The sequence below is a fragment of the Strigops habroptila genome, chromosome 6 (assembly GCF_004027225.2).
Source record: "Strigops habroptila isolate Jane chromosome 6, bStrHab1.2.pri, whole genome shotgun sequence".
Taxonomy (NCBI): Eukaryota; Metazoa; Chordata; class Aves; order Psittaciformes; family Psittacidae; genus Strigops; species Strigops habroptila.
In genome coordinates, this window is record NC_044282.2 from 37,399,736 (window position 1) to 37,543,914 (window position 144,179).

General features: G+C 37.8%; 1 protein-coding gene across 1 annotated transcript; it reads left to right on the forward strand.

Moving 5' to 3' along the window:
• The first annotated feature begins 970 nt into the window (after positions 1 to 970).
• COL21A1 (collagen type XXI alpha 1 chain) lies at positions 971 to 108,161 on the forward strand. Its single transcript, XM_030490800.1, has 31 exons — positions 971 to 1,008; positions 1,639 to 1,714; positions 24,803 to 24,920; positions 26,200 to 26,751; positions 30,464 to 30,632; positions 30,769 to 30,985; positions 33,351 to 33,524; positions 36,181 to 36,258; positions 38,584 to 38,592; positions 40,108 to 40,191; positions 42,485 to 42,547; positions 51,275 to 51,328; positions 52,286 to 52,339; positions 54,865 to 54,918; positions 55,592 to 55,645; positions 56,779 to 56,832; positions 56,911 to 56,964; positions 59,982 to 60,035; positions 78,477 to 78,521; positions 78,889 to 78,942; positions 83,442 to 83,495; positions 84,815 to 84,868; positions 85,379 to 85,450; positions 88,359 to 88,394; positions 88,816 to 88,860; positions 90,924 to 90,956; positions 103,181 to 103,327; positions 103,425 to 103,479; positions 104,261 to 104,461; positions 105,934 to 106,011; positions 106,749 to 108,161. The coding sequence occupies exons 3-31, from the start codon at positions 24,833 to 24,835 to the stop codon at positions 106,934 to 106,936; spliced, it is 2,874 nt and encodes a 957-aa protein (XP_030346660.1). The 5' UTR covers positions 971 to 1,008; positions 1,639 to 1,714; positions 24,803 to 24,832; the 3' UTR covers positions 106,937 to 108,161.
• The last annotated feature ends 36,018 nt before the right edge of the window (positions 108,162 to 144,179 follow it).

Below are 144,179 nucleotides of genomic sequence, written 5' to 3' on the forward strand. Positions count from 1 at the left end.
AAAGTGTCTGTCTGGGCATTGCCTTTGCAGTTGCAGGGTTAGACCTATTCCTCCATCCCACCACCTTTCAGTGTGTTGTCCAAAGGGTCGAGGGTGAGGGAGGCATTTGGGTAACAAGCGCCAAGAGTTTTGCACGGACAGAAAAGGGCTTCTGCACCTGATCTCTGGTATAAGTGCTAGTACTGTGGATGTGGTTGAAAGGGTTGTGTGGAGATTACTGGAGGTTTGTGGGACAGCACAGAATCATAGATTCATAGAATCACAGAATGGTTTGGGTTGGAAAGGACCTTAAAGATTACCTATTTCCAACCCTGCCATGAGCAGGGACACCTTCCACTAGACCAGGTTGCTCCAAGCCCCATCCAACCTGGCCTTGAACACTTCCAGTGATGGGGCAGCCACAGCTTCTCTGGGCAATCTGTGCCAGTGTCTCACCACCTTCGCAGTGAAGAACTTCTTCCTTATAGCTAATCTAAATCTACCCTCATCACTTTAGAAAGTGTGAAACCACATGTGTAACATCAGCACTGAGATGCATGGCCAAATAATCTTGCAGTAAACTCCCCAAACCAAGTACTTCTGAAATGGACAGTCCATTGTCACCAAATGACTTTAGACTACCGGTCTGCCCCTCTTGTACCAAACAATTTGCTAATTCCAGATGGAGCCCAGAGTAAGGATGCTCTTCTAGACCGGGGAAAGCCTATCTGACCCTCTTCCGGGGTCCGGGTGGGATGGGGAGGCCGCGCATTTCGCGGGTACATAGCGGGTGCATGGGAGGTGCCGGAGGGGCGCAGCAAAGCGGCGGGCTCGGACCGGGGCCATCCCGGGGCACGATGCCGGGGCGCGGGGGCGTGCAAGGGCGGTGCTGCCGCCGGGGCGGGGCGGGCTCCCGCGGGCCGGGGCCGCCGCCGAGCAGGCGTGGGGCAGAGCCGCGCCGCAGCGAGCAGAACTCTGCGGCAGGTGTGGCCCGCGGCCGGCGGAGGAAGGGTGTGCGGCCGCCTGCAGGTCAGCGGGTTTCCGCGGGGGGCGGGGAGGGGGAAGGTGGGATCCCCGGCGCGCTTCACCCCCTCGGGGCTCCCCTCCCTCTGCGCGGGGCGGCTGCAGGGGCAGCCGGGGCCGGCGGGGGGGGGGGGACCGGGACAGGCCCCCGCCCCGCAGCTGCTCTGCCCCCGCGGAGCACAGGCGCGCTCAGAGAGCCGCGGGTCTGTGACAGGGAGATCCGTGTCGCACTTTTAACGAGGTGCTTGAAGTGTACGGTATCAATGATGTGGGTTGGTGTGCGTGCGGGCGGGTTGTACTAGCGTGAAGTCCTCACTTGTTTTTTGGCACGAGGTGAAACCCGTTATATCATGCTACATCCTTCTGTGCCATACAGAAATCTGCTTTATTCTCGTATCACGCATGAAACGAGTTAACTGACTTTGTGTATTAACTTCTTTGATAGTTTGTGGCACGGAGCTCAGACTTTACAGTAGTAAGTAGAAGGGCTCCTAATAACTGCAATTATACTTGTTTCAATACCTAGAAGGAAAAAAATTGCTCTGTGGGATGCTTCTGGTTACCGCTCTTCAGTTGTGTAATGCTTAGATGTGGATGGTACTTACAGTGCTGAAAGGATCTGGTCTCTGTTTCAAGGATTTCACGGGCTAGAAGAGCAGTCCACTGATTAATTCTGAAAGTCTTCCACCTTTCGGGCACCTGAGGAAGCCTTGTGAGTATAATAAACTTAGTAAATTTACATGGAAGCTTTACCCAAACTGTATTGATTGTGGGGATGCTTATTATATATCTCTCAAATATTTATTCAAATGCATAATACTGAACTAAAGAATCATTACAAAATATTTATTTGAAGAACTATGCTAAGTATTTTTCTTAGGAAATTTAGTTTTCAGCATGAAGACTTGATAGGATACAGCATATTAAAGATGTGCAAAAGCAAGACATACATCATTCTGGGATGCATAATAGGAGTGTTGCAGGTGTGTGGTGGCATCTCTTGGCAGTTGTGACTGGTCAGTACTGTCTGGGATTTTGGACACCACAGTTCCAGCAGAGTCTTGCCAGTTAGGCAGGAGATGAGTAGCAAAGGTGATCAAAGATTTGGAAAACATAACATATGAGAAAATGGTGAAAGAACTGGAATGTTACAGTCTAGGGAGGAAAAGACTGATGAGAGATGTGATAACAATCTTCAACTGTGTAATTGGCTGCTGTAGAGTGGTGGGAAACAAACCATTCTGCGCATTCAGTGGAGATGTAACAAGAACCAGCATGCTCAGATGCAGCAGGAGAGATGAGATTAAATGGTAGGGAAAGTCCTGTCTCATTGTACAGGTGATTGAGCACTGGACTGTCCAGGTAGGGTGCAGAATCTCCTTCACTGGAGCTTTTTAAGATCAGATCTGACAAATGTTTACCAGAACTGTTTAAGGCAAGGGTAACCGTGCCTTCCTACTGTGGGAGACACTACATGATCGCTCCAGGGGTGTCAGAAGCTACCAGGAAGCCAGCCTGTGAGCCCACACTCTTGGTGATGATCATGCATGTCAAAGAAGTGGCTTTTTAAGATAAACACGGCTCAGTAATCCATTTATATTTCACTCACCTGCCTAACTTTTATACTAGATTTTATGATTCTTCTTCCTTCTGCTCAAACTGCATTTGCAACTGAAGTATAGGAGCAGTGGTAGATGATCTGATAAAGAACATCACATCTTGGTTTGGCACCATCACAACCAGTAAATTGGCTTATGGGTAAATATTAGGAGATTTGAGCTGAGTTTCAAAGTACAGTTCAATGTATCACATTGCTCCCTTCAGGTCCTCGGTAATACAGGTGCCTCTCGGGCAGTCCATGAGGCAAAACTGCTTCAGTTTAATTTATCTCTATTTTGACTGTGATTGATTGTAATCTTTGAAATTACTTGGATTATAATTCAATTCTTAAAGATACTTTGAAAAATGTAGTTTCTCCTACTGCATTAAACAAGTTTCGTGCCTAGTCCAGTCACGAGCCCAACTGAAATAGATGGCTGGAATGAGACTTGATATTTTTCTTTCCTTACCTCCATTACATACAGGTTTTTGCTGCTTTGCTTAAGTTTTATTATTTTAGTGAGTTATTCATTGTATTGTTATTATCAATTTACATATTTAATTATTTTTAAAAATGCTACCACAATTTTTGCTTTCAGCAACTGCTTGTGAAAGTAGCCTCACAGTCTGAAAAAAGATCACTTAAGTTTTTTGAACAATGCTGTTTTATAAGAGTGGGAACAGACAAGGCCTAACCTCTCTTTCTAGGTTACTTACTATTTTGTGTCCCTCTGTTCTGTCCTTACTGTTTTAGGGAGGCATTGAATAAAGCTGATTTAATCTTTCCAGTGTCTCTCTACAAGACAAGGCCTTTTTAATGCTCTTAAGTCATCTGCATTATTGAGATGTCTTTGTTTCTGCCTTTTTTCTCTTCTTCGAATTGGCATGACTAGAGCTGAGCCCAGTAAAGCCCAGTAACCCCACTGAAGATGTGCTATTCACGTGACATCTGCTTCCCATCACACCCATGGCAATGTGGGTAGTCTAGAGTGCTCAAAGAAACCAAACTGCACCTTACAAAATGCATTGTCTTGCATTTATTGTGCCTGATGTCAGTTTGTTGCCCTATATGTCATCAGAGTTTCTCTGAATCATCTGAAGGGACACATTTTGTCAAGGTACAGCAGCGGGAGCTCCCCATGGAGGAGGGAGGACCTCTGTCAGGGCAGGTACTGGCAGCCAGGGCCCTTCCCACAGCCCCAGCCAGGAGCAGGGCAGCCAGGGGCACCGGGCAGCCTCAGCCCCAGGCATTGGCACCTTCCTGGGGCAAGGCTGGGATGTGATTCTGTGGATGAGCCCTGCTCGGCAGGGTCGGTATCTGGGTAAGGCAGTGAGGAGCTGTAGACCAGCCCTGCTGTGACGTCACTAGGTAGGGGCTGATGGTCCCAGGGGGCTGACAAGGGGTTCTGGGCTGTGGGAAGTGGCCAGTAAAGGCCTGTTAGTGCTGTGAGGGCCCTGATGTGTTTCAAAGATTCACTGAATATGTGAAATCTACCCATGATCACAGTAGTGGTGATCTGAAGTATGCAAGGATGTAGGCTTTACAGTGAGCCAACAGGGACTGGAAGGCAAGCTTTGGCATTTGTCCCAGGGCGATGGTCGCAATGAGATTGCTGGAGAGTTTATCTCCCCCAGTTAAACAAAACAACAAGGTCTCTGGAAGAGTTGTTTTGCAATAGAGATGTGTGTGGTTTAGCACCCTGTCCTTCTGCAGCACGTCCTTGGCTTGATTGTGCTGGAGCATGTAGGGGTGCAGGGTTTGATGCCCCATGTGCATTCTCTGCCTGAAGAATCCAGTGCACCTCCTTGAGCCCCAGTGGCACCCACACACAGATCCTTGCATTGCAGAAGGCTCCATCAGCTGGGGTCTGCTTGTAAGTAGTAAACTCTACTAGTCCGGAATATAAAATTTAGGGGTAAAGCAGAAAATTATTAAGGAGGTTGCTAAACCATGGCAATACATATTGCTTTGTTAAATAAATAGATAGTAATCGAGGCTTGGTGTTTCTTCCCTGCTTTTGCCCATGAAGATAGGCTGGGTCCTGCCAGGCTTCTGTATTGCTTCAATTAGAACTGGACTGTCAGTGGGAAAAAGCGATATATGGTAGAAGAAAACTCAGACCTGTGGGGTGGCATAGACAGAATGGCTTGAAAGACTTTTTTCCTCTCTCTAGTTTCTGTGGTACTGTGAGATTTACAAAATAAACTTTTCTAAGTTACCATTAATCTGCACAGACATTGTTCCAAAGCAGCACTGGTTGATTTAGCCTTCCAGGGTAGATGTCAGGCACACTATTCGTGATTAACAGCAGATAGAAACCAGGGAGATGAGCAGTGTTGATCATACTGAATAATATTATGAATGGAAATAAGAGTACAAAGTAAATACATGTCAACCTTTTGGAATTTTGCGTGATTTATATTGTTTCAATGTTGGATTGAGTAATTGATCTCTTTATCAGTGTGTTTTATGCTGTAATAAAACAGGATTTGAATAGTGAGAAGTTAATAGCTGCTCTAAGTAAAACACATAGACACTGGAATGAGACACATTCTCTTATAACTAAGAGCATGCAAAAATTGCAGGGAAGTTTGTTTAAACTTGATGTGCTGAAAAAGAAAACTATCATTCATGCCAGTGGGAGATTTACATTTTTCTTCAATTCTCTGTGAGTTCAAAGCCTGTTAAGAGTACTGTGTTAGCACATAGAATATCTAAATTTCTGCCTTTTATATTAGTACTTTAAGTCCTCCTCACAATTCAGACTTTTTATTCCAAGATTTTTCTTTCTCCCATGATTAGTTCCAGCAGTAGCTTGCTCTGAAGCTCTGGTTTGAGGCATGAGATGCTGAAACAATAACAAAGAGGGGTTGGAGGCATCTTCGCAGTATAGACAGAAATAAATACTGATGTGGCAAAATGAGTGGCTTCTGGAAATTGCAGGGGGGAAGATAAGGAGGGGCTGGGATCAATTGCAGCTCTCCTAGGGCAGAAGGGGTTGAGAAGTGTCTGTAAGGGCCATCTGCTTTTGGCTGTGGGATTAGAGGTGGAGGTCCTCTGGGAATTGATGCGGGGACAGAGGTATGAGGAGGGCTCAGGGAATTTTTAGAACTGGGAGGGTTTGCCGAAGCTTTGTGGTAGCAGGATCTCTCTTATTCCCTCACACACTTCATCCAGACCAGCTCTCCTCATTGTTTTCTCTACTGTCCCATACTGTGGATGCCTCTTACACCTCTGCAGCCATTCATTTTTCCTCAAGCTAATAGTTTTCCTTTCCCTTTTCGTTAGCCCCTGCCAACTCTCCTCCCCTTCCCAGGCTTTGGGAAGAGGGCTGGGGTCTCAGTTGTCATTTGTTCTGGATGTTGGGAAGGTAGTAAAGGGAGGTATGCAGAGAGCTAAGGGGACTGTGCAGGGGCGAAGACAGCACTTCAGTGAGCTCGAAGAGCAAGGTTTGCTTCTCTTGCAGTCCTGCATGAAGTGAGAGAGATGTACGGCACAGGGGTATGGCAGGTCCTGCTGCTGCCTCACGTGTACTCATCTCTGCCTTTGAGGTGGTGGCAGAAGTGCTGTGTAAACAGGAGATGCTAATAAACGGTTTGGGATGTAGCTCTGCCACCCCTGTCTTCTTTTGGCATAGGTAAAATCTGCTGGTAGAAGTGGACTACTGGCTTACAAGTGTGCAGGTGTAGAAGACCTTGAACAAAAAAGTCATCATTGGGATTTTGTATGTTTTAGTTGGGAAGTTGGAATCATCTGGGAGGGCTCTAAACATGTGTGTGCGGACATGGTGTATCTATGGCTGAAGCAGCTGTAGCATGCTGTATATTTACTGATGGGACAAAACTGGTAGGATTTTTTTTTTTAAAGATTTCATCTGTGGAACATTCTAGAAAACCATCTTTATCCAGGTTGTCTCTGAAAAGGGGAGACTGAGTTGTTGGAATGACACTTCTGTGGATAATTCTGTGATTGGAGTGTACATTAACAGTGATACTTGGTTAGCTCAGAACATTTTTGTGTATTTTAAAGACCATTTACTCTACCCAAAGTTATTTTTTTTTTTTTTTTTATTCAGTACCAATTTATCAAATGTATTGATTTGGATTATCCAAACTGCCAATTATTTTTCCCTTTCTTTTGTGTAAATCTGCAGAGCCATGGTGATGTTAAACATGTTCTAACTTGCCTGGACTCATTTATATCCTACATCAACAGAAAGTGGAAAAAAAACCCCTGAGCTCTAGTTTGAGATTAAGCCAACAATTTTTAAAGCATACTAGCTTGTATTTTCCAAAATATTTTATAACAATCTGTACTTTCTTCATTAAGTAGAGTTAATGGTTTCCAAAAGTTTGGTTTTTTTTTTCAGTGAAAACTGTTGCAGCATATAAAAATGAGCCCAGTTAAAGTGATTTGAAGACACATAAGAGTGCTGCAGTTGGTATAACAGCGGAGTATGTCTAGGCTCAGCCTTTTACAGACACTTGGGAAGTCTGTTTTCAAGAGTACCTTGTGCTTCTTTTGGTTTCAGTAGGTAATTCCAGTTCTCACCCCGTTATGAGTTCCCTAATTCCAAAGACCTTGCAGTATTTAATGTGGAGAGGTCAAGATAACATTACATAACTGTATCAACAGTACAATTTATTAAAATACCAGATTATTGAGCTCAATTTAAAATCTTGTGGTATAACCTGTGTTTCACTGAATTGTGCCAAATTCTGTGAACTTTTGCCAACCTAGCAGGGGAGCTGCCAGGAAAGGACCACACAGTTTCATGATGAGCTTTCTAGATTATCAGTGGAATGTGTACATTTCAGCAAAGACGTATGAAGTGGTACTTTAATTCTGTTCCTGATATCAGACACTTAAAAGGTTCAAATTACAGGTGCAATTAGAAAAGTACCTACTGCCTTCATTGTTCCCAAATGTAGTAATTTATTTGTCTTAGTCTTTTAACCACCTGGGATCTCCTGGATGGCTCTCTTGGAGCTCTGGTCCAGACAGACTATTGGACAGAGATCTAAGCAAGGCTGTTTCAATAAATGTCTTTTCCTTTAATTGCAGCTCTCTTTAACCAGATCAGCATGTTCCTGCTTACTTGCACTTCGGATCTAACCCTGGTTTCCTACTATTTCCCCTTTCCTCACTGGAAGTAGAGAAGATGATAGCATATTCCCAGTTAAATAAAAAGGCAGAGGAGAAAATAAACACTGTAGGCGTTGCTGCAGTATCCTGTGTGAAGAGGACACAGGGCATCTGTGCAATAACTTAAATAGCGGGTGAATTATGTAGAATATGACTTGAAAATGGGAATGGACCATTGCTGGACTGTTAGGGTTGTGAATTCATTCCCTCTTTGGCTGTGGGAAATGTTTCAAAACAGAAAAGCATTTTGTGGGAAGTGTCTCTCTGAGATTAGACTTTATGCCCAAGTCAAAACCCCAGGGGAAAGTTATAGAATACTGAAGTTCCATTTATTTGGAGGACTGATTACTTATGGGAGGAGGACATGGGAATCTCCAGCTCTTAAAATCTTGGCTTTGATACCACAAGACTTAAAGTAGATCATTCCTGGAGGAATATAAGTTGAACTGAATGTTAGTGTTTTGGTAAGGAACTGTGTGCTCCCTTTTCCCAAGTGGAATGGTATCTGTCTAGTTATCACATTTTGTTTAAAATGTTTCCATTAGGAGGGAGGGGAACTGGGCAGGCGGAAGCGAGAGAACTTTTGAGATACACCATGACATTCACCATGAACTCCTGAGATAGAACTGTGTGGAAAAGTACAGCCAAGAACATTGGAGCTATGTGAAGAGTGGGGCTTTTCATAGAAACTTAAACCAAAGGAAACTTTAGGTGGAAATGCAAAAATAAAGGTGTTAATATGTTGAGGGGAATTTTCAGAGTCAAGTCCCCTAGTTATCTTACCAAAAGGAAATGGAAACTCTCACCTATTGAAAAGAAGTCCTTTTCTTTCAGAAACTCTGTCACTTGCAGAGAAAGCAAGTGTTTTGAATAGCTCTGGCTGGAAGTGGAAAGAAAAAGAACAGGGAAATAATGGCAGTTAAGAGACCTGGAGAAGATTCTTCCTATCCCTGAAAAGCAAAATTGTGAATCCTTCAGGTCCCATTTAGAATTGCACAAATCAGAGAAATCACTAATGATAAATTTTATCTAAATGCTGTCAATGTATTAAACTGTGAAAAATATACTCTTGCACTATCATAGAAAATAAAGTGATAAAGGAATTTCTTGGTTTTTACTGACATGGAAAAGAATGAGGTGTGGGGAAAGGAAGGAAGATTTGTTGAATAGGGATAACAGTGTGGTTTTTTGTGTTTTTTTTTTTTTTTTTTTTAAGGCGCTAGACAATGGAGTTTTGTATTTGTTATTCCCTGATGAATTTGCAATGAGGAGAAAGGAATGTAATTGTATGCCCCTGTGATTAAGTCCATTTGCTGTGCAAAGAGGCTCACATGGTCATGGCGTGCTCATGACTCAGCTGAAAAGAACATTGACAAATTTTGCCAAAGGAGGGGGGAGAAGTCAGGATGCAGAGGATTTTGTTAAGGAGCTCAAAAGAGAGAAAAGCTGCACCTAATTTTCAGAAGCACATACTTGTCTTTGAAGAAGCCAAGCAGTACCAAGAAAAAAGCTTGATTTTTATTTCCTGAAGAGTAAAGGCATTCTATTTGTTTTATCTCTTTTCTTTTCTGATCTGATTTAAACAAGGTATCTGCCCTCAGAAGAGATGTTTCTTGCAAAGGAGAATTTCTTCTTTGTGTATGCGTAAGTATACCTGCTTATGCTAAGTACTCACTATAGGTAATCAGCAGTTCCTGGTTTGGTGCTACCTGAAGTAGCAAGAAAAAGGCATTCAGCAAAACTGTCCTGGAGCAGTCCAGTACAGAGCATTTTGTTTGCAAAAGTTTTGGTGCTCTGCAGGAGACCTGATTCTGTCTGCTCCTTGCTACTTGACCACATGCAGTTTTGGATTAGTTTCCTGGTTCACTCTGTCTGATTTTTAAATAGAGCTGGGGTTATATATATCTTCTGCTCCTGCAGAATCACTTATAGGATGTGTTTGGAAAGTCGGGCAGCTGTAGGCAATGAAATCCTGCTCAGAAATCAGTGATATGAAAGTTCTGTTCTATGGTGATTTCATCCTGGAAATTACACTCAGCCAGCACCATAATAGAACTCAAGTATGGATGATTGACACCTTAAGTAAATATATAATCACTTTAAATCATTAGCCTGTTTTCTTGTTTGACTAAACAGGAGTCGGCCTTTCTTTCCTGAAAATGGGTAGGCCAAGAAGTAGAGAATATTTTGATGCTGTGGAAAATACTCAAAATTCATAATGCATAGTGCATACTGCTTTGAGCAATAGCACACTCAATAGCTTCTTTAGGGCTTTGCTATTCAAGATGTCTCTGAGCAGAGCTGAAGAAGTGTCTCTCTGACACTCACTCAGTGATGCTCCATAGCACTGATGGACAAGACTTGCCCAGCAAAGGCTGTGCCTGACTCCAGGCTACCCTTCACCACTAGGAGGTCACCTTATGGTACAGAGGGTTCGGTACTTATTAGTTGTACCCTGTTCTTATCTCTTAGCTTACTAGAGGACTGAAATACAGGAATAAAGCTTTAATGCAATTTTGAACCTGTCTTTTTTTAATTCATGTTAGTTAAGTTGACGAAAACTTTGTCTATGAAGGAAACTCCATAGACAGGGAACATCATATATATAAGGGAATATGTTTAGAAACTCTTCAGCTGGATCCATTTTGATCTCTTTTTTTGTGTATGTTGTCTAACAAATTATTTATTGCTATATGTTGGATAAGTTGGTTCTGGAACTTCTTTTTTTTTTTGATTTATCTTGTTCTGTGTTTGTTTAATGTTCATGCTGCTGGCTTACAATATTTTTGACAGTTTATGAATCCCACAATTTAGAAATGAGCATGAATCTCATGCATCATAGAGAGCAAATATGAATGAAATGATTTTATGTTGGCACTTAATAGCATAAATGCAGGCACTGAACTCTGATGAATCTGGAGGTTTTGGCTTGTACCATGACAAGCACTAACAGCACCTCATTTTGTAACTAACTACTTTGCACTGACTATTTAAAAATAAACTAGAGAAAAAATTTTAAAACTTGCTATTATTATCTCCAGCACCTTTAGTGTTCTGGTGAGAAATGGTCAAACTCTTAGGAATGCTTACGGAAGGCTAAGGATTCGATACAATTAAAAAGGGAGGCTGCAGAATACCATGATCTAAAGAATCTGTGCTAGTAATGCTTTTAAACCATGGCTTTTCATTTACTGTAAGAAATACAAATTTGAACTGACACTTAACAGATTAATTTATCTCTGCAAGCCTTCTTTGTATGAAGTCACGAAGACCGTATGCATGGTGCTTTTGTCCAGCTTTGATCCTTAGCTTCAAGTGCCAGAATAAACCCTGGAAACACTGTGTTTGCTCTGAAACAGTGCAAGTGATGCTCAAGATTTTGTGTTTTTGGGAACACAGAGTATATTAGAATTCCCTCCTGTATATAAACAAAGAAACAAACCCCAGATCTGCCCATTTTTCTAAGAGCACCAGTTTATCACTTAAAAAAAAGAAAAGCCCATCTCAACTTGAATAACTCTGGATTATGTCTGAAAGTGCATCTGGCATCTTCAGAAATGTCAAATTTCTGGCACAAATAATAGCATTGTGCTCCTTCCACTGTTTTGAAAACCATATATTAAAATTTATGATAATGTAAAATCTGTTTTTTTAATTTGTGGTTCTTCTCTGAAAGGTAAGTTATACACCCGTTATGCAAGAAAGCTAACTTAAGTACAGGTGGCTGATCCAGAAGTGTGATGTTCCTGAATTACTAACAAATTCTAGGCCCCCTAATGTAAAAAAGAAACAAAGGGCAGAGCTGCTTGCTCTGTTCATTTGAACAGAAAAGTTTTAAGTGGAATGGCATGAAGAAGGCAGAATGGGAAAGTCTTCAGCTCTTTACTGTATGTGCTGTAATACTGTAAAGTATATAATCTGTCAGAGTATTCTGAGGGAGAATGCTCTTTATGCTAAATAATATTTAATTATTGCTCAAAAGAGGGGGAGAAGTGCATTTTTTCTACTGGTTCCCTGATGGAAACTTAGGAGGTGTGTGGGTGATGAATGCTTATGACTGGGATCACTGCTGAGTATAGTAGCAAATCTCATCTCTGGGGCCCAGATGACTTTCTGACCCATATGTTGAAGATTTCTTCATAGACATAGAGTGGGAGGAAAGAATTTGCCTTCTTCCCATGTGCTGTACCTGGCAAGATGGAACAGGATGCTGCCTTCCATCCCCACTCCATCCTTGCAGTGCCAGCTTGCAGGGAATTGTCTGCAACGGCTGAGGAATAATTTTTTGCAGTTTGGAACATTGAGATTTCTGAGAATTTCCAAGTGCATAACAAACTTGCATGACCGTGACTGTTGTAATTGTAAAAACAAACGCCTCCCAGACTTTAGTGTAGTTCTCATGGCGTCCTGGAGATTTGGAGTTGTACTCCTATTGTACTATTAAATCCTGAATGTCTGAAGATTAAACAAGTGGCCCATAGCACAGATTGTCTGTGGCAAGAGAAAAGAAAAAGCAAAGATCTTGGAGGTAAATGGTTATAGCAGTATTACAGGGCTCAGGGGCTTTTTCATAGGGAAAGATGAGATGGTACTTATGGTTCTGATAGCTTAGTAGTGGGAGAATCACACCACAGTATCACCAACTGTACGGCTCAACATAAAACAAGAATGTGATTGCTCGGTAATTATGATACAGATACAGAGCTATGTATCCAACTACGAAGTATCATATATGAAAATTCAAACATACAAAGACACGTAAAGAACATTTTTAACATGTTAACAAAAACATTGACCCCAAACAACATGGAGTTACTCACGAAAGGGGGAAATCTACTAGTACGTGTTGAAGAATCACAGGCAATAAAAAGCCACTTTGAAAGTTGAAAGCTGAAAAGCTGGTGCATGTCATTGCTGACTTCAAACTGGAAGATATTTGATAGACATCTCACATGCAGGAATACAGCTGTATATTCTATGCATGTGATAGGGGAGATCTGGAGTAGCTACTGGGTGTACTCTGAATACGCAGACTTTGTCTCCTGGTTACTTGCCTGTCTGCTGGTCTTGTTGCCAAGAGGAGAGGTCAAGATAGGGGTGACAGTGGCCTCCCCTGAAGCCCTGTTCTGTCCTCTGTGGCAGCAGGGTGACGTGCTCAGGGGACAGGGAATGTGCACCTTGAGGGCAAGTGCCCTGGAAACTGTATTCTGAAAAGTGAGGAGGAGGGTACTGGAAATGAACTGCAGAGATATGGAAACATGGAGGTTGGAAGGGACATCCTGGGATCATCCAGTCCAGCCTCTGCTCAAAGCAGACCCAGTTAGTGTAGGCTGGCTAGGGTCTTGTTAAGTCCAGATTTTAATAACTTCTGCAGCTGAGATCTCCCAGCATCTTGCTCTGCGTTTAGTTAGGGATGTCGGGCATAGGGGCAAGAGGAAGAAACCCGATTTTATTCCTGTCTCCTGCTTAGGCTCCCACAGCCCCAGAACAATATTGACCAGGACTGCATGAAGCTTCCTTATCCTCTCCCCCCATGTTCCAGGGGTCCTGTGGAGTCCTGTAGACATCTGACCTTCCTGTCAGATTTCTCGTAGTGACTTGTATCAGTGCTGCTCTCCCCAGTTCAACATGTGCTTTTGCTCTGGGACTGGGACAGAACACACCAGTATGTTTAGATGTGTGAAGTTGTATTGGTTTTGTATGGCAAAGTTTCGGTAGCAGGGGAGGTACAGTGTGAAACAAAGCTGAAAGCAGAGAAATACACAGGAATTTTCTGGGGAGGGAATACCTAGAGACATGGGTTGTGTAGTGCTGGGAAGTCCTGGCCTTGGTGCTATTTGTCCATTCATTAGTTACTCTATGCTGCAGCTGTTGTGTCTCTAGTTGTTTGGTGCACTGCAGGAAAAACATATGGTAGGGACCATGAAAGTGTTTAATACTTTCTGAAAGTAATAAAAATATTTATCTTCATATAGGCTGTAAGAGCCATCATATTGTAAGGAAACTGAGCTTGAATACTTGCTGGAATATCTTTAGTCTTCTTGCAGGTGAAAAGCAGCTAAGCCTGTAAATTTTACATGGTTTTAATTTTTGGTTGGGATCATACTGTGTCTGGAACTGTGAGTGTTTCTCCAAGTACCAAATTTTGAATATACTTGAAACACCAAATGTTTATGTTTTCCCCTTCGAGCATGAATGTGCTAAATTTCTGTTTTTTTCCCTCAAAAAACTGTTTAAAATATTAAGGGTCTGATTTAGCTTCACTGGAGACAACTGGAGTTCTTTCAAAGTTTTCATTAGTTCAGGTCCCCAATTCCTCTAGAATTTCTACTATTTCCATTGCAGCAATCTCAGCCTCCTTTGAATGACTTGTCAATTTTTTCAGTAAAAAGAAGACTATGTAAAAAAAACCCCCATAACAAAACCCTATTGTTTAAAAAACATAGGATTGGTAAAACTAAAATTCTTTTTTGTCTGTATACCTCATACGAATTTTCTTGGTTTGATGTTAGTGAGTTTTTATATCATTGTCAAAATACTAACATATAATCGAGCGTTTTAAAGGCCAGTCTACTTCGTGATACCTTTATATGTAGTCTAAAGGCTGTACTACTAAGTTAAATGGAATAAACATTCATTCATTCAGTATCATAAAACAATAAAATCAAGTTTTGAAGTTGGGACAGAGGCTTTAACCAGCTTTCCCCATGGCTACAGATTGCTTTAAAGAAAAAAAGCATCTGTTTAGCCTTTTATTGAATGTTTCTGATGTTTCTGGAAATGGGAGAAAAAGAGGGAGGACAGTCCAAGTAAAGGACCAAGCTTTCAAATAAAGTTTTGAAACATTCAGCTAAAACAGGGGTCTGTGTCATCATCCTTATTTCCTCCAGCATTTGACAGTATTTAATTAACAATGAGAATAGCGTTAAGTATAATTTGTGGAAAAAGACAATGAATATGTGTCTGCCCCTTCCCTGAAAGTGTTCAAGGCCATGTTGGACTTTGAGCAACCTGGTCTAGCAGAAGGTATCCCTGCCCATGGCAGGGGGTTTGGAACTAGATGAGCTTTAAAGTCCCTTCCAGCCCAGACCATTCTGTGATTCTATAATAGCGCTAATGGTCTTGATCCATTGTGCTTGATGCTGGAATCCAAACCTGTCTGAGGGATAAACAAGACAAATAGAACAAGAAGATAAAACAGAATATATGACTTCTCTTTTTGAAGTGATATTTTGCTGGGCCTTACTTTCATGAGGGAAACAGAGCCCATAGGCTTTCTTTCTTTCCTTCACTTAGCAAACATTTTAAATCACCTGTTGTGTATTTCTTACTGCTGCTCCCTTATTTTCGCAGTAGATGTTGCAGTCATCACATTGCAAAGTAACATCTTAGCTAAGCCAGCCCTACCCTCACTTTTTTAAAAAAAAATTTTTAAAAAATGAAAAGATGGAAAGAAAATAAATGTTAGGGGAATAAGCAAGTGAGGAGTTATTGGTGGAAACGTGTACCTTGCGCGTCAGGACCTAGCTGAATTTGGTAGCGCCGAAAGTGTTTCTGAATCCTGGGCTGGCTTGCTTTTCTCAGAACTCTGAGCTCACAACAGTAAAGGATGAGCAATTCTGTTTATCTCTGGTGAACTAGTCTTCAAATTGCGTTAGAAATTCTTAATTGGATTGGTTCCATTTTTATGTTGCCTTTATGCCTCTTTCTATGAACATTTGTTGGAGATTGTTGTGGCTTTCTCTCAGACTTGAGCCAATTTCTATAGTGCTTTCATTGCTAAATTATGTATAATTACATGTAATTATAATTATGATATATAATTTCCAGTTATTGTATTACATGCCACAATGTCTGTTTTCCTTCTGTTTACCAACAGTTGTCACTGGCCCGATTGAAGTCTGCATTCCTTTGCTCAGGCAGAATAGTCTCCCAAACTATTGCTCCCGGTAGTCATTTGTATTAAATCATTTTTTGTTTCCCTCTTTGGTAGCATAGGTACATATACATGTGCACACTCAAAATTTGAACTTTTTGATTTCCTGTAGGAGTAAGTTCAAACATCTCTTATGCAGGATGCTATTATTGTATGCTAGGTTAACTTCAACTGTACAATTTGAGTGTCAGATGTTATCCTGTTGATTAGCTGTTTTATTTTCCTTGGGTCTGTCCAAAGAGGGAAAATTCTATGGAATTCTATGGAGGAATAGCAGCATGGGCTTTTCACAGATGGAATGAAATCACGCTTTCCAGGGAGACCTCAAATTCATTTGTTGCAGGCAGAACGCTGAGCTGCCAGCTGTGGTTGCTTACATAAGTTGCCCATCCTATGTTGTTTTCCAATCAGTTGTGTATCAGTCCAGTGCTGTGGTAAGCCGCCTTTTTCTTTAACCTGTAATAACTAATTGCCAGCACCTGGCACAGCATCCTCGTGGAATGGGAATAAATCCAACAAAGTGCAAAGTGCCAGAATAAATTTCATTTAAAAATACAAGCCTGCTGTGACTTCAGATCTTGGAGCATGAAGAGCAAATTTCTCTGCTGTAGACTGGAGGAGTCTGTGGGTTTGCTGTGCTTTACCGAATCATGTGAAAAATAAACAGTCAGGCCATGCCACTTAAGAAGGTTCTTTGCTTTCAGAAATATCTATCTTCTTGCTTGGGTTATAACATATATCAACTGCTTACTTGGTCTTTGATGTACAGCATCAAAGTTGGTATAAAACCTTTATACAGTTGATACAAAGCCTTCTTTCTGAAATCTGCTGAAAATACAATAATTTCTTTAATCCTCTCTGCTCCTTTGTATAATCTGCATAATACTTTATGCAGTGTATATATATATATAAAAACTATAAATACGTGATCTTACCATGTAATACTAATTCCTGGCGGTTTATTTTGTTTATATTGAATATCTTTAGTAGTGGAAATTGTAATAATATTGCAGGATAGTTTCATTTAAACTACCAGTTGTTTGTTGGTTTCATTTTTTTTTTTTTTTTACCTATCCCTAAAATGTCTTTTGGAGTGAAGATGGAAGTGGTTTGCTTTGTCAGTAGTTTGGGCAATACTCTTCTGACTGTTAAGTCAGCCAATTTTTAATGAGAGATTTAAATTGGGGCAGTGGCACAAAGGAGTGAAATACCAAATATAAACTTGAAGTGGTTGTTAGTGCCTTTACTGAGCTTTGAGAGAGAAATCCAAAAATCCATGTTTGAGCAGCAGCAGCGTGCTTGAGGGACCACAGATATATATGCAGAGACAGGTGAGACTGATTTCTCAAAATGCGGTCAATATATGATGCTTCTGTTTCTCTGAGGTCTCCAGTATTCATTCACTTTCTGTTGGTGCTTAGACATTCCCCTTCAGCTAACCCAGGTCTCTTTGCCATTGACCTTGCATAGCTCCAGTTCCTGCAGCTATGGACTTGATAGCCTCACTTACTCAGCTGCAATAGGTCTTTGCCTGCATCTCTTCTTACTGTTTTTCATGTGTTTCTCCAGCTGTCTGGAGATCTCTGTTCTTTAGTCTGTCTGTCAGGTAGGCTTTTAGACTTTTAGAGATAGGGGAAACATGGCTGTGCTTCTCACCCTTGCCACTGTTGTAAAAAGAAAGACAGCAAAGGTGGTGGAAAAGGGAAGGGGGCCCCAAGCAAAAGCCCCATTAGCCTTTTCTTCTTAAGGGAGTCCAGGCAATGCTTTCAGCTTGATTTCAGGGTTAAGAAACAAAATTCATCAAACTGTGTACTCTCTGTACTTTGTATAGCCATGTGTTCTTATATAGACCAGAATGGAATAATTTTACAACTGCTTTTCATTCTTGCTGTACTAGTTAAGTATTAAAAAACCCCCCAAAACTCACAATATGTGTAATTTAAACACATAATTTTCTTTCTTGACCCCTCTTAATAAAAACTCATTTGAACTACTCTGCAATCATATATTTAATGTTGTAGAACATTCCTGGTATGAATGTGATTATGCTGGTGATTGTGCCGAAATAGTTAATTCCAAGATAGAAACAGAAAGAAATGGTATGGGGAATACTAATGTACTTGTCACTGTTGGAGATTTTATCTATTTATATACAGTCTTATATTTATGTATGTGTGTGTATATATATCTGTGTAAACTGAGCCTAAATTAATGGTGTCTTTGTAACCTTACCCTTCCCAGGAAATGCTGTTATTCTTTTAAATGTTTGTAAGTATAATCTCATCAGTTGTGCCTACCAAGAAAAATAAATGAAGAGGAACAATATGTGGAAAACAAGAATGCAGAATGGGACCGAAATCCAAGTGAAATAAATACAGATTCACATGTATTACTTGATAAAAGTAATTGACTTGGAGTAACGTCATAGACTTTTTGAATGGTTAGGACTGATAGTATAAGTTAGGAATAAATAGTTAAATTGCCCTAACATTTTATTTGTAAAACCCGTTAATTTTGAAAATGGAGAGAACAAATATAAGAAGGTGGTGCAATGTTGCATTGCTTTTCCATGTTATTTAATGTATATAAATCAGGATTTTCAGGGTTGCTTTTCTCTTGCTGTACAGTTTCTATAGTATTGCGTAAGTTATGGGAATACAAAGTATCTCCTGTATGTCTTTTCAGTCATTATTGTTGTAATGTTTTAATATTTATTCTTTTGTAGGCCAAACCTAACGATCTCTAGTTTAATTAAGAGATGTTTATACAGTGATGTAATAGGAGAGAAGTGTTAATTTATACTTGGAAGGTGAGATTTTAACCTTTGGTCTAGTTATTTTCTCAGAATACTGGAAAAGGTTAAAATCATACCCTTCCTGGCTTCCTTTTTAGGCATTAACTAGTGATGGGAAGAAGTGAAGGAACTCATCCTTGCATTATTTATCCTCAGTGTGGTTCTTCGGGAAGAAATCTTTATGCAGCAGAGAAGTCAGGGTTTCCAGAGAAAGGAAATCTCTCGCCCCCTCCCCCGCACCACCCCCCCCCCACCCCCCCCCAGCTCATTCTGCAGTTTGAATAGTGAAAAAACTGCACTGAAGAAGAGCAAATATTTTTTTATTCTGGAACATAAATTGGTCTGAATAGAAAGTTTCCTCAGAGTGTATTCGTGGGAAGAGTAAAATGATATACTTATCTGGGTGCTGGAAAGCTGGGTATGGAAAGACTGCATTGGTAAACTGCCTTTTGAGATACAGAAGATGCTGCTTTTAGGCATTTTGAAAGCAAAGTGAAAATCCTGCTTAGGCACCTAAATTTCTTACTGAAAACTTAATCTAGATTTGAAATTCTTCTACTGTGCATGGATACATGAGATGTTGTCATTTGAACCTGTGGGCACTTCTGCATATCAAAGCTGTTCTGGGAGTTACATGCCTTTGCCACCTCTAACACACTAGCAGCCTTGAATTCATTCAAAAATTGACTAGAAGCTGTTGGTTTCAGTAATGGCTGTACAACATGTCCACTGTGTAAGAAACCTGGGTTCAGTTTCCTTCTCATTTGGAGGTGATCAGTGGCTCTGTTTGTACAAATACTGCTGCACAGCAAAATTGCATCACCCAGAAGAAAGCAAGAAATACATTACAGGAACTGTCCAATTGGTTAAAGCTGCCTAAAATGACACAGCATGTATGTGAGTCAATATGTCACCAACCGCCCAACTTCATCGAGCTTTCTTCCTTTACATGACAGAAACTGAATGTGCATTGAGGAGGCCATGTGCTCACAGGGCATGTGCTGGTGCAGCCAGATTTTATGGTAACCCCTTTCTCCTCCTGCCTTTGGTGAAGATAGAAATAATACTCTGCTAATTGCTTTGGTGGAGAACAGGGTCTTACACTATACTGCCCTGTGAGTCATAGTTCAAGGGCCTGATGCATAGTAGCACTGCTATGGTTTTACCTTTCATTTACTCTGAGATGCACAGAAACTCGCCTGAAATGCAAGTCTCAAAGATACTCAAAAATACCTGTTGTATCCCACAACCTTTCATTTCAGAGAGGTTGCTTTCTGCTCTGGCTCAGAGCAGAGGCCAGATAAGTAAAATAAGCTGTTTGGGATCTCTCTAAGATAGACAATTTTACTCCAGAGGACTGTTTCCGCTCACTCTAAACGTCCCTTTTGCTATCAAAGTGGCATGTAAAAAAACAAAGATAAAAAGCATACAATGAAGAATGGAAGAATGGCCATAATGAGTCACACTAAAGGTCCACCCAGTTTGGTATCCTGTCTCAATTAATGCCTGATAGGCCCTTGCAGCTTTAATTTAAATGGTTTTGTGGAGTTGAGAGAGAGCCAAAGGCTTGCTTCTGACACCCTGTGGCAATCAACCTACTGCTTTTAATTTTTTCCAGAATTATGAAGCCTCTGGGTGCAGTACACTGTCCCATTTAAAGTGGAAAAATGAAATAACCATGAGGGATGCCTTGAAAAATACAGCAACACATATTCTATGTCTTCACTAATACTCTTTCAGTCTGTAACCCTTTGCTTTTGCTGGATGCAACATCTGTGTAACTTATTCAGTAACGCTGTATGGATTTCTCTTCCATGAGCTTCCATGTAGTAAAAGGGGTTTGGTATAACTGAGAGGTGGGAAAGCAGTTTGATAAATTCTTTTCCTGGTTACGTTTGGTAAAACCACAAACAAATCGCAACAGATAATTTGGAAGAAGTCAGGGACTAAAAAATTGTAATTTAAAAATTTGTTGGTTTTGATTTTTTCTTTTTTTCCCATAGCTTAGCATAGTGTCATAAAATCATAGAATTATCTTGATATCTCGAATTACAGGGGACCCATAGAGATCATTGAGTCGTGGCTACTGTTTGTAAATGCAGAGTAAATCAGGAGCAAGTGTGAATCACACGTCCCATTGTCTGTGCAGTGCTGGGACAGATTTACCGTCCCTTAGCACTTCTCTGTGCAATCTGACCCAGGTGCTATAGCTGCAGCAGCTACAGTTTGGCATGAGGACCATTGACTTCTCATAGTAGCCAGGAGAACTCCCAAGGGCAGAGAAGAAAGCAGTGAGCACTTCCATGGACCACCATGGAGACAATATCTCTGTTCTCAAAAAAAAACCTGGAGATAGAAAGGACATAATCAGCAGTGATGAATTTTGGCTTTTGGCAACATCAATGGCAAAGTCCTGGGCTGGTATTAATGGCGGTCTCTCCATGGTAGCAGTAAGGCACTTGGGCAAGCATTTTTTGTTAGTAATTTCAAGTACACTTCTGTTGCCTGTGCTGTAATTACTATGTCAATGAGACACAGAAGTTTGATCTGTGGAGTTGTTGGTTTGGCATCTCTTTTGACTGCTAAAAGTGCAGTGCTACATTATTATTTTCTTTCAACTAAATTGAACACTGGACAATTCCTGTAATCCTTATTGGCTGGTTGCTTAAGTGTTGGGTTTATCCTTTTAATTTTGGTTTCTATTAATAAGTCAATTTTGGACTACTGAATAGTTATTTGGCTTTATACTTAGAGTGAAGTTCTCAAGTTCAGTATCATAATTTTCAGGCAATGTTGTAAATGAAATCCAGAAGGACTCTCACAGATGGAAAAATCAATCCATTGAGGGAATACAATTTGATTCTGCAAATCAGACGAACTTTTGCCAATTATTTTACTGATTCTTTTAAGAAATATATCTTGGAGCATGATTTTCACCAAAAGAAACCTTGCTCTGATATGATAGTTTCATTACTTTAATGTCTTTCAAGTTTAAAGATACACACTGAAGGCTGCTGTAGCATTCACTGGTGAAGAATGGAAATTCTTCACTGTGAGAAGTGAGACATAGGTGATTCCTGCCCTGTAATTCCCTCCTGTGCTCCCCAGCACTGATGCATGATAGCTTGTGAAGGTGTTCCCAGTATTATTTCTCCTACCAGCGGAGCAAGAGTGAGTTTGGATATGCCCCTCATGTGACGCAAGGGCTGTACAAACAGCAGTTCCCTCCTTTTGGGTAGGTGGGGCTGGGACCAGGAGGAAATTGCAAATGTTTCTTCTTTCTTGTTTTACCTTTTTACTTTCAGGATTCCTGTTTTGCAGAGTTTTAAGACAACTTGATGAGAGCTGACCAACAGCATCATGAGGGGTGTGCCATTAATTTTTACCTGTTGTTTAAAATATAAATATGAATTAGAAGAATGCAGATGAGTGATAGAAGGAGAACACAGAACTGAAAAAATCAGAGGACAGCACGTTTCTGCTGGGTGTAGAAGTGGAGCACACGACTGCATATCCTCATGAATTTTCCTTTGCTTACTTCTAGTTCCCCTGTAACACCCCTCATCTCCTATCTCCAGTGCTTTTGATATGACTTTTCCCCTCTGTTCCTAAACTAGGTTCCCTGACATTCTCTGTATGCCAGGACAGCCAGTATACGCTGGTTTCACATGTACTTCTCCCATGGTGAAGTGTTAGTGTTTCTGTGGAGCACCTCCTTCTTCACAGGCAAAAGTCTTCCTTCCAGCCCGCTACTCTCCCCACCCAGCCACCTCCCAGCATCATCCTCTTCCATGTAGCTTCTCTCATTCCTGCTGATCTGGAGGGTTCACCCCTGAAGGTACCAGTGGGTAAGTGTTTGTGGAAGGGTGAACAGAGGTGAAAGGGGGCAATGCCCTTTAAGGAAGTCAGCAATGGCTTCTGCAGGGGTTGGTGAAAGCAGAGCTGTGCCAGCGAGCAAAATCCCGGTATCCCTGCCTGACCTGAAGTGCCCTTGCTTGTGGCACGAAGCACGTACAAGTTTCATGCTGTTCTTAAAATAATTTTATAGATTCAATGTGCTGCTTTATTTGCAAAAAAAGCTGCAATATTAATGGTAGTAGTCCCTGTATTCTTTTTAGTGAAGACTGATGCAGTGAAGTCACTAAGTTGCTGTGGTTTTTTTTATTTTCCATTTACATAAATTCTATGAATGTTAGAGAAATAACCATTTAGACAGTCGCAGAGATGTCAAACACCAAAACCTAGTTAATGTATTGTTGCGATATTTTTCTCAGTCATCTTTTTCACAACTATTCTTTATCAATTTTTTCTACCTTTTTTGGGGGGTTGTTGGTGGGAAGTACCTGAAGGATTTTATAGTTTGTTGGGGCCAGCATTGTGGTTTTTTTTGATATATATCAGCTGTCTCTACAGTAGTCTGTCTTTTTTTTGAGTTATAGGCTGTCATTTTTCTGAATTTCTCAAAGAATGCAGTTGTCCTTCATTAGTTGTCCTCTATTCAAATTCCCACATAGATTTAATTTCATATGTTCTTTGGTGTTGCTCAATTTGGCATTGTGAGAGATGTGTTTTACTCTTCAGTAAACACTTGCCATGGAAAAGGCTGAAAGTGATTTTAAAATGATGAATCTTACAAACCATCAAATTTGAAATAATCAATGTAAATTGCCCGCTTCTACGATGGTAAGATTTTATCATGTATTACATGCCTATTACTCAATTTCATAGTTTAAACAGATCCTTTTTCAAGTAGCTGGGACAAGGAACTGTCACTTAATCTCTTTAAATGAAGTTGTCATCCCAGTATTTGTATTGCATCATTGAAACAGTGCATTTATACCCTATCCCATAGACCCCAGTGCTTCATCTGATTTCTCACCCATTCTAATGCAAGGTATATGAGTAACAAAGTATGGTATTGCCTTGGTTACCTTGCAATTATCTGTAATCTGATGGTGCTATTTAATAATATAATAATTATGTTTTTGCATGATTTATTTGGGGGGATTACATTAGGTAGGAGTAGCATTTCCTGGAAATCGACTTTTGAGCATTTCTTGAGGTTGTTTATGGAGATTTTTTTCTTTGGTCTTAATGGAATGAGTGCTTTATAAACAGTGGAAAAAGCAAAACAGCTGACTGAAAAGCTAGAGTAAATGAACTTAATGATTTTGTGACACATGTTCTATTTGGCAAATACAGACCGTGAATCTACCAGAAATGAACATTACGTGGAAATTACTACCTCTCTATTCATTATTGTCTTGCCCCCACAACTCTGTAATCCCTTTTCCCTTAAAAGCATTTTCCTAAAAACATCGTGTCAGATATATACATCTTTAAAGAGAAAGGTTTATGTTTAATTGCTGTAGAATTTTGTTGCAGATAACAGCTTACTGGCTGCTTGATGACTGCTCAGTATGTTATAGTGATTAAATGGCATTCTCTTCAGTTTACTCACTTGACTAGTCTTGGAAAATAAAATGGTTACTTATTTCCATTTCCTATTTCTTCTCTTAAGAGGCTGTTGCAATAGGCATGCTGAATTGTGTTTTGGTGTGTTTTTAGAGACTAGTGTTTTCCAACACCACGAAAGTTTCAGAACATCTGCCAGTACCTTATCACTGGTAGTGTGGTGGACACCTTTTCTACTCCGAAGAGTTCAAAATTAAAGATTAGCAATGTAAAAAGGACAAACATACAAAGCTTTCAAAGTCACGGTTTAATTAGGTTGTGTAGTAAATATTTGCATTTATATTTGACCTTTTTTAGGTGAGCATGTAGATCATTATGGTGTGGGCATAAGTAAAGTTTTATGACTAGAAGAAAAAGATATGAAAAGGGAAGGAGTCTTGGCCTTATTCAAGGAAGGTATTTCAATTTTCAAAAACCTTAGTCATAAACTAATGTGTAGTAGATGAAGACTAACATGACTGACAAACCAAAGCCTGTAGAGAGAAGAGGAATGTTTAGTCTTCTGGCTAGATGTAGAATACTTAAATTAATGACACTGAAAGGTAGTTCACTGGCCCTGGGTATATAACCTACTCATGTATGTACCTAGCAGGAGAACTATGTAAATGTGCCCTGGTGAAAACAGCTTCCACAGAAAGACTAGGGAGTGTTGTTGAATTTAGAATCTTAATTTTGGGCTTACATGCCTGACTCATGCTTTTTTGGGTCTTGGATCCATTGCAGGCTGGCCTTGCATCTGGGCTTGCAGATTTGATTCAGAGTTGTTCCTCATGCACAGGTTTTATAACACTGAAGTTTGGATTTGTTTTGTAATATAACAACACTAAATTTTCTTTTCTTTTCCATCTAGTTTAATCTCAAGACTGAAAATACATTACACATGGCACAGATAGTGACATTTTTTCAGATGCTATTCATTCTGTTACTTCATGATTACATCTCAGCTGAAGATGGGGAAAAAAGGGCTAGTAAGTCTTGATTTTTATATTTCACATTAGAGCAACTTCAAAGCATTCCTTAAATTTATAGTATCAGTTTTCAGGTCCACATGTACACTTCTGCTAATTGTGATTTTTTCCAGTATAATTTTCCTGGTGAAAATCTTGTAATATATGATAAGTGACTTAAATATTTTATTTCTCCTTTAGGAAGGGAATATCTTTGTTTCTCTGTGTATCTTGTAAATGCTCAGGGGGGCAGATGGAACTGTAAAGCTCCAGTCTTGATTTAACCAGAAGTGTCCATACGCAGATATCAGGACAAGGCAAAGCTCTCCTTCCTGTGGTGGAGCTCCAGCCTTTCACAAAACTGAAAGCACAAATACACAGCAACCCCGATGGCCCCATGTGCCATGGGATCAAAATCATCTCTCCTGGTTTTGGCCATCTCCTTGGCACCTTGTGTATTAGTTACCTAAGCTCCTTTCATAGTCAATGGAAGGTGTTTCTTTCCGTTAAGAGTTATTGTCTCCATCTGATGATGTGTATGTGAGATGGATAGGACTGTGCTATAGAAATGCTTGTGTTGGTCCATGACCTGTAGTTGGCAATTTACTCTAAAAGCTCCATTTATAAGTGACTACAGCTATGAGAGCTGAATCCATGTCTGAATCATCATGCATTTACATTATATTTGTTAAATGCTTATGTGATTTTATATTCTGGAGGTTGAGTTTGTTCACTGATCATTTTTCTTCTACTAAAATCAGAATATGCTACCAGCAACATTCAGTCAAGACTCAGGATTTTATAATAACTACTTCTGTAAGTGCCATGTGGCAGTGTCAAAAGTCAATGAAGATGTGTTTGTAAAAGGATTGGGTATTACTGCTGAATTCTGGAGCATTCAGACTATAGCCTTCCTCTGCAGTGTACTTGGTTTGCTAACAAAAATGAGTTTTTATGCAGACAAAGAGATACAGAAAAAACCCAAAATGTTTTCCCCTCTGCTGATTGCATGAAATGCAACTGCCAGCTAAGGAATTGAATTCCAGAATTTTTCTTCATCATTTCTGGTGATAATGTAAAACCAGAAAATGGTTTGGTTTGCAGATGACAAGCTGGATTTGTGTGGCTTACAGAAATAATCTTTTTTTCTCTGATAAACCCTGCTGATTTTTTAAAAAAATAATTGAATGTATTTGTCAGTTTGGATTCTAATATGAATAATAGTTGGTTTGAAAAGTATTTCCTGTGGAAGAGTTCATTAACATGTTTGTTTGATTTTTTAATTTTTTTTTCTTTTAAGGTTGCAGAACTGCTCCAGCAGATTTAGTTTTTATCTTAGATGGTTCTTACAGTGTTGGCCCAGAAAACTTTGAAATAATCAAAAGCTGGCTTGTCAATATTACGAGAAATTTTGACATAGGGCCAAAGTTTATACAAGTTGGAGTTGTCCAGTACAGCGATTACCCTGTACTTGAAATTCCCCTTGGAACTCATGAATCCAATGAGAACCTCATCAGCGAAATGGAGTCAATACACTACTTGGGAGGAAATACAAGAACAGGAAGAGCTATTCAGTTTGCCTTTGACCATCTATTTGCAAAATCTTCAAGATTTTTAACAAAAATAGCAGTTGTTCTCACTGATGGAAAGTCCCAAGATGAAGTCAAAGATGTAGCAGCAGAAGCAAGGAAAAATAAAATCACTTTGTTCGCTATTGGTGTTGGCTCAGAAATTGAGGAGGATGAACTTAAAGCTATTGCCAACAAACCTTCATCCACTTACGTATTTTATGTTGAAGATTATATTGCAATATCAAGAATTAAAGAAGTTATAAAGCAGAAACTCTGTGAAGGTAAGTTATTGATTATAAAATATTTTAGGTGTTCAGAATGTAGTTCTGTACCCATATTTCTTTATTTCACAAGCAGAATGCATTATTAATGTAATCTAATAATCTTTACTACCTTCTTTCGTTTTGATCTTGTTTGATCTTCCAAAATACTATTTTCTCCATGAAACACAGAGGTGTATTTGGGAAAGATATGATGCTTTAACAGAGTGTGAATTCAATGTCAGCATGTAGGATTTTGCCCTAAACCCCGAATCTTTTTGCGTTGATAAAGTTTAGAAACCCTAAAATAGTTGAGCAATTCTCATAATGCTGAGAATATAGGGCTTATGTTATCCTTTTCCTAGGTGCGGAAGATACTGATCCACAATCTAGCATTTCTTCTTAACAGTAGAGAGGATAGCCTATCATTACAAACAGGAGTTCTTCTGCCAGTATGTGTCAAAAAACCCAGAAGAAAAACTCTTGGCAAAAGTGCCTGGCACTGTAACAATCTGTTATGATCTTTTTTAGAAGGATTTTATAGAAGAATTAGCCAAGACCAACATTGTAAAATTACTTTTTAGCTTTAGAATGCTATCAGCATTACAGCATGGAGTTTTCTGATAACTTTGTAAAACAATGGCTTTCCCATATATATGAAAAAGAGAGCAAATTGCTTCTAAAATATATCACTCAGAAGGACTCTATGATACAGCGCTATCAGTGCTATTTTGTACATGTTTTATCACCAAGAATTGGTGCAAGTCATATTTCAGTTGTACCATATTTCTGCACTTAGTAAGAATAAAAAATAGTTTTCATTTGCTCTCTCTGAGTATGGAGTTCATTGAAAAAATATGGTGATACTTATGTTGAGGATAATAGTGTTTATTTCTTGATACACTTAAGAAAATCATAATAATTCCTTGTGGCTGATGTAGCAAGGTGGTCAGTCCAAAAATTAAATCAGCTTACTGCAACTAAATTCCTTAACCACATGCAGGAGAAACTCCCCAAATACAGTATTTTCTTGAATAAAGTTTAGAAGAAGACATTACATTTCATCAAGATGGATTTTCTGCTTTCAGAGTTAACTAGTATCCTTTGAAATTCAGCTGTGGTATTTGACACAACTCTCACAGAAGTAATTTGTGAATTTTGACTACATGTACAAAAGTGTACTTACTGTTTAAGTGACCCTTTGCTTCCACTCTTCTGTTGCGCTCTTCACTGGTGTTAGCATTGAGATGCCTCTCTCAAAGAGTGATCAGAACTAGCTGGCAGCTTCATTTCTAACCACAATGTCTTTAGCAGGTGAACTGAAAGGCTAGTAAACTGGAAATTTTATATCCGAGTGGTGGATTATTTTATTCATGTTGTTAAGGTTCACACTGACTCTGGAAGAGGAAGTACCACGAGGGCAGAGCAGCAGTGAGTTGGCTGTGGTAAACAACATGAAACTGCCTGAATATTTTGCAATTCTCTCTTGGTTGTCTTTATTTTAATGTCTAAAAAACCCACTAGCCTTTATGCTGTTTTTAACTTTGTTATTATGTGACTATGGATATAAGAGCATAGGAGTGGTATTTCCTTTATGGAAAAAAGATGCTGAGGTTTGGTGGTTCATGTAGTGAGTAGTGCTATTGCAAACAGCCTTGTAGATGGAGGGCTCTGGTGTGCCTTTTGGGAACTCTGGTGTTGGTTTTAGAGTATGGCAGGGCGAAAAACCTGCCTAGCCTGTCATCCAGAAAGGACAATGTGACTGAAAGAGTCCTTAAACATTTAAGGAATATTTAATATTTATTCTGGAAGTCAAATGTTCGTGTGGTATTAATATTCTCTAGAAAAAAGTACAGAAAAGATTGTGTGTCAGGCATTTAAAAACATTACTTAATGCAGTCCTCAGAAGTATGTCTGGAGGATTCTAAGAAAAGTTCCTTTGTGCTAGATAGTGGGAATGAATATGAAAAGGTTATTTCATGCTTTAGGAAGGAAAAACAAAGCATCTGAAAACTAGATAAAAAACCAAAAGGGGATAAAAAGTTTCAGTGTAGGCTAGAGAGCTGCTGTGACTGATATTTTGTATGGGAAACATAACCCCATTTCTTACGAAAGACAGTTCTTAATTTTGCCACTGAATTCTGCATCCTGTATAATGGATATATATCAAAATAATCCAGCCTGAAGATGATCCAGAAGATCCCCAAAATATCTGTCTTACTGGGAATGTTTTAATTCTTCAGTGTGCCATTGGAAATAAAGAATGGTTTCTTAATATATAATTTTACACATGCTTGATTTATATTGTATTGGTTTAGAATAGTTACTTTGGTGCTGATCCAGAGTAATGGCCCTCTCCTATAAAGTAATCCTAGTTCTGCAGTTATTTTTTGATTTTTACATCAAATTTCTAATACTGCAACTGGTAAGAGAGTCTTGCATTCATTTTCTTATCAGTATATATGATTATCTGTAATCTGTGTTAATTCTGGCAGTATGACCGTTATTCAGCTTTGAAATAAACGAGTTTAGAAAATGTTTCCATGACAACAATCTGGGAGTCAGGTGATGTTTTGCTGTGAGGAAGAAAAGAAAACTAAGGGGAATGTATGTGGCTTCTCACTGCTGCCCCAAGTACTTGTGGCATGTTCCCTTAGGATGAATTGTCCTTTCCTACCATAGGTACTCTGTGCAGACACTTAGCTGGATTTTCTTAGAGTTTATATATCCTGCCTCCCCCACCAGAACAGGGTAGCTTCTGAGTGCCCTTGGATTGGTTAGGAAGGGAAGTTGTGCAGTGTTACTCGTATTGTAAAGAGAAGCCACTGCAGACCTTTTGAGATTATAATTCCCTGGCACTGAAAAATGAGTTTTCCAGCCCATGGCTGGTCCAGATGGAGATGAGAGAACTCTCTACCCATTTTTTGGAATGTATTCCTAATATCTTCCCTTTCTATGAACTGATACTTTTCTGAAGAAACAATAGGAAATGAATTATGAAATTGTATTTATAGTAAACAGTTTAACATGATTTTAATAAAAAGTTGTTGTCTTTCTTTTCATAGATTCATTACTCTAATACAGTGTTGGCTTTAGCATTAAATTTCACTCTACTATCACTTTTTTGTTTTTGTTCACTGCCTAGTATTGTTTGTGGAAAGACAATTAAACAGAGATAACATTCAGCTCACTTTAGTTTTCACAGAAAATACTTCACACAATATTTGTCCAGTGAGGACAGCTTCGAGCAGATTTCAGTGTAACAGACAACATAGATCAGAGTCCATTTTGAGCAAAATAAAATTGAAAAAGTAGTTGTAGATATTTCTACCTTTGTCTGTTTTCAACCCTATTTTTTAGTTGGGGGCATTCTGGATGAATTCAAATTGTTAGTGCATTGTGGAAATTAAGTTCTGTAATTTTGTAGCATTTTGAAACCATACAATTTTAGAAATTAAATTCAATTATTTTATTAGGCATATATAGTAATACCTTTTAACTAATATGAGTAACAATTCAAAATAGTATGTGAATGTAATTGCAGTAGAATATCACAGCTCAGTGTTATTGTTTCATGTCTCAGAGGATTCTGCATGTCACTTCTCTCATGTTATACTTGAGAGAACTAGCAGTTCTCAATTCTCATTTCTTGAAAGGCAAAAAAATAGGTAAGTGGGAGGTTACTTCTCTAAAGTAATATTTTTGTACTGTATTTGCATTTGTTACTTTGCAGAATCTGTTTGTCCAACAAGAATTCCAGTGGCAGCTCGAGATGAAAAAGGATTTGACATTCTTGTAGGATTAGGTGTGAAGAAAAAGGTTAAAAAGAGAATTCAAATACCAACCACTAATGCAAAAGCTTTTGAAGTAACCTCACGTGTTGATCTGTCAGAATTGACAAGGTATTTAAATTTATAAATACACTTCTAAAGTTAGTACGATTTTTTTTTTTGTTTGTTTGCTTAAAGCGAGACTTATTTTAAGATTTATACTTACGTTCAAGTACTGTCTTTTTTTTTCCCCTTCCTCCTTATTTAGGAATGTGTTTCCAGAAGGTCTGCCTCCATCCTATGTGTTTGTTTCCACTCAAAGATTTAAAGTAAAAAAGACATGGGATTTGTGGAGAATTCTCAGTCTGGATAAGAGACCACAAATAGCAGTCACTGTTAATGGAGAAGATAAAACATTATCGTTTACTACAACAAGTTTAATAAATGGCACGCAAGTTATTACTTTTGCTGCACCCCGTGTAAAGGTAAGGAATAAGTCACCATGCTGGGATACTCATTTAAGTACACATTAGTCCTTTGCCCTTTATGTTTTTCTGAAAATGTGTGGTCTTATTTTTGGCTGCTTAGGCATTTAAAAATAAATGGGAGGTAATTTATCCATATTTCCAGAGTGTCCATGGTGATCATGACTGTAAATGCTTTGCAGGTGCTTTCTACTCAGTAGTTTCCAACAGGTAATTATCAGAAGATCACACAGAGACGTTTCTTGACACAGCTCTTTGATTACCATAGAAAACACTGGAAATTGTTTTCTGCCTTTGATATGGACAGTAGGAAATGCCAATGAAAATAGTTCATTTTTAGAGAGAGTTTTTTTTAAGTGTCTAGGTTTCTTGAAAATGCACAATGACCAAAGTTACTTTCTTCTCCAGAAGAGTAAATACCAGCTTACAAAAAGACAGTTCAATCTGGATTTGTCTAGTTCTCCTGGTTAAAAATTCCTTTCAGCTCCTATTTTTCTCATTCAAGGGATTCTCCTCTTTGTGTAAACCAATTTTATTGTCTTCTAGTGTAATCAAAAGGTTCTCGTTCAATCTTTCTTCAGTAATTTCCAGTGAAGTATTCAACTCTTGTAAGGAAGTTTGTCTCAGTTGCAGATGAGACAGAGGGAAGGAGATTGAATATCTCTGCTCCTGCATTTGTAGCAGTATAGGAATGTGCAGCCCAGAGGTTCCCATTCCTACTGCAGACAGTATTGTTTAAGTGAACAAAGAGGGATGCTTCAGCTGACAAAGAGTGGGAAAGACTTACCACTGGAGCGCTTCATAGCCAAGTGAGTTCAGTTTTTCTGGGAAGTGATGGCCTGCATTTGAATCCTTACTCCGAATCAGGCTGAGGGAATTTGAAATATCAATCTTCAAAGAAGGAAGGACTCCTATCCAAGAGAAGGTCTTAACTACTAAGCTTTTGCTAGGGAGAGGTATTTTATTCTGTTATTGGATAGAAAATGTTACTTTTTCTTTCCAAATTTCCTCTGCCTTTTTACAATGATTTTACAATGAATTTTTTACATTTTTCTTTCTTTCTTTCTTTTTTTTTTTTAAGAAAGCACTGTGGAAATTGTTAGAAAATTCAGGAAATTTCAGGTCAATTCAAAAATTTGTATATAACTGTTTCTCGCAGCTCCAGTGACGAATTAATCTTATTCTTGCATATTCTTGCAGTCCCAAGTATCCATGAACTTCACCATGAAAAGAAGACTTTTTTTTAATTTTTGTGTTTCTCTATGCTAGCATTGCTGTTATGGAGAACAATAATTTTATGCCCTTGTTAGAGCTGTATGTCTGTAAACACCTTATAAATGTTACTATGCTTTTAATGAACCTTTTTATTTAATAAAGCTCTATGATCGTTTATCTCTTTTACTCAGGAAAATTTGAAACATTATCTATTCTGATCTGTTGTTTACTTTATCTTGTAATGAGGGCCACTGTAAATAAATAAAACCCCAATCTACAAATGAAAATAAAATAGAAGCAGAGGTACTATCTAAAGGTGTATGCTATGAAGTGAAGTAAGCCTAATTTCTGTTTATATCTGCAAAAGGTAACAAAGATATATAACACACTGAAAGATGTATGTTTTAGTTTACTCTTATGTATACCAATTTGGTGTGGAATTAATCTCTATTAAATTTAGCTCTATAAAAGATGCAGTCTAGGCTAGGCTAAAGAGTTAGATTGTATTTGGCATTAATGGATTGGCTCAAGAAGGCGGCCTTTCTTTCCATGTTGAATTTAATTTCTAAAATAGGTTGAGAGATCTCTCATTTTCTATCACTTTTAGAACTATGCTATTTGTTTAAACTAAATCTTGAGCTCTAGAAACTTGATGTTTGTGAGATGATGAATGTAATATTTGGTTTATTCATTGCAATATTGTGATTCTTTCTGCCAGTATCATGTCTGTCATCTTTCAGATTTTTTTTCCGTAAGAGATTAAGTAGACTTTTAAGTACCAATTTGTTTTCACCATGATTTAAGATCTGAAGTGTTCAAGACATTATACCACTGCTCAGGAAACGGCATCTGACTTCATGTTTTTAGCCATGTTTGAGCATGTTCAAGATCATAGACTGAAAAAATTTATGTGAGTTAAAAAATAATTCTGAAACAGGAATGAACAATTACCAAATGTTGTCTTCTCAATTATGGTATTACTTGGCAAATACTTTCTGCCTATACAGTTTACAAATTTTTGTATGGTAAAACCTGGACCATTGATCATCTCAACCATTAACAGTAGTTTAAGTGCTGAAATGCAGTTTTATCTTTATTTAAATTGAAAACATTTTGTTTTAAACAGTTCTATTTTCTTCACTTTTCTTAGACGTTGTTTGATGAAGGCTGGCATCAAATTCGTCTCTTAGTAACAGAAGAGTTTGTAACTTTGTATATAGATGACCAAGAAATTGAAACAAAGCCATTGCATCCTGTTTTAGGTATTTACATCAGTGGCCTAACCCAAATAGGAAAGTATTCTGGGAAGGAGGAAACTGTGCAGGTAAGCATATGCTAAACCTAAATAATAAAGAAATTCTGCTGTAGGTTAACACTGCATTAGCGCCTGCTATTTTCTTGAACTTACTTACACTTCTAATTTATACTGGGCTGAAATTTAATATACAAAATTTTAATAGTTAAAAGGGTACATAAACGGCCACAAGGACTCAGCAAAACTGATATATCCTGTGTGGTGGGTGCTTAATTGGTCTCACTGACTTCAAGCGGCATTCAGTTTTGACTGAAACACAAATTTGATGCGGCGTAGTCCCCTGAATTTGGGAAATAGTGTCTCAAAGCAGGGATTTCCTCTGTGCTTGGCAGTACATATTATTTCCTTCCATCAGTATATGGATTATGCTGGTGAAAGACAGAACAAAATTTTGATGAAGTTTCTCATCACTAGCTGTCAGAAAAGTACTATTAATCAACTCTGTTTCTGTCATACTGCAAATATTTGATACTCAAACTGTCACTGATTCGGCTGTGCTGGAAACTTCCCCTGAAAACTCTTCACCAAGTATCTCCTCTATTCTGAGAAACATTAAAGTTCTTTTGCCTTCAGCTCTTTCCAGACACCAAAAAGCTGTTTAAAACTTGAGGCTGTATTGGTAAAGGCTGTGTAGACCAGTAGTGAAGACTATTATGTTGACTGTATTCTAGATGTGGGTGAAATAGATCGTTTCCTTGTATTTATAGCAATGTGGTAATGACTAATTAGACTGATAGTAATGACTAATTAGACTGATAGTAATGGAAACAATACTGAGAAATACTGAATAACATAAGTAGGCATTACTTTTAGTTGTTTTAAAAGCTATGCTTTTTTTATATTCTCATTTCATTATCATTACTGCTCCTATTAAAATATATTAATGTTCTTTGCATCATCTTCATGAACTCTTTTCAGATGTCTTTACTTAGTTACCCCTGAATTTTGTGTTTTTGTAGCCAGGCTTCAGTTCTATTATTATCATATTCTTAAAGTGTGCATGGGAACTTGGATGATGCACTGTGCGTTTGACTCAGCACTTCTGGTGGTAACATTGTATACTGAAGTACTCCTTTGTGAAAACTACTGAATGTTTGTCACAGATTTCTAATGGGACTTCAAGCACTTACTGCAAGCAAAGTAGAGATTTCAGAATTGTACTCAATCGTCTCATGCATTTTCTCTGTGCAGGATTATCCCATTTTTATAGTTTTGTACATTCTAGGATTAGAGGGTTAGTTGTTTGTTATGCCTCGTATTTTCTCTTAAGTCACTGCAGAAATGGGACTTTTATGGATTCCCAGTAATATTGTTACTGAGTTAAAGAATGTTAGTAGCAAGATATGTTGTCTAAAATAAAAGTGTTTTAGGAATGTAGAATTGTATAAGATCCTCATCTGATAGTAGACTAGAAGAAGAGTAGAAAATCTGTCTCAGGTTGCAATTTTATATTTCCAGATGATTTTTATAATCTAAAAAACGTATTTCCTTTCTCCACTTTCTCAGTCTGTGGTGCATTCTGCAAAGCATTAACATTTAAACTTTGCCAGGATATTTCTATTCAAACTATGATTATAGAGAAATATTTTGATGAATCTGCATACTGCCTTTCAATGCAAAGGTATTTGGAAACCCTTTAAGAAAGAAATACCTTGAAATTGGATGCAAAGTATGATACAAGAATATTATTTCAGAGATTCTTTGATGAACATTCATTCTCTTTCTGTGCTCTAATTCAGATGTTTTCTGGCGACATTTTGCAAGTGTTCTTGGTTTAATTAGGATCTTACTGGCTGCAGTGCTTGCAGTATAGCAATGATAAACATGTGTACATACTGAAGTATTGTGAATTGTAGACATTTTAAATTTGAAAACACATATTAGTAGGCATGGTATTAACAGACTTCATTTTCTGTGCTTCCCCTACTCCATCTTGTAGCTATGATTTCATGTGAGTGTAATGGCTTTTTTCTCTTTGGATTAATGATAATTTATCCTAGAAAAGCTGTCTTCAGTGGTATCATTTTTTTTGAATATAACTCTAGAGCAGAATGGCATAAACTTTTGCTTACCTGGTGCCAGTGTTTTTACTGGTTGCCCTTTAAAGCTGTACGATATACAGCTGAACTCCAAATGCAGTTCTTTCAAGCATCAGGGATGCCTTCTGATGCTTCACCAAAACTTAGTAATCTTACATCTAGTAGAGACGGGTCAGTGCAGAAACATCTTCCAAGGACTTTTAAGGTAAAAAGGGAAAGGTTGGTTTTGCCTGTGCTGTTGTTAACTTGCTTCTCTATTATATTGGCAGCCAGTGTAATTCGTGCTGTGCGTGTTTGGATTTATTGCCAAGGATTAGGGGGGTGATTTCTATTATTTTAGAAACAAAAATCTTGGATTCATTATTTTTCTTTAAATAATTCTGTTACAGAATGTTTAATTGGTTGCATGTAGTAATCATTGTGAGTAGTCTGACAAAAAATGTTTCTGCATCTTTGATTTTTAACAGTAGGGGACACACAGAGCTTCCAATTTCTCTTGCTTTTTAATATTTTGCTCCTTTGTTCTATACTTGTGGAAGATACAGCTTAAGAAGTGTATAGTTTGAACTTAATGTCAGATTATGAATACTTTCTCTAAAAAAAGGCTTTTATGTTTTGAATTACAGTTTGATATACAAAAACTGAGAATCTACTGTGACCCAGAGCAAAATGATCGAGAAACAATCTGTGAGATCTCGGGATTTGTGAGTATGATAGATGAACTTTTGAGGACTACTTGTCATCTTTTACAAATCACTGTTTAATGCTGAGTCAGTGAATTCTTAAAATAAGTAATAGTACATTGATTCAGCTGGTGCAAACAAATGCTTGTTACATGTGCAATATCAAGTGATGCAGAACTCGTGTGCTTTCAGCATTATTTTTGCACAAATGTATTTTAGATGTTTTTTTAATTTAGATATTTGATGGTAGGAATTTGACTGGAGTATAGAAGAATCTTGGAATCTTCTGTTACAGTTGAAGATTTTAAACACTATAAGTTAATAAAACTACTAGGTTACAGAAGTGTGAAATACTTTAAATATTACTTTTTAACTTACCTGATATACTTCTCGCTACTTGTCAGGTAATCTAATACCTGAAATTTTTTAACATAACCAACAAACCTATATTTTTAAATCACTTTTTCCTATCAGAAGTATCTATAAATATCCCATTACCTGAAAAGTTGCCAAAATTTCATGAAGTATATTATAGATAGAACAAAAGTAAAATCAGGATTTTATGATTCATGTACCCAATTAGGAAGTTTATGGCGATCCATCGATCCTTTGGTTGCCCTCTTACTTGCAGTTAATTGTACAATGAAATATGAAACACATGCAAACAGGTTTGGAAACCATTCATGACAGAGAGTTTGAGCCAGATTTTCAAAAGTATTCAGCTCCCATCTCAAAATATAACCAAGAGATTATTTTCTATGAACAGTTTCATTCAAAATGTCCTCCTTTTTTCAGTGTCTAAAACAACCTAGGCTAAAGATAATCAGACACCAGTGTCTTACTTCGTAAATCCATATTCTTCATGTTGTGGTTTGATTTAGCATTAGGACCATTTAGCCAGTTTGACAATAGAACCTGTGACTCTTCAACATGCAGATGCATTATTCTTTTGTCAGACTTGCCCAGACACCCAGCTAGTCTGTTTTTCTTCAATTTTTTGTGTCTGTTGCAGTCAGCACCCTTATTAGGGCTTTTCAAAACTTGCTGCTTTCATTTAAGTAACAAGTAGGTGGCTGGATTATTAGCTGTTCTGAAATCTGACTGTGTGTGTCAAGAACTAATGGGTTCAGGAATGCTTTTGTAAAGTTAGCTTTAAATCCTGAAGTAAATTTAGTATTTGGCTATTTAACTGCACCACTGTATCTTTTTATTCTTTACAAAATAGAAGTAGGCTATAAAAGTAAACAAATGAAAGAAATCTATGCATAAAGAAAGCAAACACTAAGAAGTCCATCCTGCCTTGCATTCTCTGTGATTTGGCAAGAAGTCCAAGCAAAAAGATTGCTTTTTGCCAGTTTAGTTTCACTTGCTGTTGTTGTGAATTAAATTTGGACTTTAGTCATGAAATTCTGGACTCCAGAAAAGAAAAATGTTGGATGATCTCCAAGGAGGAATATGTGGTTTGTGGTTGTATTCTGTCAGACTGTGGTTGTGCCAAAGCTCCTGAACTAAGCAGGGGCTGTATATACTAATTACAGCCTGAATTCATCCCCTTTCCTGGAGATACATGGCTGCATGGTAATTTTAAACTCCCTATACGATCTGTGGAGGAAGATAACCTTCTCTAGAGGTTGCCTAAGATGAAAATTGAATACAGAGGAAGCTGTCTCTCTCTGTAGGACTGTGTATGAAGTCTGTGGTGACTGTGTGCATTAGAAAGCTCCTGTACATGGTGCAGCTAATGGTGCCTACAAAACCATTAAGACAGACAATTTCATGGTGGTATGCTGAAATATTTGGGGATGGATTGTTCTGTGGTGTTGCAGGTATTGGAAAACTCAATTCAGCTAATAGCAGAGTCTAACACAGTCACACAGGAACAGGAGAAAAAGCCAGCCTTGCCTCTGTGCTGCTGCATGTTTTCTCAGATGCAGGATTTAGGCAGAGATCAGAGATTTTAGAAATATTTTGGTACATTCTCTGACATGAAAGAGTAAGCAGAGGGTTTTTTTTTTTTTTTATGAGAAGTTACTCCTGGCGGGAGGTTTGACCCAAATCTAAACATTTAGCATGTGAATATTTACATGGTTCAGTATTAATTCTAGTTTTGTCATTGCCTTTTAAAAATTGCTACTGGTAGCTTCTGTTGAAAGACCCTTAAATGAAATTAAATTCATATATATTGATAGCAGCTGCGCTTAAGTCTGAGTTTAAAATTATGAATTATAATTCCTTGACAGTTACAGTCCTAAATTTATGATTGGTTTTGGTAGTGTTTACAAATGAATGGATTTTGCTTATTACAAATATTGCTGTACTCTTAAACTGTGTTTCCTCTTGTTTCAGAATGGAGAGGTAGGCTCAATCATAAACTGCTCAAACTCAATTTAAGGTAGTATTTGACTTTATATAAACTTCTCGTTTTAGGAAATTTACACTTTGTTTTGATAAGAGGACAGAAGTTTGCTAAGCTTCAAAGTGCTGGATTTTCATTAATTGAACTCTAGTCAATAGACAAATTAAAAATCAGTTTTCTGAAGAAACCCATGTTTATTAGAATAAATGACCCGATATCTTTTCCCAGTTCAATTGAATTTCTCTTATTTGCAAGGGTTGATGCTGCTGCAAAATGAACGGGGATATGCACAGTCAGATAGCTGCTACCTGCATCATGCTAATGAGAGCTCTCTGAAGGGGAGCTTGTTTGGAGGCTTAATGTGATAGCTTCCCTAAACATCCTCTTGGTCCCCTAGCCTCCACTTGGTTCCGTTGCAAAGGAAACTTGGATTTGTGTTTTGGTCAATCGTTTGACCCTGAGAAAGAATTACATTCAGAGAGCATTATAGAAAGTCTGCATTTTAGGAAATATGATGAAGATGTTCTAGAAAGAGTTTTAGATAATAAAAAAAAAAAACCTGCTTTTTTGTATCTTGTGTTCTCAAATTTTGCCTTTCCATAGCTCTAAGGATTTGCTGGTGAAAAAAAAAATTGCTGAATCTAGCTTCATTATATAGATTTAGTACAGATGCGTGTAAATTTGGGGCAGATGGGATTTAGTACAGATGCATGTAAATTTTGACCTGAGGCAGATGGGATTTGATCTCATAGCGCTTCCCTTGCCTGCCTTGGCAAAACACAAAGGTTTCATGTGGTCTCAGTGGTGAGAAGTAAATACCTAAAAAAATAAGAAAAAATACCTCTAGAAGGTCATTTGGTCTGCCAAGGTTTAGTTTACTGTTGTTTGTGTAGGGAGCATTGTTTGGAGGACACCTCGTGGTCTTTGGAAGATGGGTACTCTGGGGGCCAGGAGTAGTGACTTGCAGGAGTTAGTCATAGCAGCCATGCCCCACCTTTCCTCAGGTAACTTCCTAGCTGGGACACATGCTCAGGAGGTAGGAGACTTCAGCTTTAAGATTTTTTCAAGCTTGCTGCACATGATAGCATGCCCATCGGTTGTGGTCATTATGCTTTACATAATATTTGTTAGATTCTTTTTACAAACTTCAGTTAAATAGTTATATTTGATAACTGATCATGCTTCGAGTGATTAATATCAGTTAGTTTAGGAAAAGAGTCTTGCATGTTGGCAGATTTAAAATTATTAAATTCTGTGACATAATATTTGTGGAAAAGCAAATAGAGTTTCAGATATCAGCCCAGTATCAGTACTTAATTTTTTATTTGTTTTGCTTCTGGATAAAATGATGAATTCATACATGCAAATTCAGAGCAGTATTCAGGTAAGCAGACGTTCCAGCTGAACAAAGGAGATGGAGTCAGGACCTACAAAACTGAAAAAAAATCAGCTTCATATGATGTTTGTTGAATGCTTTTGACATGTGTATTGATGGCTGGTTTCACTCTTGGTAGTGCATGAATGGTCCTAGTGACGTAGGCTCAACGCCTGCCCCCTGCATATGCCCTCCAGGAAAACAAGGACCTCCAGGCCCCAAAGTAAGTCTCCATTCTGTCTTATTGAGCACACATGACTTTCTTTTTTCCTTTTTTTTTTTTTTTTTTCCCCTTATTCTTGTCCAATCTGTCTTGGCCAGTCATAGTCAGACAGATTAAAAAAGTAGGGGACGAATTCTCCCGGTTCTGGTTTCCAGTGCATGAATGGAGTGATTAGAATCCTCAAGGCCGTGTTTTAGTACCATAAATCCTAGTAACACAAATGTATCTTATTTTTTAAGGAAAATGTTCATGGATTTAAAATTGTGTTTCCTTGCTGTTCTGCAGAAAATGATCTTTCACTGTTAAGTGTTTGAGAATGAAATGGTTTGCTAATGGAAGTCTTAATGGAGCAGGGTTTTTTCCTTTTTTGTTAAAGAATTGACTTAGATGCTTCTTGGGAGAGTTCCACCTTAGCTGTTCTAATGATCACCTTCAGTGTTGGTGAAGGATTTAGAAACAGACTTGAGTGTCACATGTCTGTCGTGGCAAACTGAAATCCCTAGAATTTTGCCATAGTATCTTTCTCAATAACTGTACCAAGCAGTGCTTCCAGAAGGTGCTTGCCTTATAAGAGTGGACAAGAAATTGCCAAACCGCTTTCATTAGACAAATTATTAAAAAGCCCTCTACTCATCATCTAAGGGGTTAACAATCTGCCGCAGCAACATCATGTCAGAGGGCTTTTTGCTACAATGGTAAAGGTTTCTATAATCAGGGAATTGGAGTCCACAAAGATGGAGATTATTTCATAGGATTGAATTTTTGTGGTCTTTTACCTTCTTTATTCTCTTTAGCATATTAGAAAAAAAAAAGAGAAGAAAGTATTTATCATTTAAAAAAACTTAAAGCCACAGTTAAAGCTACATCCTGTAAAGTATGAAGGGGTATAAAATTTCAGAATTAGGGTAACCTATAGAATTTTATTTAAATACCTGCTGTGTGTGCAATCTCTCAGTTTTATTGCAGTATAATATTTTTGGGGGGATAACTGAATAATACAGGTAACAAGATGGTACCTAACATCTAAAAGTCTGCAGCAAGAGCGAAAAGGAAGCAAATTTAAAATTGTATAGGTTATCTTAACAGTTTTTCTTAACTTCTGAATACCTGACTTTGTAACTGTATAAGTTTAAACTTAATTTGTGTGTTTGTGACACTAATGGATTACAATAAAATTAATTAAATTAAAACAATTTAAAAATACAAGTAACTGATATTTTAATATTTTCAAGTTAAAGGCATAAAACTTCATAGTTTAGATAGTATATTTGAAAGCAAATTTATTTCTGCTCTACTCTCGAACCTGGACTTCTTAATTTGAACAGTAATAATTCCAGATAACCTATTATGCTTTTTTAAAGAGACAATATTCTATATCCTTTTTCCATTTAGTTCAGCATTACATTGCTGTGGTTTATATGTGAAAAGATTTTTTTTCACAGTCACATTGAAAGCTAGTTTCGTATCCTGTTTATAACAATTCTGCAGCTGTAACTGGCCCGCAGGTCTATTGATGGTTAAGGTTTAAGAACATGGTACCTGCTTAATGCTCTTGTAGAAGTAAAGTGTTTCCATAGATCAACTGTTACTGGATTTTGCTGGGCTTAAATCAAGTCTGTTAGTAAAATAAACAGAGAACTTTTATACACTCAGAGTATATATTGAAGTGGAAGTTAAGTTCCTGTTTTGTTACCATAAACACGAAGCCTGGAGAACTGGTTTTCTTTTCTTTTAACATGGTCATAACAGAGGTTATTGACATAATTGCAAACGGTTTATAAGAAGAAATCTAATAGATTATATTTTTTTAGAGAGAAATAAGTATGTGGAGAGGAGTTTAGTATTTAGCAGGTTTTAATCCTGGTTCCTGCCTTTCCAGTGCTTTTGCTTTAAGAATTAGACTCAGCCAAAGCAGACGAGAGTTTTCTTCAGAGTAGAACTACAAGATTAACAAGGGTTTAATAAATATTTTTTCATCTGTTTGGTCAAAAGTGTTTTTATTTCTGCTCAGATGTTAAAAAGCTTGAAAGCATTTGAGGTGGTGGGCCAGACCTGTGCTGTAACTGAGTGTGAGCTCACTTCTTTAAGTCCTGTGCAAGAAGTTAGGGAGAATTTTCGCAGAGAGGGGGTTACAAGATCAGTTCTTTTTTGCTGTAGGAATTACTCCTCAATAGCAGGTATCAGGGCTTGCAGCCACTGTTTTGTGGAATTTATTAGGGTTAAGGTTGCTCTGTGCTAATTTTAAAATGTTCTTTCATATCTTTTGTGTGTTAACATATTTGCTTCTCCATAGGGTGACCCTGGGCAGCCTGGTGATCATGGTTATCCTGGTCGGCCTGGTCCAGATGGTAAGCCTGTGAGTACTAAATACTTAGTCATATATTGTAAATGCAAAACTAACAGGAGAAAATACATGACACCTGATTTTCAAATTTAGATGATTTTGTCTCCATTCTTTGAAACTGTGAATATCACTTGAGTGCTATCTGAATGTAACAATTCTATGAAGACGTTATTCATAGTATTTTTGTTTCAAGCTAAAATATTGTTAATATGACAGCATGAGTTAGGCGTCGTTGTATAACAGAGAACAGGCTATGAGTGCTCCTCTTAGTCCTTGCATCAGTTCACAGCAGTTATCACCTGACCTTCAGTCTTTACTACTTAAGAATTTTTGGATTAGAAGGCACTTTAGGGCAGATAAAATCCTGTCTATTTTAGGGATTGCTTCTCATGTATAAGATTTGTTCATTTAATTTCTTTTTAGGCTGCCACAAGTAGTCCATCAAAATATGTAGATATGCATATACAAAGTTAAAAATTAAGGTATTTTTCAGTTCTAAACATTATGTGTTAAAACATACATCATAAAAATACCTGTGTTTTTCTTTTATACTAGTTTTTACTTTTTAAGGTGGCATTTAATTATTAGGAATGGTAAAGACTGGAAGAAAGTAGATGAATAACATATGTCCCTAAAATAAAAACTACAGATTTGGCAATGGCTCATCTGGTCTTTGTGGTTACCATTTTTTACTGTAATAAAATTGTAATAAAAGCAAAGTGGTATATAAAAATAGCCTAAGGTTTCATTAAAAAAAGATATTAGATCTCTGAATCTAATTGGAAGCCTCTAAGATATTGACAGCCAAGCTTCCCTGTTCAGTAAGGTTTTGTTAACAGACTGCAATCTGTAACACCAAAGTGGTGGTGTGCATCTGTGTAAGAGAAGGCAGGCCAAAAGCTGTGAGACTTGACCACCCATGTTTCTAAGAATGTGGCCTCTGATGTTGCTTAGTGTTCTTTAGAAGCTATTTTATTTATATTATATTAATTTATATACATTTATTAAAAAAAAAAAAGAAAAATGTAAAAGACAATTGGGAGCATTAAAGTAGTTTGCTTCCGAAAAGAGGATAATTTCTCTGCTTGGATGCCAAAAGCAGGAAAAGAAAAGTGCATGCATGTACTAGGAATTGTTAATTCTTTGTAGCTTTTCATTCGTATTGTGAGGATTAAATTTTATGCTTGAGTCTTTAGGTTGTAGTGTTATTTTGGGATCTCCATGGTGAAGTAGAAGGGAAGGTATGCATCATGTCTTGAAAGCCGCAGAAAATACAATTAAGAATGAGTCCCAAATACTGTTGAGAATGAAAATATAAGATGTCCCAAAACATTAGAAAATACAAGCGGATGAGTGCAGAGAAGACAAAACCATTTATGAAAGAAACATTGTGTTATGGACTGAGGAACTAAAGGTCTAAGGGTTTGGTTGAGACCTAGAAGGGATATTAAGTTGTTTTGGGGCATTTTAGTCCACACTTGACAAACTAGAGAGACTTCAGAGAATGGCAAAAAAGGCCTGGACTGGACCTTTCAACTTCGCTTTTAGTAATTTTTCTGTCCTGTGGAAAGATTCATGAGGATACTGTAATTAATCACGAGTCTTTGCCAAATCTGCCCTTGCTTATCAGTTTTAGTACCTCTAGCATGTTATTCCTACTAAATTCCTAATTAAGTTATTCTACTGTGGTATTTGGAAAAATAAAGTGATACTGTAAAGCTGGGATGGACTGGACATTGGTAAGGAACTGTCAGTTTCCATTGTCTCTTTAAAAAAATGGATTAAGACTTTATTTCTGAACAATGTTATGGTTTTTTGCCTGTGAGTGAGTCATAATGTGCATAGATGGGCATTCAGTGAACATAAAGATTAACAAAAGTGTCTCAGACAGTTAGCAAAGAATCAAAAAGCCCTGCTAATGGAGAAATGTTATCATTTTACTGAATTGAAGTTCATATGTTATTTGAAGTGCTTACAGTTAAATTGTATAGCTTTATTAACTGACTAATTTCTTTGAAATATCAGCTGTAGCTTTTTGCACTTGTTCTTTGTAAGGCCATAATTGCAAACCTATTAGATCATCTGCAGCTCTGGCCAGTACATTATTGTTCCTTATAGTAGATTTTTGAGTGCTTTCCCAGCTACCTTTTAGCCATGAACAACAGGACACCCTTCAGATTCACTGTGCAGGAAAACAGATTACTCTGTCTTTTTCTTTCTGATTTACTGATTTATTTGCTAATACAAATTTTTCACATTTTATGTGCTGTCAGTGATTTTCCTTCTTTGAGATAACTTTGCTTATATGAATCTTTTTAGCTGTATCCCCTGGGAACTCTGAAAAGCAAGATCTTCATTCAGACAGCACAATAGGCTTACAGGTAGTTGCGTAGTCAGTGTTGTTTAATCGAATGGCTTTTGCATGAAAAGCTTTTCTTGGAAAGTCAGTCTTTTCTGTTCCCAAACACATTTTTATGCTCTCTAAAGTTATTCCAGCTTGCCTATCTGGTATTCATTTTCTTGGAACACTATAACCGGTCAACAAAATGTTTTCCTCTGAGAAAGGTTGTAGGCATGCATTTATATTACTATATGTAACTGACTTTTAAAGTAAAATGTCAAAGAAAATTTAGTTTATTGTTTGTGGGCTGGCTAGGTTGTTGTAAACCTTTGTTTCAGTCCAGAAAAATTCAAAACAATTCCCATGATTATCTTCAATATTACCAGAAAATAATTGTTCACCTGCTGTTAGTAAAATTGTTTGCTGTAATATTTGGGGAGGTGAACATAAACATGATTCATTTTCAATCATTCTTTAATTATTTTTTTTTAATAGTTCTGTTTATAGAGTCTTTGTTTTTTCCCATTAATTGCCACCTCTGTTTATTTTCCATACTCTGATATATACAGAAAAGATCAATTAAAGTAACTGGAGAAAAGCATAAAAGTGAGAAGCATCACTGGTAATTAAAATACTTTTTTTTTTTTAATTAAAAATGTCATTTGGGACCTGAACTGATTACTTTGTCATGTCAGGAGAAATCCCACTGGTAAATATCACAGGGCTAAAAATAGTATTGTAATCTCAACTGGAACTCATTTTAATGGGCATTATTCATCAGAAAGAAGCAGTTGGAGTGGTTGCTGGCCCTGGGAATGCTTAGCAGCCTGACTGTGCAGTCACAAAGCCATTTTTTTATTCCGAAGGATACTTTATATGTACTGGGGAAAAACTCAAGTTAAGGGGAAAAATAGATGAACAGAGTCTATGCAGTGATCACTTGTGGTTAATAAAAGCGATAAGTTATCAGTCGGCTGAAAGTGATGAAAAAATATACTTATTTGCCAACTTTGAACTTTGAACCATGTGTCTGGCAGATTTGGACAATTTTCCAGTATTCCATCTAGCTTAATTCATGAAAGTTTGGAACCATTTGTCATCTTTACAGTGTCCACAAACAATAAGGAGTTTAAAAATAATTTGGTGAGACTGACTTTACTGATATGCACACATACATAGTTCATAAGGTTTCAAAACCCTCACATAATAAGTAATTTCCAATCATTCCAATATTTCTTTTTTAAAAAAGCCCTATAGAACACTATTACAGCTGTACTACCTAGAGTTTAGTAATAATTGGTGACCAACTGAAGACCAAATCTTTTATGGTGGACTTAGGGTAATGGCAATGGCCAAGCATTTCAAAAGTACTTTTGGAATAAAAATGGGTAAGTTTCATGTATATATAGGATTACCTGTCCTATTGGATGGTTTGCCTAGGGATTTAAGTTGATACAAACTCTGCAGCTAATTTTCTCAGGAAACTTTCACATAGTTGCTAATTCAGCTGTAAAATGCTGCTCTCAATTTCAGAAAAATAAATATTCCTCAGTAACGCACTGTGACTTTGTTCTTCTGAAAGGAAATATGTTTGCTCCATTCTATTTCAATCATGTAATGGCTTCACCAAGACCTCCTACTTTGAAATGAGGGCGATGCCTGATGCTGACTTGAGTTGCATACAGCTATACATTTCAGACAAAAGACTGTATGATTATCTTCAGCAGCCAAGGATAGATGATGAGGATAAGAACCTAAGCAGTGAGCAGGAAGTTATACTCTCTTGGTACATCATCCCATCTTCCAGAAGTTTGAAGCTTGGGAACTTTTAAAGCTTGATTTATGACCTTTTATTTAATAATCTTGGTGGATTTTTTTTTTTTATCCTCTGTTGGTATTTAAGCTCACAACATCATGCTCAGGTAAAGAATACCGCTAGCAGCTCTGAGCTATGAAAGCCTTGGCAGGTGACAGAGTAGCCAATGTAAGGAAATGCAATTAAATGAATTAAACAGGCCCAAACAAAACAAAGGGGGGGGAAAAAAAAAAAAAAAGGCAACAGCCAAGGCAACAAAAACTGTTTTCTCCCATAATAATGTTTATCTGATTACAAATCTTTGATCAGGAGTCACCCCCAAATTTATATTGGAGGGTAAAAGCTGCATTTAGTTACCTTTGTGATCCAGTACTGGATCTGCCCTTCATTTTCATGTTTTGGTATGTGTAGACAGAGAGGCTTCACTGCAGAGACAGTTCTCATAGCCTGCAGAAGCAGGTGCCACGAGAAGTCCTCCTATGGGGCCATGCTATTTAATGGAGGGAGGAGAGAGGAGATGACACTTGTACTGAACTCCTGAGTTACCACTGCTTAAGAGAAAGGAGTAAGGCACAGGGTCTAAACAGACCTGCTGGAGAGGACTGCTCGATCGATCCACGTGTTCAAAGGGGTGGGAAAAGAGAAGTGGTAGGCGCATGAGTACAGGCATAATGAGGTGTTAGAAAAGATTGTTTGGGGGTGGGAGTGGAAAAAAGCTCCTTGAGAAAAGGAAGAGGAAGGACCTGAGGCAAAAACATTAGATGATAACTTCTCAAAGGCTGAAACAAATCAAATACAGAAAGTCCTTTCTAACATTTCTGTGGCATTGCAGGATTTTAGTTACTGATATTGCCAGTGAGGGAGAAGGTCATATCGTGACTGCAAATTTGAGTGTTGGTGGGGATACATGTCTGAATAGCAATAAGAATTTCTGTCCTTTAAGATGTAATGTATTTTTGAAAAGGCTTTGAAACTTATCTTCTAATGCTTTAGATAATTATGCTTCAAACTGACTTTAAAGAGGCTTCCACAGAGGTCCACAGACCTCTCTGTCAGAATGTTTTCCTAACATCAAGTAAAATCTTTTGCAGTTGAATTCCATTATGCTTAGTTACATCACTCTAAATAGTTCTGTTTACTTAGTGTTTACAGTCCTTAAATATCTTTAGACAATTACAGTTGATCCTTGGTTATTTCCTAGCCAAACTGAGCTTGTTTACTTCTTCCTTGTCTTTCCTGTTGTCATGCTTTTGCCATTTACGTTGTTCAGTAACTCCAAAAGCTTTTCAGTAAGGAAGCGTGAGGTGCAGTTGGCATTGCCTTATCAGTATGACCTCTATTTTTATTTGTATTTTCTATTTGTCTGATGTGATTCACCTATGAATACTGCCTGAACTTTTGTCCTTTAGGCGAGTGCATTGAAGATACACCTGTAAGGTGCTATTGCACCTAACAGTTCTTTGGAATTAAGAATTGTCCTATGTCCTTCTTGCTCAGTTTTTTCCCTTACAGGTAAACTAACTTTTGTTTTCCAGCAAGGCTCTTATTCACTGATGATAACAGTATTGCTAATTTGAGTGTGTCCTTTATGTAAGTTGTTTACCCTAAGAAGTCTGTTCAACTTTTTACCTTATCAATATTTGTAAATTATTCCCATTTTATTTAACATTCCAAAGTTACATTTTATCTGTAATTTTTTTTTCTTTTTTTTTTAAATATGCAGCCATTTGGTACAAAGCTAAAGTGTCTCAGTATCTTGCTGTTTATCACTTCACCTTTACAGATTTTTCAGGCACTAGAAATTTATCAGTACTGTTCCACCCACAACAAATTGAGAGGGAGATTTTGGATAATCCTGATTTCAGTTGCACTGATGTGAAATAACGAATAGGAATACAAACAGAGCGCTATGGAGTAGTGCTGATTGACAACATTGATGAAACATTATAGTTGGGGTTGAGTTTGACACCTACATTTAGTGTTTACATGTGTACAGAGTTACTGGGTGTCTAAATTCCTGTATTAGTTAATAGATATTTAACTAATTTAACCCAGGAGGTGTGGAATTCTAGTGCAGTAAAGTGTTTTGTCTTGCCCACACTGCTGCTTCGAAAAGATGAATGCCTCCCAAATATTTTGTGCCACTGTCTTCTAACACTGGGTGGCTGTCTAAAGAACCTCAAAAGGCATGAGATGCCTGTGTTTAGGCAGCTAGATTCAAAACTGAGTATCAAATTCAGGGTTAGCTAGAATACTTTTCACACCATTTGTGTGTCTTCTGAAAAACTCACGAGAGAAGACAAGGTCCAAATAAAAAGAATTCTTTCTTTTTGGTGGCAAATTTGGTGGTTTCACCTTATTTGAATGTTTACATTCAGTCCTGAACTCACATCTGTAACAATTCAAAAGGCAATTTTCAGTTATGTCCCTTTTATGTAAAATGTCAGCTAAGGCACAACTGTTCTTGAAGCATATGTGTGTATGTCACATATGTACTCCTATTGAGAGATTCGAGGTTAGGGGAAGAGGACTTGAGCTGACTGAAGTGCAAAAAAGTTGTGGGTGTTAGCATGTAGACTGATGATTCCTACTGCAGAAGGAGTAGTGAAACGAAGGCGTGCTCAGTTTTTATGAAAGCTGATTTTCATAATTTATAGAAGGTGTTTTTAACTTGTCCAAACAATTGCCATGTTATTTGTACTGGACAGTGATTCTTGTTTTTGTGACTTTCTGTGGATTTCCTTTTGAATCTTGTCTGTTCCAGCTTTCCAATAAACAAACACACAGACAGCGAGTTTGGTTTGCTTTGAAATTACATTACAAGATCTAGCTCTGAGCTAAACATGTAATTTTATAAGCTGAAAGTTCTGCCATCCTCCATTCATCTTGTGAATTTTGAAATTCAGTTCAGCCAGGAAATTGTCCTTCCCTACTTCTTCCCTTACTCAGGTAAAAGGAAGGGAAATTGCATTTCAGAAATCTAGAATGTGAAATAAAGTTTTATTTATGTAGAATTATATCCTACAGAAAGTCATGCAAACTTTTTCTTTTTTTTTTTTTTTTTTTTTTAATAAAAGCATAAACTTTTAAAAGTCATTTTTTGGCTTGGTGAGTTGTTTCAGCTACCAAGGTGGCCTGTAAGCAATCTGGAAATGCTGCACCATTTACAGTTAAAGCTGATTTTACTAGAACTGTCTTGAGCACTAAAAATGAAATGCTTGATAAAGTATCTATGTATGACAGAGACCTAGAATTCTGTTTACTTCTATACTAAACATTAGCAGCTGGTTCATCGGGCATCTGCTCAAATGTGTTTTGGGAAGAGGGCACAGCAAGTACTCTCTTGTAACTAAGCGAGCAAATAATTTTAGCTCTGTTTATTATCCCAGGAAGCTTCGACTGATTTAAAGAAGAAATCAGACATACACATTGCCTTCTTTGTACTAAAAAGGTTCTATTAGCTCCTTTTTACCAGTTTGGAAATCCCCCCATTAAATTTTGTGCTACGTTTTAAGACTGAAACTCATTTAGAAATAGGATTGTTAGTTCTTCTAGTTCAAATGAAGACCAAATTCTGGGTATTTGAAACTGGATAATCCATTTTATGGGATTTATCAAATTTAGTTTGGGCTCTCTGTTGAAAGGTCTGAGCCAGTCAGTCTCAGAGTTTTATAGGACAAGTTCTCTTCTTGTTCTCAAAAAAATCCCTGTTTGTAGCTCATTTTGTCCATTGGAATGACATGTTTTCAATAAAGCTCAGTAAAATTGCTATTCTTCAGTTACTTGCCTCTGTTAAAGGATTCCTCTGCAGCACTTGTTAATTTTGCATAAAAACTGGCTATCTTTGCTATGCTCATTGAATCCAATCTGCCAGAACACCTTAGACATGTATTTTGGGTTCTGTAAAGGTTCTGTTGTTCTGACAATGTTGGTTTCTAGTAAAGCATTCCTGAAATTCTCTTTTAAAGTCATGAATTATTTAGTATTTCTTTTTGTAGTCCCAGTCATCACATTGTTTGGTTTTTTTTTACTTGCATAGCCTGTTATATATCTTGAAGTTCATAGCTAAGTGCTTAGTATTGAGAATGGATATTTTTTTTTTTTATTTAGAGATACTTTAAAACTAGCTGTATAATGTATTAGAACGTGCCTTGTTTGTTAACACTTATTCCTGTAACCGGAAATGAGCCTTGAAAAGTCCTGTCAAGAAACATCAGCTATGTTTCTTGAGAGAGAGAGAGAGAGAGAGATTGAAAAAGTGTCTATGTATGTGGGTTAATTTGTTCTGGTTTTTTTTCCCAATTGGACATAAACCGATGTGTTTGTTACATTCTCACTTAACAATTCTAAAATAATGGATTTTAGCATAAAGTTTGGAGCTTGCGAACTTCAGATGAAGAGACAAAAGCTGAAATCTGAATCTCATAATCAGGATAGCAGTTGCTAAAATTTGTGACCCAGAATGGCAGGGTTGTGCCAACAGTTCTTTAGTAATCAGGAAGCTTTTTTTCCTTAAGTAGGTGTTTGGAAATTTGTAAATATAACTTATGTAAAGTCACAAGTCTTGGTTTCTTTTCCTTAGGGATATCAGGGATCAGCAGGAACTCCAGGTATCCCAGGGACTCCAGGGATTCAAGTAAGTTTTGGTTAGAATTTGGAAATCTGAGAAAAATCCTGCCAGCTCTCTCCCAGTATCCATTGTTTGTCATTGAGAGTTAAGGTGTGGGGAATGAAAAGCGCTCAAGGGATGACATGAAGTCAGGGGTCATCCTTGGGGGAATTGTTTTGGAACTTGCATGGCAACCAGCAGGTTGAGGGAGGTGATTCTCCACCTCTATGCCACTCTTATGAGACCCCAACTGGAGTACTGCATCCAGCTTTGGGGCCCCCAACATAAGAAGGTCATGGACCTGTTGGAGTGAGTCCAGAGGAGGCCCATGAAGAAGATCAGAGGGCTGGAACACCTCTCCTATGAAGAAAGGCTGAGAGAGTTAGGGTTGTTCAACCTGGAGAAGAGAAGGCTCAGGGGAGACCTTAGAGCAGCCTTCCAGTACCTAAAGGGGGCCTACAAGAAAGCTGGAGAAGGACTTTTTGTCAGGTCGTACAGTGACAAGGGGGAATGAATTTAAACTGCAAGAGGGTAGATTTGGATTGGGTATTAGGAAGAAATTCTTTACTATGAGGGTGGTGAGGCACTGGAACAGGTTGCCACAAGAAGTTGTGGCTGCTCCATCCGTACTAGTGTTCAAGGCCAGGTTGGGTGAAGCTTTGAGAAACCTGACCTAGTGGAAGGTGTCCCTGCCCGTGCTAGGGGCTTGGAACTAGATGAACTTTACAGTCCCTTCCAACTCTAACCATTCTATGATTCTATAACATCTGTGAACTAGTACAGGCTGTGTTCCCCAGTCATGGGTTATGATAGTGTGATAGGTATATTTGGTGCTTGGTTCTGCTTTCGTATCTGGTTACTGAAATGATGTGATCGGCTTGTTGACACATCCTTCTGCAGGTTATGTTGTGTTACATTTCTGTGTCTCATCCTCTACCAGATTGAGTTAGTATTTGAGCTGGTTTTTAATTTTTTCTCTCTTAGGGACCACGTGGCTTACCAGGTATCAAAGGAGAGCCAGGGAAAGATGGGGCTAAGGTAAAAAAAAAAGAAGAGTAATAAATAAAAAAATCAATTTTACTCTTACCGTTTATCATTTTTGGTTGTACAATGAAACAGTATCAATATTTTCATGAGGCTTCTGTGAGAATTGTTTGTTTAAAAAGAAATAAAGAGGTATAAGAATTCTAAATTTAGAATGTTGCTTCAATTCTGAATCTGATCTGCTTTATTTATCAAAGTTTCTATAGGCTTTACCACTGCCAGTAACACCTTTATTGCACTGAATAATTTATATTTAGAAAGCATATCTAAATATGGATACCTGTAAGCATGATGCAGACATCTGTCAGAACAGTTTCTTTCTATGTCTTCGCACCTTTTTTCTCTTTAAGTGAGCATCCAGATGAGCTAGGTAGGAATTTTTGGATTGCACTTTTTATCAGAAAACACTGACTAATTGAAACCAAAGCTTTTTATGGAAAAATTCTAGCTGAGGTGTGGCCAGTAGCTTGTAGCTGCAGACAGATGTGGAAGCTTATATGTAACTCCATTCTGGTAATCAGGATGAAGTTGAATCTGGATCTCCTGTGTACACAGTGAATAAACTAGCCATTGGCTGTAGGGAATTCTCATTGCTATGTAAATATCTGTGTCCACCCTTCTCTCACACTTTTGCCCTATGTTTAGAAATGTTCTAATTTCACTATGATAAAAACACATTTTGGTTTTGGTGTATTAAAGATTAAAAGCCTTTTTTGTAAAATATACACTTGTTTTCCAAACAAATTTTACTGTAAAATTTTCTTCTTCTAAAGTTCCTAATATTAAAAGCAGGTCCTTAAATTCTTCACTGTGCAGCAGAGTTCTTAAATGCATAATTAGAGCTGAAAAATGTGCTTCTGTGTTCTGTGATTTAGGCACCTTAATCTAATTGATCTTATATGTTAATCTAATTAATCATTCAGTATTGGGTCATGTGCAGAAAGTAAGATACTGATGTTGAAGAACTCTAGTCTCCTGGCAGTGCAGGGTTGTGACAGATAGAATATTTCCTAATGCTCAGTCCAGCCTTGTTTAAAATGTGCCAAGAAATAGGGCTTCCACCACTGTTTTAGAAAACTTCTTCCACTGTAAAAGAAGTCTTGCCATTAGAATTTTTTTCCTGATAATTCATCCCAAATTTTCATCTCTTCATTTCGTCCCATTACTTGTAAAGTTTCTGTAGCAACTGATTTAAAACTGTTTCCAGTTTTGGTTTCTCCAATAATTGAATCACCACTTCTGAGCAGAAATTGAGGCTCCATTCTTTTTCATTAAGAAGCAATGGATGCATGAAGTGTCTATTTTATAAACTTTGCTGTTTTTTTTTTTAACTCAATTCCATTGCCTATTTTCAGTACTTCGTTATGGAGAGGTATTTTGATAGCATTGACCCACAAGCTGTCATTCCTGTGGTCATGTTCCTGTCTTCTGTGAATATGTGACTTACACATGAATGGTTTTGATAAAACACTGAGACATGATTTTTTTTATCCCTGGTATTAGAAGTTGAAATATTACACAAAATAACTTTCTGAGCATAATTTACTATTACTCCTTTATGATTGAAATACATTAAACAAATTGAAATCTGTTACTCCATATAAAGTTAGATATTAACTGAGAGAAAACATTGTGATTATCCAAAAATGATTTGCTGATTGGCTCTTTGTTGTGAGTGAAGTAAATCCTGTCTACTGAAACAAGCAACTAAGCTTGTTTTCATTATTTCAAGTCAGGTAGTGCCAAGTTATAATTTAGTCTTTTGTTGTAATTTCTCAAGGGAGATTGCAGACAAATTGTCAGATAAGTATCTTCAGTGCCAATAGCAAAAGTTTTGGAATTCCTGATATGTAACACCTGTGAGGACAATAAGACTAACTGATGTTTTGGCTTGTGTTTTCAATTAGCGACTGCTTTTACCAAAGTGGATTCTTTCTTCCACTGAAAAGAGAGCTCATTTGTCAAAGTGCTAAAGTTGTTTTAGAAGTGTATTTTGGTTTAATTTTGTTTATTTTTTAGAAAGAGTATTTAATACCTTATTTTTTAATACTTCAAGCATCTCGAGTAACTGCTGAGAAATTTGATAAGGTCAGTAGGCCTTTGATATTTTCAGTAAGGTGTAGGAGCAAAGCCATCCCAGATTTAGGGAATTTCCTTATTATTTGGAAATTAGGATTGGATGGTACAATTATCACTGCTCTACAGAGATTTTAAAGCTCTTTTCAAGCTTTTTTCCCCTCTTGTCAAAGTTAAATTGCTACTTTTGAACCTCCATAAGCCTCATTGAAAGATTACAATAAAATTTATACTAAAAGATTCAGTGATTTTTTTTTTTGTACGTATTGAATCTTGTTTAAAGATTAACAAACTCTCATCAGTGATCATACCAGTGTTATGTAGTTGATATGGTGATATATAACATCTTTTCTCTATTTGTTGATCATTGAGAATATGAGTGTTGTTATAGTATATTACTACTTTTTTTGATATAAAGATTTAAATTATGTTTGCTCCTTTAGGGTGACCGTGGACTACCTGGTTTTCCTGGATTACATGGGATGCCAGCACCAAAGGTTGAAATTAAATATTTCTTGTTACAATATTCATGTATTTTAGCTTACTCTGTAGTTTAACTTGAAGGAAAAATAAGTTTATATGCAATATTGTGTCAGTGCCTTTGGTGAACTACATGAAATGAATTGACGTGATACTGAAACTGAAGGAAGATACATGCCATGAGACTATATTATGTACATATCAAGCAATGGAAACTGCCTTTTTTTTTTAATTGCTATTCTGTTCCATGGGATTCTTTAGTAATCACTTTGGAGTTTGATTTTGCTACTGCTTAGAACCATCTTCATCACAAATGCTGTGTCAAAACCCCCAAAAAATTCTTGAAGTCATTCAATTTGAGTGATAGCGTTTCGAAGGATAGTTCTGGTCTAACACAGTGAATTTATGTATTATTTTCCCAAAACCAGTTGAATTTGCTTCTTATTTTTTCCAAATTTGTGTTTTACACTTTTCATATAAGGTTTTTAGAAGATTGCAGCACTTTTAAAGAGCTTCTCCCTTAGGAGAACTTGGAAAATTCAAAATTTGCATTTACTCTCTTGAGCATATTTTTTTATATCAGATGGAGCTCTTTGCCTGCTTCATTTTACATAAATGTATACTTTGTGTATATTTATCTGTATATAACTACTTCTATTTTAAAATTCAACTTACACGCATTTTGTCTAGGGAGAAAGGGGTCCTAAAGGAGATCAAGGAGTACCGGGAATATATGGGAAAAAGGCAAGTAAGCAAAATGGTATTGGTGTCTGTGCTGGTGACCTTGGCTGGCTGCCTGGTGCTCCCCCAACCACTCTCTCATTTCCCCTCCTCAACAATATAGGGGGAGAAAATCAGATGTAAGAGCTTGTGGGCAGACATAAGAACAGGGAAATTACCTACCAATTACTGTCATGGGCAAAACAGACTTGTCTTGGAGAAACTTAATTTAATTTATCGACAAGTAAGATAGGTTTAGATAGTGAGAAACAAAGATAAAAATTTAAACACCTCACTTATATCAAGTAATGTTAAACTCATACTCTGCTTATTTGCATATTTTGAGATCTCTCTTTATCCTTCTGTTAGTGAATTGATATAATTAATTTTAACATAACTCAAGATAGAACAGGTTGTGGCTGCCCCATCCCTGGAAGTGTTCAAGGCCACGTTGCACGGTGCTTTGAGCAACTTGGTCTAGTGGAAGGTGTCCCTGCCTGTGGCAGGGGGGTTGGAACTAGATGATCTTTAAGGTCCCTTCCAACCCAAACCATTCTATGATTCTATGATTTTATAATGAAAGTGCTTATAAATATGTTTTTAAAAAATATATCTGTCTTTAATATGGGGTATATGTAATAATTATATTGCAAAGTCTGTGCTTTTTAATACATAGAAATGCACATGAACCATATAACTGAACAGGAGAGGGAGAGGAGTAAGGAGAGAGAGGAGAGGAACACATGGATGGAGTTAGGCTGATAGCAGCCTGAAAGAGAGGTGTTATTATAATCCATAATTCATATAAACCAGGGTGTGCTTGTATGTAAAAATTTATATTTCAGAGAGCATATTTTTTGTTATCCAGTGTTAACAGTTACATTTTCATCTGTCCTTATATTTTCCTCATGTATTTATTAGGTTAGAGTTTTAAGCAATTTAAAAGAGAGTCCTTGTTCACATTTCTATATTTTAGATCATACTTATGTTTCTGTAATGAGGGTTAGTTATTAATTGACCACTGGCTGAGTTAAGAAAGAAACAGATCTTCCATACGTTTTCAAAATTAGAAATAACATACATGAATTATAGGTTAAATATACTGAATTTACAGCATAAACATTGAGTACTCACTTTTTGTTTGCTGTATTTCTCAGGGTTCAAAAGGAGAGAAAGGTGACATGGGATTTCCAGGAATGCCTGGGCGATCTGTAAGTTTTGTGAAGACAATTTACCTTTAACTTTTGCTTGTTAATTCACCTGCTGGTGACTGTTAACCATTTCCACAGGGAGATCCTGGCAGAAGTGGAAAAGATGGATTACCCGGAAGTCCTGGTTTCAAGGTATGTACAAATGTATATTTGTATCTTGCCAAAGTCTTCAATTGCATTGCTGTTGGTCTAAATATACCCAGGTTATTCTGGAAATTAAAATAATGTGTGTTACTGGGAAATGCCAAAATTTACTGCAGTCAATGGGCAGACTTCATTGATTTCAGTTGGTTTGTGAGCAGGAGCAAAGTTTTATTAGAAGTTTATTCATGATCATCAGAGATTGTTTATACTTTGTCTCCCTTACCCTGTTTGTGTTTCTCTAACTCTGTGAATCTGTTAGTGAGATTTATATATAAGCATTCCCTGCAGAACATAACTGTTGTGTACAGTTAATAAGGAAGTAATCTAAATATTATTATTGCTTTTAAGGCAGCTGGGTGAAAGTTAGGGTAAAACACCTTCAGGATTGGATTCATGTTAATGTTTGTATTTTCTTCAAAGTGCAGTGCCTTTTGTATTTAAGTTAGACTGTTACCTGTTACAACTTTTGTAAGATCAACCCATAAGTTTGCAGTTCTATTTGCTGGTTTTGGGTACCCCAGGTGACCTGTAAGTGCTATTTCAGGAAGACACAGGTCTCCTGTAGGTGGCACTTACCAACGAGATGTAGAAGCCTTGGCTGCCTTAAAGCAGCTCACATAGGACCAGGTTTTTGTGATTAGGTAACTGGATCAAGCCCCTGTTCGCTGTAATAGGTTCTTAGATCTCTAATGTATCTCTAGACAACTTCAGAGAGAAAAGCACATGTAGGCATCTTAATTTGAAGTTAAAGGGGGGAGTTATTACTTACATACAATGCTATAGCACTGTTATCCTAAAAATTGCTCAACTTCAATGTATAACTAAGCATCCTGCAATTAAAAAAATTATTATTTAGGAGAATACATCTAAAATAATAACCTTTAAAAAGACCATATAAAACTTAACTTTTATGATAGGTAAACTCAATATTTCCTATTTGTTCTCTTTAGAAGGCCTAATGACACTGTACTAATAGGTAATGGAATAAATTTATTTTATGTCAAATTAGTGTACTGTTTTGTTTTTTAACTGCCCTGAAGTTTACACCCTTAAGATATGTTAGTAAAAGAAGTTGTAAATCTTAATTACAGAAAAAAATATTTTCTTATTGCTCATTTCTCTGGTTGGCGTCAGCAATCAACAGCAGATTATTTCTATGATACTCAAGGACTTTTTCTTTATTTGTTACTTGGTTTAGTTTTAAATACTCCTGTACTAATTTCATTTTTATCTTCAAATCCCATTAATAGCTGCCTACAAATTGTCATTATTAATAAATATCTGCAAAAGCATTTGTCTCTGATACTTGCAAATACATCAGACAGACAATTTAACAGACATTTTTAAAACACTCTGCTATGTTTATATCTATGGATGTAGTAGCTGCCGATGTTGCCTCTAACGTTAACGGTGGTCTAACCAGTAATGCCAGTGGAGTCTGGAAAGCAATTCAGCTCAAAGAAGGCAGACTTGTAGGTACTGGTTTAGTTGCCTACAGAAAAGCATTTGGTGCATTTGAGATGCATTAGTGCCCAAAGCATTGTAAGGGAGCTGACAGTGTGAGTCCTATGGAGGGCCAGCGCCTTTCTGGAGTAGGAGCAAAGACTCACACAAGACACCCTTACATATCTCAAATGTGACCAAATGTCTATGTCCAGGCAATGAAACTGAGTTCCTGGTGGCTGGTCAGCTGAAACAAGCTTCCATCAATTGTCTTAACTAGACTTGGTTGTGATAGGACCTTAGTTATCCATCTGAATTTATTTTCAATGAATCCTACCCTATTTAAAAAAAAAAAAAAAGTATATATAAATATATATAAAAATACACACAGATATCTCTGTGAAGTTCATGGAGAAATTCTTTCTCTGGTGTTATAGAAAGTAGAAAATAGTAGACATTAGATTTTTTTCTCTCTCTGGTATTTGATAACATGGACAGGCAATAGTTGCAGTTGTTTAACATAAAATTTTAACTGTCACTGGTGGCCCTTTACAGTGAAGTATTATGTTGATGAAGCATGAATTTGGAAAATATTTTGATATGGTTTTTATGCTTGTAAAGAATTTACAGATAATTCAGTATATTAGTTGTGTGAACCTATGCACATTTAAACTGAAAGATATTTTCTTGACTATTTTCTTAATTACTGCAGTACAAAAATATGACATACTCATTAGTTTTTATTCATTTTATAATACAATAGTTAACAAAAGCCATATTCTTTATTCAAACATTTTGTCAGCTTGACTTCAACATCTGCTTGCTATAAAACATTGCTTCATACGGGGTCTGTAATCAAATTCAAAGCAGTAACGAACAGGCTGTCTTTGAAGGAAATTTCTGCTGGAGCTTTCCTGTTTTCTTACAATATTCATTCTGGGAAAGAATGTGGAAAAAAAAGCATGGCTCGAAACCCAGATGTTACCCATTGTTACGTCAAGTCAATTTTTTGTAATTTTAAGTTAATTATTAACAGATTATCTTTTATTTGCATTTGTTTTATGTTATTTTATTACAAGAAGTATTCTTCAAATTTTCAAGATATTTTTGGTATCATACATCTTTGGTATCATGCATATTTTGAGTAATGACATAAAGATTTGATCATGTCTGGTACTGCTGAGTTCTGAAGTGCTTTGGAATAGTTTTCAGACGATTAGTTCTACTAACAATTAGAAATAGCAATTTATTACTATTTTATGTGCTTCTTCAACCAGTAGTTGCCTCTCTGATTCAAAAGACAATTGTCTCTCATTTCTTTTTGCAAATTGTTCGAGATCTGTCTGGACACAGCATGAGAGAATATGAGATTGACAACACTTCTTACTGTGTTTGAAACTGTTTTTAAGAGATGTTTGTTGATTAAGCCTTGATCATGTGTATTGGTTTTGCATTTTACTTATATTAAAAATAATAAGTTGCTATTTGAAATAATTATTTTTGTTATGCAAATGAAAGGGGTTTTTTTAATATTGTATTTAACAGTCCCTTTTATTTCAAAGGGAGAAGTCGGAGACCCTGGATCTCCAGGCCTAGAAGGACATCGGGGAGAGCCCGTAAGTGATTAAATTGCTGTCATGTCCTTGTGTACTGATTGGTTTTGTTGGGTTTTTTTTTATTTAGTTAATGGATGTTATACTTCATGTTTCATCCGTGTTGATTTGAATTGTTTGATATGTCCATTTTTGTAAAAGTGCTTTTTATTTTATGGAGCTTGTCTTTAAATTTGGATTTAATAAAAGAAATAAGCTTTAAAGTCAAAAATGCCTTAAAAGAAAAGATACTTAACTATATTGTTATTATATACCTGTCTTGGTTTAAGCCCAGCCAGTAACTCAGAACAATGCAGCTGCTCACTCACTCCCCCTCTTCTTCCCCCCTGCTCCCGTAGGGATGGGAAGGAGAATCGAAAGAAATTGTGTATATGTTATAAGATTGCCTCATTATTGACTTCTTTCCTATTGACAGGATGGTATAGTTAGATATTGATAGTTTATTTTTTAACCTGTCAACCCCCCCCCCCACCCCGTTGTCCAGTTTTATTGGCCTTTTACTTCCTGGCATCTTGTTACAACTGTCCATGTTATCTGTATCTCTGTTCTTCTTGCTTAGCTGGGGAACATGCTGATGCATTTTTGTTTTGCTTGTTTCCAAAGACGTTGTTCCTCTATTGGTGTTTGGGCAACTCATCAGGGCAGCTCATTTTTCCTCCTCTTTATATGTGATAACTAGACTTTGTCCTCCTCGTTTCCTTGTTTGGCTCTGTAAGGCCACCAGACTTTGCTTGAAGCAGGAGAGCCAAGATACCCGTAGAAATAGCTGGGGATCCAAGATATCTGTAGAAATAGCTGAAAGCTTTGAGTGTTGAGGGAGAGCCAGCCGTCTTCAAACCATCAGTAATTCTTCTGTAGGCAAAGAGCAGTAAATGGAGCTCAGTTGGTGGAACACTGCCTTGTAGATGAATTATATTCTGAATTACATTTTAAATTGGAAGATAAGGAGATACAGCTTTATACATTCAGATTTTTTTCTGGTATTGGATGTAAAGGGAGGCAGTATGTGTTATATGGTACTGAAATCCAGTAGAGAGTTGTGATAACTGGGAGATTGAAACAACACTCCCAGCTGAAAAATTCCCAAGCTCTTTAATTTTTTTTAATGTATTCACCAAGATCTCATAAAACACTGTGCGTAGACTGCAAAACACTGGGCAATCATTCCCAAGAGACTTTCTTCCCAGTTGGCTGGCTTAAGTGAAGAACACACATAATTCCTCACTTGGCTTTATTTTTTCTTCTTTTTCTGCCTCAAATAACTTTGAGATGTATTAACCTTTTACAGTCTATGGTATCTTCAGATGTAAGAAAAACTGAAAGTGAATTTTCATTAAAACCCATGAAACACAGGTCAGTAGGATTTTGTATATAGTTAATTAGTACACCATAAGAAACATGTTGAGATAATAACAAGACTTCTGTTATTGTCCCTAGCCTTGTTTTGTCTCTTTTCATTTTTAGAAAAAATGTTATCTAGTCACTGTGTGGTTTTTTGTTTTTCTTTTTTTTTTTTTTTTTTCATAGTCTGAAAAACAGGAAGGAGAAGGCATTCCTGACCTACGGGATGCTAAGTATTTGATACTTTAAAAGCTCTCTTTCTGATCTAGAAGCTTTGGTTAAATCTGACCTATAACTACTAAAGAATCATAGAATAGAATAGTATGGGTTGGAAAGGACCTCAAGATTATCTAGTTCCAACCCCCCTGCCATGGGCAGGGACACCTCGCAGTAAACCATATCACCCAAGGCTCTGAAATATATTTTTATTTAAAGTTAATATAAATACTTCACAATATGACATTACTAACAGCAATGTAAACTCATCACTTAAGTCCCTTTAGTCTCTTTTGCTTTAGAGACAAATGAAGTGGCAGATTTAAGACATTAAAATCACTAAGCAGTCTTTTAAAATGACCGTAAAATAATATAGAGGAAGACTTCCAATATATAAACAACTACAAAAGATTTACACAAACTTAACATGGCAAGCCAGATGGCGCTGTATGATTTATTTATAATCAGTGGAAGTTCCTTTGAAGAGGAGGAAGTCTACATGCTGATCAGGAAATTACCTCAAGGTATCCAGTGGGAAATGTAAGACACCTAGTTATACTTGTTCGTCTGCCTGTTTTGCTGGTGTAGCACCAGACTGCATGTGCAAACCTGGTGCCTCCCATCTATTTAGAGCTTGGAGAAGGAGCAAAGGGCATTTATGTGCAGCAACTGTGTTAAAAGTGTGTGCTTGGGCTATGTATAATGAAAGCTGTCCTCAGCCATGGAATACGTGGGCTCCCCTGTTCAAGTAGAGGGTAGTTCACTTTCATCTGATGGAAAGTAAGCTGGATGTGGGGGCTGTGAGGGATCTCTTGTGTAATTTATTGCTTTTGTTGTTTCTGTTGTTCCTCCAATGTGTATTTGATGTATAACAAGTAAGCGCCTCCTCTCTGCTCCTCTTCTGTGCAGTTCAGTGTGATCTTCTGTGGTGACATACCCTAATAGTTAGGGTACTGATTTGGGAAAGAAGGGCTAAAGTCTGCTGAGCCCTCCCTGTGATGCCCAAATAGGTCGCCTAAGCCCAAGACAGGCCTTGAACTGTATGACTCTGTATAGTTAACTAGCCAGATGCAGCTGTGTCCCTAGGACAGCTCAGCAGGTTACATGGATACCCCACCTATACAAACACACATGCAAACAGTCTTTATTTCTTCCGTTCAGCCACATTAGTGTTAATAAATTAGGCTATATCTAAGTTGGTCTTTATAAAAATAGCCATCTTATGATCCCTCTTGCCTTAGCAAATAAAAAGAGCATGCTTGCAAAATGAATGCATCTTGAGACATCTAAGAGGCAACTGTTTAGGATGGAGAGCACAGCTGAACTGAACTCCCATTGCCTTCAGCCTCTGAGAGGTGCGGTTATTTTCTGGACGACATACTTGCTGCTATATTATTACTCTTATTAATCCCCAAATTTATGAAGAGGAAAAAGTAGGTTGTAAAGCTTAAGTAAATAATTCCAAGTGATGTGATTATTTTCCCTCAATAGTGCTATTTGGAACTTAAGTTAGCCAGGCCATCCCAATCCTACCCACTCTGTGTAAGAATAATGTTTGACAGCATGGACAGAATAATTTAGATAGTATTTAGTAAAACTAGTAATCAAGCTCATTTTAATGATGGCAAAAATAGGCCATGCTGTTACTTGAGTAGTTTAATGGCTAGTCATCTATCTTACTGATGACAGGCTGCTTTGATAAATACATTTTTTTGAGAGGCCAACTATCTAAATGATAGAATTAGTCAAGATTTATTTACCTTAATTTCAGCCTGACTGTCCTTTTTAACGTAGGTAGAATTTTGTCAGAGGTTGGTTTCTGTGGAAGCTGTGTTTGACTTCTTGTGTTTACAATCATGCAGATGGGAACTCTTCAGTCAGTGCTTGTGGGTGAAGCTGGCAGGGCATTTATAGCAGTCTTCCAGGCCTAGCATATGCTGTCCTGCCACAAGTAAGATATCTGAACGTTTGCAACTGCTCATGTTCACTCTCCAGGAACTATATTTTTCAGAAATAGAGCTGCGAACACTTGAAGTGGTAGAGTTTGCCCTTAATATTTAGGTCACATCACAAGATCTCAGATGTGGCCTTGCTTCTGCCAGTGATAGCAGCATAAAATGGCTTCTGGCTTCTGACCTGACTCCTGCTGTTATACCTGTCCTCTTGGTTTGTCTGTTGATATTGTATAAATGCATCAGGAATGCCCAGTCTAGATCAATGCATTCTCTGAAATATGTGTGTTTTATGCTAGGGTAGTATGGCAGAATTATTTTTGAAATGTGTTCAAGGTACAGTAAGGATATAGAAATCTCAGCAGAAGTGGCTGTATCTTTCTTCATAAAGCAGAATTCTTTAAAATAGAACATAGAAACTGTATAGCCAGGAACCCTGTATATTTGGAGAGCAAACCTAAAGCTAATGTAATTCTACTGTATCTGTGGCCATGCTGAGATTAATAGAAACAGAAACCAAGGAAAGAAAATTCTTGACTAAGTTATATGGTAATATACATTACAAATTTATTTATTTATTTATTTATTTATTTTCCTGTAAGCCATGTAATATTTTCCCCTCTCTGTTATTATACAGTTTCCCAGAACTCTTCTCTATGAAAAAAATTGGCTTTAGTGGAACCCTTAGAGTGCAACATGTTGAGGCAAGATGGTTTGTTAAATAGTCTGGTGTTCAGCGTTGCCTCTCTTGTCTTTCTTTGCATAGACAGACAATGAAAAAACCAGACACAAAACACAGAGCTACTAGCAACTGTAGCAACTGTGTTATCTGTATACTGACAATGTTCCTTAGAGATCTTGTTCTCAGAACAAATGCCTGGCAGCCTGTCATAATAATAATGTAGGAAATAATTATTAAAATGTAAATGTAGCTAATTCTAATGAACTTTCTTCTTCAGTACAGCTTTACACGTATTATATCACTGACTGTCATTTCATAAATTGATACATAAATAAGAAAATATTTTGAGAATGGAAGAAAGTCTGAAAAATTCTACTTTGCCTCTATTTACCTGCTGCAAAAACATTTCTTTCACATTAGTTATATCCTTTCATGCCTCTAGCCCTGTGTATATTCTCATGAGAATCACTCATGAGGAGAGAAATAACACCACAACCACCATGTTTGAGTGAAAAATGTGAAATGAATGAATGGTGTGGAAGAGTAACATCTTTTATAAGATTACCTAATATAGTTAGGTGAGATGTGCAAATTTTAAGGTGTTCAAGTAACCCTAAACACATGATGCAGTAAGACTTTGGTAGGCATATGCTATACATCATTATTTCTTCACAAATAGGTTAGCTTAGTTGAATTAGTTTTTTAGTGATTGTTTCTCTATTTCTTATTCTAATTATTGAGTTGTTGAAACAGACAGGGCAGAGTATTGTTGACGACTTTCTGATTGCCAGAGCTACTATAACAGATGTTGTTAGTCTTGTTCCCACTTGAGAAAGAGGGAGATGACAGTTTTGACAGCACAATGCTTTCAATAATTGTTACACAGTATTTTCTTTAAGCTCAACCACCTTTTTTTAGACTGAATTCAGGTTTTCCTGTGAATTATAACTTTTAGGTCCACTTTAGGTGTATGTATTTGTAACAGACTCTGTTTGCAACCTAGGTTATCTTCTTTGTTCTGACTGACAAGTTATTTTAGCTAAATTCCTTCCATACTACATTTTCAGCAGCGTTAATTGCTGTTAAGAAATAAAATAAGACAATGGTGTTATAAAAAAACCAGGTAATTAAAACTTCTGAAACTTCAGGCAGACTAGTCTGTACTACTTGGTTATTCCCAGTTGGAAAAAATGATTTAAGACATGACAGCATAGTTGCTGATCCAAAACATATTGAAGTCAATGGAAAGATTCCCATAGAGTTCAGTCTGGACTGGAGCCACAATAAATGCTGTAATAAACTTGGACCCACTGACCTAATGCAACTTGGAAAATGATGCTTGCTTTTCTAAGTTGTAAAACTAACAGTTCTCTCCCATCTGATTCGTATTCTCTCTCTGTTCCTCATGATTTCTGATTTTTGAATTTCTGTCTTCACACACTATGCAATTACATTAATTATATTAATTTTCTGTAATTATATATCTTTTTATCTTGTATCTTTATCTTCTATCTATAATTATGTATCTTTTTATTTTGTCTACAGAGACTTAGGAAACTTATTTTTGGATTTTTTTGTTAGTACAAATTCAACTCTGTTAACTTTGGAAAATCAAGTGGAGAAAAGGTGTCATACCTTACTGCCATTTCTTTAAGACTATTTTATAGATGCAGTGTTAACAGAGGCAATTTCTTAAAAAATTTAAGAAAGAACTAAAGGAGCTCTAGTTGTAAGCCTATTAGGGACACGAAGGGCAGGTGCTATAAATAGTTATAAACAGTACTCAGTCTCTTTTATGCTTGTATGCTGTAGTGACCTTTTTATGTGGCTATGCTGGCACTTATCTTACGAATTCATGTGCTGATAAAGGTTACATACCAGCATCCCTCCTCCACTGTAGCTTGTTTGAAAAGGCAGTGATAGAAATAGCTCTGACCAATACACTGTACCAAGTTAGAACCTCCCTACTGACTTGCTGAGCTGTATTACAATAAACAGATGATTGTTGTTGTTGTTAAAATATCTCTCAATAGTTTTTCAATCTTGTATAAATTAAAACATACATTAAAACAGCATGATTCTGAAAGAATTCTCCTGCAGCAAACATTTGACGGTGCAGCTTTGTTAAAAGAATGCAGTAACTAAGCACAAAATTAATGGTAGTGCTTATTTATTCAGATTCCATGAGTGATTCCAATGAGCTAGTCCTGTTTCTACACAAAACCACAAAGTCTTCTGAAGAGTGTAATTTCTTCTATGTATTCAAATAATTGGGACTTTTATTGGAAATTTTAATGAAGAGACTTTAAACTTGATATTATACTTATTAATTATATGTACTAGAAAGTGAGCTTTAATTCCCAGAATAAGTGCTGTGGCATAAGTTTATACTGTCTGTAGAATAAGAACTGTAACACACATTGTTCCACCTGTGGTTTTTTCCACTGAGGAAGTTATTATATTCACTTCATACTCCAGCTTCAGCCTTCAGCTGTCATGTCCTCAGCTTGGCTAAGATGAAGTCTAGACATCCGGCATGAAACTAGTGAATTAAGTTGGCAGTATGGATGTGTACAGTGCACATCAGATAGCCCCTCTTGTGCTATTGTTGCTCAAAAATGCAGAAAAAAGTTTGCCCATTTAAATGCTGTTGCATTTGGGAGGCTGGAGACCTTCACATCAGTTGCAGAGAGCACAATATGCATACGCTTACAAACATCACTACCTTTTTTCTACCAAAACCCTAGATTTTCTTGCTATTAATATGGCAGTGGGCCTTTCTATAGAGATGTTTTATTAGTTTTTTAACATTATAGCTGTACAATTCGACTTTTACTGTGTTTTTAAGTGGGAAAAAATCAGTTTACTATAACTCATTATCATCCAAATGCATTTCCAATGAGTTGTTTTATATTATTTTGAGCAAATGGTATACAGATACATTTCAAGTGTATTAGCTAACATACTACTGCTTGGACTGAAAAAAAAAAATTCTAAAAAATTACTGGACTTGCTGAGGTGGAGATTTTTGAGGAGCCGAATGGACAAATCCACACAACTGTGTTCTTTATCAGGATTTTCTTTACTCCCAAATCACTTGATCTTGAAAGTTATGTAGTAAAACTGAGATAAAGTAGGTATGCTTTAAGTGATTAACATTCACTTCCTCTAACGTGATATTTAAAAAAGGACTCATTTGCATTCTTTTGGATCCACCTGATGTCAGTTATAATACTTAAGGCATTCCTGAACTCATGTGCTAATTTCATACATCCAGAAAAGGCTTTTCTGAAGTAGGAGATGCTTGAAGAGAATGTTCTGACTGATACATGTTGTGTTGGGCTGACATCTGCCAGTTTAGAGCCAGGGAAGTTGGTGTTCATACTTTCAGTAAACAATGTTTCACATGTGCTGATAAATCTTGAAACAGCAACATCTCACCATTATTCTTGCCTTACAGTTTTCTTCTTAACTCCCACAGTTTTCAAGGAACACTTCAAGACACTGTCAAATCCTTCAGTAATATAAATAACACATTGGAAATAAGATTTAATAAAATGGATTTTGTATATTCCTCAACAGAAACTTTATGTCTATGATCACTATGCATGGTGAAATACTTATGAATTTAAGTTAACTTCTGGAAGCCAAAGTACCCAACAGTCCGTATTGGGTGGCAGTATCATCATATGATTTTAGCCTGATTTAGTCATATATGCATCACTTTTTAACTGAAGTATGATATGACAGAGTATTTGAAATCATTGAAGTAGCATCTTTGCAGTTTATTGGGAAGAGAGACCAAAAAATTGAAAAACAGTTCTTTTTTAAAGAAGAAAATATCTGACAACCAGTGGAATAAACTTCAAATCTGTGGCTTGTAGCAGAGGAGTTACAAGTAAGTAATATGCAAGATATTTTTATCTCTTTGTGTTTAAATATTTTTTCAGCAATGCCAACTTTATTATTTGTGCATTTGTCTATGCTAGTTTTCTCCTTTCACACATATTAGACGTAGGATATAAAATACCTCAGTTTCTATCTCTGCTGATAGAATTAAAATTATTTTTATTAATAATAAATTACCAGACAGTAGATTTTATGCAAAAATACAAGGCACAGAATATATTAATTCAGTTTACCAGATTACAAGAATGTAATTTTTGCATTGCTTTCGTCTGTAATTCACAGCAATTGTGTTCAAGATTATTGCTTAGCAACTGTGTTCAATAACACAAAAACTGTCATTTATATTAGTGTGTTACACTAAAAAAAGAATGAATATGTAATTAATATGTGCCTGTCCTAAGGGGCAAGTCCCTAAACACTGTGCTTACTGTGGTCTTTCATTTTATTGGGTCTGGGAAGTAAGGTATGGAAAATCAAGATAGATTTTTTTGGTGGTGTTTTAGCATATGTTGCAAAATGGAAATGTTTTCACTCTGTAAATATTTGTCAGACAATAAAGTTTCAGATCTAAAATTATCATTTGTGGTGAATAAAAGCAGAGTGTGTGTAGGGTTTCTCTGTCCTCATTTATGGTGTATAAGTGCAAAATTCAGACTAAGCTTTTTTAAACTGTATATTGGTAATTGCGCATGGTCATGGGCAATGCTATAGGAGCTAATGCTTCGTAATGTTATTTCTGTTTAGGCACACACATTATCGATTGTCATGGATTTGTATCTTTGCATTTTGACATAACAGTAATATGAAGTGTTTGGTTTGTATCTCAGTAGTATGGCTCAAAGCCAAATTTCTATGTATATTTAATTGTTGCTCCATAGAGCATAAGTACATGGTGTTTCAGGTTCTTAGGGAAAGTGCCCTCTTCTTGGTATGAATTGTGTCTCTGTTAATGTTCATGCTGGAGAATAATAAAAAGAAGAGACATCTGAATGCCTTTAACACATCCTCTAAATATTTTTATCTTCCTTTCCTAATACACTATGAAGAGTAGGATTTTGATTTACAGCTTAGGTAAATATCCGCTGGAGTTCCCAGTGGCAATGGAGACCAAACAGAAACTTCACTCAGCTGATTGATATACTTAGAAACCAAACATAGGTAGTAGGCTATGACACTCGGTTAGAATGTAGCAACCATAAATATTGATTGGTTTAGTTGATTTCATTACATTGCTGTTCTATTCTGTGCGTCTCAACACGGTTGTGGTGAGTTACTTAACCACAAGTAGAAAGAGGATTACCATAAGGATGTTTGACTTTCCTTCTTCTGATACAACTTCAAGAGGGTAGTAATAGGGTAGCCAGTTTTCTTGCTTGTCATGATTCTTCTTCAGCATGTGTAACAAGCCAGATTAAAAATTTGCTGTACCTGTGTCCTCAGAAGGTGTGAGAACTGTGGCGGCGAGATGAAACAATTCAGCTGTAACTACTTCAGGGCTCTGAGTGCTGCATCTGGGTATCTAATCTACAATCTATACTCTGGTGATTATCCAGAACATTCTTCATTTCACCTCGCATAGTCAAGTAGACATATTTAGTCCATCTCTGTGTTATGGTTATTCTCTGATATGAAACTAATACCTGCATAGGATTATTCATCCTGTCATGAAGTACTTGTCTCAAATAGAAGAGGTCATTTCCTTCTGAAGTTGCCTGTTTCTTTTAACTAACTTAGACAGTTTACATTTTCAGATTAAAGTTAGTTGAATTGCACCCTTCCAGAAAATAAGGAAGAGAAAACAAGTGAACAACTTAAAACAGGGCTTCTTTGTTATTTTTGTGTTCAAGTGCTAGCTGGGCTGTCAAAGTAACTAGTTTCTTGTCATGCTTCTTCCATGTATCCTTCACAATCAATAGCATTGCATTATTCTTGTGCAGTATGCTCAGTTAGGGTCATGCCAGTTGCTCAAAATAGATTGTCCTATAATTTGTAGTGTAAAAATGGGAAAAGTGAAGATAAGTAAGGGAGATCAGCAGTATTTGTGAGCCTTAAGAATCCTTTCATCAGAGAAAACACCTTAGTATTGCTTATACTCAATATTCTTGCTATAAAGAAGATGATAAAGATAGTTTTGTAACTGAGATCAGCTGGTTCACCTCTGTTCAGGAAGCCGAAGACAGTTCCTGTCCATAAAGAACTTTAAGCTTGAAATTGAGAAGTTGATACTCAAGTATCAGGCACTCAAGTAGATACAGTGCTAGCAAATTTGGGGAAATTTGATGCGGTTACTGTTTTCATTTTTATTATCTTTATGTATTAAAAATACAGTGAATTGAATTCTTGTCTGAATACAGGCTAGCTTCCCATCCAAAAAGAAGCAAAAACCAGTCTTTAAGCAGAGTAAATTTAAATCTATTTGCAAGGTTTAATTGATGTTTCTGCTAAAATTAAAATGTCATGATGATTTAAGACCTCTCCTTCCCAAACTGAACCCCCCCTATGAGAAAAATATATGTTTTTTCATTTATACCACATGTTGTTGTGTTGGAAGTCTTCATGATTATGTATGTTGTGACCAGCATTTTTTTGTTTTGTTTTGTTTTTAAGGTAGATAATTAAAAAAAATGGTGTATTTCTGTTTAGCCATTGTTCTAAAAAGTTTACGTATCACAAATAAAATAGCACTCTGGGCTAATGAAGCACAAGGAATACAGTGTTTATGGGATCTTGTTCTTAGGTCAAGCTGACAAAGAATTGACTTTAGGATTTTGACACACTTTAGTCATGTTGGACCATTATGGAATTACTACGGACCCAGCAATTTAATGTTATTAGATCCACTACGACCAAGAATAAAGAAATAGACTACGAAAATATGAAACCATTTAAGAAACAACCGTTGACTCTTACTGTGCAAATTAAGTTTTGCTTCAGTAATTAGTAGTTAAATTTTAGTCTTAGTGATTGTTACGTGAGTCAAGGTATGATTTTCCTCTTTGTCCTCTGGAATGGTTTGATCCCAGTCTCTGCGCCAACTTTTCTTACCTATTTCTTAAATAGGTAAGAACCACTAAGCAGACTTGGACTAAGGGAATGATCACAGAACTTCTTCTCTGACAAGGATAGGAGTATGTAGAAAATATTTGGGGTTTTTTGTTTTGCCTATTATTTACTGCCAAATTCTGTCAGAGCTTTTGGAATTTCCTTAGCCAAAAATGCATGCTGGCCTGTCCTACTTAATAGCCAGCAGTGGAACAATTTTCTAGCAATTTTGCAGTCCTTTCTGGAACACGGTTTTCCTGTTTTCTTTTGCTACAATCTGTGACAAATTGCACAGTATGAACCATACGGAAAAAAATGCATGGTTTATTGTTAAACCTCCTCACTCCTAATTTAACTGGGTGGCTTCTTACTACAGGAAATGGGGATGGCTGAAAACCATGTTCTTCCACATCCATGTGGCCTGTGTGAACAGAACCATGACTCTTGCAGTGTCAGACAACTGGGCATGTTGTGTGAAAGCTGCAGAGCAGCAGTCAGTGCCTTTCGAGGAGTCCCTGCCGTCCTTAGCCTGCCCTCTCTTATGTGTCCAAGGTGCTTAAATTGTGTGACCGATCATGGGCTTTTCTTCATAATTTAAGTAGTGGAGAACTTGTAAAACATTTTGAAGGCATGTAACTGCTTGAATATCAGTGTGTTTATGTGTGTGTTGAACATGGGTCAGTTTATCAGCTGTTAGAAATCAGCATAAACTTATAATAATGGATCTCGGTTTCCAGTGTCTGTAAGGGTAGTGCCTGGTATGGCAGGCAGAGGCTGGGCACTGCGGTGTCACCTCCAGGACTAGAGGCTTCAGTTTTGTCTGGCCATCTTTGGATCCACAAAGATTTGACAAGTCTAATACTCATATTATTTTGCAGGGTATTTACAAGAAACAGTGACACCAGTTTCAGCCTGTGACAGGATATGCACAATTTTTGCTTTTTATTAGTATTTCCAGCTTTCAAATTGCAGTTTTCCCAAGGTCTGTGTTATTGGCAATGCAACAGGGGTCACTGTGTTCCACATTTAACATATGTGAGTTTTATTTTTAATAACTGATTTGACAAAAAACATGTTTCCAAACTCTGGTCTTATAACTGTAAAGATCTTGGTAATGCTTTTTCCTTTTCTGAATTTAATTTAAAGCTGCTATGCTAGTCCAGTGGATGCTTGTTATGTTTATGGGAATGCTTCTTTGGGTTTAGCCCATTGTTCTTTGTCATCAATTCCAGCTACTCAGTAGTAGCATATGCAGCTTCATTGAATTTCTTTTACATATATTTTGCGACTTTCTCCAGTAGGACGTTTTATGCTTTATCCAAATCGGGGTTGTTTCTTTCATTCTGTTAGGGTTACCAAGTATTTCCTGTAATCTTTTAAGTATCTTGACTGTTGTACTTTTATCCAAATTATTGCTTGACTTGTAATTTCTTACATACCTCCAGTAAATCTGTCATGTATCATCAAGTATGCTTTTTCAAGTAAGGATCAGTAATACATGAACAGTCATATTTTTCAGGCACTTAAAGAGATCATGGGAACATCTGGGTAGATATCTTCTGTGTCCTATTCTGTTGCTGTAATTCATGTAACGTCCTTTAGTGTCGTCCCAGAATCAAAATTGCAGATTTTTCGGAGTGGAAGGAGCCATTTGATTGAAACATAATTCAAAGAAATCATATACTCTAGAAAAAAACATCTTTTTATTAGTAGTCTTGACTTTTGTCTATTTTAAACCTGATCCTTCAGCTGACCCTGATTAATATTTAGTCTGTTGAAGGAAAGAGTAGGGTCAAAATTAGCACCTATGGACTTTTTAAGACTGAAACTCTGCTTACAGTTTCTCAGTGCTTTGCTTAGAAGTCTTTTGTAAGGGTTGTGTCACTGCCTGAATTATGAATGATCATTATGGAAACAGTTTGAAGTTTTGTTATGTAAATGGGAACAGCCTAGAATGTGACCATCTTTTAACAAAAGCTTCTAAATGTTACTCCGTGGATCAATTTTTTAAAAATAATATAATTTAAATGAGATAGTACTCAAGGTAACCTCACTGACCATGCTCAAAAAAACCCCAAAAAACCAAAAACGGAAAGCAGATATTATTTTAAGCATAAAATAAATAATAATATTTAACAATATTCAACAATAATCATAGAGAAGATTGTAGGGTTTTCCCCCCCCAGATAATGACCTCTGAAATAAAGGGTCTGTGCTTACCTTACATTTTATTATTGTTGCATTTGTTTAAACAGGAAGTATTGTTTTATTATAACTTTTAAAATCATGATAATTTTTAATAGAGAAAACCTATATTATTTATGGTATTTTTGTCTTAATGTTGAAATAATTGATAGTTTGAAAAACTGATCCATAGTTATTTGTTCTAGACAGTATTTATCAAATGTTTGAGATGTTACAAAGTAAGTCCAGATGTACTGTTTTCAGTGAGGAGTTTAAAGCAGTATGTTGAAAGAGTACAGTTTTGTATGCCTACTCCAAGAAAATAAAGTATTAATAAGATAATTATACTTATGTTCTCTCCATGTTTTTGGGGAATTGGTTGCAAACCAGTTTGTTCATAACAAAGAAGCTTTTGGAGATACTCTATAGTTTTGCATCTTCCAGAGAGAGAATTTTTATGATAATGAACATGTTATCTTTAGACTAGAAACTCCTATTTTCCATATAGGTTATCAGCCAGTACTGAAGAATGAAGTCCTACCAAGCACCATTCCAGAGAAGGGGAATATTATAGACAGGAGCAGAAATAAGAGAATAGGCTAATAAATATTCTTTTTAGGAGTAAAATAATGTTTGGTTTGTTTCTGGAAAAAGTTTTTATGCATGGTTTCTTCTGCTGTTCACAGGCATAAAGTTAAGTATGAGGGAGATACAAATAATCCATAATACTAGCTAGAAAAAGTGGAAAAAGTATTTTGAGAAAAGTAGCTTATGTCTTAAGTAAAAATGCTGATACCTAGTTGATCTGTATATAAGGCAATTTACTTCATGGATTTTTTGTGAGGCTGCATGGAAAAAAGTCCAGCTGTTTAATATTGTCCAAAACAAAAATAGACATTTAATGATTAATGAAAGCTACAAGAAAGATTTTCCAGGGATTGTGAAACCATGTTCCTTTTGCAGTTAAATCCATTGTATCTGCCAGGTATTATCAAAGAATGGAAGATTTATTTAAATTGCAGACACTGGGATAAAATAGAATATTTATACAGGATTGTATAAATATATAAATGTTTAAGTGTCATTATTGAAGCTCATGATCACAATAGAAACAAATTCGTGATTTTGGGTGTTCTGAAGTCCCAGCTGTGGGGTCTGCAGCTGAGGAAGACTGTGTCGGGGGACTTAGTTGTCTACCCAGATGAGCTTCATTCTGCAATGAAGCTGTGAGACCCATGGCTAAGAATTGCAATTTCTTGCAGGTAAAGCATACCCATATCTCCTTCTACCTTTGGATATCCTTGTTCACATTTATGTGCCTTATGATTCCTAGCCAACGTAAAGACTTTGTCAGAAGCTTTTGCTATCTGAGCCTATAGACACCTATCACACCAGGCATGTACAAACAAGCAAAGAAAAGGAAAGGTGAGGGGCGAAAGAGGTAATTTTTGCTTCAGAGAATGAGTCACAAGGTGTGTGGTATTTGGTCACCTAGGCATTGCCACCGAGAGCCATTTGAGATGTATGAGGGCAACTGCGGCATCTGTTTCAGAGGGTAAAAGTTAGATCAGGTATCCCACAGCACCTTCAGTGACACCAGAGGTGGTTTCAGTTACCTACATAGCATTCAAGTGTCACTTTTAGGTTCTGGGGCTCCCCTGCAAAGCTTCCCCAGCTCTTTAACAAGAGTTTAGGAAGCTGATGGGCTTCTAGGTGCACACAGGATGGAAGATAGAAGATTAAACAGGCAAAAGAGACTGAATAAAGTGTAAAGACGGCAGTGTCTCAATACATGAATAATCTTGGTTAACTGCCAGACTGATACATGATCACATTAGTTTTTAGGCACAAACTCAGCTGCATGTGGTAAAACTGCAATTGAGAATCTTTAGAATAGACACGTTTTTAAACCAAGGAATTAGGCTCACTAGGCTCTCTTGCTGGCTCTAAATTTCATCTGGTTATAGTACTTGCTGATTAAAGCTGAAGTAATGAATAATGTTACAGGCTTCTATGGGGTAAGGGAAGACTTCCCATTTAAGGGAAAAATTGAGAGAAAGGAGGAAGGTATTTGAATTAAGTGAAGATAATTGAGAAAGATGCAGAAAGAACTAAGGCAATATTAAGGCTTGCAATAAACTTCATTTTTAAATACAAAGAAACACTCAATAAACCTTGCATGAAATTTGATGTAAAAGAAGAAAGGGAACAAATCAACTGATTCAGGATTATAAGATGGCACAACTCATATAAGGACAGAAATCACTACAGTGCAGTAGATGCTTTGACTTTTAGCTGTTCTGGCTAGAAATGTAATTCAGTGTTTTATTGATATTATAACCAATATGCATATATGATAAATACAAACAATTTAAAAGAAGTTTTTTGGAAAGACAAAGGAAAGAAGATTTAGAATTACAAGCCCTTTTTCTTATTTCATATCGACAAAATGTTGCTTGATAGCTTTGCAAAGGACATCCCCAAAGGCAATTTTTTTTCCATAGGCCAGTGAATCATGAATTATTCCACAGCATTGATTCTGTTACTCCCAGTGGGTGGCAGTTTTCCCATCTGTAGTAGTTCCAAACATTGTGCTTCCCTTAGTGGCAGAAAACTTGCATGATGAATCTGTTTCATATTAAGTTTTGATTAAACACAGGCGTTTGTGATAATTTTAGTTGCAATATACTCTTCACAAAAATTGCATTTTTATCTTACAAATGGAGTAAAACTAGTTGCTTTGTCTCATGCTTTAAAGTAAGAATACATTTTTTGATAGAGTAAGGTTTCTGTGACAGTATAGGTAGTGTTATGTCACCCTGTTAAACATAACTTTGTAATAAAAGTGCCTTGTTACTTATGATAGACAAAAAAATACTTAGATTCTAAGGATTTGTACTACACGTGAAGTCTCTGTTTAGGAACAAGACACATTTCCAAAGCTTGGTTTGGCTTTTGACCTACAAGCTAGGAAAGAAACTCAGGATATCGAAACTACTTTTTAACCTTGTCTTCTGGGAAAGTACAAATAATTCTAATTGTCGTAACCAGAGATTATCCATGTAGAAGGAAGTAATAGATTGGGAATAGATAAGGAGAATGAAACCAAATTTAATTTTTTAGGCATGCTGGAGCTAATCCTACAGACACTAGTCTTTGTAATTACTGAACCATAGAGGCTATACAGAAAAATAACTCTCATGGGAAAAGCTCATTCTTTATGACCAAATTAGCCACTTCATTCTCCTCCTTTTGTGCCAATTGACATGTGGAGAATAACTGAAAATTTCCACCCCATGTACTCTGGGAATCACTCACATTAACGTAAGTGATAGATTCATTCTTAGCTGAGTGAATGTCACTGAGCCGTAAGAGAATTTTAAGGGTCTGGACCAGCTCCCACCGAAATAAGAGCATAAGTTCCATGTACTTCCAGTCAGAAGGGCACAAAGGAAAAAAAAACCCAACCCACAGGAAATACGATATGGGTTTACAGTTGTTGTTGTTTGAGCATTATCATTCTTTGCTACTGATAAAAAGATGAAGTTAAATGTCTTTTCTCAGCAATTTCTTTTAGCCAAGGAAGTTCAACACAGCTTGGCAGAACATTGTGTTTCTTCTTTTAGGTATGCTTATATAGTGGTAAATCATTTGTTGTGTTGGGTAAGTATGTGGTCCCATCTTCTCTGAGCCTGCCAATAGCATAGAAATGTAACCATTGAAAGCTTTGGTAGATCATTTCAGTATAAGGTTGCTGCCTAGTGCGAGTTTTTCTAAACATATATGAAATTGTGTTTTGTGTTACAGGTACAGATATTTACAGTTTAGTTTTATGTTTCACAGCTACAGAAATTCACTGTTAAATAATTATACTGAGAACTCACGGACAGGTCTGGAAGTTCCTAAATGTGGTGATAAATATGCCCTATTTCCCATCTCTTTATTTGTGCGAAAGGTCTAAGATGTTTTTGGACAAATGTTTAGCAAGAAGTTATGTTATACAATGTGAGTAGAAGTCTCAGAATGAGGCATTGTTTTCCAAATATTTTTATTATATTCTTTGATCTCTTAATGATAGGTACATTGGAATTTTGATGACCTGTAAATGCTCAGGATGTCATTGTTAACTCATGTGCCATTAACCAATGAACTGTTTCTGCTTGATGGGGTCATTATTAATAGAAGCTGGGTGTAAACTGCAAAACAGTGGAACTATCTTTTCCAAGTCAGCACTATGCAGATGTAATCCATATGGAAACTATCAGATTATTCCTGGTTGTTACAATCGTATTATTTTTTCTTTTTCCCCACAGAGCGCATGTGTTTTGGTGGTGTCTTTTTCACCACCGGAGTATTCATTTCAATAATAGATTAAAATGTAAAGTCTGTAAGCCAAATTCTTATGGTACAAATAAGAGCAGTGTCTGTCCAATAAATTTGAATAGTGTTACTTGAGAGAAAAAAATAGATTAATTGAATGTAGACTACATATGGAGTTTTGTTTTAAATCTGAGTTATATTCAATTGAATGATCACTGTGAGAAACCTGGGAGATATACTGTAGAGCTAAATGAGCAGTGGTGTGAGGAAACGGCAGAATATTTATGATCAAGTATTTATGGGGGTGGAAGCTAGCATACATCTCTTGTTGTTCTGTTAAAATCATGTATGTTAGATAGGAAAATCGGATTTGTCTTACTTGTGGTTCTGTTGACCAGGACTTTTGCTCTGTCTTATGTGGGAAATCTTGTGGATAAGGAAAAGTGTTTTCTTTCCCTGCGCCAGTCAGGGTTTTCATTAAAGCATTACAGTCTTCTTGGGGCAACCAGGAGCATGTGAGCTTGCCCAGCGGCAGATATGGACTCCTGGCGTGACAGCTCTGGAAAGTGACTGAACTATTAGTGTTTCAGGATATCCCCAGATGAAATAGTTTGCATGTTTCCAGCCGAAGCTCTTTTCTCTTATGTGTTTTCTGAATTTTCTATTTCATGCTCATATTTTGAACCTCAATTATATGACAGTGTTACATTTATGAAGACATGAAGGGGCAGGGGTGTTATATATTATTTTCTGGATAACTATTCTATATATTGAAAAGGTTTTCTTTTCTCCCCTCAGGGAATTCCTGGAATCCCTGGAAATCAAGGAGCAAAAGGACAAAAGGTATTATTAATAGTTCAAAACACAGTTAAAACCTGTGCATACATATATCATTATCAAAGTAAGGGTTCAGTGTGTGCTCAGAGGAGGGTTTTCCTAGTGGAGATTCAGGACATCAAATCAAGCTGCAAATGAATGGAGACATGCTCCACATTCTTTGTGGCATGTTTGAAAATCTCTCATTAGGTTTTATTTCAACTGTTGCAGAAGGAATGAATAATTCAAAAGTAAGGAATGAATAATTTAAAAGTAAGTTTATAATACTTTGAGAAATAATCCTGACTAAATAAATCTGCATAATTATTGAAGAAATTTGTTAACTATACATACATTAATCACAGAATTCTCCTCCTTATGTAAAAACATTTAGGGTGAAATTGGGCCACCAGGTCAACCAGGATCAAAAGGGTCACCAGGAGATACTGTAAGTTTACAAAATGGTGTTATGAACAAATGATTTGGATGCTGTCATTCTCTATTTTTCATAAGCAAACAAGCAATGGCAAGTACAGTAGCAACCCATCATTTTCAGATTGGCAAATATGATCAGACTAAATCTAATCTCTTGAATTCTCCCCCAGATCTTAAATACCTACTTTTCTTTTAAAATTGATGATTTCCTGACTCCACATTTGATAAACAAGTCCAGCAAACACATTAGGCTGAATTTAGTCTCTTAATTAGCTAACTAAATTAACTTTGAAAGTACTCAAGTAAATTTATTTTGAAAGATAAGACTGATTTAAATGTTGTCACAGCATGCAATGGATTTCTGAAGATGAATTTCAGGATGCTTTTGTGATAGTGCTCTTTTGACAAAGACTGTGAGAATATCAGAGCTTACTGAATTTCCAAACTGCTTAAAGAGAGAGTTTTATTTTAGAATGTAGGAAATGAAAAATAATCATTCTTTTTAGCCATTCCAGCTTACTGCATCTTTGTTGCTGTCCGAGTAGGGTGATTTCTGTGTCCTTTAGAAAGCATAGCAGTAAAATAATTGTTCTGGAAGTTGGTGCAAGTACATAGAGACTTTGCAAAATGGAAATTTTAAAGGCAAAAGGGACAGCTGCATAAAACTAGTTAGAGATCTTGCATTAATTAGTAGGAACTTCATCATTGTTTGAACATATGCTGCCTTAAAAATAATTATCTTTTTCAATAGAGAAGTTCAACAATGTTTACATGGTTCCATTATTAAGCATCCTCATTGTCAACATGACTTTTTTTCTTCTTTTCTAGGAAGATATTGCAATTGTTTTGTCAGATACCTGAGCCACATATGTGTCTTGAACATGCTGTCATTTTCATTCACTTTAGAATATTGAATCAGTAGTGGGAAACTTGTTCTTGATGTACTCTTAAGGAATGGGGTTTTCAAAAAATTTTTCTTGTTTTCTTTCAAGTGGAAATACAGTCTGGTTTCCTTTAGAGTTCTACACTTCTGGAGTTGAAGTCACAGTAAGAAAGTGGTCTTTTGGTTTCAGTTGTGCATTTGTCAGAATGATGCTGAGATTGATTCCACAAAGGGCTCTTAAATCTTTATTTTAGCATGCTCTGATTGTGGTGAGTACTGCTTAGTCATGTGGAATCTGAATGGATATGTGGATTATCACTTGAAGAAGCTGAGGAAGTTGTTAAACTGTAAATAGACTTTTCAAAGTTGTGTTCACATCTCATAATTTTTTCCCGTTTCTTTTCTTAATTTTTAACTTTGTTTTATTGTTTTTCATTTAAAAAAATCAGAAGAATTAAGATGTGGTTTGTGCTTTCTTCTCTATCTCTGGAGATAACCACAGACAAAGGAGAGACCCCTAAACTTGCTCTCTGAATAATGCTAGGTTATACGAAGATCATATATGGGCATATGAATGTCTATAAATGTATTGAAGAGCTCACTTCTTTTCCAGTGCCCACAGTTCCTTAATAAAATTAAAACCAGTGCAGCCCTGGTTGGAGAGAAAGGTTGAAACCAGTTTGGGTTTTACAAATTCTGGGCTACTCTCACTCTGGGTTACCCTGCATCCACCCAGCAGCCATTGCTTTCCTGACTACATCAGGCATGATCACTACATTACGGCTGTCAGAAGCCCTTTTGTATAAAGTTGAGTACAGTGGTTAATTTTCCTTTCATGGACTCAAAGAACCTTTTCAGCCACCTAAGGATCTTCTCTGGAAAGAATAAATTTCCTTGACAACCAGTAATTACAGTTGTTTAAACCAAATTTGGACAAAATATCCCCTGAACTGGAAGTTCAAATTTCCGTGCTCCTAGGTAACACATGCACATTTGGTCTCTCACCTGTGCCTCTAGCCATTCTTATTGCCTATTGCTGGAAAATTTTTCTCCGTTTCTTTCTGAGTAAAGAAGTTAAACAAAATGCCAGAGGCATCAGCTGTAATAAGGCCTTATGGGATTCCAAAGTGTATGTATTTATTCAAGTAACTCCCCTAACATGTTTTCTTCAAATTCTATTTAGATAAATAACATCTGGTTCTTGATACACTTGAAAATAATTTATTCATGTTTCCTGTCAACTCGTTTAATGTATCTTTTGTCACCTGATAAAATAAATAGGAAATTGATGCATGGAATATTTGAACATATTTTATGACATTAGGGAGTTTCAACTAGAAAAGATAGTAGGATTTTCCTTGTATTAGTCAGACTGCATATGTTTGTTCCAGAAAAAACAGATGGAAAGCTTGTGGATGGTCTATTAATACCTTGGGAAAATTCTTCAGTAACAAGTTCTTCTTCAGTAATAACTATCCCTATTACATTGCCAACATCGATAATTTATTAATTTATCTGCCACATAAATAGTGTCAGCTCTGGAAAATGGGGGTGTAATGCTACATTTTATGTCCTTGAATTGTTATTTAGTTTTATTCAGGACATGCTCTTCTCTTTTAATTTTACATGCCATAATGTTCAGATTATGTTCTCAAGCTTTTCCTGTATTGCATCTCAGACTTTTCTTCTTGCAATGTATTGATTTCATGTAGTTGTCTTCCTGTAGTCTTTAAAATGAAATACGTTAAATATGGCCTAGTAATGAAAGTGCAAGAAAGGAATCCAGGACAACTGGGGTTTATTTCTCCCTTTTCTGCAGATGTATGCCTGATCCTTAGTTATACTAAATATATTTTCTGATTTGCCATCTCCAGTATATGTCTGCAGGTTAATGTGGATATAGACAGGTCTGATTAAAAAAAAAAAAACAAAAGCTATTCTGTCCACAGAGTATTTCTACTTCATATAAGATAAATGAATGATGGACATTTGTGATGAATATTTATCACTTTTGTAATCCAAGGGCTGGTGTGTGCATAAACTGGAAGTGATCTAGTGTGGAGTTGTTAGAGGGTAGGCGCTCAGCGTGTTTCGTGGCTTGAAACACAAAGCTATAGTGAGGTGGCAATGAGAAAGGAGCCAGAAATCCCCTAGTCACATTTCTCATCCCTTCCCACTATCCATCCTCAAACTTGTGCTTGTTTTTCTGTATTGATTCATGTGTTAGTTAGGAGTGCAGAACAGGACCTGAAGAGAAGAAAATTATAATTTCACAATGGTTTTTGGAAAAGGAAGGTAGCATTCAAGGAATGCAGAAAAGATCACACAGTGAAGACGACAGCTGTATTTCAAAAGTGAGGAGGTCAATAGATAACCTGACAATTGATTTAAAACAGCCAAGTTGAATTAAGCCTTACAGAGAAATGAAAATTAATAAAACCTTATTTTGCTGTGTAAACAAAAAGAGAAAAAATGAAGAAGCAGGCCTGATGTGCAAGTGCATTCAGGCAGTCTTAATAAGTCAAGGTTAGGTTCCAAACCAAATAAATATTTTCTTATGCTTGCTGTAACAAATCTGGTGCTGAACAGAGGCCATATGCAAATAATTCATGGGAATATGCTGTCTCTTAGGTTATGAGTGGAAGCAGACCTCAGAAAGTTCATGGAACTGAATAGTTCCTAACATTTAGTACTATATAGAAGGTGATTGGTTTTACCTATATGAAAGCAAAGATTAAATAACAATAAGAACAGTAGTTTTTGAAAATACTATCAGTTAGAATGATTGCCAAAACTCTCTGACAAGTTAGATTTCCAGGGCTTATTTAATTGTTTCACTTTCTGTATTATTACACTTTTATTTTATGCAGTGTCTTAAACGCATTTTTACGGGTGATAATGTTTTGGAGCGTACCTCTTATTTTATGTGTGGAACAAAGACAACTAAAAATGCCTTTATCACCATGCTTCCATGAGAGGAGTCCAAGGGACTGTTGTGGCAATGCTCTAGCTTTTTGCATATGTTGAAGTGTCAAACTATTGGGTTCTCGAATGAACAATTCAATCCTGAAGACTCTGAAGAAGTTGCAAAGGTGTGGCCCCCAAATTAATTGCTCCAGTAAATCTCTATGAAGTTTGCTAAAGCAGAGAAAGCATGGCAACCTTTGAGGGACACACAGTTGGAAAAAAGGAAGAGAATTATGAAATGCCACATATACTTTTGCTGGTTTTGGGAACCCTAAATGGAAACTAAGAAACTCTTGTGTCACTTTCAATTATAGCTAAGGACATATTAAAGATATGTTAAAGATTAGATCACACAGACAGGGTTTTGAGTTGCAGAATTCTTTCTCTCAGGAGTATTTCATGGCAGCGCTGTACTTTTTTCCTGCATGTTTTTTTCCATGCACAGTAGCCCTTCCTTAGGCCATAGAAGGTCTAAATAATCCACTGTGCTGTATCAGAGCTACAGCCTGCTTTGTAATATGATGAAAGACATTATATTTCCAGTCTACTTATTTCACTATAGAAATATAATACTAATACTAATCATACTAATACACTGTACTGAAGCCATTATTCGTCTAGATTAGTACAGAAATGTCTTTGTCTTTTTCACAAATAAATAGGGTTTGATGGGACCAGAAGGCTCATTTGGTCTACCTGGAGCTCCTGGGCCTAAGGTAAATGTTTGTATTAATTTGCTTGTGACTTTGATGAATGACTGCTTTAGAGATGACAAAACACCAGGATTTTGCAGCTAATTTTTTTGTATATAAAATATTGGTGACTTGCTGTATGATTTTCCCTATATTACTTTGTATGATAGTTCAGTCTCAAGACAGCTTAATATAGTTCAATAAATGGTGCCTGTCATCCCATGAGGTTTGGAACAATTGCAGAAGTGGTCATGAGACATTGTTTTAGTTTTGCAGTCCTGGAAAATGTTCTGCAGTGTTGGGAGCCAGATAATTCTCAGTATACATCAGAACTTTCTGCCTATGTTACGTTTATTTGTGTTTTAATTGTGTTAAAAAGTGTTATGTGCTGCTTTTTCCACCAGCGGAGCCAAATTTATTTCAGATGTAACTTTTTTGATTGCACTGCAGCTACAGCAAGAATTAATTTGACCCATGCTCTCAGAAACTGAAATAGATACTATGAATCCAGATCTGTTAGTGTAACCTTTTAATTTGCTCCAAGATGAGTTTTGGTCAGTAAGCACCACATTTTATGTCCTAGAGAAAATTTAGGAATCTAGAATCCATTTCCTGAACTTTGTATTTACATTTAGCTCCATTTCCACACATGCATTATTTTATATCCAAAAGTGCATATGTATTTATTTAAAATTGTATACTGAAGTTAACATTTCTCAAAGTGGTCAATGTTTGCTATGGTCAAGAAGATTGAATATCTGTGAAATGACTAGAAATTAATTAGCTTTATTTTCATTTGTGAAGAATGCTTTTGCTTTGTATCTCTCATTCAGAATACAGGCTGATTCTTTCTGAATCATTCTTAATAAGCTCATTCTTATGGAAAAGCATTATGAAATAATCAATAATTCTTAGATTTTAATGAAAATCCTTGCACTGAGTATATTCCTAATTCCACAGGCTATAATAAAAACCAAAACATAAGTAGGTATTTTGGCTCAGATGGGTCTGAGGATTCTCAGAGTTTTATTAAATAAGATGATGGAAATATGAAGTCAGTACACATAAACATGGTATGACTGGGCAAGGGAAATTGGGCAGGTAGAGAAGGGATAGGTGAGCAGAGGCTGGCAGATCACTTTTTGTCATCTGTATCTCATATTTCCTGCGAGAAAGCTGAAACTTCAGGTTTACTCTAAGGAAGCAGAACTTTAGCCTTTCAGTCACTACCTGTGCCTGGTTTTAAGAGCAGATTTCCCAGCAGTGTCTGGTTTTGTTGCTGTTTATACCACATGTGACAAAACACACAGATGTATCAGCAACACTCTTATATTGTTATACAGGGTGATAAAGGAGAACCTGGAATGCAGGGGAAAGCAGGATCATCAGGAGCTAAGGTAAATATGAATTTTTAAGTACTCTAGTTAAAGAAGGGATTAATTTACTTCTTCATGATTGTCCATGATTTTTCCATGATTAGTTACAAGGCATTTTATTTCAAAATAAAACAGTATTTAAAATAAAATTGCATCAGAATCCATTTGACTCTGACTAATTTTATACTACATTTTAGGCAATGTAAGTCAGCTGTTTGTGAAGTTTAAACCTGCAGACATTACCATTACTTCAGATAGTTTTATTTGCATAATTTTGAAAAATCAATATCAACGGTGTTAAAAGGCAATTTAAAAAGTTAGATACTGGAAAACTGAAGTTAAGAATTAGGAGTCCTTTTTGTGGCTTCTCTGTATTCAACATCCCTTCATAAATTCTTCAGACATTTCAATCAGCCTCAGTTATAAAATTTCAAAATATCATAGCCAAAGTATATTATGTGACCTTGAGAATACATGCAATGTATGTTTTTACAGAGCACATCACTGACACAGAGTTATTGTATTATTCAGGGAGAACTAGGAATACCAGGGGCACCAGGTGAACCAGGCTATCCGGGTATTCCTGGTACTCAGGGTATAAAGGTAAGGTTTCTTTCCAGTTTTACGTTAATTGCATCTTTTATTGGAAGTGCTTTCTCACAAGGGATCATTATTAAAGGAAATCCTTTTTCTAAACACCTCGTTATTATTAGAGAATAGTTGGTATATTTTGGAAGGCCCATTCTGTGGGAAAACAATTATTTTTCATAGAGAGGAGAGAGTGGCCTAAATGGAGAATCTGTTAACATAAAATGCTATGACATGGGTATTAATGAAATTTCCATTATGAATTATAGTACATGATAGTATGATCCATGGTTCTATATTTAATTACTTTTATATCTTATAGCAAGTGCTACATCTCTAAAGACTATTGTACAGTCTTTTGTGGAGGCTTCTGTAAGAACTGGAGCAATTAAACCTAGGCAGCTGGGACAGATTCGGCTCAGTTAGGCTTAGCCATTAAAAGTCATCTAATCTAACTAAGCTGTCTAGATTTTCTCTAGATTTAGCTGAGAGAGTCTGAGCTACTTGGGGAGTTATTAATTAACATCTCTACATCTTTCTTTGACTGTAGCTGAAACCTAGAAAGTAAGCTAAATTAACTGTTGAAATTTTAGATGGCAAAAGTTAGGTTAGATGGATCCTACTTCTACTGTACAGGTTGAAAATTCTTTCATCCTTTCAAATGAACCTATGTTTATTCCTCTTGCATACTGAGTTGTCATACAGATCATTCCTTGAAGGATCTCACCATCCTTTGGTGCAGCCTTACATCTATCAAACACTACTATAGATATGGTTGTGCTGAAACCTGAGTACCATTTTCCAAGACAAGATGTAGAAAATTTAGTCTTCTGACCAGTTTCAAAACAGATTTCCAGAGCACATGAGGACAAAGATTTCCTGTCTTAAGTTTTTCAAAATATACTGAAGACCAATGGAAGAGTGACTTGAATTGAGTCAGTGTTGTAACAGTAGTTTAATTAGTTTCATTATCACCATATATTCAGTTTCAATATCTAAGGGTCATGTAAGGTATATGTACCAGGACAGTAATACTGATTTTAAGAAGGGAGATTTTGTTAAAATTTAGGGAACCTCTCTTAAGTGTTCCCAGGTGGCCAAGAAGGCCAGTAGCATCCTGACCTGTATCAGAAATAGTGTAGCCAGCAGGACTAGGGAAGCGATCCTCCCCCTGTACTCAGCACTGGTGAGGCTGCATCTTAAATCCTGTATTCAGTTTTGGTCCCCTCAGTAGAAGAAAGACATTGAGGTGCTGGAGCGTGTCCAAAGAAGATCAGTGAAGCTGGTGAAGGTCCTAGAGCACAAGTCTTATGAGGAGTGGCTGAGGGAACTGGGGTTGTCTGGAGAAAAGGAGGCTCAGGGGAGACCTTACCACTCTCTGACTACCTGAAAGGAGGTTGTAGTGAAGTGGGTGTCAGTCTCTCCTCCCAAGTAACAAGTGATAGAAAGAGAGGAAATGGCCTTAAGTTGCATCAGGGGAGGTTTGGATTGGATATTAGGAAAAATTTCTTTACCAGAAGGGTAATCAGGCATTGGAACAGGCTGCCCAGGAAAGTGGTGGAGTCACCATCCCTGAAGGTATTTAAAAGACATGTAGATGTGGTGCTTGGGGAGATGGTTTAGTGGTGGACTTTACAGTGCTAGGTTTATGATTGGGCTCAGATGATCTTAAAGAATGTTTCCAGCCTAAAAGATTCTATGATTCTAAATTTTAAACTGAAGAAGCTTTTGCAAAAGTCATGCTTCATTTTGTGTGAAGATGCAAGTCAGAATATATATTGCTGGTTAACTGGAGTTACAAGTCATAAGTATGACAAACTTCTGAATTATTCAGGGAAAAAAGTGCAGTTTCAGCATCTGACAGTAAAAGTGAGGTCTTTCAGCTACAGTTTCTTTTAAAAATTGAAACAAACCCAAATATTTTACATTCAAGTACCGTACAACCAAATACAGCTGGTATAAATGTCCTCTTCTGTTCTGGGATTTTTGATCAGGAAAATACTTGCCATGGCCAAAAATCTCATCTTTACTACTGTTTAGCATTTAACTAAACATTCTCTTTTACAAAAACAACCACGCACACACATTTGGCTCTTAGAAGAAAACTAGCAAAACAGATCCAAAAATCTCCATCTGAATTCTCTTTTTTATTATTAAATGCAGTTTTGCACACCCCCCGCAGATCTGTCTTTTGTTTCGTGAATTGCAATGTTCTCGGCCCAACATTTTGATTCATGTCTATTTAAGCAGAGTCACACTGGTTTAAGAGGTCAGAGTTAGGACAGGAGCAGTCTCCCATAAATACCATTTGCACCATCTGATTGCCAATCACTCCATATGTTAATTTACTGTAACCATTTAAATTAAAGTCAAAAGAATTGGTGGAAGGGGAATTTAGTCCTTTCACAGTTTGGATTAAATATAAATATTTTTTTTTCTGATTAAAAAAATATTTTTTCTTTGGCATGTCATGTAACTTCTGCATTCAGTGGGTTTATAATAAGTGTTACAGAAATTATTTATACTCAGTTCTCTGTGGGTGAAGGCAAGCATACTTAGTGTTATATTTCAGATGAAATTTAACCCATCAGAAATACTGCTCCTACTCCCTGCCTACGTCCTTCCCACTCCCATACACTGAGTGGATAAAATCCTGCTGGATTTCTCACCTTATTGTGTTGTATTTTTTTAATTTTAACTTAGTATATGAGTATCCACTTTTCTTTTTGATAGTTCTATGACAGATTCCCTTCTTAGTATAACTTTCTGTACTTTTCTCTGTGTACACGGGGATAAAGTGATTTGTTTTCACTCATATAGATAAAAGCTATTAGATGCTTCTCTTGTATTTACTATGTTAAAACACAGACTACATGTCTTTGAGGTGGATCAAGTTACAATGGAGACTTCTAATATTTTACAGGGGGACAAAGGAAACCAAGGTGAAAATGGTATCCAGGTACTCAACTTTGTTTCTAATGAAATCATCTGGCAATACTTGTATTACAAGTCTGAGGTGTTCATTCAGGAGCTTTTTTTTTTTTAAGATTAAGCTCCACAGAAGATTTGCTTGAACAGTAGCAGCTGCCTACCCGCTATATTCTAACAAGTTATCTTGTTATCTAAAAGTCATGGAAATACCTAAAAGAAAAAATATCATGTTACAGCCCAGATCCTAACTTGACTCCTCTGTGTTCAGAGTAGAAATTTTATCCTGCTGCAGTTTCTGGTCTGAACTCTTGAAGAGTAACTTTTCAGATTGATTTTGTCTGGTTTAGAATGAGATTTTAGAGATGTTACCTCTTTGTATTGTTTTTGATAGTTTAATTATGTCTCCCAGATAAATGTGTATTTTAAGAACATGTGCTTCTTTCATGAAGGGACTGAAAGGAGAAAAGGGAAGACAAGGAAATCCAGGCTTACAGGTACTGTTCTAATAGCAATCCTCATTCAAGAGAGCCATTATTCATATTTGTTTCTTAAGGTTATTTCCATCAACAAAGATGCATCTTTTCATCAAGTGATATGTAGTTATGTATAGCATGATCACATAGTTATATAAATTTCCTCTTAAATAACCTTAGTATGTTTAAAATAACAAACACAACACAGAGAAAATAGAGCCATACTTTTCTCAGCTGTGCACAGGGGAAGAATAAGAGGAAATGGACATGAGTTGGAATGCAGGAAATCCCAGCTTGATATACAGGAAAAGCATTTTGCTTTTGGAGGAGGCTGCTCACAGAGGCTGTGACAAAACCTGTCTGGACAGGGTGTTGAGCAGCCTGCTGTAGCTGGATCTGTTCTGAAAAGGAAGTTGAACCCATGGAGGTCTCCCTTCCAGCCTACATGTTTCTGTGGTTCTGGGATATATCTTGAGAAACAGACCAGAAGTACATTTTTCTGGATTATTTTATGAAGTCCTTAAACACTGAAGATTTTCATGAAACAATTATAAAATGCAGATAACAGCAGAAAGTGGCTTCTGTGTAAAGGTTATAAGAGTGTTGTTTGAGTTGTTAAGATTTCGCATGTATCATGCTACACTTTCATGTAGTTGATTATCTCCTAGACTATACTGGGAGCATTATTGACATCTTCTGCACTCATAAATTACAGATGTTTCCTGTTTCAGCTGAAAATCAGTGAGATCCGGTTGTTTCTCGTTAACTCTGGGCCAATGTATTCTGATTGTGTCATAGTTGGCTATCTTGTTACACCACAGAAAATAACTGTTAGTATTTATAAATACTTGTTACCTACATCATCTATGTCATGTCTAAACAGAGAAGTATTTGTCAGAGATACATATCTAAAACTAGTCTTGGAAGGAAGTCATGGTTGCTTTTTTCAGAATTACAACATGGATACAGCTTCCTGTCTAGCCAGAAGGAGCTGATTCCAGGGGGCATAGGCAGGAGATATACACTGTATGTTAGCCTAGTTTTATCACTCTCAGGGGTATATAGGTTGACGGGAATCCAGTAGTAAAGCTGAGCAGATATTTTTTTAAAACAAATAGTTTAAACTAAAAGACCAGTCACTGGTTTTAAACAAATATAATGTCCCACTCTAACATCTTACAATTTTTTTTAATGGATAATTTTTTCATATATTTATTATTTTAATCATAGCATAAAACAAAATGATAGCAAAAGAAAACGTTAAATGTATTTTTTTTTTCAAATAGAATGATGAAACTGAATCGCTGTTCCTTTTTTTTTTTTTTTTTTTTTCTGGAGAAAGCTGGAAAAATAATACATGCTTGGTCTAAAATTGTTTCCCATGCTTATCTGGTTTGGTCGGCAACCAAAAAATCAATCATTCAAATACTTCTGATAGACAGCTCTAGGTCCTTCCAAGGTTTCTCAAGCCTTCAGGACTTCTTAAAGATGCGATACAGATTCCCTTGTCCATAACAGTATATTCAGAAAAGTGAAAAAGCCTGCAGTGAACTACCATCTTACCATGGAACTTAATGATCAATAACCCCATTGAACCATGTGACAGAAATGACACTGAAACCATTTGCCAACATCCAAAATCTGGCTTTCAAACTGAGTTTGCATTTCAAAGGCTCTGAACTTGATTTCTGCCAAGTGAGATGATATTAAACAGGTAAAATCAAGTGTTCCCTTTTGCTAGAATACAAAATTTTATGTATTTTGTAGAGTGACTAAGATTTTGTCTGTATGTCTATATTATGTCTATTTGTTTTTAATATGTATGATGTATTCCCAAATTATCCTTTTGGTATATGATATTAATCGTATTACTAAAGTGTTAATTCACCATGATTGATATACATTTTCCATCCTTACATACAGTTTGGTTTTTTTGTATAAATAGCAATTACAGAATCTTTAAAAATTGACATTTGTGATTAATTCTTGAAAACAAAGGACAAAAATACTATATTTTTATTCCAAATAATTTGGCTCAACTTGCTTTTTTATTCCTTTTTTTTTTTTTACATTAATTCCTAAAGGGACTAGAAGGACTGAGTGGAGAACAAGGAGAGGTAAGTATTTTGTAATGACAAATATAGTATTACATAATTATTCAATATCTTTGCAGATTATGTGATCTGTAAAATGTGTGTTTACAGTCCTATTTCCATACTCACAGCTCCATAAGCAACAGAAGATAAATCAGAAATATTGGAAAACAGAATAAATTAGTAGTTTAAAAAGAGATGTTGTGAAATATAGATTTCATTAAATGAAATGTTAAAAAAATAATAAAAGCCAAGTATATACTTTAAAAGAGTTAGACAAACAAACAAAAATGAGAGGGAGCTATTTGAAGAAAGCAAATAATTAAAGCAAAAAAAATCTAGAGATCCTAAATTAATTGAAAAATAAAATTAGATTCATAAAAAAGCACAGAATACTTGATCAAAATTGTCCATATTATTGAGCAGCAGCTAACAATACCAGGGCAGGATACAAAAATAAGGAAGAGCGTACACAAAGAAAATCCTTCTTCTTGTATACCTTCACTCTTTTTGACTTTTAACAAATTAAGGGCATTTAAACTAGAGATCAAGACCATTGTATTTAATGTTAATCTTGAATTTGCCTAATTCCTTTTGAACTGTGCTGATATACCATACTTTCAGCTTCCATAAAAGTCTGTGGTAGGGACTTTCACAGCTGAACTATTTGTCTTGTGTGTTTTACTTTTTACTAGCAAGATTTCTTTGTGTGCCTTTACTTCAAAGCTAATGAGAAGGAATATAAGAAAGCCTTTACAAAGATGTTTTGGGTTTTGTTTTAGAGAATTCTGTCTTTGAGACTGCCTCAGAAATACACGACAGAATTCTTTCTCTCTACTTTATACGGGAATATATCAGTTTATACAGGAATAATTTAACTCAGCCTGAAACTTGAGAGGTGTAAGGGGAAGCCTGCTTGAACTGCTCTTGGTCTGTCAGAAACTTTATTTGTTGCTCTCCAGGATATTTTAAGAAGTCTCATCTTTGGTTTTTTTTTATCCCTTGTGTTTGGCTGAGGTAGATACACTTATGGCCAGACATTTTAATCTTTGTATTGCAAGTTGTTTAAAAGATGCTATTTAAAAGTCAACTTCGTTATTTTTTATTTATTCCGATATTTAGTTAAATCAGTGTACACACTGTCTCATTAGTATAATTCTCCTTCCACATCATGAAATGATTTCTTTGTTTAACCCTTTTTAATTAAAGCATTGTTGCATATCAATAACTCGGCATACTCATTGGAAGCTTGGTTCTGACAATTAGGTAAATTTATGCATGTAAACATATAAGTTGCCCTAGATGCTGCTATGTTTCCATGAAATGCTTAAAATTATAGTTTGGCTTATAGGTGCTTTGCTAAATCATTGCCAAAATTGGTAAAAGATTCCTCGTTGTCGTGGTTTGAGCCCAGCCGGTAACTCGGAACCACGCAGCCGCTCTCTCACTCCCCCTCTTCTTCCTCCCCCCGCTCCCGGAGGGATGGGGAGGAGAATCGGAAGAATGTAACTCCCACGCGTTGAGATAAGAACAGTCCAGTAACTAAGGTATAATACAAAACCACTACTGCTACCACCAATAATAATAATGATTAGTGAAATAACAAGGGGAGAGGATACAATTGCTCACCACTCGCCGACCGATACCCAGCCCGACCCAAGCAGTGATCTGGGCCTTCCGGGTAACCCCCTGTTGCGTGAAAAGGTAAAACAATTTGGCAGAAAATAAACCCCCTTGCTTTCTGGCTGATCCTCAGATATTAGAGGGGCTGGGTGCGGCTAGGCTTAGATTCTGAGTGATGCCCAATATGCCACTATCAGTCCGGTCGCATTCAATATATTGAATAATCACGATTCCGGATGCACTAATAGTGCACTGCACCTTGAGTCTAATCGTGCTCACGAACTAGCACGGCCACACTGAGGGAGCTGGTGGCGTTCAATGAGAGATTTACGATTAGCTACTTAAGCAGTGCAGTTTATTAAAGCAACAGATACAGGTTCTTGTGGATTGCCGGTGATAAATACACTGTCTGCAAAAGCACATGCAAATAATAAAGTATACAACCGCGCGACAAAGTTATGAATAATACAGCCTGGCTTTAAAGTATAAAGGTAAAAAGTAACTCTATATAGAGATTCCTAATTTTCCCGGGGAAGCACTGGGTACAGTGCAAGTCTTACCCAAAGGCGTCCCTATGGGGGGGAAGAAAGGTCCAGCCCGTCGACCGGTCCCAGGAGTCGAGAGTAGTCAGCTGATGGGGTCTTCCTCGGCTCGTCCACGATGATGTCTTCCCTAAAGCCCCCCACTTTTTGGGTCATTTTTATAGTACTTTTCACTTTCAAGGTGGAGCTTGAGTGACTCTAGTCATACGTACCTTTATTGTTATTGGTGTAAATTTTCCTCGCTTCGCTTTTAAAGGTATATGCCACAAAAAATTCAAAGAGCATGCTCAAAGAGGGGTGGTCTCACTTTGGAGGCGGGTAGCATTGGAGGTGGAGGTGTGTTTTCATATTAAAATGCATTATAATGAAGCAAAGTTTGCACAAAGGACAGCATTTTGTCAAAAGATGACAGGCCGTTGGCTCAGGGCAGCAAGTATGCAGCTTATCAGTTTTAAGTACCACCTAGTTCCCATCTCTGCTGGTGTTGGGACAGAGTTTGGCCGCAGAATCTCCACTCTGCTCCATCCTCCGTCAAGCAATGTTGCCACGGGAACCGCTGTGGAATGAATTCCTGGCATACCACGTGCAGCTGCATCTTACCCTGAAAGTCCGTTTTTCCTTTATGTGTGAGCAATGCTACATTTTTAGATATAAGTTTAATTTTCAAATCATATTCAGTAATAATCCCACACCCCCCCTCGGTTTATATACTGGGCATGACGTGCTGTGGTATGGAATACCCGTTTGGCTAGTTTGGGTCAGGTGTCCTGCCTCTGCTTCCCCTCTTCCCTGGCAGAGCATGAGACTGAGAAAGTCCTTGGTCGGAGTAAACATTACTTAGCAAGAACTAAAAACATCGGTGTTATCAGCATTGTTCCCAGGCTGAAAGTTCAAAAACACAGCACTGCACCAGCTACTAAGAAGGAGAAAAATGACTGCTATAGCTGAACCCAGGACAGTATCCACCCCTTATTCCATACCATTCACGTCATGCTCAGATCCCACATCTCTCAACACACCATTGCCCCTGTCCCATATATACACATATATATACACCCACACACACACACAAAGAGAAAGATATCATTCCCTAGTCCATGGACCAATCCCTATAAAATTGCTGAATTCATCCAGTCTATGATATCAGGCTCCATCTCTTGTAATAGTCTTTCAGGGCAGGAAGGACGGTGTGTAGTGTTGGGTTGTTGCCTGCTGATGATACCGCCAAATTCATCTGGTCACTGCTGAACTGGTCTGGTTTCCTCAAAATTCATTCTTTGTTGAGGTGATGATCAGAGGGAAGTCAGGGTCAGTTGCTGGCGACCTGAAGATATCTAGCTGGTGGGCTATAAAAGTGTTATAGAGCAGGCAACAGCATACAATTGAGTCCATTGGCTGTTTTCCCCCAAAATCAAATCCCCTTGAGGTACACATCGGACTTCCCCATCTTCCCTCATTACCCACCAAGTATATCCAGGTCCCTGAGCAAAAGCAACCCCACGAGCGGGTTTGCCTTTACCTGAAGCAGGAATAACCCAGACTGTCTTCCCCAACAAATTCTTTATGTGCACCACAGGAACTTTATCCCCCTCTACAGTACGTAAAAGTTCTGATTGGGCTGGGCCAGCCCTGTTGGCAGATCCCCTAGTGTTGACCAACCAGGTGGCTTCTGGTAAATGTGTATCCCAGTGTTTGAAATTCCCACCACCCATTGCTCTCAGTGTAGTTTTTAACAGCCCATTGTACCATTCGATTTTCCCAGAGGCTGGTGCATGGTAGGAGATGTGATATACCCACTCAATGCCATGCTCAATGCCCAAGTGTCTATGAGGTTGTTCTGGAAATGAGTCCCATAGTCTGACTCTATTCTCTCTGGGGTGCCGTGTCGCCACAAAACTCGTTTCTCAAGGCCCAGGATAGTGTTCCGGGCAGTGGCGTGGGGCACAGCGTATGTTTCCAGCCATCTGGTGGTTGCTTCCACTGTGGTAAGCACATAGCGCTTGCCTTGGTGGGTTGGTGGGAGTGTAATATAGTCAATCTGCCAGGCCTCCCCATACTTGTACTTCAGCCATCGTCCTCCATACCAGAGAGGCTTTAACCATTTGGCTTGCTTAATTGCAGCACATGTTTCACATTCGTGAATAACCTGGGCAATAGTGTCCATTGTTAAGTCCACCCCTCGATCACGAGCCCATCTATATGTTGCATCTCTGCCGTGGTGGCCTGAGGTGTCATTGGCCCACCGGGCTAAAAATAATTCACCCTTATGTTGCTAATCTAAGTCCATCTGAGCCGCTTCAACCTTAGCAGCTTTATCCACTTGCTGGTTGTTCTGGCGTTCCTCAGTGGCTCGACTCTTGGGTACATGAGCATCTACGTGGCGTACCTTCACCACCAGGTTCTGCACCCGAGCAGCGATATCTTGCCACAATGCAGCAGCCCAGATGGGTTTACTTCTGCGTTGCCAGTTGCTCTGCTTCCATTGCTGCAACCACCCCCACAGGGAGTTTGCCACCATCCGTGAGTCAGTATAAAGTACTGGCCATTTTTCTCGTTCAGCAATGTCCAAGGCCAGCTGGATGGCTTTCACCTCTGCAAACTGACTCAATTCACCCTCTCCCTCAGCAGTTTCTGCAACTTGTCGCAGGGGACTCCACACAGCTGCCTTCCATCTCCGATGCTTTCCCACAATACAGCAGGACCCATCAGTAAACAAGGCATATTGCTTTTCACTCTCTGACAGTTCATTATATGGTGGGGCCTCTTCCGCACGCATCACCTCTTCTGGTGACATCCCAAAATCTTTGCCCTCTGGCCAGTCCATGATGACTTCTAGAATTCCTGGACGACTGGGATTTCCTATTCGAGCTCGTTGTGTAATTAGTGCGGCCCACTTACTCCATGTAGCATCAGTTGCATGATGTGTAGAGGAGACCCTGCCTTTGAACATCCAGCCCAGCACAGGCAACCGGGGTGCCAGGAGGAGCTGCGCTTCAGTTCCATTCAGTTCTGAAGCAGGTTGAACCCCTTCATAGGCTGCCAGTATCTCTTTCTCAGTAGGAGTATAGCTGGCCTCGGATCCTTTATATCCCCGACTCCAAAAGCTGGGAGGTCGACCTCGAGTCTCCCGTGGAGCTTTCTGCCAGAGGCTCCAGGTAGGACCATTCTCCCCAGCTGCGGTATAGAGCACATTTTTCACATCTGGCCCGGCCTGGACTGATCCAAGTGCTACTGCATGATCTATTTCTCGTTTAATTTGTTCAAAGGCTTGTTGTTGCTCAGGGCCCCATTTGAAATCATTCTTCGTCCGGGTCACGTGATAGAGAGGGCTTACAATCAGACTGTAATTTGGGATGTGCATTCTCCAGAACCCCACAACACCTAAGAAAGCTTGTGTTTCTTTCTTGTTAGTTGGTGGAGACATTGCTGTTATCTTGTTGATCACGTCTGTGGGGATCTGGCGGCGTCCATCTTGCCATTTTATTCCCAAAAATTGAATCTCCTGTGCAGGTCCCTTGACCTTACTCCGTTTTATGGCAAAACCGGCCTTCAGCAGGATTTGGATTATCTTCCTCCCTTTCTCAAAAACTTCTTCCACTGTATCACCCCACACGATGATGTCATCAATGTATTGCAGGTGTTCTGGAGCTTGCCCCTGTTCCAGTGCAGTCTGGATCAATCCATGGCAGATGGTAGGGCTGTGTTTCCACCCCTGGGGCAGTCGGTTCCAAGTGCACTGGATGCCCCTCCAAGTGAAAGCAAGCTGTGGCCTGCATTCTGCTGCCAAAGGGATTGAGAAAAATGCATTGGCAATATCAATTGTAGCATACCACTTGGCTGGCTTTGACTCCAGTTCATATTGAAGTTCTAGCATGTCAGCACTCAATGGTTCAGGCCACGATAGTCTACTGTTAGTCTTCACTCTCCATTAGACTTTTGCGCTGGCCCTATGGGGCTGATAAAGGGTGAGCGGGTCCTGCTGATCACTCCTTGGCTCTCCAATCTACGGATCAGCTTATGGGTGGGAATCAAGGAGTCTCGGTTGGTGCGATATTGCCACCGGTGCACTGTTGTGGTCTCAATTGGCACTTGCTGTTCTTCGACCTTCAGCAACCCCACAACAGAAGGATCCTCTGAGAGACCAGGCAAGGTGGACAGCTGCTTAATTTCCTCTGTTTCCAAGGCAGCGATAGCAAAAGCCCATCTATACCCTTTTGGGTCTTTGAAATACCCTCTCCTGAGATAGTCTATGCCAAGGATGCATGGAGCCCCTGGACCAGTCACAAGGGGGTGCTTTTGCCACTTCCTCCCAGTCAGGCTGATTTCAGCCTCCAGTACAGTTAACTCTTGGGATCCTCCTGTCACTCCAGAAATATAAATGGGTTTCACCCCTTGATACCTTGATGGCATCAGAGTACACTGTGCACCGGTATCTACTAGAGCCTTATACTTCTGTGGGACTGATGTGCCAGGCCATCTGATCCACACAGTCCAGTAAACCCGATTATCCCTCTCCTCCACCTGGCTGGAGGCAAGGCCCCTCTAATAGTGATCATAAAATTCTCCACTTATGTCTTGTAGAAAGGGATTAGTATTCCTTATCACAGGAGCTGGAGTAAAAAATTCAGCTCTTCCACTCCATCTGGGAAACTGCTCACCAGAGACTGGAGCAGCAGCTTTCCTGGGAGGATCATCCTTGACCATTGTTCTCCTCTTCAGTTCACGCACCCATTGCTCCAGAACCGAGGTAGGTTTTCCATCCCACTTTCTCATGTCTTCTCTGTGATCCTGCAGGTAAAACCATAGGGTGGCCCGTGGCGTGTACCTCCTATATTTTCTTTCTCGAGCAGTAGGGCGCCTTCTGTTAGTAGCTGAGACATGGGTTGGTACGCGTGAGGAGCTGGATAGATCGGCTAAATCGTCTCTCAATTGTTTGAACTCCTGGGACAGTTTTTCCAAAGCTGAAATGATGGAAGGGGTGAGATTGTCTTCGAACTCTCGGAGCTGACGAATCAGGCAATCCACTGTTGGTGATACTCCTTCATTCCAGGTCATTGATGCCAATGTGTGGGCATATGATGATGGTGCACTCCGTGTAAGTTTCTGCCACATGGGTCGTGTACATTCAACTTCATCTGGATCTACGGATGTGTTCCTGGCATCTGGCCTACGATAGATCATCTCTATAATGGCTGATTCCCTCAGGGACTGGATGCCTTTCTCTATCGTGGTCCAGTTGGCTGAGCGACTCGTAATATCATCTTTGTAGGGAAACCTTTCCTTCACAGCTGCCAGGAGCCGCCTCCAAAGGCTGAGGGCTCGCTTCTCTCTTGCAATCGCTTTGCAATTCCTCCTTCCCTAGCAAGTGATCCGAGCTGCTTGGCTTCCCTACCTTCTAGTTCGTGACCGTCGGCCCCATTGTCCCAGCATCGGAGCAACCAGGTGACAATGCGCTCCCCTGGAAGACGGGTGAAATCTTTTCGCATATTCCACAGCTCGGTTGAGGTCTGGGGTCGAGAAGTCACCTCTTCTTCTTCTTCCTCTTCCTCTGATCCACGTAGTAGTAACTCTTGTTCAGATGCTATTCCATGTAGTAATGGCATTGGGTCTTCATCTTTCTTCGCTTCACGGGTTGCTCTTTGTGCCTCTTGTTTGCTTTTGCTTACAGGGGCAACAGACATTGTCACAAACTGGCCATTTGGTTTAGCTGCAGTGTTTGTCACTGTGGTTGGAGTGGCTGCAGTGTCTGCCACTAGGATTGGAGCGGCTGCAATGTCTGTTGCCAGGGTTTGAGTAGCTGCTGTGCTTGTCACTGGGGTTGGTGTAGCTGTGGTGCTTGGAGTAGCCGCATTGTCTGCTGCTGTCGGGGTTTGAGTAGCTACTGTGCTTGTCACTGGGGTTGGTGTACCTGCGGTGCTTGGTGTAGCCACATTGACTGTTGCTGTCGGGGTTTGAGTAGCTACTGTGCTTGTCACTGGGGTTGGTGTACCTGCGGTACTTGGAGTAGCCGCATTGCCTGTTGCTGTCGGGGTTTGAGTAGCTGCTGTGCTTGTCACTGGGGTTGGTGTAGCTGCTGTATTTGAAGTTGGAGTAGTTGCGTTTTCTGTTGTGGTCAGGGTTTGAGTAGCTGTTGTGCTTGTCACTGGGGTTGATGTAGCTGCTGTACTTGGAGTAGCTGCGTTGTCTGTTGTGGTCAGGGTCTGAGTAGCTGTTGTGCTTGTCACTGGGGTTGATGTAGCTGCTGTACTTGGAGTAGCTGCCTTGTCTGTTGTGGTCAGGGTTGGAGTAGCTGCTGTGCTTGTAGTTGGCATAGCTGCATTGTCTGTTGCTTTGCCATCAGATCCAGAGACATTTTTTGCCTTTGAAGGTGCTGGATAGTGTTGAGCAGGGCTCTGTAGGCGTAGGCCAAGCCCCAGCACATTGCCATGATTTGTCCCTCTCTGGTATAACCAGGATGACAGCACACCTTGTTTAAGTGTTTTACGAGTTTTTCCGGATGTTGCACTTGTTCAGTGGTGAAGTTCCAAAGCACTGGAGGGGCCCACTGGCCTAGGTACTTGCCCATACTATCCCACACACCCTGCCACTCATGACTGTCCAGCCTCAGGGAAAAGCTCTTGGTGGTCCTCCAATATCGTCGTCTAACCCTAGACCAGATTTGAACCCGATACTGCTTAACTTTCGAGATTAGATGAAATAGGGTGTTCCCAGGGTGGGATGGCTGTGCATAAAACACACTCTGTATGTGTGCCAACATGCTGATCCCCAGCACAATCAGCAGGCAGGTCTCAAGGGTATTCAAAGGCCACCCAAAACCTTCAGAACTCTCAATTGCTGTTGCAAATAGGCTGGTGGGGGAACGGGGGGTGTAGGGAAATGCCTCCTTCGTAGGTTGACCCCCTGAGGAGAAAAAAAAAGATATGCAATTGCTAAAATATTTCATTATATACCTCCCAAAGTATAGAGGTGATGGCCAGGCTGGAAGCACAAACTGGACCAGTTTCATGATCAATGAGTCTATTGTATTACAAGTCATTACCATGAAGTACAGTGAAACAAGAACCTTAGCCCAGGCCCCCCAGCTTATAAACACTAAAACAGCAAATAGTGGCTGTAAGTAAGGTACAACGTGCTGAAACTCTGAGATCAAGTGCAACAAGTCTGAGCGCCATATAATCACCATTGTGACGAGTAGTAACAATGAATTCTTATCACAAATATGATTAGATACACTTTGGTCAGATCTGTCGTTATCTCAACCCTTCGTGCCCCACGTTGGGCGCCAAAAAGAACTGTCGTGGTTTGAGCCCAGCCGGTAACTCAGAACCACGCAGCCGCTCGCTCACTCCCCCCACTTCTTCCTCCCCCTGCTCCCGAAGGGATGGGGAGGAGAATGGGAAGAATGTAACTCCCACGGGTTGAGATAAGAGCAGTCCCGCAACTAAGGTATAATACAAAACCACTACTGCTACCACCAATGATAATAACGATAAGGGAAATAACAAGGGGAGAGGATACAATTGCTCACCACCCGCTGACCGATACCCAGCCCGACCGGAGCAGTGATCTGGGCCTTCCGGGTAAACCCCCCCTGGTTTATATACTGGGCATGACATGCTATGGTATGGAATACCCATTTGGCTAGTTTGGGTCAGGTGTCCTGTCTCTGCTTCCTCCCGGCCTCCCCTCCTCCGTGGCAAAGCACGAGACTGAGAAAGTCCTTGGTCGGAGTAAACATTACTTAGCAAGAACTAAAAACATCGGTGTTATCAGCGCTGTTCCCAGGCTGAAAGTTAAAATCCACAGCACTGCACCAGCTACTAAGAAGGAGAAAAATGACTGCTATAGCTGAACCCAGGACACTTGTGTACTATTGAACTAGCCTTTTTAAATATTGGAAATCATGGTAATAATAATTGCTTCTGAAAAATCCTTTTAATAATACTGATTATTATAATAAGTAATAAATAATTCTTACTATACACTAAGGTATAATGATGCCGTAGTATTTACTTATCAGACCTATAAAATGAGTTTATACTTTTATAAAATATGCTGTCTTCTGTTGGACTCTGACTCCTCAAAAAAAAGTTTCTTCACTCTCTAATTCTCAGAACTTACTGAGTTCTTTTCCTTTTTTTCTTCTGTATTTTCTTTGCCAATAGCAAGGGTCAAAAAATAAGGCCACACATGGGATGTGGCTGAGTGTTACAAGACCAAGATATACTGCAGAAAATGTTCCCTCAACAATTTAATTTGCTTTTTGGCAAGTTCTGCAGGCAGTTGTGCTGATGATTCAAGCATTTTGTCCTGGTTTCTTGCCCGTAATGTTTTTCTACAATTGGTGCCACTTTCACAATGTTTCACTTGTTTTTAATGCTTTCTAGGCCCTTTAACATTTAGTCCAAATAAATCAACTTGCAAGTCAGATGTCTTTTATGTAAACATAGTCCATAGCTGTAAAAGTAATTGAAATTAAAAACTTCTAGCTACAAGCACAGCATCATTTTTAGATCCTAGCACATACAGTCTCTAGTATAGCCCTAGGCAGCTGCATGTGCTCCATATGTTTATTTCTGAGCCTTGTTGACCTTGTTAAATGAAAAAAACATTTCTAATTATGTAATAGAAATGAACAAGTACAAATCTACATGGTGTAACTGAGAGTATCGCTTCTATGACTACAACATTCAAATGGACTGTATCCAGGAAATAAAATACAACTACATCCTTGGAAAAAGTCAGTTCCGAATTAGTGTAGAACTTCTGAAATGGGAAGAGGGTATGGATTGCTGTTCGGTTCATGCATACCATCTTACTGGTAGAACATCTTTCCAGCACTACTCTTAGTCATTTGACTGACATCTGTCACATTTTGTATAATTTCTCTTTTTTTTAAGATGAAAAAATACCTGCGTTACTTTAATGGCTGGCTTTCTGCATAAGACCGAGTAATCCAATACTGAATTTGAAGCTTGCTACCCTGTAGCGTGGACAGCCCTGGGCATTGTTACTCATTCAGATCAAGCCAGAAAGCTTTGAATTTTTCTTGATGTAAAGAATTTTGATAAGTACTGTATAGAATGATACAGAATAATATAAATACCATAACTTAAAATTCAGTGTAAGTCTATGGAGACTGCCTGAGTGCTTCTTAAACTTGCGTTATTTGCTCCAATAAGTTTTGTCATATTGCTGCCTTGTTTCCATAATTCCATCTTTGATAGTTAGAAAGGGTGAAAGAAAATTTTGAAGCAACTGTTAATATTATGCAGAAGCTGTGCAAAAATGGAAGGAAAAAGCTCAACAGGGAGCAAACATAGTATGCTAACTTTAATCTTGAGCACGTACCAGATTGCATCGTACTACTGCTTTGTTGGCTTCAGCACAGGAAGGAGTTCCACTTCAACCACTGCAGTAGGTAATTCCATACATAGAAAAAACTTTGCTTTGATGAAGATAATCAAAATATTTTCCAATAGTATTTTAACCTTTACCAGTGAAGCAAATGGTCTACAGTTGCTATCAATCACATGTATATATATAAAAGTACCCTAACTGAAATAAAAACTACTTTTTTCCTTTGTCTTATATGCTGACAATATGGGGTAAAAGTCTTGATTATTACAGTAAGTTTGCCAAGAACTTCAATGATGCCAGAATTTCACTTCTAATTTTCCAGCCTTCTAAGGATGTTAATGTACTGTAACAAATGATCTACTTCTCATGAAAAAGTGAATAAAGCCTTTCCTTCTATATGTTAATAAGGAGGACTATTGTGTTTATATTAATTATTCAGTAAAATGAGTCCTTAAAGTAAAAAAGCAAAAAAAAAAAAGCTAATTTATTTCTAGTTATATTTGGTAAATAATAGTATCAGAAACAGTTATTAAAGAATCTGAAAACTTCAATAAATTTAAGTCAAATAATCTCATCAGTATCAAGTTAATTTTCAGTGACAACTTATATTCATTTCATGAGGATAATCAGTGAAGATTTTCTCAGAATATGTGTGCTTGGTGTTACCTAGCTTCCCAATGGTCTGTGAAGATATGATTGGCTTTTCATTGGTTTCTGTTCTAGAAGGGTGAGAAAGGAGATCCAGGCATTCAAGGCATCAATGGTCAAAAAGGAGAATCTGGTCTCCCGGGTTTGGTTGGACTTCCTGGTCTCAGAGGTCAGCCGGGAGACAGAGGACCCCCGGGACCACCTGGATCAGATGGAAAACCTGTATGTATAGGACCTCAGACTTGTCATTTTGAGTACCTTAAAATCCCCAAACAAATGCATACTCTCTGGTTTTTTAACTGTTCCCTGTTCAATTCAGGCACGAGAATTTTCAGAAGAATTTATTCGACAGGTGTGCTCAGATGTGCTAACAAGTAAGTTCGAAAACCTCTTTACTGTTCTTCTCTTGTTTAAAGCGCTAAAGAAGTTTTCTGATAATTATAATAATTATATATATATAATTATAATAAATATATAGACATTTAGGGCCACAAGGATGATAAGGGGGCTGGAGCATCTCCCATACAAAGACAAGCTAAGAAAATTGGGGCTGTTCAGCCTGGAGAAGAGAAGGCTGCATGGAGACATCATAGCAGCCTTCCAGTATCTGAAGGGGGCCTACAAGGGTGCTGGAGAGGGACTGTTTGTCAGGGACTGTAGTGATAGGACAAGAGGTAATGGGTTCAAACTTAAACAGGAGAGATTTAGGTTAGATATAAGGAAGAGATTCTTTACAGTGAGGGTGGTGAGGCACTGGAATGGGTTGCCCAAGGGAGTTGTGAATGCTCCATCTCTGGCAGTGTTCAAGGCCAGGTTGGACAGGGCCTTGAGCAACCTGGTCTAGTGTGAGGTGTCCCTGCTCATGGCAGAGGGGTTGGAACTAGATGATTTTAAGGTCCTTTCTAACCCTAAGTATTCTATGATTCTGTAAAGATGCTTTCTTGAAAGCAAAATTCATATTGCTGATTTATAGTTTTCCTACAGGTGTGGAAATATATTTCCACACCACAGGTTCCATACTTTACCATCTTGTTGCCTAAAGGTATCATATTCTCTAGAAAGAGGAAACTGTTCTTGTCTTAGTGGCTAGGGGGCAATATTTTTATATCTTATTGTTACAACACCGTAAGCAATTTTTTGCTTGAATTCTCCCAGCCCAGTTGACTGCCATCCTCCAGAGTGGAAGGCTACAAAACTGTAACCACTGTCAATCCCAAAGCACTTCCCAAGGACTTCCAGGGCCACCAGGTCCAAGAGGCCCTGAAGGTCCAAGAGGGTTTCCTGGTTTACCAGGAAATGATGGCATTCCAGGGCTGATGGGCATCCCGGGTCGCCCTGGGGCTCGTGGAACGAGAGGTACTGTGTGCATGTGTCATGGTGTTAATGTTCTTTATGACTTTTTTTTCTGCTTCCAGTTTTGCATGGGGTTAGTGCAGGGTGGACTAAGGGAAGAGCTGGGTTGGTATCACAAAGTATAACTGAGGACATGGTGCAGTGTGAATGTTTCACTGCTTACGAAGAAGGCATGTCAGAAGAAGATAGAATACAAGAATGCAATGAGATAGCTAGTGTTCAGTTCTGCTATAGTCAAACTTTGCTTTGGTCATTTTAGAGAGTTCTTAGTCTCACATAAACGTTTTTAACTTCATTTAGATTATTTCGCATACATCAGGTATTCTTAGATGTGGATTTCAATGTGTTTCCATGTTTTCTGGTTTCTTCCGAATGTCTTTGTTTCTGCTATTTTAAAGAACAGTATTTATTCACTGGCTATTCACTGTCTGCTACCCTGTAGGCTGATTTTTGGCATGCAACAAACTTTATGCTCACTCTGATTTCATGGGGATTTCTCCATTTGTTCTTTTTATTTCATAAGGGTTTTTACTCCTTTCTTCATGCTGTTAAATATTCTGATTTCTTTTTAGGCAAGCTAAGATTTACACTTTCAGGTAACTCATCCATCTGAGCATTCCAGCTGATTTCTGTGATGTATTTGTGGACTTAAAGTAGGCATATATAGTCTGCAACTAGGCCAAGAGACCTGGTGAAGTCCGTAACTTGGTAACTGGTCCCAGCATCACCTGTGTTCCTATGGCACCGAAATAATCTGGAAAGCTGTATGAAATATAGCTAACTAGTAATGTGCCAAGGGTAGGCAGGCAAATAGTTGGTAAATATTTACTTTCTTTGTGACTTATTAACTGTGACCTAGCACATCAAATTAATTTTGGATGTAATAATGGGTTTTCTGTAGTGCTTTTATAATTTCACCTCCAATAGGAGAGTGTGCAGATGTCCTCTGGAGCTGACACTAACAATTCTGGCTATTCTGTTAGAGTTGGGAAAATAGATATCTGCTTCTATGAAGAAACTGAGTTTTTTACTAGTGTAAGAGAGTTTTTGCCCCTCTCAATATTTCTTTGGTGGAGATTTAATTTTGCCATATGTTGTAGAAGATTGTCTATATTCATCATTCTGCAGGAACTGTGGTGAATACCTTACACTTCTTTCATAGAACTTCTTAAAAACTTTGCCAATGGAAAGGCAAGGACAGCAAATTTCTTAACTGCCCATCATCTATTCCCTCAACTCATAGTGGCTGTGTGTTTAACAGGTGCTACGTCAGCTCTTAATTCAGTAGAAATGAGGATAATTTAGAGCCCTGTTATACTGTGCAGATTACAAAGAAATGCTTATTTTACATCCCACTTTTTGCTTTTGAACTATTACATTTTTTATTTAAGAAGTATTATCGAATGCTGACTTCCTAATTCAATAGGTAAAAATATTCTTAGTGTGCAAAGATACATGTGTTTGCTAATTCACAGGACTGCCAGGGAAAAATGGCGCAAAAGGCAATCAAGGAATTGGGGTTCCTGGGATCCAAGGCCCCCCGGGACCTCCAGGTGAGGGATGGTTCAGATGCAGATTCAGTGCATGCTAATAATTAAAAATAAAAAGTGGTTTAGAAAAAATGTTGATATAATTTTTGAAAAAATGTAAATAGTTATTGCACATTGTAATTACCATATATGTTTGGTGGCTAATGTCTGTCTCTTGCATGCATTTTAAATTGTCATAAACCACATTATTTAATATAAGATAGGTCTAGTACAGATTGGTGTCCAAGACTGCTATTTCTTCATAAATGGTCAGCCATTATCCGAAAACTAAGCCCTGATAAAATCATGTGACTTGTAAACATTGCTTAGTGAAGGAAAATGTTCTAACAACAGTGTATTCATGCAAAATGCTAAGTTGAGTGTTTGGAAGAGCTATTAGGGTCTGATCCAAAGCCAGAGAAATGAATAGAAATAGGAGGACTCTGCTTAATGCCATGGTGGTTCCAGATTATATGATGAAGTATAGCAGTGTGCTAAAGTAGATTATATTTCCTTTTAAAAGCTATTTTTATTTAAAGTGTTTTCCATGTGCTTTAAGAAAAAAGATCTTAATACGGTATCATGTTGTTTATATAAATATATAAACAGTTTCTGACAAGAAGTCTCTTTCAGAAAATGAAGTTTTCTTTATCTGCATACTTCACAAAGTGCTGGGGGGTTTTGGGTCCATGTGTGCTCTTGTTTTCATTTTAATATAAATACTGTATAATGTGTTTTTTTATTGCACATGTGTCATTAAGGTCCTGAAGGTCCACCAGGTATGAGTAAGGAAGGACGTCCTGGAGAGCGTGGGCAGCCCGGTAAAGATGGAGATCGTGGCAGTCCAGGAATTCCAGGACCAGTTGGACCCCCTGGAATGTGTGACCCATCACTGTGTTTTAGTGTAATTGTGCGGAGAGATCCATTCAGAAAGGGACCAAATTATTAATTTGTGATACAATAATTTAGAGGAGTAGGTATGGTGCTTGTCTTTTATGGTCTTTCAAGTCTCAGGAAGGTGACCAGCAATAATCCCATAAGGTGGAACAAAAGTACCTCTGACATTGTAAACATTAAAAATTAAGGATCCCAAAGGTTATACATTCCTTTAGAAAAGAAACTCCAGTCATTTTTACAACTTACATCAATTGTGTCTCAAGTGGTTTTAAAGAGATCACCTGTTTTAATAGGAATAAAATTAACTATGATATTTAGTATTTAAGTGTCCTATCATACTCCTGTTACCACTGAAGTCCTTTGCAAAATTGCTGGAGATGCCACTGGGAGCAGGATTAGGCCTTAAATGATATTGGTCAGGTATAAATTACTGTGAAATTTTTCACATGCAGCCAACATAAACAGTATTTGAAAGAATGCGGCTGGCTTTGACTTCATGTGTGTGTGAATCTTATTGGCTTGTGTACATTTCATATGTCATAGCTCCGAGTGTTCTGTGAGCAAAAGCATATATTAGAGTTTTATAAATTAAGATAAATATCTGGACTTATTTTGGAAGTAATATTACCTATTTGCCATGCAACTCTGTTTTAAAACCAAGGTGAAATGCAAGGGTATAACTACTGGTTCAGTAGGGCCAAGTTTTTATTGAACATGGTACTGTCAGCTACAAAAGGTCAAAAAGGTTTCATGTGGGTGATTCAATTTATATGAAAATAGCATTAAAAAATAATAACGCCCCCCCCAACCTGGTATAGCTGGCTTGACAGACATAGAAATTTAAAAATGTTTGCACAACCCAGATGTAATGATTTTGTGTAATGAAGTTATACACCTTTTGCTGTTTCTCCCCAAGGACTGCAGTTGCCAAACTGAAGAAGCAGGTTTACAAGGAGAAAGGTCTAACTGCTGGCTGACTAGCTGCAATATTTGTTATGCTGAATCCTTTTGCATTTTAAACAAGCTATGTGTAATTTTCATTGTATGCTTTGCTAATGAGGTGTATTGCTTGCTTTTACATGAAGAACAAAGGCAGAGTTCCCATGAGAATTTAAAATCTGTTTCTTAAATTAAGGCAGAGTTTTGTATTGAACTTAACCGATGTTTTATAAGTGGCTTTTTCTAATGTGGTGTTTTTCTGTTGTCCTACTATCAGAGATTGGTAATATGCTTGACATTCGAGGTAAAATAAAATTTTATAAAGAACTGGTGATAGTTGGATGAGTGATTGCAAGAGTTGCCTGTGTCCTGTGTCACAGAAAAATGTGATGCCTTGCAGCCCTCCGCCATGCATCTTTCCACCTTGCAGCTGTGATTTTTTTTCCCAGTGTCCTTCTATTTCCTCTGCAGAAAGCACGCTTGAAGCAGCACCTTTCTGCTTTGCTCCTGTGAACAAGCATTGGTTGAATTTGTGGAAGAAAATCTAGAAATCTCTTATTTAGCTGTGTTCAGTCTCACCCTGTTTATTTTTTGGGAGCTGGAAGTGAAACACATTGCTAGGTAAGGGGAGAATCAGGATTCCAACATGTTTGTAGAACTTTTTGAAGCTGTTCACACTGCATGCTAATTTAAATCCACATTTAAGACACCTTTTCCAGTAAGATGTATAGTGTGACTGGCAAGACTGGGAGGCAAGTTTTTGGTTTTTTTTGGTTTTTTTCCTGAAAAGAAGGAGCAAGTCAGGACTGCAGTAAATAAAAATAGAAAACCAAGACTCCTTGCATGTAGAAAATAACAGGTTGTTTTAACTGTTCTAATTCCAAACTAATTCCTGTGTTCTGATCTTGCTTTCTTTTGATCCAGTCTTCCTTAGCATGGGCATGCTTTTTGTGTCAAGGTCACTACAGAAAACAGTATTGTTGATGTAAAAACCTATTCTTGAACCAATCCACTTTTTGCCTATGCCAGTATTTTCCTTTGAATATCTTTCATCTACTGTATTTTTTTATTAATTTTATTGTTCCCTTAATTGGAAACCTGTATCTTCATGGAATCACAGAATCATAGAATACCATTTTGGAAGGGACCTCAGTTATCATCTGGTCCAACCTATTCTGGCAAAACCATGGTCTAGACAAAATGGCCCAGCACCCTGTCCAGCTGAATCTGAAATTAAAAGTGTAAGGGAATCCACCACTTCCCTGGGGAGGTTATTCCAAAGGCTGATTGTTCTCACTGAGAAAAATTTTCCTCTTCTGTCCAACTGGAATCTCCGTAGGAGTAACATGCCCATTACCACTCATCTTTTCCATGTGATTCCTGGTAAAATGGAGTCTTCATCTTCTTTGTCACCACCCTTAAATACTGGAATGTAGTGTGCACGTGATCCTACCTTACAGATCACTTATGAAGATAATGATCAGTGTTGGGCCCACTATTGATCCCTGGGGGACCCCACTAGTGACAGGTTGCCAGTTTGAAAAGGAGCTGGAACCTGTGAGTTAGCCTAGGAACCTGTGATTTAGATTAGTGCTCCTTATAAGATTTTATCAATTCATAATTTAGCTGACTTCTCAATCATTTAATTTTCTGACTTCATTTGGTATAGTGGGATTATAGAGTAAATGTACATGTGTTCGAGACCATATCTTAATTGGATCCTTTAATTGAGCATATGAGTTTTTTTCTCAGGTATTCAACTAATTCTAAAGAGGTTAAGCAAATGGTGTAAACTCGAGTATTATCCGAATAATGATCCACAGGAGAAAGACTCTTATTTACTATTCATGAAAACTACATGAAGTTCTTGTGGGTGTTGATCTGCAATCAGAAGTTGTGAATAAAAAAACCCCACCACTGTGAAACATATCACCATCTGACTACCAGATATTGTCTGGAAACAGTTATGACAAACTCTGTTAACTGACATTTACTTACTCATCTGATGATAAGGCTTTGAAATTGCACTTTGGGCTAATTTTTAAGCAGAGGGCAAGATGCAAAAAGAATTTCTGGACTTATTTTTAGTAGCATCTTAGTGTGCAACCTTGAGTTAAAAAATGTACTGCCTGGTTGGTCTAGTGCCTGTTGGTGTCAGTAGAGGAACTACACTAAATTTTAATATGGCTTCAACTCATAATATCTCTGTGTGTGTGTGTGTTAAATGTATTTAAAATTTACCATTTAACTATGCTCATTGCTTGCTATGGCCTCTTAGATACTGAGGCATGTACTTGGACATAAAGATACAGCATTGCAAACTACTACTGTAGGAACTGAATTTCTTAATGAAAGATTACTAGTGTATGGAGGTCAGCCATTTGCACCTGTGAGAATCATGATCTTAGGGAAGTTTGACGTAAATACATATGGAGTGATGTGTCTCTACATACATATATAGAATTTAGTAAAGACCAGATGTCACAGATGGCTTCCACATGTGAAAGTTTATTTGTTGAATATATATACACGTATATATGGGGTGTGTGTATATATATATACACATATACACATGTATATGTATTGTTCTCAGTTCTTCATTAGTTTACCTGAAAGATTAATAGTCTTCTAATTAAAAAAGAAAAAATTAGATAATAAAATCTAGTTGTCTTGTAAGAACTGAACTATCACAGTCCTGCTACTGCTTCAGAGCCAAGGCGTCAGTGTCAGCTTCAGGTGTAGACGGTATATTTCAAGGTTGGTTGGCCTCTTTGAGGAGGAGCTTAGAACTGTTGGCTGTGCATCTTTCATAACTAGAGAATCTCATTTCTCAGAAAACTCAAGGTGTGTTAAAATGAAATTCCTTATTGGTGCATCTGACTGTCCATTTTTACAATGGGGAAATCATTACTATGTGATTCCTGAGTTTTTCTTAACATGCATCTTCCCCCTCCCAGTATTTATATGTTTTGCATAATGTGCTTTTTGGTAACAAAGATTTCGGTGATGTTCCAGTATATTGTATTATTCTGTCTTATTCTTTCCTTTCTTGGCAAAAGATGCAAGCATTAAATGATGTTTTTTCAGAAATGGTGTCTGGCCACTCAGCTAGCTCTCCAGACAGTACATTGGCAGGTTGGAGGCTCCTTGGTTATCTGCCATGAACTTAAAGAACTATTTAAGTGCTCTGTATTGATTTTCTGACACTTTTTGACAAATTTCCTCTCGTCACTGGTGAAAGTATATAGTATTCTTCCACTTTAGGAAAAGGTAGGTGAGAATTCATCAGAAAATTTAGCCATGTGACTGTTATGGCATCATATGTCCGTATTGCCTGCAAAATCATCTTTCCAATGTTGTAACCTCATAAACTCCAGAGAGTGTTCCATTTATTGTTTTCAATTTTTCCTTTTTTTAAAGCATGAAAAAAAATCATGGTGTCTCTATGACACATTGAGATCACATATTAACTATCATACAAAAAAGGCAATGATGCCTACAAACTGTGCCTCAAAGAAATAACTCTCTTGAGCTGTTGAAAAATACAATGCTAGCTGAGAGATGAAGGGGCAAATAAAAAGCTTTTTTCTAACCGGGGCATGATTCTTCAAGGTATGTGAAGCTCTTACTGATGTGGGAGTGTATGCTATGTTTAATGTAGACAAGAGAGCGCCTGAAAAAAAAATTGTCTTAAGCAGTACAGTAGCCTGGGTAGTAAATGAAGGAGAAGGAAAAGGTCATTCACTTTGTTCCTCCATTCTAATATATATGTTGTGAGTGAACTGTGTTTCTCCCTGTCCTCATAGAAAATTATGAGAAAGTACACTGTGAGTACCCCCCTTGATATGAAGTGACAGACCTCCCAGAAGTGAAAGCTCAAGGCAAATGTGTCAGTGCCAAGCACTAGGGGTCTCTGGCAGCCAGGACCAAAGTTCTGGATGAGAATTCAAGAGATCATAACAACTGTCCCACTCTGATACTATCTAACTCCTGCTCTGGAAATTGACAGGCAAATGCAAGCACTTAGCACTTTTTGTGTTATGGAAGTTTAAAGAGATACTTTTTATATACACAGTAAGTCCTTGAACAATGCCTCTTAGACAAAAACCCCAAACCTAGAACTGAGGAGAAAGAGTCTGACTTTGTGTGTTGTGGTCACACAAATCTTGTACTGAATACCCAAAGCCATCTATGCTGGGGAACTGGGTTAGTTTGCGTTCACAAGGAAGGGGCTTAACTGGCATTCATAAAATCCTCCATGCTTACTTTTCTGCCCCTGCACCAGAGCATCTCTTACACCCAGGAATCCAGCAGCCAGCAGCTTTTTCAAGGGCAGTTCATTCTTACTCAAGCTAAGGGAAACACACAGAGTTCAATATTCATTTACAGTATTCACTGAAACAGATTGCTACAAAACTCTGAATCAAACCTTTTGTCCACATGAGTGTTTGTTGGAATTGCCTGCCATATACCAGCTGAGCTGATACACTGGCAGTTACTGGTGGTACCCAGAAAGTACTGAAAGTAAATAGATATTAAAAGTTACTATCAATCAAGTAACAAGCAGATATAGTAGACAATAAGTAGGAAAACTCATTTGTTTGGTGGATAAACTCAAGCAAGGTGTGCCATGGGAAGGTAACTTTATAAAGCTCACCATAGAAGTAGATCAACATCATATTTCCTCATAATTACATCATTGCCTTGAGGGTGCCTTTGCATTATTTGAATACTGCCAAAAGCTTGAGAAACCGTGGAATAATACTTTGGTGGTAAGTCACTAGTGAATCATTATGATAAATTTTACTGGTTGAGAAGTTGATAGCATAGTCCTGACCACTGTAACATCATTTATTAAAAACTGGATGAAGAGTGAGTACACCAATATTTAATGTGTATATGCTCAATAAGGGAGAGTGATAATGGCTGTGAATGTTCTGATGACTCCTAGTGGGAGACTGTAGCTCCCGTCAGTCATGAGCTGGAGCCCTTACTGAGCCTGCATGTGATAAGAATTGTGAAAGAATAATTCCCAGCAGAGTTGGGGATGTTGCTGCTGGATATAATGCAGCTGAACTAAGTTCCCAGCTATATTGGAAAAAGGGTGAAAGCAGTAAAGTGGAAAATAGGTATTAGAACTAAGTGTTTTGGAATGTTAAAAGTTTCTGACAATGAAGAATGGCTCTGTGACAAGACTACATGTGGAGAATTTTGATGCATATTTGGCTTATGACAAGTTTGCCTTCAATAAGTGTTCCATTTGTGGAAGAGTTAGTTTTCAACGGAGTTGATAGCAAACTAGTTGGCCTTACAGATCAATTGAGAAAATGGATAACAGCTAATAAATGGTGGCTATCTTTCTGGCTGTGAAATTAAAAACATTTCCCACGCAATTCTATACTTAGGTTCTACAGCTTTTAAACAAATCTTTAGGAATGTAGTCCTAAAATGCTGTCATTTCTGGTAATGCAGATGCCTTTCATAGAATGTGGATTATCTGAGACATAATGGAGTAGTTCCTTTTCTCATCCTCAAATGAAAAAGGCACTATATCAAGATACTCAGAAAGAGAGTTTATTACCATGGGAATAATAGATAACCTGAGCCCAGGTTAGAGAACAATAAGGTCAAACTCAGTAGTTAATTCTAATAGTGAAATGCCTGTGAAGGAGAAACTTCCATTAGGTCTGAAGAGTGCTCTGTTATATATCAATGAAGATGATATGAACCTTTATTCCTTGCAACATTATGCAATGAATACATTAATGGTATTATGTACCACTGACTTCAAGGAAGTCAAGCAGAAAAATCTTAACTTCAGCTCTAAATTCTCCAGAGTTGAGAAGAACTTTTTCTCAGCGTTACAGCCATTTCTCATATTTACTCAATCTGTTGCGCCCATATGCCAAGTAGAGAAATACTGTGGTTGGAAGAAGTGAAATTTCAGTTCCCAGTAAAAATATTTGGATTCTGCAGAGCTTTATATATACATAACAAAATGTTCCGCCATCTAAATCCATAAAACAAATGTTTAAACAAATTGTCATCTGTTAAAGTGCCCTGAGAGCCCTGGGCACTGGGTGTTGACAAATGGAAATTAATTTTTATAGCAAGTATACTAATGGGAATTCTTTTACTGTTATGGGAGGTGTTCCAATGTATTCCTGATGCTCAGCAACTTGTTTGCCATGCTGGATCATCAAAAGACACATGCTTGTGCACTTTGGCATGTTGATTTCAGACCTCATCTGCTCATTTTCCTTGTGCACGTACTTTTTACGCTTTCCCTCTTCCCCTGTTCTTCAGGGTCTTTCTGGAATCACTTGCCCCAAGACTGTGGGAGAAATTCCAAGTTAAATGAAGGATTTCTCTACTTTCATATCTGCATTACAAGTGAGGTCAGTATATCTCTTCTCTGTCAGTCTTAACTTCTGTTCTGCAGTTCTTGTGTGTGTAGAGTGCACCAGCCTGGCCTCCAGGAGATGTTTCACATCTTTTTAGGTTCAGAAGGCCATCCACTCCATGACTCACCTGGGGCTCAATTCACTTGCCCGCATGCAATGTCCACATGTAAGTGGTATATGGTTGGCTTGCAGATAACTGAGTCTTGGCCAGTGTGCAGCTTGTGCAAGAGGCTGGAATGAGGTCTTCTCACATATCTGATAGCTCAGTAAAAGCCCACAAAAATTACTTCCTTATTTTCATTATTGCTCATCCTTCAGATCACTGAATTGATGGAGCACATCTGCACATGCAAGTGGACGAGTAAACTCCTTGGGGCTAATAGTCCTGGAGGTATATTCAAGGCTTCAAACTAGACATGTGAAAGTGCTTTCATTATTTGTGGCCATCTAAAGAGCAGAATAAATACTGCCAAGAGCTGTATGTAAGAAGCAATGTTTATAACAGCTTTGACAAACTTGCAAACTTCTCTGCTGTGATAAAATTAACATGTGGTTTTCACTAACAAATTATATTCTACTCATGTAGAGGCCTTTCTTTATATGGAAATGCTTAGTTACAGATATAGCTGAGACATCACGTTTTGCATTAAAAGATATTTTTCTTTTAAAATACCGATTTAGATGGTGCAGCTGAGTCCCAGGCCCTTTTTTGCAGAAAACAAACAAACAAACCAGCAAACCACCAACCAACAAAGCTAAACCCTGAACTTCTGGTGAACATAGAGATTATTCAGATCAACAACAAAAAAACCCCACCAACTACTTCTGGAATAGAAAGAAACATTTCCAAATGCTTCCATTTTTTACAGATATAATAATTGTGATCTAGAACATGAGAAGCTGATCTCATATACTTGTATAACTGTTAATGAAAACTTTTACTGTTCTTTTTGTTTGTTTGTTGTTTGTTTGTTTTGGTTTTTTTTTTTTTTCAAATTTTGCTCTGAAACAACAACTAGGACAAAATTATTCAAACTTTTCAGAGGAAACAGCAGTAACTGTCATATTCTTAGTGAACCAAATCACATGGTGCTCAGTAACAGGATTTCAGTGCTGAAAAAACCAGCTACAGATTCATCCGACTTCAGTGGGCTCCAGACAAGGTTTCTGAAACAAGTATTGGAATTGAAAAATAAAATTCCAGTACTTGAAGAATACAAAAAGACAATTAATTTTAGGAATTAGTCCACCTTTAACCACCTTTTACTTCTTACTGTATTTGCATACTAATTTTTAAAGAAAGCTAAACACCCTGTATGATAGAATGGAGAATCAAAAAGGTTAGAAACAGTGAGTTGGAAATACATTGTCTGCCTAGAAGCAGTGTTTTTGTGAAGAATTTTGTTCATAAAATACTGGCATCTGCCTTTAACAAGTTACTTGAAACGAAAGGAGTGACTTTGCCTTAATGCAACATTTCTACAACAAAGGAAACCATCCCAATGCAGCTATTAGTACTATAATGCTATCTTTCTTACTTTCTCACTCTGCCTTATGCTTAATGTTGCAGGCCAGTAGTCACAGGAAAAAAATGGGATGGGTAAGAAAAAATGTCATTAGTGATTTAGGTGCCTGAAGGAGCTGCAAAATTGTTTGATCACATTCCTAGATAAAGCTGGGAACAGCTTTCTAATGAGCAATGTTCCATGTAATATAGAGGCAAGTTCTTTCCCCTTCTTCCAGCAGTGGTCATGACTTATCTGATTGTGGGAGAAATTCCTTTGTGATATAAACCACAATATTCTATTTAAAACTATGTTCAGACAAAATAGAATTCAAGAGACTTTGGTACCTTGAGAAGCACTTCTACGTGTTGCCTGAAAACGCTGTTTGGTGAGGTGGACCTCATCTCTGTCTCCTTTTTATTGTGATCAAGGCAGTGAATGAACTTCAGCTCTATTAAAATTTCACCTTCCTGTGAATATTCAGTGAGTTATGTACTTTGCCATGAAATGGGCTTCTCAAACTGTTTAAGATGATTGAAGTTCAGTCCTGCATGGAAGTTCAAGACAGTAACTTGTGTTTGTACTTTATCTAAATGTTCATTTCACCCAGAAAACAGATGCAGCTCATTAATTTAATTAAATTAAATTTAATTTAATTAAACACCCGTAGTATGGGGAACAAGCAAGAGGAGTTAGAGGTGTGTGCAAGGCTATAGGGATATGGTGTCATTGGTATCACAGAAACATGGTGGGATGGCTCCTATGACTGGAGTGTTGGAATGGAAGGTTACAGGCTTTTTAGAAAAGACAGGCCAGGCAGACGGGGACGGGGCATTGCTATTTATGTCAGTGATAGGCTGGAGAGTATGGAACTCTGTCTGGGGACGGGTGATGAGGTAACAGAGTGTTTGTGAGTCAGGATCAAAGGGAAAACAGCAATGGGGGACATTACGGTGGGGATCTGTTACAGGCCGCCTGATCAAGAGGACTCTGTGGATGAAGCGTTCTACAGGCAGATAGGAGCAGCCTCACGCTCGCAGGCCCTTGTCCTCATGGGGGACTTCAACCACCCTGGCATCTGTTGGAGGGACAGTACGGCCCAGCAGAAGCAATCCAGGAGGTTCCTCGATTGTGTGGAAGACAACATCCTTTTGCAAGCAATAGAGGAGCCGACAAGGAGAGGTGCCATGCTTGACCCGTGCTCACCAACAGGGAGGGACTGGTTGGAAATGTGACGCTCCAGGGCAGCCTTGGCTCTAGTGATCACGAGATGATTGAGTTTGAGATCCTCAGGACAGTGAGAAGAGCATGCAGCAAGCTCACTGCCCTGGACTTCAAGAGAGCAGACTTTGGCCTCTTCAGGAACCTGCTTAGTAAGGTTCCATGGGATATAGTACTAGAAGGCAGGGAGGCCCAAGACTGCTGGTCGATATTCAAGGATCACCTGCTACGTGCTCAAGAGTGTTGCATCCCGACTAGAAGAAAGTGCAGCAGGAGGGCCAGGAGACCTCCATGGATGGACAAGGAGCTGCTGAGGAAACTTAAAGGGAGAAAAGAAGCTTATAGAAGGTGGAAGCAAGGATAGGCGGCCTGGGAAGAATATAGGAGCATTGCCCGGGAAGCTAGGGACCAGGTTAGGAAAGCTAAGGCCCAGCTACAATTAAGTTTGGCAAGGGATGTGAAAGATAACAGGAAAGGATTCTACAGGTACATAGCAAATAAAAGACAGACTAGGGACAACGTGGGCCCTCTCCGGAAGCTATCGAGAGAACTGGCTACCATGGATTTGGAGAAGTCTGAGGTTCTTAATGACTTCTTTGCCTCAGTCTTCACCAGCAAATGCTCTGACCACACCACAAAAGTCTTGGAAAGCAAATGCAGGGACTGTGAGAATGAAGACCTTAGGCCCACTGTAGGAGAGCATCAGGTTCGAGACCATCTTAAGAACCCGAACGTGCACAAGTCCATGGGACCTGATGAAATCCATCCACGGGTCCTGAAGGAGCTGGCGAATGAAGTTGCTAAGCCACTGTCCATCACATCTGAAAAATCGTGGCAGTCAGGTGAAGTTCCTGATGACTGGAAGAAGGGTAATATAACCTCCATTTTCAAGAAGGGGAAGGTGGAAGACCTGGGGAACTACAGACCAGTCAGTCTCACCTCTGTGCCTGGTAAAATCTTGGAACAGTTTCTTCTGGAAAGCATGCTAAGGCACATGAAAAACAATGAGGTGGTTGGTGACAGCCAGCATGGTTTCACTAAGGGGAAATCCTGCCTGACCAATTTGATGGTCTTCTATGATGGAGCCACAGAACTGATGGGCAGGGGCAGAGCAGTTGACGTCATCTACCTGGACTTGTGCAAAGCGTTCGACACTGTCCAGCACGACATCCTTGTCTCTAAATTGGAGAGACATCAATTTGATAGATGGACCACTCGGTGGATAAAGAACTGGCTCGATGGCCGCACGCAAAGAGTTGTGGTAAATGGCTCGAGGTCCAGTTGGAAACCTGTAACGAGTGGTGTCCCTCAGGGATTGGTGTTGGGACCGGTCCTGTTCAACATCTTTGTCAGCGACATGGACAGTGGGATTGAGTGCGCCCTCAGCAAGTTTGCTGACAACACCAAGCTGTGTGATTCGGTTGATACACTGGAGGGAAGGGATGCCATCCAGAGGGACCTTGACATGCTTGTGAGGTGGGCTGATGCCAACCTTATGAAGTTGAACCAAGCCAAGTGTAAGGTCCTACACCTGGGTCGGGGCAATCCCAGGCACTGCTACAGGTTGGGTGGAGAAGAGATTCAGAGCAGCCCTGCAGAGAAGGACTTGGGGGTGTTGGTTGAAGAGAAGCTTAACGTGAGCCAGCAGTGTGCGCTCGCAGCCCAGAAAGCCAACCGTATCCTGGGCTGCATCAAAAGAAGTGTGACCAGCAGGTCAAAGGAGGTGATCCTGCCCCTCTACTCTGCTCTTGTGAGACCTCACTTGGAGTACTGCGTACAGTTCTGGTGTCCTCAACATAAAAAGGACATGGAGCTGTTGGAGTGAGTCCAGAGGAGGGCCACGAGGATGATAAGAGGGCTGGAGCACCTCCCATATGAAGACAGGCTGAGAGAGTTGGGGCTGTTCAGCCTGGAGAAGAGAAGGCTGTGTGGAGACCTCATAGCAGCCTTCCAGTATCTGAAGGGGGCCTATAAGGATGCTTGGGAGGGACTCTTCCTTAGGGACTGTAGTAGTAGGACAAGGGGTAATGGCTTCAAACTTTAACAGGGGAAGTTTAGATTAGATATAAGGAAGAAGTTCTTTACAGTGAGGGTGGTGAAGCACTGGAATGGGTTGCCCAGGGAGGCTGGGGATGTTCCATCCCTGGCAGTGTTCAAGGCCAGGTTGGACAGGGCCTTGGGCCACATGGTTTAGTGCGAGGTGTCCCTGCCCATGGCAGGAGGTTGGAACTAGGTGATCTTGAGGTCCTTTCCAACCCTTACTATTCTATGATTCTATGATTCTAATTGAATGTGCAAACATTTCTGAGCAGTTCAGAAATGTTCATTCAACTCAAAAAAGTATATCCAGTTCTAATATGCATGGTTAAGTTCCCTCTGCAATATCTTCCTCATTTGAAAGCTCATTTAACATAAAATGGCACCCAAATCAATACACATGATGTTATGTTGGCTGTAAGACAGTAGCAACTTAGCATTCCAAGTTGTTTAGGACTGAATGTATACTTTCATTGTAAAAAATAACGCAGAATTTGCAGAGGAAAAGCATATACTAAAAGCTGTCCTGGAACAGCAGACCTTCAAGTGTTCCCAGAGTTACAGCTGAAGGAATACTGCAGGCATGGTTCCCCTGTTCCTCATTAGAACAAGTGTCTGTCCAGTAAGGAAAGGGTAAATTCCAGATCTGAAGGGATATTTGCCTTTCTAGATGAAATTAATATGCTGGTTTTCTAACATTTTTCTTCAAATTAGGGGAGGATACAAATCAATAACCAAATATTTGCTACTTCTTTGGAATATGAATTAATCTTCTCATACTATGAGTAAATGTATGAGCCTGAGTCCCTGACTAATGAATCGGATGGTATAACTAAAAGAAAGCATGGGTTAGGTTTAATTTGGAAGAAAGATTTCTTCCACACTGACTGAAGACAAGTCTTGAAGTTCCCCTCATCATGACACTGAGCAGTCAGGAAAGCAGCTCATGCAGGAAGTGAAAAATCTCTGAGCTCACTGCCCATGCCACTCTGAGAGTGTGTATAATCACTCAGGGAGATGACATGAATGGGGTTTAAGGGCTGGAATTCAGCCAGATGCAGGATAGCCAGTGGCCTCTAGAGGCTGGCTTCAGAGCCAGTACCTGGATTTCCTGAACTAATAAATAGCTGTCGAGAGTGAGCTGAGAGGGAAAGTTTTAGGAAGGGATCAGCCTTGGATTCTGCCCTGGAGGCATCTCTCTGTGTGGAGGATGGGAGCAAAGCATCCATCCGGTTAACCACATCTAACCAGAGATTAGATAGATAGATAGATAGATAACCGGAGGGAGAGAATAGGTGTACAGCCCAGACTATGGGGCACCTACCCAGAAGTTGTATACGGGAAAGTAGAAATCCTACTCCCGCTCCCAGAGAAGTTTACATATGTTTGAATGTCCCTTGCCTACAGAAGCAGGTTTTGAAAAGAGAAGTGACTGTAGTACTTGCAGTTAAATGTCTTAAAAGTCAGAGCACTGTGCTGTGTTCCTTCGCTGATGCAGATGTTAACAGAGTGGCATGAGTTAGCCAGCACTAACTCGTGGATAGTCTTTAAGCTGGTGTCTTCAAGCCAAGAGGTTCAAAACTCCTTCCTGATTTCCAGATGTTTCCCCTAGTGCCTGGGCCATGATGAGTGCTGCTGTAGACCTCTTGCAGATGGGCTGCCACGCTTTGACGGAGATTGTGAGTAGCAGACCTGGTTGTAGTGGGGATCCTGGGCTAAGGGTTGGGGAAGGATTTCTGCAGAGGACAACCTAGCCCAGGAATCCTACCTGGCTGAGAAATAAGCAATGTGCTGATTATCTACTTTGTTGATGTCAGAGGGCTCCTGACCTATCCTCTGCCACCACTGCGTTCTGGAGCCTGATGAGTCCTTAGGTCGAGCCTGCTGTCTTTATACCCCCTCCCGCACAACCAGAATTGCAACTGACAGCACATGCAGTCAAGGTGGGGAGGGAAGGGAGTTTCTGTCCCCCTCCCGGGGCAGAGTGGGGAGCTCTGAGAGCATGGTACTCTCCTCAGGGGCACCTGAGATGTTTGGAGGTAGCTGGGCCAGGTGCAGACCCCACAGTGGGGCCAGCAAAGCTGTTTTGTGCCAAAACCACCTTCTTGTGCCCACACGTGGATGGTGAAGATAGGGCTTGAATTTGGGCGTCAGATCAACTTCACATCTCCTTTTAAGAGGCAGTGTCACTGCTGTCTAAATGCTTGGGTAACTTCAAAGGAGAAGGTGCAGCAGCACGGAGGCTGGGCTGCTCTCTGCGTGGGCTGGCTAAAGGGGATTTCAGGATTGCAGGTTTTGTCTGAAACATTCAATTAGTTGTTTTGTGGGTTTGGCCAGTTCCAGTCCTGGTCCTGTTCCCAAATGAGCTAAATTGTTCTATACATAAAAGACAAAAATCTTCACCCTGCGGCTTATAATTGTCCTCCTACAATTCCATCCTGAAGGATTATTAAATTGTTTCCTTTGGTTCACAACCTGGTATGTTCTTTCATTCCTGAAAAATCAAACACAGCTTTTGGAGAAAAAAGATACAAAAGAAAAGAGGGGGAGGAGGAAGCCAACAAAGCAGATAAACCCATTACAATCAAACAAATAAAATGCATATGTGTATACAAATGGGAGATATTAAAAAAAGCAGTCAGAAGGCCCAAAGCCTTATTCTTGGCTTCAGCCAAAATTTTTGTTAAATAACACAAAGCAAAAAACTAGCTCAGAAATTGCAGAGATAAATAATTATTACTTATTATTTGAGAGACAGAATCTACATGAAATGAAAACCAGTTGGGTTTAGTAGTTGGAGTGTGTTGCTACTTCCACCTCACCCCCCTCTTTTTTTTTTGCCTTCTTTTTTTGGCAAAACAAGAGATGTATGACAATGAAAGGCATTATTTCTGTGATGGAAACTGCAAAGAGTGGTTTTACTTGTGTCTGATTTCTCACTCAGCTGTTTCGTTCGCTCGTGCAGCCCCCAAATCTTCTCCAAACTGGATACGGTTTCCTCACTGAACTTCTAAAATCAGTGTGTTAAACTGCTCAACTTTTCCATACTCTTCATGATTTTGTAGAGCACTACCACATCCTTCCTCAAATATCTCTTTTTCAGGTCCTAAACTACTTAGTGGTCTTTTGTACAGTAGTTTTTTTACATATCATCCTCATTGCTTCCTTCCCTGAGCTTTTCCTAGTTGTATGGTATCCTAAAAGGCATGATGTCATGGCATGATGCATGTTTTGTTTTCTATATTATATATACTGTTTTCTTGTGTGTTTTCTTCTCTTATTTTAGTAATTCCAGATCATATTTGACTTTCAGCTGTGGCTGAGCTTTGAGTTAATGTTTTCACAGATATATTCCAAGTAACTGAGGTCTTTGAGAAGAAGAAATTCAGACACCCCTTTCTGTATCTGGACTCAGTTGTTTTTTTTTTCCTCTCTACATACATAGTTTCTCACTCTTTGGAAAATGGTTTTCATCTTCAGGCAGCTTAATTGAATGGTAACTGTTTCTAGTGAAAACGTTTTATTGCTCTAGTCAGCCAGTTTTGGGTTTGATGATCCTGAGTACATCTGTGTCATCTGTGAACTTGGCAACATTTGTAAACTCATTATTTATTCCATTTTCCACATAACTTCTGAAAATGTGGAGCAGCAAGAAAGGCCTGAGAGCAGATTCTTCCTATCTTAGTGTATTTATCTATTTCTGTTTAGATTTCTCTCTTTTAATCAATTGCTGATCTATTAGAAGAGTTTTTCTCTTAGTGCATGATAGTTTCTTTTCTTCAGTGTGGCAATGGGTTTTGCTGAGAAGCTTTGAAAAATCAGGCATTCTACATTCTAATGATCATCCTTATCTGCATTCGTATTAATGATTTTTAGTTGTCTTGTTCTGGATTTACGTTTAAAATTTTAATATTTTTCCCTCTGATTGGATACTGATATAATTATTTAAATTGTTTTCTTACTTTGAATATTTGTATTTTTTGCTTTTCTAAAAATTGTCTATACTTATTTTTCTTTCTTTGCTAAGATGCTAACTTGCTGTTTAAAATGTCTCTGTCATACCTGCAAACTTTTTTTAGCCTTTTATTTCATTTTTTAATGAGTCCTCCTATTTAATTGTTCTCTTCAATAAAGTTGAAGTAGAAGGAGATTTGTGGGAAGAGGAGAGGGATTTTTCCATTCTATTCCATTCTGAATATACACTGTGCTTGTTACTTCTTTCTGGAGCTGCATTTTGATTTTTGTCCTTCTAATTACTTGGGAAAATCCATAGTTACTTTTTATGGATTTTCTGCCTATATTTTGGCAGTCATATAGTCATATCTTGTTTTGCTTGAAATTTTATATTTTTTCTTTTTCCTCTCAAGAACATTCTTTAAATTATATAAACATGGTGAAAGCATGAAAATAATAAACAAGATGGAGTACTTTGAGACTTCTGTGTTACACAGTTCAAACGTGCTATAAAGCATTAATGTTATCGTCCAAGTCAAATGCCTTGTGAGAATCTCAGTGAACATCTTTAAACAATAAACCCTTCATATTTCTTCTGTATTTTGATGTGCAGCATAAAACACTTTAAATGATATATTTAAGACATCTCAATTTTATCTTCAAGTGGAAGAAGTATTCTCTGTGCTTTGAAGATATACTCTGATTCAGAGGAAAAAGGAAAATATAGTAAGAGACAAGAAATATAAAGTATTTTTCAATGACTGGAAAACTGAAGAAATCCCACTGAGAGCAGGAAATGGCATATTTCTATGGTCTAAAAGGGGCATAAGTGTGAGGCATAAGTGTGCAGGTGTAAAATCAGAAAGGTGAAGATTCAAAGACATAATTATCAAGAGACAAAAAAGAAAATTTAGGTTAATAGAAAGTTTGGTCAAAATTAAGTGTTTTATTACACTTATAAATGTTAATAAGAATATGGGACACAAAAGGAGAAAAGTCAGTGAATATTCAGTTAAATTAATGTAGCATGATATGACACTATCGAGTGTACTTAGGGAACAAGATGAAGCAATTTATGAATCACTGTGTTCTTGGGGAACTCACGGAGGGTTAGGGAATGTGTGAGAACTGGCAAAAAGTAAAGAAATTACATTTAACATAGAAAGAAATGTAGTTTTCAGTGGGGCCTATTTTCTGAGAAAATAGTAAATCACAAAAATGCAAATCATTGCTTGTCAATAAAACACCTACTCAGAAAAATTTAATATCATTCCTTCATAGAGCAAGTATTCTAATGAACAAAGGGAAACAGCATTTATGATACAACTTCTCTTACGTAGGCTTTTAGTCTGCCCCACATGGGACTGTCATGAAGAAATTAGGAAGTGTGGTTGATTGTGAGGTGGATACAAAACTTGTACAGAAACCTATAGTCAAAGAAGTGTTTCTGGTAGTTGGCTTTTAAGGTGATGTATCAGTGAGGTGAAATCAGCCTCCCCTGGAGCTAGTGCCCTTCTAACCTTTCATGTGTTGCCTGTACTTTGCACTGAAGAAAAACAAGATATTTGCAGAAGACAGCCAACTGACAGAGGCTAGAGAAAACATGACTGCAATTCAAAATGACATTGCTAAATTGTAGGAATTGTCTAAAATCAATACAGGGAGTGATGACTTGGCAGCTTCATGATCAGTCTAACAAGAATGACTTTCTAGATTCTCATCCTTGACTTACTTCTGCCTGAAGTTTTAGGAATCCAATGTAAGAGAAGTCATTCTTCTTCTTATCCAAAATTTGCTCATTATACTTAGATTGTTTCTCACAAGAAATTCATCTGACCATATGCAGACTTAAACATTGCAGACATTTGTAGCTGAACTTGTAATCTATAGTCAGGAGAGGGAAATAGGCTGTGATTTTTTCTCATTTTAAAGTAAATAACCAAATTAGGTTAGATTAAATCCTTTGTGAAAGTACCTGGTTTTGTTTACTGAATACTAAGGATTACTGTTGTTGGGAGTAGCATCTACACTGGAGGTATATTAAAAGCAGGCAAGATGAATCCTTCTCTCCAGCTGAATCTGTACTGGAAAGTGAAGCACTGTTAGTGAATGTTTTTGTGTCAGTGAATTGCTGGAAAACTCCCTGGCATGATGAGTGATGTTCTTTCAAATAATTGCCAGGTACTGTTCAGAAGTGAAAACATTCCAGAGACCTTCAGCGACTTGACAAGTGACCTTTTTTTATTTCCTGATTCTCATGCCACCTTAATCAGTAATCGTCAGTGGCTGAAACTTCTTCAAGAGTTTCAGATGACTGTATCAAAAAAGTTGCTTTTGAGTGTCACACCATCTCTATGCAGCAGTTTCTTTGCAGCGTGGAGAATGAAGCCAGAGTGCTACCAGAATAGGTATACACATAAACAGGGTGCATTTTCTCTTCTCTCTGCTAACTTCTTTTATTTTGTCCTTCTATCCCTGAAAGCATATGTATACATCGTATTATCCAAAAGAGGTCAGTCATTGTCTAAGCTTTTTCATACATATCAAAGAGTTGAGGAGAATATAATCTGAGCCTCTGGCTCTAGTAACGTCTGATCTGCTCACTTTTAGTCCCAGAGGAACCACCAGTGCCTGTGTGGGTTAGTAATGTGTTGGAGTAGTCTGTGATTCGGATGAGCCCTGGCAGCTTTTCTGTAGTGGATTTGGGGCCCTTTGCATACTTTGATACTTCACAAGTCAACAGATCCATTCTTCCAGCTTCCTCAGCACTGAAACCCTGAAGCGCTGCTCTTTGAAATGTGTAAGCACCACTACAAAGAAGCAGCAGAGTCCTTGGGGCATTTTGTTGGGTTTTTTTTTTTTAAATCATTAGGGTAGATTCCTTACTGGTCACCAAGATAGCAATCACTTATTGTCATTGGCTGATGGGGCTAAGCAAGCAGCATTTCCTGCCCAAGGAGCAGCCACATTCCTTCTCTACTGGTGGAGTTGCTTCAGATTCCCTAGATAATCTAGAGCCTTCACGCTTCCAGATCTCTTCTGCTTCATGCAAATATATATTTCTCATGTTTCAGTCTGCCCATTTCCTTCTCAAGCTTTCCTGCTGTTCTCGAGAGGGTTTACTAATAGCAACTCTTGTAATGGAATAGCAGCTCTTGTAATGGACGTTTTTATTTTCCTTTCCTTCCTGAACTTCAGTGGGTGTAAGACCCAGTCTTCAAAATATCCTGATCAGTACAAGCTTATATTTATTGGAATCCCTGTTTGCACACAGCTTTCATAGAAGCAGTGGAAGATCTGCCAAAGAGGTGCCTGCAATGAAACATTGAGGGTACATAATTTTTGTCCTAGCATATTATTGTGATCTTCATTTTCCTGTTCCATAACTCTCACAGGAAACTTCTCTGCAGCTGCTTCTTCACTTTCTTTTTTTCCATAGTTTTCTTTAGGTGGTTTCAGAGAGAGAAATGCTCATTGGAACCTAGAGTATGTTCCTAAAAGATAGCGATTATGGAAATGTATACAAACAACTGGTTAATACAAATGGGTCTCTTCTTTGGGAGTTTTAATGAATGTTAGTAGCCAGGATCTCTTTTCAGGACAGAGAAACGTAGAATATTTTAGATTAGAAAGGACGCCTGGAAGTCATCCGGTCTCTCTACTGAAAGGAGGGCCAACTTTGAAGCTAAATCAAGTTGCTGATCCATAAGATCAGCAGTTTTATTAGGGCCATTTAGTTATGGACAGTACTTTCTATCTTATGTGATGGCAGCACCTATTATTTTCTATTAATCTTCTATACCCAAAAAGTATATTTTTATAGACATTTTATAGATACTTGTCATTTGATGGAGAGGCTGCAGTATTGGGTATGTTAAATGCGTGATGTAGAAGGGATGAAGAACCAAAGCAGAGAAGATGCCCAGGAGCAACAGACAAGGATAGAAACAGAAATCCGAGTTATTGCTATAAACCCACTCATCACCAGTGCATTAATCAAGGCAAAAGTAATGGAGATGATAGGTTGGGAATGCTTCCCTTTATCAACCTTTTACATTGTTGGAGGGCACAGTTCCTTCACACAAATCTAATTTTTCAGCTGTGGTATTCCCGAGGGAGGGGAGAGAAGAGGAAAATAGACTAAGCCTAACCCTGGGCAACTGATAGATATACTGGAAGGGTTCCATAGACACCACACATTCCTGTACAAAATGTGCCTTGGGGTATGCAATCTGTTACAAACATCTGTATTTTGTGAGCTTGTGCAAACTCATTTTGGAGCATGTTCGTGTTTGATGCTGGTTGAACCAGTTGTGCTTTTGGTTGCATTGAATTCTCTACACTTAGTGCCCTTCTACTTTAGCTTTGCTGTTGTCAGATCAGGACACCAAATGAAAATATTGTGAATGCTCGGGTATACCGAAACTGATAGCTACTGTTTTTCAAAGCAATAGCTAGTATCCTAATAGTAAAACTATTTGCAGGTGACATGGAAGCAAAAAGCTTTGGTTTCGTTTTGGTACCTCTAATTATTAACTAAAGTGAATCCTACCTAATTTGCAAGAATTTACATCGTGGTACAGTTTCATCATACAATATTCCAACTTAACCATGAAGGAACAAGACAATGTCATCAGTCTATCAAAATCAAAAGGTGATCCTAGAACACCATTATAGTCATCCAAGTCCTCAGAACTTGCAAATAACCTTACTATTCAGAATTGGTTTTTAGCTATTACATTGAAGATTATTTTATTGTAATGTGCTTTAGTCTTTGCTACTTTTCATCTTTTTTTTCCTCTCTCCTTTTTTTTTTTTTTTTTCCCCTTTAAATGTTCAAATACATTAAGGGCAAAACAAGCTAGAAAGTTACTTAGCATATGTTCTTCCAAGCACTTAAAATTGCCAGGAACCATCTAATTTCTAGCCAAATTATTTGCACAGTTTGCTGAATTGGAAAAAAGTACACGTAGCTGACACAAAATTAAACAGCTCCTGTGTGCAGCTGATCTCTGGGGAGTCTTATTTGAAAACTCCAAGCTAATAGAACTACCACATGTGTTGGCTACCAAGATGCATCTTGTTACTTGTTGCTATAGTCATTGCCTATGGAAACTTACTTTTCTGCCTAATGCTAAAACATAGAACTTCTTTCTGTAAACATGATAAGAAGAACTGGAAATTTCCTTACTAAGACACTTTATTGTAGCCTCGGGCTGTATTTTAACATTATGTGCTCTAAGTTCATTTATAATGTCTATTTTAAACATGTAATTATAAATATACTGCTTTGCAGTTGAAATGCTCCCTGCAATAATGGCAATACGCAGCATAGTCCGTTTCTTTGGCACTCTCCATCATGTGTCAGCATTTCATAAATGTCATTGGGTTCTTTGACAAAAAATTGCTTTTAAAGAAAATTATTTAGATGCTGTAATCCACAATGATATAGATAATTAGTCAAATCCTTACTACTAAAGTGAAAACCACAAAAATTACTTTTGGAAGTTGATTATGTGGAATTAGGCGGAGAAATGAATGGTTCATTCAAAATGTGCTGCTTTTGAGGAGCATAAAAGGAACATAGCTTTTTCCTCTTACTTTCTACAGTTACAAAACTGTAACGAAGAAGAAAAAGGGAACTATTCACTTTTCTAGTCTTGGTGCTCCAGGGAACATCTGATCATTATTGTGCATCCTGTATGGCCTTTTATCCAATTCATTTTAAAGATTCTGTCAAGTCAAAATGACAATTACTCAGTATTTACCTTTCATTCGTATAAATAACAAGCAGAAAAGCACATAAGTAATGTCATACTGAATCAAATCACCTGTCCATCATGCCTGTTACTTTGTGCCTTGCAGTGACCAGTAGCAGATACTTAATGTTTGATAGAAATAGAATATGATTAATCTGTTCAGTACCCTGTAACAAATTCTTCATTTATGACAACCAGTGGTTGTAAGCATTTCCTGAACTGTGGGTCTCCTCTGGACTATCATGCTATGTAGCCTCTGATGAATCTATTCTCCATGAGAACTTTTTAATGCCTTTTGTAGCCTTCTGGACTTTTGACCTCACAGCATCCTGTGATAATGGGCTCCACAATTTAATTTTGCATGAGATTTAATTATGTGTTAAAAATTACTTCCTTTGTTTGCTTTAAAATTCCTGGCAGGTAAATAAATTGGGTACTCCCTGATTATTATACTAAGAAAAACAGTGAATAGTGCTTGTCTATTCAACTTCTCCACATATTTCATGTTTCTATGGACCTTTAACACATCTCCCTTGTGTTATCTCTGTCCAAGCTGAAGAGACTATGTAATCTCTTTTTTTCATTAAAATTACTTCATATCTTTTTTCAAAGATATGCAAGGATACATAATTATGGAACAGTGAAAGTGATTATGCTCTTTATGATAATAATAACTCACACTAAAATGACACTGTGACTCTATTCCTTTTCCAAATTAGCGGGACTTCTTGCCAGCCAGTCCTTCTGACCACAGGCCTATTTTAAAATGAAGCTATATGTTCTTTTCTCAACATGTCCTTAACTAACTAAGCAATTTCCATGACTAGTGCATTACTAACTTCAGAGGTTCTGGTTAAATTTCCGCTCTGGTATTACTCTGTCATCTTTACTTTCCTCTCTGCAGTCTAAAATCAGTGTACTTCTCTATGATTTTTTTTCTAACCTAAGAATTGAAAAGTGCTATTTAATTGCTAGATATTCTAGACATTGTCTGACCTGGAACTACTAAAGCTACAGTATGTCTTAATGATCTGCTTAGGTACTAATACCTTAGTAATACATGTACCTGATTAACAGAATTTACACCAACTGATTTACACATCCAGCTACTTTGTGTCACACAGCAAAGATGCTTGAATCACCTGATGTGCAGCAGGCAGCCTCTTTGTGCATCGCTGTCAGTCAGAGGCACGTGCAGAAGGAGTTGTAGGAAATAATGGAACGAGAACTTCTGTTAAAAGTGCTGTGCACAAAGAGGAAACTCAGATCCCAGATGTGCTGTGTTTTCTTGTATTTCTAAACACTGCACTTTCATTCATAACCAAAATAATCATAATTGCAACAAGCCCTATTTTTGTCATAGGAATGCTTTTACCCCATTTTGGCTAAACATTATGTTTTATGATAGCATTTTGTGATCCTTTTCCACTAATGGTTTTCAGGTGTATACAAGTCACAATCTGATAAAGAAGCAAGTATGTGGGGAGGCAGTCACTCTCTCGGTAACATTAAAATGCACTGACACCTTGTCAGTGTGAACTGTTCTAGGCTTTCGCTTTTGTTATATTCTCAGGCTAGGCTCCCTAGGTTTTGCCAATCTCTTGGTGATTCTTGATCATGTTCCACCAAGTTGGGGCCAAGTTTTAAGTATTCTGGAAACTAGGCTTGGCTTAAACCTTAGAATAATTTATAGTTTGGGACAATATTTATATAAAACTTACTTTGATTCAGCCAGAATTAGGTGGATTCATGTGAGGGTTTTTTCCTAGTTTTATATTCTATTTGAATGAATCTATGTAACTGGAATCTGAAGCTGATGAATGCATATACCATGGAAAAAAAAAAAAAGATTAAAAAAATGCTTAACTAAAAGTGCTAGCTGTTTTTGCCTATTTCTGTGAAGCAAACAGTTTGAAGAGTAATCTTCCATTCTGCATCGTAAAATTAACAAGGGTCAGGAATTCACTGCAACATAATAGTTTTCTGGCAAACTGAGATGATGTGCTAATAGGATCCCACTGTGATCTTAAATTGTTCTGTGCCTATACGAGTAAGCATATGTATTGTACACCTACCCTGTCAGTATGAATTTACCCATGATCCTCCTACATTATCTAGAAATAATGTAGCACAGCACACATGCTAGAAAACATCTGAGATCTATTTTGGAGTGGAACATGTAGTTCTCTCACACACAGCATTTGGAATGGCTTACCTCTGGCATGTTAAAATATTTCTAGCTCAGGGAGAGGTCACATAAACCAGCAAAAGACAGTTTGACTGAAGACCTACATCTGAGGCAGGGTGTGCAGCTGAGAAGTCCACAATACTGTCCCCAGTGGGTATGCTGCTGGGTGACTTCTGGAGGCTTTCAGCTCAGCCTGAAAACAATTTCTGAAATAAAAAGTAGACCCCAGAAGTCTAAAATGTAGTCTGTGTAAAAGTCCATGATGTGTCTAGTGTGAGTGGAAAGGCTTGCATGTGAGCAGGCACAAGGACCTGCGGGACTGGGGCAAGTATGCACTAGAGGGCGCTGCTAGTGTAGAGAGAAGACAGCTGGTCCAAAGGACACATAAAGGATCATGAAAGTAGTAGACGTAAGTGATAATTCTTGTCTGCCAGTTTAAGTCAGTTTGCAAGATGAGGCATCTTTGACTTGGCACAGTTTAATTCAGAAACAGACTGAAGACAATGGAAATTTCTTTTTTTTTTTTCTTTTTTAATGTGAATGTTATCTCTCAGTTTGCTTTGTAAGTTAAGTTGCTTGTGAAAAATTGTTTTCTCAGATGTAGATGCAATATTTCTTTAGTAACTTCATAAAGTTAATGTTGATTAATTTTTGTGAGAATGATTGCAGTGTGTGATACTAACAGCTGCTTCAGTTTAAATTGAGGATGACGTCTGTTTCTTTGAAAATATCTTATCTAATTGGATTTTAAGGATTTGGGATTGTAATTAATAAATGCCTTCAATCGGTGTTCTATAATATTTATTTAAAATCAACCTTTGGGATGCAAATTAAAAAACTGAATGCAAGCACAGTTGAAATGAACTATTACAATATTTTAAAATAACCATTTCTTTACAAATGGGACATAAGCTTTTAGAAGCCTAAAATCCAATGGCATTTCATCTTATTAGAACAGATTTTGAAAGAGTTTTACAGGTGCATACAGGGATGCATATAGGCTTGAATATTTGTATGGAGTCCCATTAGCCTGAAAAAGGTCATAATTTGCATTTTTTCCCCATTGGTGGAGTTGACTTTACCTTGTTATTCACATATTCATAACCAAACTGTACATTAGATGACTGTTCCTCAAATGGGCCCTCAGTAGTTAGCTGAAAATTTCTTGGAGGTGCAATTAAAACGTAATTGTTGCAGGTGTTGCCTGATCTGTTGGTTTATGTGAATACAGGAACTACTTGAGTAAAATTTATACTTGAACAGATAAGTCCAGCAATAAGAGAAAACATAGTTTACAAAATCACCTCTGCTAATATGCTGGAACAGGTGGCCAGTACTTCCGTTTTTCTCCAGCATGTGACTCAGGAATGTCAGTATTAAACTAATGGTACTTATGATGAGGTTACCTATTTATGATAATGTTACTTACTTAAACTTTATTCTAGCATTTTTTCTTTGTAATTCAAAATTTCATTATCTTAAATGCATTATTTATTCCAAAAGGAAGAATACTCTGCTTCCAAGATCATGCAGTGATTTCTGCATATGCACTAGATGCCTGCGTGAAGACAAGTGAATTGACCTATTTGTATTAGTGAAAAGAGTGAAAATGTTTTCCTTTATTTAGAGAGATGTCTTATTTAAGAAACAGAATAATGTAAAACACATTTGCTTTTCGACTTAAATATTTTATTCTCATGTTTCATAACATAAGCCCCTGGAAAATAATTAAGCTGCTATCTTTCAAACACTTATGAAAAAGAAGCCTTCAGTTCACAGTGTACGCACAGTAGTAACAGCCTTATTGCCTTATCCAAAGCCAGCAGAATATAGCTGTTGCTGTTTCCTAATCAGAAAGCTGTCTGGGGAGAAGAGTTGTGGGAAACTGACAGGAAGCTCATCTGGAGTCCTAGGCAATCTGCTAGCATTACTACCTAGTCAGTTCGGTTGATATATTTCATCCCCAGACATATTAAAGCAGTTGGAGACTCCAGTAGACTCCAGTAGGCTTACATCAGGCAATTATGTGATTGCTGGAGAACTGGAAATTGATGGGCTTTTACTTTAAGTAGAAATCCTTTTGAAATCAATGTAAAATGATTCGGGAGTATCTTAGCAGATATTCATCTTAGTGACATATGTGTGGTTTCCCCTAAGTACTGCTATTGCTGAATATTAAGGAGCGAATGGACTTGAGGCTTAATCAGACACTTCCTTCTGAGTTGATGGCGAATGTAAGTTTTGTAATGTAGAAGTGCAAGGAAGCTGGTACTGGCATGAAACTGCAGCCATCTGCCTTGTGCACATGCAGTGACACAGTCACTGAGCCCTCCAGACACTGGAATGGTTATTTTCCTAAAATGGTTTCAGTATTGCACTTCCACTAAAAGAGCTTCCTTTGTATTGAGAAATAGATTGTCTGACTTAGACAATTGTAGATGTAAATTTCATTACTTTGTAAAGAAAAAAAAGGTTTACTATCTCAAGCAAGTCCTGACATTCTGTATTCCTTGAATGTCAGGTTAGTATCCAGATTCCTCACTTCTCTGTGTCTGAAGCCATGAATTAGTGCAGACTTCGATATGGCCAGTTGGGAATAGCTCGCAACATGTAAATGATATGTTAGAAACTATTATCCACTCCTCATTTTCCCCAGGGTGTTCAAAGTCTTCGCACTTAAACATATGAATTGCTTTACTCAACTCTCGTAGTGAGACTACAAGAAAAAGCTTTAGCCATTTGTAACAAGTGGTAGTCTTCAGGGCTTTCTCATTCATTTATTTCCATTTCTAAGGTACTGTAGGTTGGGCGGTATAAAAGACACTTCTGATGTAATATTCTGATGCAATATGAAATTGTGCATTTGGACTATTACTGGCTAGAAATTTTCAGATTCAGAAATAAATGTACTGAAGTCAGAGTCAATCCAAAAAGTGATCCCGTAGGCTTGCTTGTTTCCTGGCCAGGCATTGTAGTCTTTCTATACTGGTGCTTTGTGTTCAGGTTTAGAGTTTCCCCACAGACAATAACTTCTAACAAGTCAGATTTTTATTTCTATCATTTATAGACACTCTATCTCTCTCATGAACGCCACGAAGATGTTTTGCTGGATAAAAGGTGAAGTCATGAACCAGCACTGACCTTTTCAAATGGTTTTGTCTGTAGCGGTCTGCCATACATACTGTACAACACACAAAGAGTTAATAAAATTTCATGTCATATGTGCTGACTACAAGGAATCAGTGTTGACATTCATGCAAGCTTATTTCTATAAGGAAGTAATTCAGTTATTGCCTTTGTCTCCTATTAGTTTCCTTTCCTTTTTGCCAAGAAGCTTGTTTTTTTACATGGATCACATTTTTTTTTTTTCCCCAACATACTTATTATTTTGTTTAGCTAAATTTTGAGGCCCTCTTAATAATCTGGAAGGCAATCTTGGCAAGAAACAAAACAGATCTTGAATTAGTTGTCTGAGTCCATTTTTACACTCTTTTAAAAAGACCAAGGAAATATTTCCAAAGAGTTCAAAGAGAGGGAGTAGAACATTTGGTGCAGATGTGGCTTTATGGCATGTGACTGCAAAGGAATAGTAATGCAAAATGTACATTTTGACTCTCAAATATAAACAGCTTTTTTTCTTACTGCTTTTATAGAGTGGTTTTTCTCCTTGCTTTATGTCACGGCATATATTGATTACACTTCAGCAGCTGGATTGACTCTGGGTTTTGGATTATTTAGGGTTTTTATGTGACCTTAAATCTGTGTTGAGTGTTAAGTATTCATTATATGCTTCACTAGTATTTTAATAGGTTATGCAGTATTTATAAATTATAATAGCACATAGCTCTGTGAACAGCTTCAATGCAGCTGGATATCCTACATGTTTGTGTCTTGGGTGGATATTTAACAAAAGCAGAGCTGATGCTGCAGCTTCGAGGCGCTTAAAAAATCTGTCTTCTGTTGATCTGTCTATTTCCACCAACTCAATGAGATCTTTGCCAAATTTGCTTAACTTTTGATTTCCTCCCAGTTGAAAGTCTGTGGGTAGGACTGATAGTATACCATATTAGACTGATTTTACTTTTTTCCCCCACAAATATCCAGACAAAACAATAACACACCAGTACTGAGCCTTATCTTGCTGTTATATGTCCCTTCCTCTCTCTTCAGCTTTTGGCAATCAATGGCTTAGGGATTTCCTGAGATAGAGGTAGCATCTGGACCATCATATTTTAATAGCCACTGGTGGACCCTTTCTCCATGAATTTGTCTAATCTTTTCTTTAACTCCATTTATGTTTTTGGCCTTAACAACATCCTGTGGCAATGAGTTCCAAAATGTAATTACGTGTTGTGTGAAAAAGTACTTCCTTTTGTTGGTTCTTAAATACTTGTTATGGGCAAAACACATTCTCTGCTGAGTGATAACACTGATTTCTTTACTGCCCTGGGAAGCAATCACACCCTGGACAATAGGTGTTCCCAGCAGTAGGCCAATGCGGTTATATGTGAACATCAGTGAGAAGAGTGGCTGAAGACAAGTGTGTAGTGGCCCCTAGTTTATTTGACTTTGTTCTGTCATGAGACTATATGTAAGAACATTATACTCTTAAATAGGAACTGCACTTCTGGGTCATTTATTGATGATGTTTAACAAAGTGGACAAGTGTTTATTGTAGGCTCTTCCTCTTCCCTTACTTTGCAAATGAACTGCAAGTTTCCATTGCTCTGTGTTTAACAACGTGTAGTTAGTATATTATGCACTAAACACTTGAGTCTGCAGCATAGAAACATTGTTGTCTGACCCACGTGATGTACTTAATGTGACACGGATTTCAGGATCATTTTTTTCTGGCCAAGAGCTCAAAACTAACAGCTGTGCCACGGGATGTCGTTAGCAAACCATTCCCCTGAGCATCAGGATCAATACTTTTGTTACTAAGAATGTTTTATTTGGTAAGAAAAGTTTTCCCGGGTAAGCTGATTTCAGTGGAATTGCTGATTGCTTAGAACTTAGGCTTTTTACTTGTGCAGCACAATAAGGATATAGGGAACTGTAACCCCACATTAATAAAGAAATGAGTGCCTGATAGGTAGATCCTCTTATTCACGTCAGGAATGTCCCAAAAGATTTGGACAAATACTGGTTTTCAGTGTTTTTTTTTCCCTGTACCACCATGAGTTGATTTTGAATTATATCAAGTTGTTTGTTGTTTGAACTTATATTTGCAGAACAATCCTACACATTTTTAAGAAAAATATTCCAGAACTAGTGTTATTGTAGCAGTAGATGAAAGTCATTATTTTCACCTGGGTTATGAAGACTAGAATGAAATTGTTATAGGGTCATACTTGGCTGCATTATAATATGATATCCTCTTTCAATTTTCACTATATTGAACACTTATTTGACAATCAATATAAAAAAAAGGTGCCTAAAGAAACACCTTATTTTACATGTAAAGAAAAATGAGATATTGCTTTACATGGTGTTGACAGAGACTGTTATAATATCGCTAAACAGTGAAAGTATCTTGAGCTGAAGCCATGAAAATGCAATATAATCTGTATTACTAGAATATCCTTTGAGGGGGGACATATGGCTCATTCAGTCAACTGTAGGCATCTCCGTAAGTTAGAGGGCTGTCTCCTATATCTAAGAAACTGTAGGAGAAAAGATGGTATTCAAAGAGAAGCTTAAATTTGACTCCTGTGCCAAAAAGAAACACTGCTATAGGAGATAATCCATTGCTCCTATTCAAAATTGCCCTTTGGGGGTGCCTGTTTCTCTCTATTCACTGTATACAGATGTTAGCAAAACAAAACCATTTGCTTGAAGTTTGGTGATGTGAATTTCCTCCCTGCAGGTCTCAGTTCAGGGAAGCATTATGAACCATTTTGCAGGTGCTAAGGGAATCAGAATAGTGTAGAAATGAAAAGAGGGGAAATTACAGCATTCACATGGACTGTGGGATTCAGTTAATAAGGAATTTCACTTCCTTCTAGAAGTTTTTCAAGCACTTGAACTTACTGCTGTGATTTACTGCGAACTTAGGAGGTCAGAGTGCAATAACTAGTCAGTACCATTTAACTTAAATTTCACATGCAAAATCATTTCCAGTGAATTTTTTTCTTCTTTTGCTTCAAAGAATACTGGCAAAGAAGACTAGACTTAGTCTTCTATAAAGTCAGTTGTTTATAATATAAACAGTTGTTTACAGCCTGACTTGCACCAGGGAGAACTGTGTTTACAAATCTTCTCTAAAACACAGTGGTCAGAGGAATCAGGATAGATGAACTACAACTCACAGTGTGGTACAGTATAGTCCTTAAATAATTTCCTAAAATCTACAGGGAAAGCAATAGTCTTTTTTAGTGTTAAATATATCACATCATCTCTCTTGAGCATCTGATTTCTGAAATAAAGAAAACCTTGTTCCTTAGTTAGGAAATGTTACGTTGTTTTATCTAAATGGAAATTGCTGAATACCATTTTCCAGAACTGTCACTGCACGCTTGGGTCTATTCATTTACTTCATGGTAAACAATTTCACTGCAGTATTAAAATGATGTATTTTAGTAATACAAAGTTTTCTTTTTTTGAGGACTGCATCTGATCAAAATAAGGTGAGGTAAATTACAGATGATGATAATTTCTTTGGTACAGGCTAATTACCATGTGCTATAAAATGAAAATATGGGCAGGTTATGAAGGTGCAGTTTCTGCCTCTTCTACATAGTCTCCATTTGGGAGAACCTGATACAAAAAGCCCATATTCTCAACAGTGACTTATAACCTTCATAATCGATTTCAGATCCTTGAAAAGATGGACTTGCAATGGGGGGACTGGGTAACTGCATGAAATTTCTGAAAATCAGGTCACTTTATGATACTCTGCTTTGGTTATTCTGAATGGATGTATCTGAGCCATGACCCACTTTAATAATGGCAGCCCTCAAGTTTATTTGCCAGATTATTTTTCTATTTTTGGCAAAGCCTACGCACTGAGAATGGAGGAGGCCTGAGGATAAAGAATGAAATTCAAAAAAGAGAAATGCTGTAACAAGTATAAACCTGTCACTCTTCGCTTTCTGAATTTCATTCAGCAATTGCTTCAGTTATTCCCCAGTACTTTTAAAATAGATGATCAAACTGTTAAAAATCCTCATGCAATTAAAATGTGACCCTACCTGTGCAGGAACAGCTGAGTTTCCTTAGGCTAATTGGCTTGGGTCCCAGTAACAGCCTTAGCCACAGCAATGAAGGCAGTATGAATCAGCTGCCAACATTTTTAAGCAGGTTCCCAGCTAGGTTTTGCCATCTAAGACCTCTTGTCATTAGAGTTGGACTGTAATGAGTATCTGAGCGGGTTTTATTAAGATTCAGGAATATCCTACCCATAGCTGCAAAGGCAGCTGTAATGAAAATATACACTGTAATGGATTGCCCAAGGAAGTTGTGAATGCACCATCCCTGGCAGTGTTCAACGCCAGGTTGGATGGAGTCTTGGGTGACATGGTTCAGTGCGAGGTGTCCCTGCCCATAGCAGGCGGGTTGGAACTAGATGATCTTAAGGTCCTTTCCAACCCTATTTTATGATTCTATGATTCTATACTGTGTGTTATACAATATTTTCATCCTAACAGACCTGTAGGATTGGCTGTGCTTGTTAGGGCTTTATGAAGAAAGTTATTGGGTCAGAAACGTTGCAGAACGGGAGGAAAATATTGTTTTGGACTCTGGCTCTTTTATGTAAGTGGTCAGATTTTATTTTGGACTGCTACAAGTACATAAGGACAAAGTAGTTAGAGCTGGGTTAAAAATAATCTCAGCTTTTATTTCTTTGACCTAGACTCTTTTATGTCTTTCACAATCAGTGGAATTGCATTGAATTTTCACACGACCACTGCGTGTACCTTGTTTTTCCAATTTCTGTTAATAGACGTGTATTTCCCTCTTCGAAGAATAACCTAGAAGATAAATTAATCTTACAATGCATATTGTTCCATTAAGATCAAATATATGAACAATTTAATTTGTTACTCTGTGAAAACAGAAGTCAGACTCCCCTTGAGACTTGGTATGTTTCTGATTGCACATCTAAAGACAAAAATGTATCCAAAATCTCTTAAAAAAATTGCAACATAGAGGGAATGATATGTATAACTGACACTTTGAAAATATTTAGCTTTTAAGTAAAAATCAAGAAATCCCTGTATTAGGGAGGGTAGAGAGGGTGAATAACATGGAGGATTTATTGAAAAATATTTGTAAGTGTTCAGGACAGGCTTAAAACTTCTAGCCATATGGACAACATATGTCTACGTTAGTTGAAAACAATATGTAGTTTCCACTATCCAGGCACACAGAATTTATTCTTTAAATGCATTTTTTGGCCAATAATTGTAAGACATAATTCCTCATATCAATGAAACCCAAAGTTATTTGTTTATTGACTGAAGTAAGCAGGAAAAATTAGCACTTGTGTTAGCAAAACTGAAATGGCATCCCATACAATTCACTTTCTGAGCCCAATTTTTAAATAATTGTGAATGACATTTTGAGGGAGAAACAGGAAGAAAAAAATACCATGTTTGTTAATATATGCTAAAAACAGAGGAAAGTGAACATCCAAATAGTAGATTATCTTTGTGCATAGCTTTTCATTTTAAAGGTACATGTTGTGGTGTTTTTTTGGTGTGTTTGTTTTTTTGTTTTGTGGTTGGTTTTTTTTTTGTAACCTGTTGCTCCTGCATGTGTGCCATGACTTGAGAGACATACGTCATTACCTTAACAGTAGTTCCTGATATATGACTCCAGGAATGCACTACTTCTGAAAGGAAGATGAGTTTAAAGAAAATCACTCCTAACTTAGTCTACAAATTGTTACATTTGGAGGGTGCCTGGTTTTTTTTACAATTATTTGCTGTAGTCTCACATGACCTAGAACTAGAATACACAGAGAGAGAAAGAACTGATGAGATCCCACTCATGCAATCTGTTGCAGTATCTCTAGACTGACTCGTACCCTGCCAAAAGGCTCCGGACGAGCAAGGGGGTCTGGTTGGTCAGCGCCCAAGGGCATGTCAGGAGCAAGATAGCTTGTAAACAGTGTGGGAAACCTGCAGAATAAAACACCATAACAAAATGGGGAGTTATCCAAAACAGGTGACATATACATCTCTGTATGTACTGCTGTGGGGAAGAGTTCAACTACTGAATCAAAACCATCAGTTACTACTATAGCTTGTCTTTTATATGTCTAGACACTTTCAAACTAACTGTAAATAGCTGAGCACTTCAGTGGCTGGTGAGATTTTAATTTTCTAGACTTTTGCAGGGGGGAGTTTTTCACCATATGATCTTCCAAGTGAGTGAAAGGTTCATAGTTCTTTGCAGTGGATTTAACTGCCTGATTTTTTTTTTTTCACCTATAGCCATTACTGTTTACTTTCAAGTCATACATATTTCTCAGGAGTTTTGGAAAAGAGGTAACTATACACTCTTAGATTGTCCTGGCTTCAGCTGGGATAAAGTTAATTTTCTTTCCAGTAGCTGGTGCAGTGCTGTGTTTTGGCTTTAGTTTGAGAACAATGCTGATAACACAGCGATGTTCTAGTTATTGCAGAGTAGCACTTACCCTGATCAAGGACTTTGAGTATCTCATGCTCTGCCAGTGAGGAGGGGCACAAGAACCCGGGAGGAAGCAGAGACGCTTCCTACTGACCCAAACTAGCCAAAGGGATATTCCATACCACAGCACATCATGCCCATTATATAAACTGGGGGGAGTGACCTGGAAGGGACCTATTGCTGCTCAGGTCAGGCTGGGTATCAGTTGGTGGGTGGTAAGTAAGTGTATTGTGCATCACTTGTTGGTTTATTTGTTTGTTTGCTTGTTTTATTCCTCTCTCTCTCTCTTTTGTTATGGTTGTTACTGTTGTTATAATATTTTCTTTATTTCAATTATTAAACTGTTCCTATCTCAACCCATGGGTTTTACTTTTTCTGTATTTTTTTCTCGACTCTAGTCCCCATCCCACCTGGTTCAGGGAGACAGTGGGCAAACAGCTGTGTGGTACTTCGGTGCTGACTGGGCTTAAACCACGACACATATAAAAGAGACACTGATTACCAGTAAAGCAGTTTCAGAAGGAAATTCATGCCACCTAAAATCATTTGAAAGCCTCAGAGGGCCTTTCCTACCTTGTCAATAGAGTATAGGCAGATGGTCTCCTCCTAACTTCAAGCACACATCCATGGTTTTGGTTTCAAAAGTTGAGATAAATAAATGTGGCCTACAATTTTCCATTGCATTCCTAAGTGGATGAAGAATTTTTGGACATAGTGCCCTGCAAAGGCTTTCTTGTAGAAAAGATGTATTTTTAAGTGGACCTGAAATAACCAGAAAGCAATGCATCCCTGAAGAAGTAGAAGTCACAATAAATCCCATACTTGTGTATAAATTAGGAAGAAAATAAGACCTGCAGTTCTTCAATGAAAGCATGGAATGTGCTGTGACTCATGGTAACACTGGGGACACAAGATGCTCTGAGCAGCAATCCCCCAAGGAAAAAGCAAGAATTCTGATTTCTCCTGGAATGAGACTCTGATATGTGTCAGGTTGCAAATCTGTAGCAAGTGGGTCTATGGTCTAGCTGGGTGGAGCTGATGAAAGGTGAAAAACAGGAACCCACAGCTGCACTCAACAGAGCTGCTGTGATAAGCTGAATTAATACTGGCTTCCAGCTGGGTGGCTAAGATGGGACCTTTGGATGAAACAATCAGGAAGTTTCCCAGCCATCACTATAGAAAGCTGAGATCTGATCAAGGCATTGGAAAAAAGCTTGGATTCATGCTGAATATATGATGACACGTTAAGTCCCTGCTACTGAGAGACAAAGATTATATGAACTGTAAGGGAATGTTTGTGTCTGGAGATGGTGAAATTTCAGTTGCTGGAACACATTTGTTTGGATTTCTCTCTATGGGGAATGGGGTAGTTCTCATTAGTATGTTTGAAGACTCATTTCAGTTTTCTTCCCCACTGGAGGAACAAAGTTAAAAACAATTCGCTGCATGGAGATGGAGAAAGGAATTTCTGTGAGAAACAGTTTTAATTATTGTGCTAGTATGTTAAATACTTATATGAATTTAGATTTACGCCACTATTTCTAGGGTTATGAAACACACAGTTACCATGCAAAGTTTGCACCAGTGTGGCTTAGCTATTAACTATGTTACTGCTGAGAAGAAAAATCTAAGAAATACATGCAAGTTTTATTTTTCTTATCTTACATAGAAGGAGATTTTTTGGGTTTTACCTTTCTTTGTCAACTCTTTGGAGATGACAGGGTTTAATACAAGGTCGAATGTTGTCAGATGAACCCCTGTAGACTTGCTGGGTTGCATCTGAACCCTAATGCTGTTTTGCTACAGGTTTTTGTTCTGAGCATCGTTTTTCATTGGACTGTTCTAAAAATTCTCAAATAAAAAGTGCCTACAATACAACGGCTCATATAAATCAGAAATCTTACCTAAGCTATTGGAGCATATAATACTAAAAATTGCCCTTTAGAAAAAGGAAATTGAAATTCTACCCTGTTGAAAAGAAGGTCTCTTCTGAGAGTTTCAGGTGGAGAGTCAAATCTGTTCAACAAAGCAGTTGGACCCATGTCTTCTGGGTTGGTCTCTTTTCCCAGTGACAGGTTAATCAGTATAGTACTGGAAATAAGCAGCAATGATCTAATGATCTCCTTGAAATAGTTTATTCAGCCATTTTTAAGAATACATTGCCATCTGCTGTACAAAATTTTGAATTTTTTTTTGTCTTTACTATTTAAAATCTAATGTCCTTGAGTAGAAAATCTTCCATCATTTAAAACTAACTTCCTGGAATCAACTCACTGATCTAAACAAACTAAATCCTATTATACCTTTCAGTGCAAGTGTGTTGTAAAGGTTTTCTGAATATTTGTGAGTTCATGCAATGGAAATAATTTCTGTGTAAATAATTTTTTAAATTATCCTAATGAAGTTTTTAAAAGATGCCATTTTCATCAAATAATTTCTAGTTTGGGTAAATTTTAGGTGAACTAGTAGAGTGGCTTTCTGACAATGACAGTATATTTGTTGCTCTCTGGCTCTACAATGTCTAGTACGATGGGGTCCAACTCTCCTTGGTCATGAAGGACTGCCATGCTAATAAACATGTTTTATACTAATCTTTCTTATCTTGGATTTCTGAGGACCTCTTTTTCTCTTCTCATGGAATCTGAGGAACAAACACAGGAGGTTACTGGGTCAGGCTCTAGTCCTTCTAACAATGAACTTTGATTTGTTTAATTCATCTGTCAGGGTTTGTTTGGCTTTACATAATTACTTCCAGGCTTATCTGTGATAACTTAATGGCTTACTTTTGTTGTGACCTTTTTGGTAAGGTTGTATATAAAAAAATGCACTGATTGCTGAAGAGGATGTGGGCAGCATTTTAAAGACATTTGTTTGATTAAATGGTAATTAAAAAGGGAATGTAATTAAAAATACAGTTACGACCAGCTCTTGTTCAGTATCACTCTTGTGAAGCTTAAAAGTCAGTCTATGCCATTGCTTATAGTGGTTTATTACATGTATGCTAAAGTAAGCACTGCACAAATAAAAACTCCTACAAAATAGCTTTGCAGTCCATTTACAAAAAATATTTTCTAAAGTAAACTTCTAATGAATTGGATTTAAAAACTCTTCCTATTTTTCATCCTGAACTAGCTTGCTGCAATCAGGTTGAAACTCACAGTAGAAAACTGACCCTTAAAAAGACAGTAATTTTCAACACAGAGAAATGTTTTGGCACATGCTGCAGAAAGCTAGAGCTGCTTTGATTTTTCTGCTTTCTGTTTTGGGATAATTAATGCTTCAAGGCAAGCTGGTGCCTGCTGTGTGTAAAGATATAGTTGCACAGGTGTGGGAAGACACTGAATGTTTGCACCTCCTAATGAAAAGGGTCCCTAGATCCCCACTATGATAGCTTTATCTTATCGCTAATGTACTATGCTTTGCACCTGAGTTCTGGTGAGTAAGGAAAATAAGGAAAATACCATACTACAAATTACAGAGTTGTTAATTATAAATGTAAGTAGGAAAAAGCTAAAGCTGTCTGACTAGGCAAAAGAATCAAGAAAATATATCAGGTTTAAGATCAAATATAGACCTTTATTTCTGCTTCTTCATCAGGATGATTTGCAACATTATGTCTAATTCAGTGATCACATTATAATTTTTAAATAAGACA

Coding starts and splice junctions, on each gene's coding strand:
- COL21A1 (XM_030490800.1), top strand. CDS start 24,833: ATGGCACAGATAGTGACATTTTTTCAGATGCTATTCATTCTGTTACTT. Junction 78,943..83,441: donor AAGGGTCACCAGGAGATACT/GTAAGTTTACAA, acceptor ACAAATAAATAG/GGTTTGATGGGACCAGAAGG. Junction 83,496..84,814: donor CTGGAGCTCCTGGGCCTAAG/GTAAATGTTTGT, acceptor ATTGTTATACAG/GGTGATAAAGGAGAACCTGG.